The 110,495-nt window shown below is 37.5% G+C and overlaps 28 protein-coding genes across 41 annotated transcripts; 20 read left to right on the plus strand and 8 right to left on the minus strand.

The window, feature by feature from the left end:
* Nucleotides 1-3,004: 3,004 nt before the first annotated feature.
* On the plus strand, nt 3,005-5,685 carry LOC18020354 (transcription factor PIF5). Of its 3 annotated transcripts, none has more exons than XM_006402661.2 (6): nt 3,005-3,249; nt 3,572-3,649; nt 3,791-4,529; nt 4,675-4,740; nt 4,855-5,205; nt 5,318-5,685. In XM_006402661.2, the coding sequence occupies exons 2-6, from the start codon at nt 3,579-3,581 to the stop codon at nt 5,513-5,515; spliced, it is 1,425 nt and encodes a 474-aa protein (XP_006402724.1). In that variant the 5' UTR covers nt 3,005-3,249; nt 3,572-3,578; the 3' UTR covers nt 5,516-5,685. The 3 variants fall into 3 exon arrangements, with proteins under 3 accessions (XP_006402724.1, XP_024012748.1, XP_024012747.1); XM_024156980.1 differs by having other exon boundaries at nt 5,330-5,671; XM_024156979.1 differs by having other exon boundaries at nt 3,022-3,249; nt 3,577-3,649.
* Nucleotides 5,686-6,176: 491 nt separating this feature from the next.
* LOC18020356 (polyamine oxidase 3) lies at nt 6,177-9,082 on the plus strand. The gene is made up of 10 exons (XM_006402666.2): nt 6,177-6,511; nt 6,800-6,915; nt 7,022-7,110; nt 7,205-7,318; nt 7,411-7,498; nt 7,588-7,673; nt 7,773-7,875; nt 7,961-8,058; nt 8,139-8,568; nt 8,652-9,082. The coding sequence occupies exons 1-10, from the start codon at nt 6,472-6,474 to the stop codon at nt 8,949-8,951; spliced, it is 1,464 nt and encodes a 487-aa protein (XP_006402729.2). The 5' UTR covers nt 6,177-6,471; the 3' UTR covers nt 8,952-9,082.
* Nucleotides 9,083-10,680: 1,598 nt separating this feature from the next.
* LOC18020357 (pentatricopeptide repeat-containing protein At3g59040) lies at nt 10,681-13,715 on the plus strand. Of its 2 annotated transcripts, none has more exons than XM_006402668.2 (6): nt 10,681-10,812; nt 11,157-11,472; nt 11,826-12,365; nt 12,484-12,608; nt 12,711-12,809; nt 12,883-13,715. In XM_006402668.2, the coding sequence occupies exons 1-6, from the start codon at nt 10,757-10,759 to the stop codon at nt 13,508-13,510; spliced, it is 1,764 nt and encodes a 587-aa protein (XP_006402731.1). In that variant the 5' UTR covers nt 10,681-10,756; the 3' UTR covers nt 13,511-13,715. The 2 variants fall into 2 exon arrangements, with proteins under 2 accessions (XP_006402731.1, XP_024012744.1); XM_024156976.1 differs by having other exon boundaries at nt 10,703-10,802.
* LOC18020359 (protein DETOXIFICATION 41) lies at nt 13,648-16,143 on the minus strand. The gene is made up of 8 exons (XM_006402667.2): nt 15,776-16,143; nt 14,917-15,461; nt 14,729-14,815; nt 14,584-14,640; nt 14,258-14,496; nt 14,045-14,163; nt 13,861-13,947; nt 13,648-13,789 (listed from the first exon to the last, which is right to left on the minus strand). Exons 1-8 carry the CDS (start codon nt 16,091-16,093, stop codon nt 13,718-13,720), a joined length of 1,524 nt encoding a protein of 507 aa, XP_006402730.1. The 5' UTR covers nt 16,094-16,143; the 3' UTR covers nt 13,648-13,717.
* Nucleotides 16,144-18,031: 1,888 nt separating this feature from the next.
* On the plus strand, nt 18,032-25,117 carry LOC18020358 (importin beta-like SAD2 homolog). The gene is made up of 22 exons (XM_006402669.2): nt 18,032-18,317; nt 18,561-18,693; nt 18,782-18,869; nt 19,089-19,238; nt 19,794-19,956; nt 20,111-20,295; nt 20,388-20,561; nt 20,943-21,088; nt 21,172-21,295; nt 21,376-21,556; nt 21,989-22,148; nt 22,278-22,319; nt 22,438-22,556; nt 22,638-22,836; nt 22,980-23,111; nt 23,211-23,314; nt 23,409-23,588; nt 23,732-23,871; nt 23,961-24,100; nt 24,180-24,325; nt 24,439-24,565; nt 24,655-25,117. Exons 1-22 carry the CDS (start codon nt 18,225-18,227, stop codon nt 24,807-24,809), a joined length of 3,081 nt encoding a protein of 1,026 aa, XP_006402732.1. The 5' UTR covers nt 18,032-18,224; the 3' UTR covers nt 24,810-25,117.
* Nucleotides 25,118-31,854: 6,737 nt separating this feature from the next.
* Nucleotides 31,855-33,909, plus strand: LOC18020131 (probable pectinesterase/pectinesterase inhibitor 35). The gene is made up of 2 exons (XM_006402670.2): nt 31,855-32,910; nt 33,082-33,909. The coding sequence occupies exons 1-2, from the start codon at nt 31,872-31,874 to the stop codon at nt 33,744-33,746; spliced, it is 1,704 nt and encodes a 567-aa protein (XP_006402733.2). The 5' UTR covers nt 31,855-31,871; the 3' UTR covers nt 33,747-33,909.
* Nucleotides 33,910-34,178: 269 nt separating this feature from the next.
* On the minus strand, nt 34,179-35,712 carry LOC18020132 (putative F-box protein At3g58960). Its single transcript, XM_024157152.1, has 3 exons — nt 34,810-35,712; nt 34,527-34,667; nt 34,179-34,442 (listed from the first exon to the last, which is right to left on the minus strand). The coding sequence occupies exons 1-3, from the start codon at nt 35,710-35,712 to the stop codon at nt 34,179-34,181; spliced, it is 1,308 nt and encodes a 435-aa protein (XP_024012920.1).
* Nucleotides 35,713-36,558: 846 nt separating this feature from the next.
* On the plus strand, nt 36,559-38,743 carry LOC18020133 (F-box/LRR-repeat protein At3g58930). The gene is given in 5 exon segments (XM_024156978.1): nt 36,559-36,741; nt 36,892-37,469; nt 37,472-37,894; nt 37,981-38,121; nt 38,223-38,743. Coding segments are annotated over 4 exon segments (1,488 nt in total). The 5' UTR covers nt 36,559-36,741; nt 36,892-36,896; the 3' UTR covers nt 38,574-38,743.
* Nucleotides 38,744-39,093: 350 nt separating this feature from the next.
* Nucleotides 39,094-41,394, plus strand: LOC18020134 (F-box protein At3g59000). Of its 2 annotated transcripts, none has more exons than XM_006402673.2 (4): nt 39,094-39,260; nt 39,470-40,416; nt 40,629-40,769; nt 40,860-41,394. In XM_006402673.2, exons 2-4 carry the CDS (start codon nt 39,475-39,477, stop codon nt 41,211-41,213), a joined length of 1,437 nt encoding a protein of 478 aa, XP_006402736.1. In that variant the 5' UTR covers nt 39,094-39,260; nt 39,470-39,474; the 3' UTR covers nt 41,214-41,394. The 2 variants fall into 2 exon arrangements, with proteins under 2 accessions (XP_006402736.1, XP_024012972.1); XM_024157204.1 differs by having other exon boundaries at nt 39,475-40,416.
* A 573-nt stretch (nt 41,395-41,967) lies between these two features.
* Nucleotides 41,968-44,186, plus strand: LOC18020135 (F-box protein At3g59000). Its single transcript, XM_024157205.1, is given in 5 exon segments — nt 41,968-42,107; nt 42,402-43,340; nt 43,528-43,668; nt 43,762-43,881; nt 43,883-44,186. Coding segments are annotated over 4 exon segments (1,344 nt in total). The 5' UTR covers nt 41,968-42,107; nt 42,402-42,407; the 3' UTR covers nt 44,033-44,186.
* Nucleotides 44,187-50,891: 6,705 nt separating this feature from the next.
* Nucleotides 50,892-52,705, plus strand: LOC18020136 (magnesium transporter MRS2-4). Its single transcript, XM_006402675.2, has 3 exons — nt 50,892-51,351; nt 51,555-51,958; nt 52,042-52,705. Exons 1-3 carry the CDS (start codon nt 51,024-51,026, stop codon nt 52,585-52,587), a joined length of 1,278 nt encoding a protein of 425 aa, XP_006402738.1. The 5' UTR covers nt 50,892-51,023; the 3' UTR covers nt 52,588-52,705.
* Nucleotides 52,706-52,979: 274 nt separating this feature from the next.
* On the minus strand, nt 52,980-55,036 carry LOC18020137 (F-box/LRR-repeat protein At3g58900). Its single transcript, XM_024157075.1, is given in 5 exon segments — nt 52,980-53,405; nt 53,512-53,652; nt 53,736-54,531; nt 54,533-54,671; nt 54,989-55,036. Coding segments are annotated over 4 exon segments (1,425 nt in total). The 5' UTR covers nt 54,664-54,671; nt 54,989-55,036; the 3' UTR covers nt 52,980-53,048.
* A 1,610-nt stretch (nt 55,037-56,646) lies between these two features.
* On the plus strand, nt 56,647-58,576 carry LOC18020138 (putative F-box/LRR-repeat protein At3g58880). The gene is given in 6 exon segments (XM_024157153.1): nt 56,647-57,262; nt 57,265-57,569; nt 57,720-57,860; nt 57,951-58,158; nt 58,402-58,474; nt 58,534-58,576. Coding segments are annotated over 6 exon segments (1,386 nt in total).
* Nucleotides 58,577-58,799: 223 nt separating this feature from the next.
* Nucleotides 58,800-60,423, plus strand: LOC18020139 (putative F-box/LRR-repeat protein At3g58920). Its single transcript, XM_024157154.1, has 3 exons — nt 58,800-59,672; nt 59,988-60,002; nt 60,118-60,423. Exons 1-3 carry the CDS (start codon nt 58,800-58,802, stop codon nt 60,421-60,423), a joined length of 1,194 nt encoding a protein of 397 aa, XP_024012922.1.
* A 1,009-nt stretch (nt 60,424-61,432) lies between these two features.
* LOC18020140 (putative F-box protein At3g58860) lies at nt 61,433-62,994 on the plus strand. Its single transcript, XM_006402679.2, has 3 exons — nt 61,433-62,317; nt 62,417-62,560; nt 62,653-62,994. The coding sequence occupies exons 1-3, from the start codon at nt 61,442-61,444 to the stop codon at nt 62,992-62,994; spliced, it is 1,362 nt and encodes a 453-aa protein (XP_006402742.1). The 5' UTR covers nt 61,433-61,441.
* Nucleotides 62,995-68,141: 5,147 nt separating this feature from the next.
* LOC18020141 (transcription factor PAR2) lies at nt 68,142-68,800 on the plus strand. Its single transcript, XM_006402680.2, has one exon. It carries the CDS (start codon nt 68,183-68,185, stop codon nt 68,525-68,527), a length of 345 nt encoding a protein of 114 aa, XP_006402743.1. The 5' UTR covers nt 68,142-68,182; the 3' UTR covers nt 68,528-68,800.
* A 428-nt stretch (nt 68,801-69,228) lies between these two features.
* Nucleotides 69,229-70,765, plus strand: LOC18020142 (peroxisomal and mitochondrial division factor 1). Of its 2 annotated transcripts, none has more exons than XM_006402681.2 (2): nt 69,229-69,347; nt 69,578-70,765. In XM_006402681.2, the coding sequence occupies exon 2, from the start codon at nt 69,589-69,591 to the stop codon at nt 70,522-70,524; it is 936 nt and encodes a 311-aa protein (XP_006402744.1). In that variant the 5' UTR covers nt 69,229-69,347; nt 69,578-69,588; the 3' UTR covers nt 70,525-70,765. The 2 variants fall into 2 exon arrangements, with proteins under 2 accessions (XP_006402744.1, XP_024012739.1); XM_024156971.1 differs by having other exon boundaries at nt 69,240-69,347; nt 69,584-70,765.
* Nucleotides 70,766-71,192: 427 nt separating this feature from the next.
* LOC18020143 lies at nt 71,193-72,875 on the plus strand. Of its 2 annotated transcripts, XM_024157182.1 has the most exons (6): nt 71,193-71,863; nt 71,971-72,048; nt 72,144-72,217; nt 72,285-72,392; nt 72,517-72,650; nt 72,764-72,875. In XM_024157182.1, exons 1-5 carry the CDS (start codon nt 71,209-71,211, stop codon nt 72,631-72,633), a joined length of 1,032 nt encoding a protein of 343 aa, XP_024012950.1. In that variant the 5' UTR covers nt 71,193-71,208; the 3' UTR covers nt 72,634-72,650; nt 72,764-72,875. The 2 variants fall into 2 exon arrangements, with proteins under 2 accessions (XP_024012950.1, XP_006402745.2); XM_006402682.2 differs by lacking the exon at nt 72,764-72,875 and having other exon boundaries at nt 72,517-72,748.
* A 47-nt stretch (nt 72,876-72,922) lies between these two features.
* LOC18020144 lies at nt 72,923-74,838 on the minus strand. Its single transcript, XM_006402683.2, has 2 exons — nt 74,690-74,838; nt 72,923-74,419 (listed from the first exon to the last, which is right to left on the minus strand). The coding sequence occupies exon 2, from the start codon at nt 74,415-74,417 to the stop codon at nt 73,380-73,382; it is 1,038 nt and encodes a 345-aa protein (XP_006402746.1). The 5' UTR covers nt 74,418-74,419; nt 74,690-74,838; the 3' UTR covers nt 72,923-73,379.
* Nucleotides 74,839-77,201: 2,363 nt separating this feature from the next.
* LOC18020145 (probable galacturonosyltransferase 15) lies at nt 77,202-81,292 on the plus strand. Its single transcript, XM_006402684.2, has 6 exons — nt 77,202-77,734; nt 78,101-78,144; nt 79,238-79,399; nt 79,615-80,199; nt 80,291-80,593; nt 80,682-81,292. Exons 1-6 carry the CDS (start codon nt 77,506-77,508, stop codon nt 80,964-80,966), a joined length of 1,608 nt encoding a protein of 535 aa, XP_006402747.1. The 5' UTR covers nt 77,202-77,505; the 3' UTR covers nt 80,967-81,292.
* A 310-nt stretch (nt 81,293-81,602) lies between these two features.
* Nucleotides 81,603-85,707, minus strand: LOC18020146 (agamous-like MADS-box protein AGL1). Of its 4 annotated transcripts, none has more exons than XM_024157052.1 (8): nt 85,545-85,707; nt 84,795-85,026; nt 83,176-83,257; nt 82,931-82,992; nt 82,347-82,446; nt 82,169-82,210; nt 82,042-82,083; nt 81,603-81,935 (listed from the first exon to the last, which is right to left on the minus strand). In XM_024157052.1, the coding sequence occupies exons 2-8, from the start codon at nt 85,019-85,021 to the stop codon at nt 81,741-81,743; spliced, it is 750 nt and encodes a 249-aa protein (XP_024012820.1). In that variant the 5' UTR covers nt 85,022-85,026; nt 85,545-85,707; the 3' UTR covers nt 81,603-81,740. The 4 variants fall into 4 exon arrangements, with proteins under 4 accessions (XP_024012820.1, XP_006402748.1, XP_024012821.1 ...); XM_006402685.2 differs by lacking the exon at nt 85,545-85,707 and adding an exon at nt 85,445-85,524; XM_024157053.1 differs by lacking the exon at nt 85,545-85,707 and adding an exon at nt 85,225-85,329.
* A 3,393-nt stretch (nt 85,708-89,100) lies between these two features.
* On the minus strand, nt 89,101-91,793 carry LOC18020147. Its single transcript, XM_006402686.2, has 3 exons — nt 91,468-91,793; nt 90,968-91,382; nt 89,101-90,872 (listed from the first exon to the last, which is right to left on the minus strand). The coding sequence occupies exons 1-3, from the start codon at nt 91,497-91,499 to the stop codon at nt 89,118-89,120; spliced, it is 2,202 nt and encodes a 733-aa protein (XP_006402749.2). The 5' UTR covers nt 91,500-91,793; the 3' UTR covers nt 89,101-89,117.
* Nucleotides 91,794-92,061: 268 nt separating this feature from the next.
* LOC18020148 (integrin-linked protein kinase 1) lies at nt 92,062-95,412 on the minus strand. The gene is made up of 12 exons (XM_006402687.2): nt 94,943-95,412; nt 94,587-94,661; nt 94,415-94,510; nt 94,182-94,267; nt 93,984-94,104; nt 93,589-93,668; nt 93,389-93,451; nt 93,152-93,270; nt 92,880-92,965; nt 92,677-92,798; nt 92,481-92,592; nt 92,062-92,370 (listed from the first exon to the last, which is right to left on the minus strand). Exons 1-12 carry the CDS (start codon nt 95,291-95,293, stop codon nt 92,278-92,280), a joined length of 1,404 nt encoding a protein of 467 aa, XP_006402750.1. The 5' UTR covers nt 95,294-95,412; the 3' UTR covers nt 92,062-92,277.
* Nucleotides 95,413-96,706: 1,294 nt separating this feature from the next.
* LOC18020149 (citrate synthase 2, peroxisomal) lies at nt 96,707-100,220 on the plus strand. Its single transcript, XM_006402688.2, has 12 exons — nt 96,707-97,010; nt 97,254-97,434; nt 97,645-97,730; nt 98,110-98,214; nt 98,396-98,458; nt 98,560-98,669; nt 98,767-98,886; nt 98,967-99,116; nt 99,208-99,328; nt 99,440-99,537; nt 99,632-99,755; nt 99,852-100,220. The coding sequence occupies exons 1-12, from the start codon at nt 96,774-96,776 to the stop codon at nt 99,981-99,983; spliced, it is 1,527 nt and encodes a 508-aa protein (XP_006402751.1). The 5' UTR covers nt 96,707-96,773; the 3' UTR covers nt 99,984-100,220.
* Nucleotides 100,221-100,811: 591 nt separating this feature from the next.
* On the plus strand, nt 100,812-103,762 carry LOC18020150 (citrate synthase 2, peroxisomal). The gene is given in 13 exon segments (XM_006402689.2): nt 100,812-101,130; nt 101,225-101,405; nt 101,529-101,614; nt 101,801-101,905; nt 102,001-102,063; nt 102,157-102,266; nt 102,361-102,480; nt 102,566-102,715; nt 102,795-102,915; nt 103,015-103,112; nt 103,230-103,341; nt 103,522-103,602; nt 103,605-103,762. Coding segments are annotated over 13 exon segments (1,509 nt in total). The 5' UTR covers nt 100,812-100,890; the 3' UTR covers nt 103,647-103,762.
* Nucleotides 103,763-104,795: 1,033 nt separating this feature from the next.
* LOC18020151 (V-type proton ATPase subunit D) lies at nt 104,796-106,650 on the plus strand. Of its 2 annotated transcripts, none has more exons than XM_006402691.2 (2): nt 104,796-104,990; nt 105,625-106,650. In XM_006402691.2, exon 2 carries the CDS (start codon nt 105,637-105,639, stop codon nt 106,420-106,422), a length of 786 nt encoding a protein of 261 aa, XP_006402754.1. In that variant the 5' UTR covers nt 104,796-104,990; nt 105,625-105,636; the 3' UTR covers nt 106,423-106,650. The 2 variants fall into 2 exon arrangements, with proteins under 2 accessions (XP_006402754.1, XP_006402755.1); XM_006402692.2 differs by having other exon boundaries at nt 104,800-104,990; nt 105,628-106,650.
* A 450-nt stretch (nt 106,651-107,100) lies between these two features.
* LOC18020152 (E3 ubiquitin-protein ligase ATL4) lies at nt 107,101-108,461 on the plus strand. 3 transcript variants are annotated; one of them, XM_024157216.1, is made up of 4 exons: nt 107,101-107,278; nt 107,369-107,436; nt 107,542-108,073; nt 108,230-108,461. In XM_024157216.1, the coding sequence occupies exons 1-4, from the start codon at nt 107,147-107,149 to the stop codon at nt 108,266-108,268; spliced, it is 771 nt and encodes a 256-aa protein (XP_024012984.1). In that variant the 5' UTR covers nt 107,101-107,146; the 3' UTR covers nt 108,269-108,461. The 3 variants fall into 3 exon arrangements, with proteins under 3 accessions (XP_024012984.1, XP_006402756.1, XP_024012985.1); XM_006402693.2 differs by lacking the exon at nt 108,230-108,461 and having other exon boundaries at nt 107,542-108,155; XM_024157217.1 differs by lacking the exon at nt 108,230-108,461 and having other exon boundaries at nt 107,163-107,270; nt 107,542-108,155.
* Nucleotides 108,165-110,160, minus strand: LOC18020248 (probable WRKY transcription factor 69). Of its 2 annotated transcripts, none has more exons than XM_024157215.1 (3): nt 109,857-110,160; nt 109,586-109,729; nt 108,165-108,855 (listed from the first exon to the last, which is right to left on the minus strand). In XM_024157215.1, the coding sequence occupies exons 1-3, from the start codon at nt 109,976-109,978 to the stop codon at nt 108,300-108,302; spliced, it is 822 nt and encodes a 273-aa protein (XP_024012983.1). In that variant the 5' UTR covers nt 109,979-110,160; the 3' UTR covers nt 108,165-108,299. The 2 variants fall into 2 exon arrangements, with proteins under 2 accessions (XP_024012983.1, XP_006402757.1); XM_006402694.2 differs by having other exon boundaries at nt 109,586-109,732.
* Nucleotides 110,161-110,495: the final 335 nt, after the last annotated feature.

Here is a 110,495-nt window from a genome sequence, read left to right on the forward strand (position 1 = left end):
CATACTTCTCCGCCGCTTCTAGCCTTTCATCCCTCGACCATCCGCCGCTAAACCCGCCTTCCGCCACCACCGCCTGAACGATTCACGACAGTCTCTTATAGAGGAGATAGGGTTTTTGTCGAATTTTTATTTTTGGGATAAATTAGGCCTTGCGTATAAGCCCAATAACGTATTGACTTAGGATGAAAAGGCCGTCGTGACTTGATTTTTGCGTATAAGCCCAATAACGTATTGACTTAATACTGTATCATGTTTTAATTTTTATTTTAGTGTAGTATAATGCGAATGGTTTCGCTTTGTGGTGGATGCGTTGTTTTTTTCTTTTTGTTTCTTCTTTACAGCTAAAAATAAACTCCATATATTGCTAACTAGTGGAGAAAAAGCTCACTTCGAAGGGAATAGATCAGATACCAAATTAAAAGATGGTAACAATGAAAACAAAAAAATTGTATTCTTTTTCCTTTGCAAGGAAACCCCGTGTAAGAAACTAATCACATACATTAATTTTTTTTTTTTTTACATTAATTTATTACAACGAAATATGAAAAAAAAAAATACAAGATTAGAAAACAAAGAACTCATACGAGGTGAGAGCTCATCCAACTTCGTAGAAATGGCATGCCACTCGGTGTAATTATCCAACTTTCTCACTAAATTAGAACAAATCCGATCCGAACTTAAATCGATGTGAAGCCTTAATTTATTTAAGACACATATCATAACCCAAATAATAGCTTCCAAGCTAACGTGACATGAAGTAGGGAGAAGCATCGGGTATCGCATTCTAATCACATCAATCGTATTCCGTATTGATTATTAAAGATCCATCCAAACCCACTAAAAGATTTTGACACATGCCATGTATAACCCATAAATGTATTGTCTGTTTGGTAATACACAAACCAATGCGAGTTACAGTTTCCTTTTGTATCTCTTCCATATTGTCTATATGTCTATTTTCGTCTAATAAATTGCCGTACTACATTATCATAAAATAGAGTTGTTGTACTTCCCGCTTCTTGAAGAAATGTATTTAACCTTATCGTTTCCAACCTGCTAAACATACTAAATACTATATGTTCGTGTGATCATGGTTTTTCCTGCCTATTGTTTTCCATTACCTCATGTGCTATATATTATAAAGATAAAACATCTGTGAATTGAGTATTCTTAAAACAAAATCAAGAATCGAGTTGACAGATGATCAAATATTCATTTAACTAATTAGTTTTATGGTTATTGTCACGAATTGTGTCTTATTTCATTTAATTAGCCGAAATCTAATATATTTTTTTTTATCATTCATATATATTGGTAGAAGATGAAATTAATGATCCAACGAGGCGGCGACGAATATATATATATATATACCGACATGAGTTTGACCGACCATATATACAAATTCGAACATATATATAGTTGAGTGAAATGCTATTTTATTTAATATTTCTTTAAATATGGCATGGCTTCATGAAATACGGGTTAAAGCCGTGTACATCTACTCGACTCGGAAAACAACGTTTCATTTATCATCTATACAGAAAAATCCAATGTATCGATATAATCACAAATAATTATAACACCCACACGAACGAATCTATCCATGCAACCTGTCCACACAACTCGCATCACTTAAAAGTCGACACAAAACGAAACAAAAGATGACAGTTGGTTTCAGCCAAGTGTTTTTGTCTAGTGTCTGTATATACATCCCTATATTAATATATATAGAGAGAGAGATATATGGCTATAAAAGAAACTCAAGTTGCTTGGCTGAAGGCCTTCTATAGCTTTAAATCGACGCCATTACAAACTAGTCTCTTTCTTTGGAAAAAGCAACAAGGCCCAAAGACTTTGAGGGAAAAACGGTTCCTTTCGGTGGATTCTCTAGTCACCATTGCCCCCACACTATATCTCAACTTGTAAAGGTGCAATATCTCAATGTCAAATTATATAGCATATAACATGTTATTTGTCATCGGTAGAGTTTTAATACACTTTCAACGAACAGACTTATGTGATCATAAGGGTTCAAAACTCCTCGAATATGAAAACTAATGTGATAATTAAGAATTCGAAAATTTATGTGAACAGAATATGGGTGGACGATATATTGCTTGTGGTCCATGACAGCGAATCAGGACGTACGGTCCACCGTATTACATTGCGTATTTAGGTTCGAAAATGTTATTAACATCCAAATATTTCGTGATTAGATGGAAAAAACTAGGTGTTTTAGTGTTGTTACAAAAAGATAACTAGGTGTTTATAGCAATCAGGTTTTTTAATTGATTACCATTTTTTTGCAAGTTTAATTAAAAAATCGCATTTATAAACACAGTCGGTTACAAATATCTATATATATATAGAGAGAGTATATATATCTATATATATATATATTCCCACAAGTGAATGACACAGAAAAATACGTACGAGTCAACAAGTGAAATAACTGCGATGAGGAAAATGCCGGGTAAAAAACAAAATGATTTCTGGAGATAATTTCATCTTGGTTTTAACGAGAGTACTCTGACAGAAAATTGAATTCAGATAACTATAAAAATATTATTTAAGTCTCTCGTTATCTTCCTAGTACAGTACATGATAAACTCATAATAAGCATCGTAAAAATAGAGATATTTTTGTTATTATTAAATGTACACTATTGGGCGAAAGAAACATATGGGGGGTGAGTGATTTGACAAAAACACCCTTAATCATTTGTGAAGAGTGTTCAGATAAGGTACAGATCAGAAAGCACCTCTAGAAATCGAGCAATAGATCTCTCACCTCCACAGACAAGATTCACATGCAGATGGTGGGTCCTATTAACTCTCAACTCGTTGTCTGACAACTTGCCACGTGTCGTTCATCCTGATCGGTTTCAGTACTATTGCCCCCACCGAATCATTTTCTCCCCTCGTTCGCTCGGTGTAATCTCTCTGCCTCTATCTCTTTCTCTGTCTCTTGTCGCTTTCTGTCTGAACCTAGCAATAAGCTTAGCCTCTCTTCCTCTCTCTCTCTCTCTCTCTCTCTCTCTCTCTCTCTATCTCTGATCTCTGATCTCTGTTCTGTTTCATCTTTCTTCATCTCTCATTTTCTAAGCAATTTAATTATCTAAAGAGAGAAAACCGAGAGAGTTAGGAGAGAGAATCTTCTCTTCTTCTCTCCTAACTCTATTCTGTTACGTGTGAAGCAGAAAACAGATATAGCTAGATTCTTCTCATCATTCAGTGGCTTCTAAATCTGGTAACTACTTTTCAAGTTTTGGGGTTTAAGAGGGTACTATATAGGGAATTAATTACTTTATAGGGAGCCTTATTTAAATTATTTCCTCCTGGATTGCTGGAGAGGATTTGTTTATTTTTAATTATTTCTCAATCTTTTCTAATGATTAAACTGTTGGGATTTGGAATAATCATTCCAAGTTGATTGCTTTCATCATCCCTTTTATGCTATTTGTGTTAAGTCTCCTGATAATCATTATCTTAAGTAAATATCAAATCATTTTCTTTTTTTATTCACTTACACAAAAAGTAGTATATTCTTATTTGGGGTGTCTCCTGTACAGATCAGACATGGAACAACTATTTCCTGATTGGAATTTTGAAGAAAATTTTCACATGTCCACTAATAAAAGATCAATCAGGTATGTGTAATCCCAGTCAACTATTTTATAATCATCAGTTTCACTTTTTAATCATGATTACAAAAGCTGTATTCTTTATGTGTACTTTTTGTTTTTGGTCAGAATATTGTTTATGTTGTGTTTATTTCATGTCTTGGACAGACCAGAAGATGAACTAGTGGAGCTATTATGGAGAGATGGTCAAGTGGTTTTACAAAGCCAAGCTCGTAGAGAGCCATCAGTCCAAGTCCAAGCCCACAAACATGATCAAACCCTAGGAAAACCCAACAATACTCTTCTTGATAACCAAGTACGAAAACCTAATGGCACTATTCTTGAAGATCAAGAAACCGTCTCATGGATCCAGTACCCTCCTGAAGACGTAGTCGATCCTTTCGAATCCGAGTTCTCCTCCCATTTCTTTTCTTCGATCGATCACCTCGATGGTCCCGATCGTCCAGACAAGCCTCGGACGATCGAAGAGACGGCTAAGCACGATGCTCATGATCAATCCATGGCTCCTCCTAAGTTTAGGACCTCAGTTTTAACAGTTGGACCAAGCCATTGTGGAAGCAACCAGTCTACAAATGATCATCAGGTGACTCATCCTCCGGTTTCTATAAGTGATAGAAGCAAGAACGTCGAAGAACGACTTGATACTTCGTCAGGTGGCTCGTCCGGTTGCAGCTACGGAAGGAACAACAAAGAAACCGGAAGTGGAAGGAGCGTTACCATTGACCGTAAAAGAAAACATGTAATGGACACTGATCAGGAATCTGTGTCTCAATCTGATGTACGTTTGATGTCAATGGAAGATCAAGCCATCGGAAACAAATCGAGCCAACGGTCAGGGTCTACTCGAAGAAGTCGTGCGGCTGAAGTTCATAATCTCTCAGAAAGGGTATATACTTCTTTATGGCTCTGATATGTTTTGACATTCAAAAGTTTTATATTATTGTGTGTTTCGATCAACAAATCTTTTAAATTTCAATCTGAAGTTCTAAATCTAGTTTTAAAATATTGCTTTTTTGTGTAAATTATTGTAGAGGAGGAGAGATCGGATTAATGAGAGAATGAAAGCTCTTCAAGAACTCATACCTCATTGCAGTAAAGTAAGTTCATTCTAGGACAGAACTAAAACTCACAAGTAATCGAGTGAAATTAAGTTGAAAATATAACGATGTAGATTGATTAATGGTGTGTTTATATTATGTTGTTATTTGCAGACAGATAAAGCTTCAATTTTGGATGAAGCCATTGATTACTTGAAATCACTTCAAATGCAACTTCAAGTGATGTGGATGGGAAGTGGAATGGCGGCGGCGGCAGCTGCAGCAGCCTCGACTCCGATGATGTTTCCCGGTGTACAGCAATCACCGTACATTAATCAGATGGCTATGCAGAGTCAGATGCAATTGTCTCAATTCCCGGTTATGAACCGGTCAGTTGTACAAAACCATCCGGGTTTAGTATGTCAAAACCCGGTACAGTTGCAGATGCAAGCACAGAATCAAATCTTATCGGAGCAGCTCGCTAGGTACATGGGAGGGTTTCCACAGATGCCGGCGACGACTCAGGTTAGTGCAAACAACATCGTTTTGAACAGACAAGGAGTTTTTTTTTTTTTTTCTGTTTCTTTTGTTTTATAAATTTGTTGGATATTTAACGTGTCATGTTGTTTAAATGCAGACGCAGACGCAGACGCAGATGCAGACGCAGATGCAGACGCAGACGCAGACGCAGACGCAGATGCAGACGCAGATGCAGACGCAGACGCAGACGCAGACGCAGACGCAGACGCAGGCTGATCCGACTCCGGTGGGACAGCAAAGTCAACTGTCGGCGCCGGCTACCACCGACAGTCTACGTTTGGGTAAATTATGCTGACGTGGCATGATTTATTTTCCCTCCAAGATGATTCTTACAGTGATTATTATTAATTTTTGAGGCATAAACATAAAACTTGCGGTAAGAAAAAAAAAACATGAAACTTAAGAAATTGTATTATTTAGCATCTGATAAGGTAGTCATACTTATAACTTATTTAAACAGTCAAATGATATAATCATACAACCAAAGTGTTAAGAAGAAGAAAACGATATATCATACATGTATCAGTTCTGTTATAATATTAAGGAATTGACGACGTACTGTAATTTTTTTCGTTATAAAGATTAAAATTATGATCTCAAAGGCCTAAATAAGGCTTAGCTGGGCCTAGAAAGACATTTTATGGGCCCATAGGCTTAATTAAGCAATATAAAACTTCCACGCAATAGAAGAAAAACTGAAAACGAGTCATTAACCAACTCGCTTTTCAGTTTTTCCCACAAGCCAAATTGTTGTATGTCCTCTTATCGAGACACGTGTTTTATAAGCAAAGCGAGTAAATTCCGAATTATACTCGAGCGTGTAGAGTTATACTCTATACAAAAGCAAAGTGAAAGAAAAAAAAGATTGGATATAACATTAAAAAAAATCTAACCACTAACCTTTCTGCACCTCAGCAATCTCAAACAAACAAGATTAATATAAAAAGCTGCGACTATCTCTGTGATATTTGATTTTGCCTCATTGTTCGCTTCAATTAAGCATTCTTCGAATCTGATCGTCGCCGATCTATAACTCGGAAGAAAAGAGAATCGCATGAAATTGTTTGGAAGACTTGCTTTTACATCTTTGATTTCAAGCTACTTCAATACTGCGAGTTTTCTGATCTCAATTCTTAGTTTTTCTCCCCGATTGCCGATTTCGCTCTTTCTCTTCGAGCAGAAATCGTTAGATCCTTTATCGCCCAATACTAGTTGTAATTTCAGTAATAAATCGCGGAGCATTGTTAATCCATGGACTCCGAAGGCAAAACTGATCGTCAGCTGAATAAAGGTGCCTCCTTGAATTATTTTGTTTGTTTGTTTGTGAAGTCTTAATCCTCGTGTCTGTGAAGAATTCTAGGTTCTGTTTTATTACGATTTTTGTTGTCCTCAATTTGTGCCCTTGTGGCGATGTTTTTTTTTTTTGTTTGAGGGTGTAATTTACTTTGTTTAGGTGGATTTGCCAATTTAACACTGGCCAAGACTCTTGCTTCTCAAATATCAGTACAAGACTATGTTGTGCTCCGTGAGAATTTGTAGCCTCATAGGCCCTGAACTGTTTCTTGTTTTTTTTCTCCAGCTATTTCCGTCTCAACCGGCGAGATGATGAAGAAGAGATCACCTTCAGTGATAGTGATTGGAGCTGGTATGGCTGGGATTTCGGCTGCTCGCACTCTTCAAGATGCTTCCTTTAAGGTTTGTAACAGGAGCAATGCAATCTTAAGATTACTTGTGTTTTGAGGAGAGAGGACATGATTATACCAAAAGCATGTCTTTATTACTTGTGTTCTTTCGTTTTCAGGTTGTGGTATTGGAGTCCCGAGACAGAATTGGTGGACGAGTTCACACCGATTACTCATTCGGTTTTCCTGTTGATTTGGGTGCATCTTGGTAAAATCATGAGCCTTTCAAACTTTCTTTCTCATTGTTCGATGTTTAGATACCTTTTCATCGATGATAACTAAGCAACATCGTTTTGTGACAGGTTGCATGGTGTCTGTAAAGAGAATCCTCTCGCTGCAGTGATTGGGAGATTAGGATTACCTCTTTACCGTACTAGCGGTGACAATTCGGTTTTGTATGATCACGATCTTGAGAGGTATGTACAAACAGTTTTGGATATCCCAGATGTAAATCTTAGTTAGTCATGTCTCTTTGTTTAGATTCATGGTGCAATTCTGTTTTCTGCAGTTATGCTCTATTCGATAAAGCTGGTAACCAAGTTCCTCAGGAGTTGGTAACACAGGTTGGCCTAACTTTTGAGCACATTCTAGAAGAGGTCTGTACTTGGTGTCCAATTTCTCTTTTACTGTATTTCTAGATTCTGCGTGCCTTTGATTCACGACATGTTTTTTTTTCACGATGCAGATCTCTAAAGTCAGGGATGAGCAGGTTGAAGACATGTCTATAGCTCAAGCTTTTTCTATTGTATTCAAGAGATCACCTGAATTGAGGTATGTAGACATATACTGTCTCAACTCAATGCTTTGATTTTTGTTACTTATCCGCTTTTGTTATTAGTTGTATGCTCAATTAGATTTTCACTCTTCCAGGTTGGAGGGGCTTGCCCATAATGTGCTTCAGTGGTACTTATGCCGTATGGAAGGATGGTTTGCTGCTGATGCTGAAACCATCTCGGCAAAGTGTTGGGACCAGGTTAGCCACTAAATTGCCATCTGTCATCGGGTTTGTAGTTTAGGTGTGTTCCGGTTTTCTTGATTTGTCAGATAAACATTTGCAGGAAGAATTGCTGCCTGGTGGACATGGTCTTATGGTTAGAGGGTATCGTCCTGTCATCAACACTCTTTCGAAAGGTCTTGATATCCGACTAACCCACAGGTAAAGATTCGTTTGTCAAAGGAGATTCCACCATTTCTTGAGTCTGCAGCTAAACCCTTTTCCCCCTTTTGTTTTGGCAGGGTCATCAAGATTGCAAGACGCTACAATGGAGTGAAGGTGACTACCGAAAAAGGAGACACGTTTGTTGCGGATGCTGCAGTGATTGCTCTTCCTCTTGGAGTCCTAAAGTCAGGAATGATTGAATTCGAACCAAAGCTTCCAGAGTGGAAACAAGAAGCTATCAACGACCTCGGTGTAGGAATCGAGAACAAGATCATCTTGAACTTTGACAATGTCTTTTGGCCAAACGTAGAGTTTCTAGGAGTGGTTGCAGAAACCTCCTACGGGTGCAGTTATTTCTTGAACTTGCATAAAGCCACAAGCCATCCTGTCCTAGTTTACATGCCGGCTGGTCAGCTAGCTAAAGACATTGAGAAGATGTCTGACGAAGCAGCTGCCAATTTTGCTTTTTCACAACTCCAGAAAATTCTTCCTGATGCGTCTTCACCGGTACTGCTCTAATCTATCTATCCTCATCATAAGTGTCTAAATTATTACCAATGTACAAGCTTTAATGAGGTTTTTGTTGGCAGATAAATTATTTGGTATCAAGGTGGGGATCAGACATCAATTCATTGGGATCATATAGCTATGACATTGTTAACAAACCTCATGACCTCTACGAGAGGCTGAGAGTTCCTCTTGATAACTTATTCTTTGCTGGGGAAGCCACTAGCACGAGCTACCCGGGATCAGTGCACGGTGCTTATTCAACCGGATTGATGGTTGCTGAAGACTGCAGGATGCGAGTGCTAGAGCGCTATGGAGAGCTTGAACTTGATATTGAAGAGGAAACTCCTGCCTCTGTCCCTCTTCTCATCTCCCGTATGTAAATTTAGAAACCTCAGCTTTTTGGGTTTTTTCGTTTTCATATGGGAACATTGCTAGATTTGTTTTTTATTTACTTATAGATATCATGTGATATAACTTAAAAAATCAAGAATTTATTATGAGAATTACTTCAGTATCACTCTTTTTACTTAGATATCTGATTCAGGTCTTTAGTCGAAGTCAACTGTGCAATATTGTGTAATTCATCTTGATCCAAGAACTATGTTAAAATATTAGTGCCAAACGCAAACCGCAAATGAAGCTTTCTTCTATCTTCAACTCAAATCGCACCATTGATTCTGGTCAAAGCCTTCTTTCGTCACAATCAATCCAGTAACAGTAGTAAATTTCAGATGCAAACCCTTTTTTGGTGCAATCCAAAACAGTTTTTAATTATTTGGTATCCTTTCCTTAAAGGATCCCTGAAAATCAAAGACAAAGTTTCTTTTTTTCTTTTTCATCATTCTATCTGACTCCTCATAACCTTACACAACTTGAGACTACACGAGTCTTCTTTCTTCGTCTTTGTTCTTCATTTCGGCAAAATACTGAAGCAATCACGTTGAGGCATCTGTGTAAATATCAAGTGCCTATAGGGGCAATATTGTCAAGTACTCCAGGAAACTCCACCTTCATTTTTTGTGATTAATTTCATTTAACTGATTTAAATGTTTACTAGATTCTAACCCCGTGCATCCGTACGAGAATATTTTTTACTGTTTAACGAATTTTGTAATATAATTTGTGTTTTTGATTTTAGCTATAATTATTTTTATAAATAGATTTTTTAATAAGTGAAAATATTGATTTTTGTGTTTAGATATATTTTTATAATATTAAAATTAATTATGATTATAAAAATATAATTTTAACTCTTCCGTTAATATTAATTCAAAATGAACTATTATAAAAACATAATTCTAACTTTTTCGTTCATATTACCGTATAATATAAATATTTGTTAAAAGTTTGAGATGTATTAACAGTATTATTTAGCATTATAATTTTCTAAAATTTAATCAACGAATGGAGTGTACAACTGGTTTTTCAAACCACATTATAGAGTGTATGCAATAATTTTTATTTTTTTATGTTTTTATTTTGTATGAAAAATATATTTTCGATATACATGTATAATTCAAAATTAGTGATTTTAGTTACCAAAATATTTTTAACCCAATTTTTATATATATTTTTAGTTCTATAAATTTTAAAATATATATTTTTAATATTTAAATTATACATTTGAATTTTACCTATTATTTTATTATTAATTTGTAAATAAATCATAATTGTATATATATTATATAAGCAACATAAATATCATATCATTTACATCATTATAAATATTTTATATTTCAAATATGACTATTATATTTTATATGTGAATTATTTTTTTTCAAAAATTCTAGATATTTTTGATAAAAATGTTTAATAAGATAGAAATTATTTAAATTAGAATCTTTAAATCAAATCTAAATTAACATCTGATTTATTATTTTTAATCAAATCAAATCAAATCAAATCTAAATTAACTATATTTAAGGAACTCTAAAATATTTAAATTAATAATTAATTTTCGAAATTAAATATAAATAATTATTAAAATTATTTTTAAACACTTAAAAAATAAAATTAGGAGTATTTGAAAACAAATACTGCTTCTTTCTTTCTGGTTTAATAGAATAGATAAATCTCTAGAAAAACAAAAATTAAAATATCCACTTTGAAGTTTAAAAGTTTAAGGATAAGAGCATAGCTTTCTTCCTCTTGGCTGCTGCGACAGAGGAGAAGCTACGAACTTTAGATGTCACAGACTGTAATTTTCAAGCCGTTTGTCTCAGTTCCATCAAGTAATCACAGGTTTCCTTTTCTCTTTCCTATCTACTTTTTACTTCTTCACCGTTTGGAAATTGGAACAACTCTCATTTTGGGGACTTGCTTTTGTTCTAGAACCTCTTTACTTTACCCTTGACGGGTTGGGATAATTCTATTGCAAAAAGGTACCGCCTTTTCGAATTTCTGCCAGAAACCGTGCTGGGTTTCGTTTAGTTTAATCGATTGTGTAAGCTTAAGTTGGGTTTATTATCTGAGAGTAAGCGACTGTTAGGGTTTATGTTCTTTCACCTCGAATTATATGTTTTTTCGGTTACTGGAAGTTTCAGTTTTTCATTTACTAAGTGTCTATGTGTTTATCTCTGTGTCAGCCAGAGGAGACTACAGAACAATATTATCAATGTTGGTGTTAAAATCCAAAACCGATTCAGAGTTGTTTGTATGGGAATGCTGGCCCCAAGGAAATTCCTGCAAAAGAGGAGGAAAATAGAGGTTTTTAAAGATGCAGCAGACGAGGCAGATCAAAAGAGATGGAGAGGGCTAATGTTAGAGATTGAATCGACGGGTTCTGCAGTTTCGGTGCTTAGGCAATACAGAACTGACGGTGACCAAGGTCTTCCGAGAGACCTCGTTTTGGGTACTTTGGTTAGATTTAAGCAGCTAAAGAAATGGAACCTTGTCAGTGAGGTATGGAAAATAAATGAGTCTCTTTTATATTTTGATACTTTCGGCAATCTAAAAATTACTGTTTTAGAATCTTCCAATGTGTGATTGGCTGAACGAAATTCGTAAAGTTAGTCTTAAATCTTGATAGAGATATTAGATGGGCCATCTTAATCTACTGTTGAGGATTTTACTATTGCTGCTGCTAAAAAGCTGTGTTTGTTGTTATTTATACCTGAAGAATTTTCTCTTACGGCATGACAAAAACTCTGATTACTCTCAGCAATGTTTAGAATATTGCAAGCTCTTAGTTTCAACGGGAAAGTTGACAGGCCGTATCTGATAATTTGGTTCCTTCTTTCTCTTTTGATTTCCAGATTCTGGAATGGCTTAGATACCAGAACTGGTGGAACTTCAGTGAAATGGATTTTTTGATGCTCATTACAGCTTATGGGAAACTAGGAAACTTCAATGGAGCTGAAAGGGTTTTGAGCGTACTGAGTAAGATGGGCTCGAGTCCAAACGTGATTTCTTATACCGCTCTCATGGAATCTTATGGAAGAGGAGGCAAATGCAACAATGCTGAAGCGATATTTCGGAGGATGCAGTCTTCAGGCCCAGAGCCTTCTGCTGTAACTTATCAGATTATACTTAAAACTTTTGTAGAGGGGAACAAGTTTAAAGAAGCGGAAGAGGTTTTTGAGACTCTTTTAGATGAGAAGATATCGCCATTAAAGCCGGATCAAAAGATGTATCACATGATGATATACATGTACAAGAAGGCTGGGAATTATGATAAGGCTCGAAAAGTATTTGCTTCAATGGCTGGGAAAGGAGTTCCACAGTCTACTGTCACTTACAATAGCCTTATGTCCTTTGAAACTAATTATAAAGAAGTTTCTAAGATCTATGACCAGGTGATCTGAATGATCCTTTCTTTTACGTAATTGTTAAACGCTAGAAACACCAGCTACATATGTCATTGCCTGCTATAGTACTAATCCAATCCTTTTAACTGAATGTTTAACTTTTCAGATGCAAAGATCTGGTATTCAACCCGACGTTGTAAGTTATGCTTTACTTATCAAAGCATATGGAAGAGCCAGAAGAGAGGAAGAAGCTCTATCCGTTTTTGAAGAGATGCTTGATGCTGGTGTAAGGTCAGTTTTTCAGCTTCCAAAGACAATTTCTTGCTGCGATGGCTCGGGAATGGTTTCTCTTCTGGATATATTATTGTCTTTTTTTTTTTGCTTTGTGGTCAGGCCGACGCATAAAGCATATAACATTTTGCTTGATGCATTTGCTATTTCGGGAATGGTGGAGCAAGCAAAGACCGTTTTTAAAAGCATGCGACGGGACAGGTAAAGAAGACTTCTATCATGTGAATGGTGTTGCTTCTACGTTTTAAATTGACAGAACATAATTCCCTCGCAGGTTTTTCCCGGATCTCTGCTCTTACACAACTATGTTATCAGCCTATGTAAATGCCTCGGACATGGAGGGTGCTGAGAAATTCTTCAAGAGGATAAAAGTAGACGGTTTTGAACCGAATATAGTCACGTACGGGGCAATGATAAAAGGGTATGCAAAAGCAAACGATCTCGAGAAGGTCATGGAAGTATATGAGAAGATGAGGTTAAGTGGCATCAAAGCGAATCAAACCATCTTAACGACTATCATGGATGTGTCTGGGAGGTGCAAGGATTTCGGGAGCGCTCTTAGTTGGTACAAGGAGATGGAGAGTTGTGGGGTGCCACCTGATCAGAAAGCTAAGAATGTGCTTTTATCATTGGCTTCAACTCAAGATGAGTTGGAGGAAGCTAAAGAGCTTACTGGTCTCAGAAATGAAACAACAACCGTCATTGCTAGGGTATATAGAACTGATGATGATGATGAGGAGGAGGAAGATGTAAGTAGTGATGATGAGGATGAGGATGAAGATGAGGATGACGATGACGGAGATGGTGATGATGATGCAAGGGAAACTGTGTTGTATGATAGCAAGCAGGAAGGTTCTTTGGTTTATGATAATTCACAGACGGAAGAACTTGTGGGCTTATGAAAATTTCGAGAAAAGTTTGATTTTTGTAGTCATCTAAAGCCAAAAGAAAGATTTTGCAGAAGGGGACTAAGTAGTTTGTCCATTCTTTTTGTCTGTAGTTTACGAAACGAAATGTGTTACTGAATCCTAAGAACAAAAGGTTAATTATTTCATATCTCTTGCAAACAAAAGAGAGGAGAAAAGAACAGAGTTGTTGTCGCTGTCATCTTAGACTCCTTCGCTAGCCATCTCTTGATTCTCATTTGCCGAATCTTTTATCCTATGAGCTGCATTTTCCACCTGCAACAGATGCAGAGTAAAGGTAAGAACTTTGGACTACAAAAACAGAGAGAGATTTGTGACTCTTTTACCTCGGAAGTCCAGTTAGTTCTAAGTGTAAGAACGATCAAAGTTATAGTTTGAAGTACGACTCCTGCAATCATCCCCCACCAGATCCCCTGTAATGAAATATCTCCCAAATCTTATGAGACAACACATAAATTCATAGGAAGAGAGAGAGAATAAAAGAGAGAATGAGAGAGAGAGAGATTATACAGCAACTCCAAGACTTGTTTTGAAGCCAAGAACACAGCCAATAGGAAGACCAATGACATAGTAAGTAACAAGATTCACATAAGCCACCACTGCTTGCCACCCAGTTCCAATAGCAACCCCTTTTTTTCAAATGTCACAAAGATTAGTCCAAAAGAACAAGGATCAATCAACAAACTCTAATTCACAATTAAGTCTCTTTTGAGTGTGTTTTACCAGAGAGAATTGGTTGGATTCCGTTTAAGAAAATGGAAACAGCGAGGAGAGGGAAGAGGTCAGAGACTGCAACTATAACCTCTGCGTCACTGGTGAAAGCTTTGCTAAGGCCGACGCGGAACACGAGCACCACGACACAGAGGAATAAGCTGATGAGAATTGTCGTGATATTGACCACTACCACTGATAACATAGCCACTCGTGGATTTCCCGCTCCTAGCTCATTGCTCACTCGGACACTAAACAGAAACAAAAACACAAACGTCACGGTTTTGTGAATGGATAATTAAAATTAAACACTGCATGCAATTTTTTTGTTTTGTTACCTGATTGCTGCACTTAGACCAAGCATGAACTGCATATCCCAATTCAAATAATACATGCTGAAAAAATACTAAAACCGGGTTAACATTTAAACAGTGAGATTCATCGGTATATCAGTATATGTATATGTCTCGGTGAAAATAGTACCAAATCGAAATGGCGTCTAGAGAAATTGTGGGATTAGTGAGTAAACCGGAGATAATCACTAGCCCTTGATTGTACCATATCTCCAAACTGCAGTTTTTTTCATTTCCAAGTCGTATCAGCTTTCTTTAAAGCAGAGATTTAACCCGTCAAATCTAACAGATTTGTGTTTTTAGATTAGAGACATTTACCATAGCATGACTGCTGAAGCTACCGTGAGCTTGAAGTAAGGCCAAATCCCTCTGAAGGCCCTAGCGGAAAACCCTGTCCAAGTCTCCTTACAACTCGGGCTCATCACGATATACAGACCATTCACAGCCACAAGAAGCCACCACGAGAAACTCAGAACAAGAGCCGCACCGAGCAAGCCGAAATCCAGGACGTTGGTGACCAGCCACGTGAGTAACGTGTGGAGCAAGAAAACTCCTAATGACATGTAAGCCAAAGGGTTCACTATGTTCTGAGCCTGGAGAAACCTCTGCATAGGACAAGCGAGGGCGAAAGCGTAAATCTGCGGAATCATCCCGCGTGCAAAGATCTGACCCTCGCGTGCGATGGCTACAGTTTGGCCCATAGCCTTTAGGATCGGACCCGAGTACCAGTAGAGGAACGTGAGGAGCACTGCAGCTGCGAGGTGCAAGACTATGGCTCGTTGGCAGATTATTCCCATTGATGAGTACTGTCTCGCGCCGTACGCTTGACCACACACTGTCTGGACCGCGCTCGCCATTCCCAGCTAGTCAATTTGAATATTTGATGATAAATGAAAAACAATTAAAACCAAGAGTGGTCAAGAAGGATAAACCGAACCAAAACCGAACTAGATGATGTTTTTATTAGGGTTCTTATCTCATTCTTAGATCAATAGTTCGAAAAATCGAGAAACCTAACCCTAAACCCGGATTTACAAATTACAAAAATGGTTAGCAAATGAATGTAAAGTATTTTACCTCGGACGACGTCGGTTACTATATACTCTGTTTTTACTCGGTATGAAATTCTAAAGCACATACAAACATATATTATATGGACCGAAATGTTTCTGCGTACCATGATACCGTAAGCGAGGCCTTGGATACCGACGGTGGCGATGGATGCGCCGGCGAGTTGAAGAGAGCCGAGATGGCCGGTGAACATAACGGTGACGAAGCTGAGCATGTAATTCAGCACAGAGACGACTATGGAGGCTCCAGATAGCTTCCATAGAAGCTTTGACTCCCACACGGCCAGCCTTAGCCACCATCGTGGCGTCACCGTGGATATACGACGGCCGAGAAACTCCTCTATCTCTGGTGAAGAACGTTCCGTTATCTGCGAGTCTGAGTGAAGCCGTCTCAATAGCGGCTCGTATGACTCTGTGGAGCTCATGGTCCGTTTGTTAGTTCGTCTTTTTTTTCTTCTTTTTTGGTGGTGTTGTTTTGTTGTAGTTTTCGACCGGGCGCGTTTATATTACGACTGTCTGTTTTGGTTATGTTGATGGGTTCGAGTCGTTGACCGAAATGGAATTGGTGGTTTTGATCTTTCATGACTGTTCGGTCTGATTTTCTTAGTGTATATTTATAGTGTAACAACCATTCTCTAGTTACCCAACCCAATTAGTGGCTTAGAGAGAGAGAGAGAGAGAGAAAGAGCCGACGACAAAAAAAAAGATGTCAACATCTGAACCGGATCAAATATTCATGTGAACAGCCGAACCGAACGAAATGAAATCAAAGTAATTGAACCGAAACAAGCCACAATTTTATCTTGACCGATTAGTTTATACAATTATCTTAACTGAACAAACCAATTAAAACTAATCAAACTTTACTCACTAGTTAATTTAACTTGTTTAGCTATTATTTTGATCACATTTAGTTTACGTGTTCATATTATTTGTTTGACTTTTTTATTTATTGAAAACCAATCAAATCAAACCAAAAGATTTGGTGAATGACACCAAAACGACAGCTCCAAAATCGGTAACAGTTCTATGGGAACGGGAACTAAAATTATACCGAACCGAATTATGCTTATGTGCCCAAGAGCAAAACTAGGCCTGTAAGTGTAACGGTACCTTCAGTGAAAAAAAAGTTGTTGATAACGATACCTAATGTTCGTCAACGATTGTGAATAGATCCAACGACTAGTCTTAAACCTTGTACATCCTCCAAATTATATGGGGTAATAGACTATGTTTTCCACGTATATAATCTTAAAAATGATTAAAATAATAGTGATTAAGATATATCAGTTAACTTTACATGTTACCACTTGTGTATTTCTACCCTATATGAAAGAAAGATACTAATAATAATGAGCTTTTGAGAGGAAAAGAAATGCTTTGGCGAAAGGAGAAAAAGCTTTGGAGAAATGTGGCCCACCAAAAGTCTTCTAGCTGCACTGGACGCTCTGTGCTCCTGAGGCCCAACTATAATATATGACCATCGAAATAATGACAAATCTTTAATCTCAAAAATAAATTATTTGAGTTTGATGAACTGTCCATGACGTAAGATGAAATCAATGAGTTGTCTATTAGGTCGGAAGGCCCCACCAGTTTCAGAAGATTACTCATTATTAAAAGTGTTTTATTTTTCTAATGATGTTATAACTTATAACTAAACTTTCCCATTGTATATCAAATCTTCTGAAACTGGTTTTGCTATAATCTTTTTAGTATTAATGTATTATGATACTCGATAACTTATTGGTTATCGAGTATTATAATACATTAATACTAAAAAGATTCTTTTAACAATGTGCATATATAGAAGTATTATTTTGCTATAATTAATGTCATTTTGATGTCTTATCATTTATTTAATTATTTAATGACTAGACAATGTATTAGGTTTTAATATATTTTTTTCCCACACAATTTCGTAATTTTTTTCTGAATTTATGCATGAAAAGAAGGTTTTTAAAATTTGAAATTAGGATATCATTGTTTTTAAAATAATCATTTAAATAACACAAGATGATAACAACAATTGGTCAAATTTAAACTAATTCATTTTAAAGAAATTTATTCCTCTTATAAAATCTGTTATAAAATCTGAAAATATTTTTTTTTATAAAATCTGAAAATAAAATTTGTTATATATAGTGTATGTATAAACTGTCAAACACTATTAATCAAGAATTAAGACAAACAATAAAAAAAAAGAAGTTTACCAAAAAAAAAACAACAAAAAAGAAAGAAAAAAAAAGATCATCGACGGTAACTAGAAGAACTAGGAGGACGTGAAGAAAAAGAGGTGACTAGAGCTCAAGGCAAGTCTGGGTTGTATTGTGTGCGGCACGTGCTTTTTTTTTCACTTAGTTACCCAGACGAACGAACCATTCATAAAACCCTAGACCTTCGTCTTCTACCTCACTTTCTCTCTCCTCGTCGTCTCCCCTTCCTCCTGATTTTGACTCTCGTCTCTTCGATTTCTACCGGAGAGACGACCGGGAAATTCGTGAGCTGTCGATTATTTTTCCGGAAAATCTGTTTGTGAATTTCCGATTTGAGTAGATGGATCCGTCTAGCCTTGCGTTAATCATTGGCGCGGCTGCTTGCAGTCCGAATCCCAGCGAGCGTAGAGCCGCTGAGCAGAGCCTTGATCAGGTTAACACAATTCTTCTTCTTCTAGTTATTGTTCCATTGTCTGCTTACTTCGAATTTCCAAAATTCAAAAGAAAATTTGATGGAGAACTAGACTTATCCGAACTCGGAGTATGGATGTTTTTTTTTTTTTTTTAATAAGATTGACTTGATTAGACTGTGGTCAACAATACTATTGAGGAAGTTAAAGCAATCAGTTATATATGCTATATGGGTTTAATTTTGCTTCGAATATCGAATTCGCAGATTCAGCACACTCCGCAGCATTTGATAAGGGTTTTGCAAATTGTTGTTGATGGTGGCTGTGACCCTGCTGTACGCCAAGCTGCTAGTATCCATTTCAAGAATTTCATCGCTAAGCACTGGGAACCTCATTCTGGTAAGTTATTTGTTTGTCGCTTAAGTTAGAGGCATTGAATCGAGACTTCTTAGTTAATCCTTGTCTTATTCCATTTTTTGTTATGCAGGTGATCAGAACAAAATCTTGCCAAGTGATAAGAATGTTGTCAGGGACCAGATTCTTGTATATGTCTCTCAACTTCCACCTATATTGAGGTAACAGCTATTGTACACCTTGACAATGCCCCTTTATTATAGCCAACCTTTGTGTTCAAGTTGTCTACGGACTGATATGTCTTTGATATGTAAAGTGCAATGGCATTTACTTATGCATATACGTACATGATTGGAATCCTCTACTCTGACGTATACAGATGAAAATTCCTCTGTTTTGATGGTCCTTATTCTAGCTCGTTTCTGGTGTATATGATGCAGAGTTCAAATGGGAGAGTGCCTGAAGACCATAATTTACGCTGACTATCCTGAGCAATGGCCCCATCTCCTGGTTTGGGTTAAGCACAACTTGCAGGATCAACAAGTTTATGGAGCGTTATTTGTGTTGCGGATTCTATCTTCAAAATACGAGTTAGTTTGCTTTATGAACTTTGGCTTATGTTTAAGAATCTAGTTGTTCCAAAATGGCCATGTGCTTAGAAATTGTAGCTCATGTTTTTCGCCTTCTCATTCGTAGTTCATGTCACAGGCATAGATTGGAAATAGACCTCTCCCATATTGTTAAATATTCTTTTTTTACTTAATCAAAGATTCTCTACTCATTGGTGCTATTTACTGCGCTCTGGCATCCGAAAAGGCTTCTTTCATTCTTTGCACGAGTGATTTGTTGATGTATATAGTCTGCTCAATTTTGGTAGTCATAGAGGGTTATATCACTGTAGCCGTCTTTGCTTATGTTACCATTATTGAACTTACAAGAATGGCATTATTATCAGTAGTAGACTAGTATAACAGAAGTCCGCATTAAGACAGCTGGAGTGACACATCTCTTTGGGGTTGATGCTGTTAGCCATGAAGAGTTGGGATTATCAGTTATCATATTCAAAGTCATGGCAATAGCTTCTGTTTTTCTGGATAAAATAATATCTCTCGTAATTTTCTCTTATTTCCACTGTCGGTTTATAGGTTTAAGTCAGATGAAGACAGGGCACCCATTTACCGAGTAGTCGAGGAGACGTTTCCACATCTTTTGAATATATTCAATAAGCTTGTCCATATTGAAAATCCTTCTCTCGAAGTGGCAGACCATATCAAGCTTATATGCAAGATATTCTGGTCATGTATTTATGTAAGTTGTATGTCGTGGCCGTTATTCTGAATCGTTCTTCATTGCATTCTGGCTTAAAATTGAAAAAATTTACGGATTATAATTCTTGTGAGGATATTAGGTAGCATCTGGTGAAGTTTTTTTTTATATATCTCTTTCATCCTTGTTTATACAGCTAGAGCTTCCGAGACCATTGTTTGATCCAAACTTGTTTAATGCTTGGATGGGTCTGTTCCTAAACATTTTGGAACGTCCTGTTCCCGTAGAAGGTCAGCCTGAAGACCCTGAGCTTAGGAAATCATGGGGATGGTGGAAAGCCAAGAAGTGGGTTGCTCACATCTTAAACAGGCTGTACACTCGGTATGCGGGATAACCTATCTATTAACTTACAACCTTGACACTTTTCTTTTTTAAATTGCCTTTAAAATAACTGTTTAAAAAACATGTAATAGGTTTGGAGATCTGAAACTTCAGAATCCGGAAAACAAAGCCTTCGCCCAAATGTTTCAGATGAACTACGCAGCCAAGATATTAGAGTGCCATTTGAAATTGTTGAATGCCATTCGTATTGGTGGTTATCTTCCTGACAGAGTCATCAACCTAATTCTTCAATATCTAAGCAACAGGTTGGATATTCTCTATGGTATACAAACTTTTGATCATCGTTATAAATTTATTTGAATATGAATACTCTGGATCTATTGAACTGACTAAGTATTGCACGTGAAGTGCCTGAAGAAGGATAGTTTTGGCTTTATTGGAGAGTTTAGTTAATAATATATTTTTTGCTGGTTTGAAAAACCTTTGGTATAGGTATTTCATACCTTTAATCAAACCTGTAGCCATAGTTAGACATACAAAAATTTGCCTACCTACGAACTCGGCATTTGGTCCCACTGAATTTCATCTTTAGGGAGTCGTGGGTTAGATTTTCTAGTTGCAATATCTATCAGTTCCTTGAAAACTGATGAAGGCTTTATCTGGATTAACTTGTTGTGTCTCTGCAGTATCCCGAAGAATAGCATGTACAACTTACTGCAGCCCCACCTTGATGTCCTACTATTTGACATAATTTTCCCTCTAATGTGCTTCAATGATAATGATCAAATGCTTTGGGATGAAGACCCGCATGAGTATGTAAGGAAGGGTTATGGTATGTTCTTAAAGTCTTCTTCGTCTAGTTTGGATAATCCTAAAACATGCCTATTTCTTACAATACCATTACTTGTTCTACAGATATAATTGAAGACTTGTACAGTCCCAGGACTGCATCTATGGACTTTGTGACTGAGCTGGTCAGAAAGCGTGGAAAAGAAAACTTCCCAAAATTTATACAGTTCATCGTGGGCATTTTTAAGAGGTACCTTCAAACTTCATCTACAAAAAAGGGTCTGATTATATAATTGCGACATGATAAATTACTTTTTTTCTTTGTTTTAGATATGATGAAGCACCTTTAGAACTAAAGCCCTATCGCCAAAAGGATGGTGCTCTGCTCGCTGTTGGGACACTTTGTGATAAACTGAGGCAAAGTGAACCCTACAAATCTGAGTTGGAGAATATGTTAGTGCAACATGTTTTTCCTGAATTCGGCAGCCCTGCTGGTCATCTTAGAGCCAAGGTTTTAGTGACTGCTTTAACTTGTTTAGCCACCCCTTCTCATTCGTTTCTGTTATGAAAATCATACCTCTATTCATTATCATTTATGCATGTGAACATCTACCATTCCTGTTCAATTAGTTATCTGATGTTTAACATTTTCGCCATCTCCAAAAGCTTGAGTTTCTCTATTTACTACTTTGTGAAGTCGTTGTGACTGAAGTTCTTGTTCATCACTATCCGGTGAAGTTTATTCGAAGGATGACCTGTGGTATAGGATATACCTGCTTAGATTTTTTGTGACTGAATTTTTGTTCATCCTTATCTTTGTGGGGCTGCTGCGATAAAGCAACCCGTGTTTGTTAAATGATGCTGTCTCACCCATATTGCTTTAATTACAAGGAGATGGTAACTTGTCAGGCTTATTTTCCAACATCTTCAATCCTCTGTGTAGGCTGCATGGGTTGCAGGGCAGTACGCACACATTAATTTCGCAGACCAAAACAATTTTTCCAAGGCATTGCATTGTGTTATCTCTGGAATGCGTGATCCAGAACTTCCTGTTCGGGTGGATTCAGTTTTTGCTTTGCGTTCATTCATTGAAGCCTGCAAAAGTAAGTATTGGCCTAACCAAAAAATATGTTTCTGTCTCTTCTTAAGATTTCCCCGTCCTGTTCGTTCATCAGATCTTTTGTATATAACACATATTAGTATAAGTTCAACTAAATTTATCTGTCCTGCAGATTTAGATGAGATCCGCCCAGTTCTGCCTCAACTTCTTGACGGTAAGGCTTTTCGAATGATTTTGCTGTTATAGTTGTTCCCGTTTCAATTCATTTTAAAGCTAAAACCTACCATCATTTCAATCATCTGAAACAATCGTTATGGACTTGTGCTGTGCAGAATTTTTCAAGCTAATGAATGAAGTTGAAAACGAAGATCTTGCTTTTACTTTAGAGACTATTGTGTATAAGTTTGGGGAGGAGATTTCTCCTTATGCTTTGGGTCTGTGCCAGAACTTGGTAAGACAACATTATTTTGTGTCCCCTTTCGAGTGTTATTTTGCTTTAGCTCTATTATAATTTCTTGTTAATATATTCCAGGCCAGTGCATTCTGGAGGTGTATCGACACTGACAACGGTGATGATGAAACTGATGATTCTGGTGCATTGGCTGCAGTGGGATGTCTCCGTGCCATCAGTACAATTCTTGAATCTATCAGTAGTCTCCCTCATCTCTATGGTCAGATTGAACCACATTTGCTGCCTATAATGCGTAAAATGCTGACAACTGATGGTGAAGGTATGCATAATGTTTAGAGACTATATTTGGAGTTGTTAGTTATTTCTTGGGTTCCTTTGGATGAGGTACATCGAATCCATTGGGGTTTATGTAGATCTTGACCTAAATATTGTGAGTCATCTTATATTTTTTTGTATGGCCAGATGTGTTTGAAGAGGTTCTGGAGATCGTCTCATATATTACTACTTTTTCACCTACGATATCATTAAACATGTGGAGTTTATGGCCTTTAATGATGGAAGCACTCGTGGATTGGGCTATTGACTTCTTTCCAAGTAAGAAAATTTCAGTTTTTTAATTATGCCTTTTTTTCGTTTCATTCATTTTTCATAATTTTGTCCTATTTGTGTGATCGTTCTTTACAATATCATTAGATATATTGGTCCCGCTGCACAACTACATAACCAGGGGAACTGAGCATTATCTCACTTGCAAGGAACCCGATTACCAGCAAAGTCTTTGGAGTGTGATCTCTTTGGTAAGCTCACTAGATTGTCTCGTCTGTTTCCCTCTCGGCGTACACATAGTCACACACATGCATTGATTCGTGTGTCAACTCTTTCTTATGACAGCTTATGGCGAACAAAAATATTGATGATAGTGACATTGAGCCAGCTCCGAAGCTATTAGGGATCGTGGTTCAGACTTGTAAGGGCCAGGTGGATCAATGGGTGGAGCCTTACCTGAGAATCACATTAGATCGGCTACGAGGTGCCGAGAAATCTTCCTTCAAATGTCTTCTGATTGAAGTGGTAAGCAAAAAAGCCGCAGTTAAATTGTGTGTCATAGAGTTATGCTGCTTTTGTTTGAGCTGTCTTTCACCGAGTTAAGCGAAGTTGTTTTATTACCTGATTGGCAATAAGCGCTGAATGTTGCTCTTATATCCGTGGGGCAGATTGCAAATGCCTTTTACTACAATGCCCCTTTGGCACTTGGCATACTGCAACGCTTTGGTTGCGCAACAGAGATTTTAACTATTTGGCTCCACATGCTGCAAGAGAAGAAGAAGAGTGGTGTACATGCTAACTTCAAGAGGTGGGTGAATCTAATCTGTGTGACCTCTGTCTCTCTATTTTCTCATCACATTTCTTTGAGGATAATAATTTTCATTGATTCACATGCAGAGAACATGATAAGAAAGTTTGCATCTTGGGATTGACAGCACTTCTCAGTCTTCCTGCTGGTCAATTGCCCGGAGAGGTCTTGCCACCTGTATTCAGGGCTCTTCTCGAGCTTTTAGTGGCATACAAGGATCAACTTGCTGGTCAGTGCCTTTTCACTGTCTCTAATTTTTCTTATAACAGACCCTCACTTATTCCTATATGAACATGTATGTATAACAGAAGCTGCAAAGGCAGAAGAGGAAGAAGACGAAGAAGATGGGGATGATGACAACATGGATGAGTTCCAGACAGATGATGAAGATGACGAGGGAGATGAGAATCCCGATGAAACTGATGGAAGTACACTCCGCAAGTTAGCAGCACAGGTTTGTCTTCCCCTAAAATCAAAGCCACTTAAGAAGTGATTTATCTTAAAAAGCTATCAATGTGCTTGTAGTAGTAGCTTACTGAGGTCGCTTCCTTTGTGCATTATCTTTAGGCAAAGGACTTCCGCTCTTACAGCGACGATGATGACTTTTCGGAGGATGATTTTAGCGACGACGAGGAATTAGACTCTCCAATTGATGAAGTGGATCCTTTCATACTCTTCATGGATACAGTCACAGGTAGAACCCGATTTGTCATGTATATATTGACCTAAACATGGTATTATCATCTGATTTTTCCTTTGTTTTTTTCCTTCTCTTTTTAATAGCAATGCAAGCATCAGACTCGCTCAGATTCCAAAGCCTTACGCAGACACTAGATCCGCACTACGAAGGTCTTGCAAACAATATCGCTCAGCACACTGAGCAGAGAAGAGCTGAGATTCTAAAGGAGAAACAATCTTCCACAACAGTTGCTCCCTGATATCTCCATTACTCTATGATATTATCCTAAATACATAGAGAGGCTTATCGAGGTGAGTCTGGTCGACTCTCAGTTACTCATCTTGTCTGAGAGAGACCAATCTCTGCCGTCTCCAGTTTTGCATTTCTTCATCATTTTTTTTTTCCTTTGGTTTTCATCATCTCCAGTAGACCAAAGCAAAAGACCAAACCCTTTTGGGGTTCCTATTTTTTTTTTTTTTCAGACAGCAAACCCTTTGGAGGGTTTTTTTTTAATGTTCTCCGATTGGGATTGGATGCATATATTTAAAAAAGCACATAATTTTTTTCTGTTTGTTTGTTTATTTATCTTTTTATCTTTGCCACATTTCCTTATCTTGATTTGAATCGTTCTTCGCCAATTAAGCTGTGTCTATAATTTCAGAGCTGAATTTATTCAATTGTAATAAGGCGGTCAATTTTCTCCTTTTTTTTTTGCTTCGTTAGTAATTTGAGGATGATAAACGATTTTCTCTTTACATATATAAAACTTGTAGGCAGTAAGTATACAAATATACGTAGCGGATTGTGTATTTGTATTTGTAATGACTATATCGGTACATGATCATATATATCTTTTGTACCTGAGAATATAGATTTCTTTTCGATGATTTTTAATATATTTTCCTCATTTGTTTGGAATTTTTTTTTGCAATTGGAATGACTTCTAGAAGGTGAACGAACCTACACGGCTACACATAATAATCTTATATACGTTGTTAGTCTAGATGTCGCGTTTCTTCATCTTCTAATATGATTTGCCAAAAATTTGAAATTTTGAAGTATTTAAATCGTTTTTTTTGCTTTTATTAATATTTGAAGTGTCTATAGAATTATGGAGTAATGACTTTTCGTTTCTGTTAACAAATAATAGCAAAAGCGTTAGGTGCCAATGACACTTCTAACAAATCAAATCAATCAATCTCAATCCCTGAATCGAATTCATTAGTCTGCATTAGTTTACAACGCTTTTTCTAATTTTTTTCTTTAGTAACCAAACTTCAACTTTACAAGGAAAATAATTCGAAGAGAGCCCACAGACATATTATTATTACGACGTTAATTGATCAAGTATACGACCAATTCCATGAAAAAGATTGTAACATTTGCAGTTAAATCATTTGTTTTCGAGAAAAATTGAAGTAATTTATTAACATTCGAGTGTACATATGCTAAGTTTGAGTTGAGGTGAAATAATTACGACTTTAATTTTCCAAGAAAACACCTTTTAGTGATAAATCAAACAAATTTTAATTCCACTTCAGCAAGTAAGTATAATTAGCCAATATTGAACCGAAGTGATAGTGAAATCTTATTTCAAGTGTTCCAAGTTAGAGAGTCCGTTTTAACATTCAAACTTCTACGCTCGTAAACCATATCAAACTCAAGAGTCAAGATATTGAATCTGTTGTCTCTTAATATATATCCTCTAGTCTCGTCAAATCTTTTTTTTATATATGTATTACTTTTTGTTTTATGTTAAATACATATACATATGTGTTATATAATATATATATATATATATATACACTCTAAACTCGTCAAATCTTGTTTTGAATTCGACCAAAAAAACTATTTTATTTTGATAACCATGTACACATGTGTAGTATATTATCTTAAAATCACATATTTACTTACGGAGGTTATATTTACCTACGGAGGTTATATTTTCATATGTTAGGAGTTAATTATCAGTCAGGAAAGATTTGTGTTGAATATGAATGCCGCCCGACACGATAACAATATCAGTGGGATGAACGTTAAAACCCTATATGATCAGTGGGTTTATTCATGAGTATACTAAATATTGGGGAAAACAAATTTGTGTGTATTTTCTTTCTTTCTAACTATTGACGTAAGAACTATAAAGATTGGTAGAGGTGAAGTCAACCAGTAGCTCCAAAATCAGTCATTTCCTTAGCTTCAATGTACAACCATCGTCTTAATTTGGGGTCCATTTTAATCTGTTTCAACGTAACTCTCACCTTTTCTATGTAATTCAAAACTTTACATATATATGCAATTTAAAATATGAATTTGGTGACTTTCTTTTCTAAAGAGTTTTACTTCGTTTTTATTATTCAAATCATTGAACAAATGTATTTGAAAAATGTGTGTGCAGCATACACTAGATTCTAGGATTTGTCTTAATGATCAGGTTTTCCAAGACGATATTGCGATTAATTTTGGAAATTTATAAACCAAAGTTATAAAATGCAAAAAACGATCACTGATCATGATCATCAACATAAGAAAAAAAAACGATTTAAATAAATCAGTGATATAGAGCATCGATATTTTTAGTCTTTAGTTGCATGCATGTTTTCCAGCTCAGATTTCAACTGAAAGACAACGACATCTTTGTGGCCCAAGTTGTAGACTAATCTAAATTGGCTAATAATATTCATATATATGTAGTGCATGTATTTACGTGGTTGTTTAAATTTATATAAATATGAATGGAATATGTTTTCTTGATTCTCCCATGAAAGATAAATGAAAATCTATCTTCTAGTACTTTGGTAGTACTGACAATTTAAGGAAAGAAATTGATACTTTAGGCCACCTTTTGCAAACCGACCCACTATGTTCCGTCCATTATGCGTTAAATACTTTGAAATTACTTTAGGTTTTTCATAGTTCTCTATACGTGCAAGTTTTTAAAGTTGTTTTTTATATGCTTGTGGTCATGTTTGCATTCTAAATTTACTGAATTTTTTGTTTATAAACGCAAACCCAAAAGTAAAGCGTTTCAAATATGACCTAATTAGAATGTAGATGAATTCTAAACTATACAAATTCTGAAATCTATATAAATTAGCTGAGGACGACAAGTTCTCTATGAATAATTGAAATATAGTTGCGGCTTTAATTTGTTCCCGGCGGGTCCAAGTCGGTGAGTTGCAGTGACGACGACAGAGTGACGTGCGTCGCGGCATTAAATCTTTTAAGATCGAATGGCTTCGACAAAAAGATATCGGTCTCATTAAATCTAAATTAAGTTTTCCATGTGAGTTAGTCGTTAGGTGGAATCATTTGATTCATTATGCAGATGTTATACAAATTTGTCTTAATTTTCTCAATAATTTTTAGGTAACTCTAAATTATTGCTAGCATATCGTTAAATTAAGCAGGTATAAAATTAAAAAAAAAAATTTAAAAAAAAAAAAAAAAAAAAATTGTTCATTTGGTAATACGAAGTTATATATGTTTTTTACCCAAAAAAAAAAGTTATATATATGCCGCGATCATGACGCAGGAATCTTTCACATTAACTACCACTTCCTTTTCTCAAACGGCAGTTTATTTGGTGTGAATAATTTGGTCTCTTTATACACTTCTATTTGAGTGATTCTGGTCCATTGAAAGATAAAAAACTAAAATATTAAACGTAATTTATATATCAAAGTTGGGGATAAATTTTAAATTATACGTAACTTTACATCCATACATCTTACATACTTATGTTTGATTTTGCCTCAACATTAGGTGAAAATAATCAAATATTATAATTGAAAAACCCTTTCTCAAAAGAAAAAAAAAATATATATTCTTTTTTTTTTTGACAAATAGGAAAACGTTATATATTATAACTGAATAGTTTGCGGTCGTGTGTGGGTTTTGCATGGCTCGAAAATGATGTAGCGGCAACATATGGATTTTCTGTTGCGTATTGAAACTCGGATTTAAACATATTAATATGATATTGGTAAACAGTTCAATATCTGTCTACTTATGGAATAAGCTTTTTAATTATGAATTATCTTTCTTGACATACTTTTTTGAAAATCGTCGTCAAGCTTTCCTTAACATTTTGTAATCAGATCGTAAAATCAAACAATCCACTGAAAGGTTATAAACCATTAATCACATAAATAAGGATTTTTTAATTATATTAGGTATGTACTCGTATAAATTCGCACTATCGATATCGTAAGCCCATTTTAGAAAGGATTTACCCCTAAAAGATAGAAAACTAGTACTAAATTGGAAGTCTATACACATCAAATATGATTCCTAATTTGTGGCATATCTAAAGCCCGATCAAAAGTTTTTTGCTTTCGTCTTAAGGTTTGCATTAAAATCATCACATGCATAAAATCATTGAATTGGAGAAACATTTATTAAAAAGTTGTTATTACGTTAACATATCATGCTACATAAAATTCATTATCCGCTATAATGTTGATAAAATGAATCTTTGAGTTAGAAACAATGAAACCATCAGCATTTTTGATATTTAAAAATGTTCATATATGAAAGAGATAGTGTAGTGAAGATATTCCAGATCTGGTCCTCATTATATCCAATCTTGCCATTTTAACTCGTCGTCGCAAAGAGCTCGCTTTACCTGTTCATGATTATCAACATTCGTAAGTGTATCTTGTTTCGTTAAACATTGTATCTAATTACTTTGTTCTTTTCAATTTAAAAGCTTTCCGCGAAAATAAAAATGCAAGTTATATTAAATTTGGGTTACGATACGTTTAGATGTCAAATAAACAAAACAGAATGAGGTAATGGATAAATAGAAACCATTAAATAATAAGAAACAAAAAAAATCAACCTTTCAAAAAGCCATCAATTATCACTAGACAAGAAGGGATGGTGGCTGTCTTATATGCAAAAAAGGTTAACAGCGGATTATTATTTATAGGTTCATATAAATTTATTTAATAAGAAATTACCTTATTCGTTTTGCTACATCATTGGTTGAAACTTCAGAGTTCTACTAAAGAGGAAAAAATGTTAACAATGCATTATTGTTAATAGGTTCATATATTTTGAAAAAGAAATTACCTTATTCGTTTTCCTATATCAATGGTTGAACTTGAAACTTAAGAGTTATGCAGTACTAATGAGAAGAAAGAAAGAAAAAAAGAGCTGAGATTCAAGCCCACAAAAAGTAGTCAATACAGTTTATGCAGTACTAGTAGACTTTATAGCCAATTTCTTTTTTATAAGTATGAAACGATTATTTTGGAATCGTAAATTTATTTGATAGTTTTTTTTTACCAGTTACTCATGTGAATATATGGTACAATATGAAGATTGCTTATGCAATTGGTTTGCCACAAGAAGTAATCCATTATAGTGTGTTTGGTTTTCTCATGGTTTCATTTTCAAAAACATTACTATAGAATTGTAAAAAATGTTATTTTTTCTTTTGAATATAATTTAACATTTTATTCGAATATATATATATATATAGTACAATTCTTCAATTTTAAAATAATTAAAGTTTCAGATTTATGCGTGTAAATTCTAAAGTATTTTTTTATTAATAAGTTTTGTCTAAATTTAATATGTGGACTATTTTATCTACATTGAATTATTTTGTTTTCGTTGATTTATCTTGTTGATTGATTTTGATTTCGATGATTTATTTTGTCTTCGTTGACTTATTTTGCTTTCGTTGACTTATTTTGTCTTTGTTGAGTTATTTTTGCTTTTTGTTAATTTATTTTGTTTTCGTTGACTTATTTTATCTTTGTTGATTTACTTTTGGTCGATTTATTTTGTTTTTGTTGACTTATTTTGTCTTCGTAAACTTATTTTTGGTATTTGTTGATTTATTTTGTTTACTTATTTTATCTTTGTTTACTTATTTTGTCTCCGTTGACTTAATTTTTCTTTACTGAGTTATTTTGTCTTCGTTGACTTAATTTTTCTTTACTGAGTTATTTTGTCTTCGTTGACTTATTTTGTTTTCATTGACTTATTTTATTTTTGTTAGGTTATTTTTGGTCGTTGTTGATTTATTTTGTCTTTGTTAAGTATTTTTTAGTCTTTATTGATTTGTTTTGTCTTTGTTGACTTATTTTGTCTTTGTTGACTTATTTTGTCTTTGTTGACTTATTTTATCTTTGTTGACTTATTTTGTTTTCATTGACTTATTTTGTTTTGTTGAGTTATTTTTGGTCTTAGTTGATTTATTTTGTCTTTACTGACTTATTTTGTTTTTGTTGAGCTATTTCTGATATTTGTTGATTTATTTTGTCTTTGTTGACTTATTTTATCACTCGATTTTTTATATATGTAATATTTTTATAATTATTGTCATATTAATGCCCAAAAAAAATAAATCTAAAAACAAAATATATATAAACATAAAACTAAATAAAAATCTTTGTCAAAAAATTATCTAAAATAATACAAACTATATTACAATATGTGATAAGTAAAAAAGATAAAAATTTTGTGCAGATACAGGGGCTACAAATCTAGTAAATTCTTACAACATCAAACTGTCATCATTTATTTTGAAACGGAAAGAATCTAATAGTTAAATCGCTATTAAACAAGTTCTAAACAATTAACCGTTTCTAAACTGTTTAAACCGCCACTGATTATATAAATTTGATATCTATAAACACAATAATTATATAAAAATTGTCATCTACAACTCACTTGCGAATAATATCATTTTTGAATCTACGTTGTGATACATTATCGTCACGAATATATACATTATCGTCATGAATTGTAACTTTCAATGCATAATAAACTTCTGTGTCATTGAAAGAATATAGAGCTTTCAAATCCTTATCAATGATTACACGGAAGTTTATTATGCGTTTTTTTTTTTTTTAAGTTTATTATGCGTTAAAACTTAAAAGTTACAATTACAACAAGTAAAATTAAATCCTATCTTGACATGTCAACATATGACCTTCATTTTTTGCGTAGACACTACTCTAATATTAAACAATTTCTTCAAAAAAAAATTAATTTATGAAAAAGAAAAAAAACCATTTATCTGGTGATCATTTTAAATAAATTTGATCATTTAATTTAAATCATCTGAGAAACTTAATACTAATGAAGACATAATCTAAGAAATGATGTGTTATCCACAAAATACTATGGCTCAATTTTTTTTTTTCTTTTTGTACCAAAGAGTTTGCATTCATAATTTCTTTCAAGCAACATCAAAACGAGATAATACATTAAAAAGTCTATTCCCAACAGTTGGAACTCAAATTTATAAACTTGGTCCGCCTCATCTTCAAATGGATCTTAGCACAACTGGTACCAGTTGATTATGCAACAACATCTATATATACATGATGTAAATACAGAGATTACTAGCAATCACATAACACTTCAATTCTCTACTAGACAAAAACCATCAAAGTTACACATGGCAACTACATCATCCTCGTTACCAAATCATAAGTTCCGGATCAAACTTTTGTTATTCCTGATCTTAAACCTCTTGTATCTTCAAACTTTTGTCTTTGCACATTCATCAAACTCTAAATTCTCCAAATTCTCAAGACAACCAAACTCCGATTCATCATCATCAAGGAAAACCAAATACTCAACTTCTTCTTCTAACGAAGGGTTTCTCAGCTCTGTCCAACACAGCTTGGACCACGCTCTCTTAGCTCAATCTCTCGCCTTCAATCTCACACTCTCGCACCGTACAGCTCAAACCCTCATGCTCGATCCTGTCAACGACTGTCTTGAGCTGTTAGACGACACACTCGACATGTTGTCTCGCATCGTCACCATGCCTAAAAACCAAGTTAACGATGATGATGTCCATACGTGGCTAAGCGCGGCGTTGACTAATCAAGAGACTTGTAAGCAAAGCCTCAACGAGAAATCTAGCTTCAACAAAGACGGAATCACGATGGATTCCGTTGCAAGAAACCTCACCGGTTTACTGACCAATTCACTAGACATGTTCGTTTCCGCTAATCAGAAACGGCCTTCTTCGTCGTCTAGTAGTGTAATCGGTGGCCGGAAATCTTTGTCCAGTCAAGATTTTCCGAGGTGGGTTTCTTCGTCGGACCGGAAGCTTCTAGAAGCCTCGGTGGAAGAGCTGAGACCTCACGCGGTGGTGGCTGCCGACGGAAGCGGGACCCACAGGAGCGTAGCGGAAGCGTTGGCGTCGTTGGCGGAGAGCAGTGGCAGAAGCGTAATTCATTTGACAGCCGGAACCTATAAAGAGAATCTCAAAATTCCGACCAAACAGAAGAACGTTATGTTGGTTGGTGACGGAAAGGGCAAAACAGTTATTGTCGGTAGCAGAAGTAACAGAGACGGCTATAATACTTACCAAACCGCTACTGTTGGTGAGATTTTCATTAAAAACTTTAATCACAAATAAGTCGATTGGATAAAAGTTTATGACTTTTTGTCGTATGTTGTGTCCGCCATGTATAGAGGCTCTCTGCTTATTATTAAAGTTATGACTTTTTAAAAGTTACTAAATTTACTTATCACTCTTTGTTGATTTGTGAAAGCTGCCATGGGAGATGGGTTCATAGCTCGGGACATAACATTCGTGAATAGCGCCGGACCAAACGCGGAGCAAGCGGTGGCATTACGGGTCGGGTCAGATAGATCCGTGGTATACCGATGCTCAATCGATGGGTACCAAGACACACTCTACACTCTCTCCAAACGCCAATTCTATCGAGAAACCGATATTTCCGGCACCGTCGATTTCATCTTCGGAAACTCCGCCGTCGTTTTCCAAAGCTGCAACATCGCATCCCGAAAAGGATCGTCGGATCAGAACTTCGTCACGGCCCAAGGACGATCCGACCCGAACCAGAACACAGGGATTTCGATCCATAATTGCAGAATAACCGGTTCGACCGGGACTTATTTGGGTCGGCCGTGGAAGCAGTATTCGAGGACTGTTGTGATGCAATCGTTTTTGGACGGTTCGATTCATCCTTCGGGTTGGTCTCCTTGGTCGGGTAGTTTCGCTTTGAAGACTCTGTTTTATGGTGAATTTGGGAATTCGGGTCCTGGATCATCGGTTTCGGGTCGGGTTAATTGGCCCGGGTACCACCCGGCGTTGACGTTAACCGAAGCTCAAGGGTTTACCGTTTCGGGTTTCATTGGCGGGAATTCGTGGTTGCCGTCAACAGGTGTCGCTTTCGACTCCGGGCTTTTATAATTTCAGTGACCTTTATTTTAATTATGAATCAGCCAATGATATGGTATAAATTGTAATTTATTATACTTTTGTGTATTACGCGGTTTGTGTTTGGGGTTTATATACATCTTGTCATGAATAAAGTGTTAAAACTGGTATTGTGTATATAATACAGTTTGTAATATCGATAATTGCCATTCAATTCACTCTATCAGAATATCTTACATCTTTGTGTGTATTTTTTGTTTCATCGTGAAATTAAATTAGCCAAGGATCTAAAAATTACAGAGACGCAGGTAGGGAGGGAGATAATATCCGAAGAAAAGCATAAATTGTATCATTTTTAGCATATCTAAAGAAGAATCCGAAGGACATGAAAACAAGAATCCGAAGGACAAAAGCAAAGCAACTCTGAAAGTAACTAAAAAACAGACTCATGATGCTCAAACGGACCTACCGTGATCCAGGAAGAGTAAACTCGAACTGAATCTTGCACTTAGACGATCTAGGAAGATTTAGCAGATTGGTCCTGAGTCGAAGTTGTTTCTTGTCATTTCTTTCATCAGAACAAACTTTGACAAGCTCAAGACATGACATTTTCTCCAGGATTTGTTTCATTTCCTCCAAATCTCCTTTACTTCCAAGGTACTCTGTGATCTCCAGGATCTTCACAGGGCATGGCAGTAGAAAAGAATGACAATTACTCTGCAAGGTACCCTGCATAAATAAATAAGAGAGGATTAAAAATTTGGAATAAAATTTTATAGGTGTGTAAACCTGAAACTGTTTTGGTATCCATACCACAATGACGAGAGTCTTCAAATTTGGAGACTTGTTTAGTAGATATGACAGAGTGCGCCAACATATCTTTTTTCCAGTTGTAACAGATAAATGGTGCAGGTTTTTAAATACAGGGATTGCTTCACGGAAGTAATAAAACGCCTGAAACCAAAACCTCAAGAAGTGAAACATTTTCATTTCTAGCAAGAAGTGAAACAATGATGCTCTTTTTTCTATATGCTTACTTATCCAAGTTGAAATTAAAAAAAAAAGAAGAAGAAAACAATGAGAGTATACACTTTACCTCCATAGTCATAGTATCATATAAGTCCAAGATCTCAACATTGCTTAACCCCTTAATCAGATTGGTTACATCGCTTGTAGGAATGCTTTTCCGATATTGTCCGATCCAGCCCTGATTTTGTGGTAAAGTAAGACCGACCGTGGCTTCGACAAGTGAGCCGAGATTAACAGTTGAATAGGATTTCGGAGAAAAGTCAAAGTACTTAAAGTAGGTAAGACTCGGAGTATCAAAAGTAATGCTCTCCAAATCATACTCAACAATACCAAAGCAATATCTATGGTTTATAGTAAGTCTCTCAAGGCTTTGACTGGATACTTTGCGAGACCATTTCCAAAAATCCCATTCCACATTACGCATAACCAACTCCACAAGCACAGGGCAAGCAGAGAGAAGCTTCTGGAACGCACAACAACCACAAAGATCAGAGAATCTAACTGATTCAATAGTGAGAGTCTTGAGCGCAGGAAGAAGAGCATTCTCAGGGAGACGATCAATTGTCAAAATAGAACCTAGTTTAAGCTCAACAAGCGTCTTGCTAGTGAAGACCTCAAAAGGCAGTGAATACCCTTCAACTTCGCTGACCCATATATCCAGTTTCAGCTCCATGACACCACGCTTCAGGACATTACAGAGAAGACCGTTGACGTGAGCATGGTGATTTGGACCTTTACGCCTGCGACATTTTAGAGAGAAGTTTCGTATGCGGGAACTGGCCGGAAGAGCCAACAGTCTATCCAAGTTATTCTTCAAACTCCCTGTGTCATCAAAATCAAGTTTTGGTATGATGGTATAGAGATTTTGCCACCTCTTTGAGAGAACCGATGCAAAAGCAGCCTCCTTTGCCGAAAGGAAAGATACAATATGACATATGATTTCATTTGGTAGACTGCTGATCCTATCCATCCTTTTGCTCAATTTAATTGAAACAGAGTTTTCTACCACAAAGAATCACCTACGACGGTATCAATAAACAGAGAAAGGCCACATTATGATTCTCTTTAAAAAAAAAAGAAGTTACAAAGTATAGATATTCACCAAAGATATAAGGATAAAATAAAGAAAACCCGTATGTGAAACTAAGATGAGAAAAGCAGAAGAAAAGTCTCAAACCTGGAGTTCAAGAGAACATAAAAACCCATATGAGAAGCTACTCAAAATCAATTTTTTTTTTTTTTTAACGTAACTCAAAAATAATTTGATGCTCAAGGTTTAATTCAAAAATAGCACAAGGGAATAATAAGATATGATGAGCTGAGAGCTCAACTTCAGCACATATCTAGAGATTTATTGATGTAACAGATATTTGCACAGGAGTTACTAAAAAAAAAATCAACTACACTATCTTGTAACTTACAAATATACTAGATTAGAGAACTTATAAGTATCTCTTAAATAATCTAGCTCTCTTCAAGCTTTATCACAACAAACAACAATGCTTGCAAGCTTTTTTCCGATTCTCCTCGCAAGAAAACCTAAAAACCCTTTCAGTGCATAGTAAGTTTTGAAGGAGCTAATCGGACTCTATTTATAAGGCCACTGAGCTTCTCTACTTGGGCCGACCATACATACTTTCGCAGCCCAAACCCAAGCAGTCCCGATTTGTTCACGAACTAAACCGGTGATTCTTACAGAACCGGATAAAATAGGACCAACATTGACCCAAGGGTCGACTCCGCATTAAACCCTCAATTTCGTTCTCTCTTGTCTTCCTAAAAAAACACAAAATTGGATGTTTCTGCTTCTCAGAGATGCAGTTGCATGTCTAGGCGAACTGAAAAGCCTGGGACTTTACCCTCTACCTTTCGCTGGATATTTGCTTTCTCCATACCTTCGCTTGTAGGGCCATTAATTCAGCCAATCTCTTCTCAGTAGAACGCATTCACTGAAAAATCCTCAATTTCGGTGTTGGAGTTGGCCTTTGCAACGAGGTAGGTAAGTTTACTCATCTCCTCTGCTTCTACTGTTTTAATTATCTTTGAGGGTTTCTTAGTTCAAAGTTTCCTTTGGGTAGTTAACTGTGTTTTGCTCTTTCCCATTTCTCTTCTCTCCTCGTTTAGGGACTAGTTTTTAATCCTGGTGCAGAGAAGATGGATCGAGTGAGCAGTCGACCAGACGAGCTTCTTTGTCATGTATTGTCCTTCCTCCCCACCAAGCAAGCTGCTTTGACTCCTGTTCTCTCAAAGAGATGGCTCAATCTGTGGAAACTTGTTCCTAATCTTGACATTGATGACTCTGTCTTTCTTCACCCGGAAGAGGGGAAAGGGGAAAGGGACGGGATTCGACAGAGCTTCGTCGATTTCGTGGACAGAGTACTGGCTATGCAGGGTGATTCTCCTATCAAGAATTTCTCCCTCAAGTGTATAACTTGTGTCCATCCAGATATTGTGAATCGTTGGATACGTAATGTGCTGCGGCGTGGTGTTTCAGACCTTGATCTTTTCATTGATTTTTCCTGGGAGGATATCGAAGAAACTAGTTATTATCTTCCTGAAGAGATGTTCTTAAGTGGGACACTAGTTAAGCTAAAATTAAGAAGTGAACGCTCTGTTGATTGGTGGCATGAAGATATGGGCTCTTCTTTACCAATGCTTAAAAGTCTTGATATTGACTCGGAGATGATTTTTTGTGATGATATTGAGAAGTTTCTTCCTTCTTTCCCTGTGCTGTGCTTGAGGAATTACGAATGGCTAATATGGAGTGGAGAAATTTTGATGTAACCGTGTCAAGTGCTAGCCTCAGAAAGCTAAGTCTCCACGGCACCGGTTGTGAAGGCTTGAAACCCTGGCAAAATCCAAAGAGCTTTTCTTTTGATACTCCAAGTCTGCTTTACTTAAACTACTCTGAGTTTGTTGCGGAGGATTATCCATTAGTTAATATGGAAAAATTATTGGAGGCTCGAATCAACCTTATGGTAAGTGATGATCAGATCAAGCGAGTAAGAGCGCCAGACAGTGACTGGTTAGAGGATGATGAGGATGATGAGGATGGCGAGGGTGATGTTGTTCAAAAATTTGGCAATGTGGTGAAGCTCATGAATGGCATACACCATGTTCAGAGACTTCAATTGCCTCCTGATACTCTCGAGGTCTGTTTCAATTTTCGTTCTTTCTTCTGGTCTAGTTGTGAAACACTAATTGTAAAATGTAGCTGGGCTTTGTTTCTTGTTGTCAGGTGCTTTCTCTGTGCTGTGAATCGATGCCGGTGTTCAACAACCTCAAATTCTTAGGTGTTGAAAGTGAAGAGGACCGAGGATGGCAAGCAATGCCAGTTTTACTAAGGAGTTGTCCACATTTGGAAACTATAATCTTTCAGGTAGAATAGTAAACTATGAAATTACATACTTGGACAAAAACATGTGTTAAAGATGCAATTTTTTTCCTTACGTTAACCTTATGTCTCCATTCTGCTTTCAGGGTCTATTACACTATGTAACAGATCAATGTGGGGATGCTTGTGCCTGCATTTCTAGGGAAGACAAAGGCCGATCACTCAAATATTGTCCAGTGAATAGGATAGAGATTCAAGGGTTTCGAGGAACAATGAAAGAGATGGCCATGATAAAGCATTTCCTGGACTATTTTCCGTGTTTGAAGAGGATGGACGTCTTTATTGAAGAGAATGATCCTACACAGCTCAGAAACCATGAAGTGTCTAAACTTGTCATTGAGATGTTTAGACTCTACGACAAGTTATCGAGTTGCAATGTCCAGCTTCTGGTGAGTGATTTCTTGGATCAGAAGTGGACTGCACAAGGACATCTCTGAAGCACAAGACTTACTTGCTGATGGTTTTGCCAATCTTCCGTTGGAAATTAACTTCGCGGTTCAATTTTGTTTAACTGGCTTGAAAACCTTTGTTTTTACCGTTTGTCAGAGTTTGCTGGGTGTTGTCTTTACCTTGATTTTACCATCTTTTGTCATGGTGTTGGTTTTAAAGTGATGATTTCTCAACAGGTTGGAAACCGTCCCAAACCAAACCAAACCAAACCAAAGCAAACCAATTGAAGACAATAAATTAGAACCAATACAAAACCAATTCCAGAACCTAGTATTGAGTTGTCTTTTTGGCTTGACGAGCAAAACAGGCATTAAATAAAAGCTACAAACCAGCGACTGTGGCATAGTGATACCGACCGTGGTTAAAAATCTCAGGAAGCACATCCATAGAATAGAAACCGTCGAATTAAACCGGTGACATTTTAAGAAAACCATCGACATAACCAACATATTCACTCCAGAGTAGACTCGCGCCTGCCTTCAATAACCCTCGATTTCGATTTCTGCTGCCTCTTATTTTCGCTGGATGTTTTTGCTTTTTCTTCATATCTCAAGCATTCACGCTTGTAGGGCTGTAGAAACCAGCGATTAAGCACACTCTCTCTCTCTCTTCTCACTGGACGCGTTTCACTGAAAATCCTAAGTTTGGGTGTTGGATCAAGCATTTGTAACGAGGTTGGTTTCTGTTTGTGTTCTTAATTGGGTTTTCCTCTGTTAAATTTCCATGTCAGAATCAATTGTTTTACCAGTATAGCTTATCGATGCTCCATTTATTACATACATTTATGATTAAACCTTTCTCTTGTTGGTACTCATGTAACGCTGATGTTCTTTAGAAAAGCTTTGTGATTTGGTGTATTTGATATACTTCTTCTTCCGTGCAGAGAAGATGGATCGTGTTAGCAGTTTACCAGACGAGCTTCTTTGTCACATCTTGTCTTTCCTTACGACAAAGGAGGCTGCTTTGACATCGATTCTCGCCAAGCGGTGGCGCAATATGCTTGCGTTTGTCCCTTATATTGATATTGATGACTCTGTGTTTCTGCATCCCGAAGAAGGTAAGCGGGATAGGGCAGAGATCATACAGAGCTTCATGGATTTTGTGGATAGAATATTGGCATTGCATGGTAACTCTCCCGTTAAGAGTTTCTCCCTCAAGTGTCTAACTGAGCTTGATTCAGATCGTGTGGATGGTTGGATACGCAATGTATTGGCACGTGGTGTTTCGGACCTTGATCTAGCAATCATTTTGGATTCGGAAAGAGATGAAAAGTATCGGCTGTCTCCAAAAGGCTTCCAGTGCAGCACACTAGTTAACTTGAAAATAGACTATGGAATGGATATTGGTTGGTTGGCTGGGTCCATTTTCTTAGCGATGCTTAAAACTCTGGTTCTTGATACAGTTGGTGTTTGTTCTGCTGAGTTTGAGATTCTGCTTCATGCTTTGCCTGTCCTTGAGGAATTAGTCCTGGTTGATATAATGTGGAAAGATGTGAATGTGGTGACCGTGTCAAGTGCCAGCCTCAAGACCATAACTATAGATTCCGACGTTTGTTTAAGCACTTTATCATTTGATACGCCGAGTCTCGTTTACTTTGAGTACAATGGTTATATCGCGTCCGACTATCCAGTAGTTAATATGAAAAACTTAATTGATGCTCGAGTCCACTTCGTATTAACTGATGGGGACCTCGAGCTAGCTAGAGGTCCAAATAATGCTTGGCTAGAGGATGATGAGGACGAAGTTGCTCGCGGATATAGAAATGTGTGGAAACTCTTTCATGGAATACGAAGTGTTCCGTATCTTGACTTGTATCCTGATACACTCGAGGTCAGTTTTTTTTTTTTTTTTTTTACGTCTCGTAATTTCTATATTCAGCTGATCTCGAGGAAATAAAAGAAGGCAATCTAGGACTTCGTGTCAATTCCCTGAACCATAGTGGTCATGTTTGGTCGGTCCCTTTTTTAACAAACAAGCAAATGTCTAGTTTTAAAACATGAATTTCCACATATCTTTCTTGTTTTGATTCCCCTAATTTTCAGGTGCTTTCTTTATGCTCTGAATCAATGCCAGTGTTCCACAAACTCAAATCGTTAGCTATTAAGAGTGACAAGGATCGAGGATGGCAAGCAATGCCAGTTCTTCTAAGGAACTGTCCACATTTAGAAACTCTTGTCATTGAGGTATAAAAACAACTCATTTTCCGAACATGTACAAAGATAGTTAGTAGGGTTTAAACTTTGATTCTCTTATGGTCTCTTTTCTGCTTTCAGGGTCTCGTGCACCATGTGACAGATAAGTGCGGGGATGCTTGTGACTGCATTTCTCGGGAAGACAAAGGTCGATCGCTCACATCTTGTCCCGTAAAAGTGTTAGAGATTAGAGGGTTTCTAGGAACCATGAAAGAGATGGCAATGATAAAGCATTTCTTGGACTATTTTCCGTCTTTGAAGGAGATGGAGATCTTTGTTGAAGAGGATGGCCCTACACAGCTCAGAAACCCTGAGGTGTCTAAACATATCTTGGAGATGTTTGAACTCTACAACAAGTTATCGAGTTGCAATGTCCAGCTTCTGGTGAGTGATTCCCTGGAAAAGAAGTGGCTGAAGAACAAAACCATTTCATAGTTTTGCCGAAGTCCCCTTGGAATCTGCCGGCAGTTTAATTGAAAATCGTAGTTTCTTCTTCTTTTTTTCCGAATCATTTACTATCAATAGCTTGTTTTCTTTGATTCTCTGCCAGGAATTTGCGTAGAGTGTCAAAGGTTAGCTATCACATAAGCCATCTTAACCTCTTAAATTTTAATAGTTTTAGGCTGCAAAAGATTTTATTTATAACTTTTTCAGAAACATCACATTAAAGTTTGATTCCTTACCGCTCTGTCAATTTCCATCCAGAAAGACACTCCAGGTCTTTGCTACGTTATTGGTTGAACACCGGCCTTTACTAAACCTATTGAGTGAGGCAAAGAAATTAGAACCAAAACAAAACCAATCAGTAATCATAATTTTTTTTTTTGTGTGTGCCACGTGGAAACAGTGATTTAACGAGCGAAGCGGCCATAAAATTAAAAACCAGGCTCGTTTAACCAGCGATCGTATCATCGTAGCCTTTGGTAAGTGATTCCGGCCGTGGTTGAAGACTTGAAGTCGAAGAACCGGTCTTTTTTTTTTCTTTTCCTTGCGACGAAAACAAGCTTCCATTAATGAGAAATATTTGAAGAACCGGCCTTTTAATTCCTCCGTTTTCCTCTAAACTTGCGCTAGTCAAATCCGAAGCCTGTCTTCTAAAAAAGTTGTCTTCCTACTAAAAGTGGATGTTTTGGCTTCTCCAATGCAATTGCATATCTTGTCGAACTGAAAGCCTGAGACTTTCCGTTCTGTCTTTCGCTGGGTATATGCTTTTTCTCACATCTTCGCTTCTAGGGCCATAGAAACCATCGATTAAGCACTCTCAACTCTCACTTGACGCATTCACTGAAACCCTTAAATTTGGGTCTTCGACTTCGCGTTTGGAACGAGGTAGGTGCCGAAGTCGTCTAATTCTATTCTCTGGTTGGAGTTTCTTAGTTGAAAGTATCCTCTGGGTGGATTCAAAATTGCGTTGTTAACTCGGCTAATCTCTGTTCCCATTTCTCGTATCTCCTCTTTGTGGAAATTTTGATAAATTTCATGTTGGAATCTACTGCTTTACCAATTTAGCTTCTAGATGCCTTCATATTTCCCTTTCTCGAATTTTACTGTTTGGTAATTACGTTTGTTGATGTTCTAATAGCTTTGAGGTTTATGTTGCTAATATACTTCTTTTTCGTGCAGAGCAGAATGGATCGTATGAGCAGTTTACCAGACGAGCTTCTTTGTCACATCTTGTCTTTCCTTACGACAAAGGAGGCTGCTTTGACATCGATTCTCGCCAAGAGGTGGCGCAATCTGCTTGCACTTGTCCCTTATCTTGATATTGATGACTCTGTGTTTCTGCATCCGGAAGAGGGTAAGCGGGATAGGACAGAGATTATACAGAGCTTCATGGATTTTGTGGATAGAGTAATGGCAATACAAGGTGATTCTCCCATTAAGAAATTCTCCCTCAAGTGTTTAACCGAGGTTGATTCAGATCGTGTGGATGGTTGGATAAGTAATGTGTTGGCGCGTGGTGTCTCGGACCTTGATCTATTAGTCATTTTGGATACTGATATAGATGATAACTATCGGCTTTCTCCAAAATGTTTCGAGAGCAGTACACTAGCTAAGCTGAAAATAGGCTGTGGAATTCATATTGGTTGGCTTTCTGAGAGCATTTTCTTACCGATGCTTAAAACTCTCGTTCTTGACTCAGTTGGGTTTTATGTTAATAAGTTCGAGAGTCTTCTTCATGCCTTGCATTTGCTTGAGGAATTAGTCCTGGTTGATATACTCTGGCAAGATTGGGATGTGAACGTATCAAGTGCAAGCCTCAAGACCTTAACAATAAAGAACGGCGGTTGTTTAGACACTTTATCATTTGATACGCCAAGTCTTGTGTACTTTAAGTACTCTGGTTATGTTGCGCCGGACTTTCCAGTAGTTAATATGAAAAACTTATTTGATGCTCAAATCATCTTCTTCTTAACTGAAGAGCAACTCGAGCGAGCTAGAGAACCAGATAATGGTGATTGGTTTGACGATGACGTTGTTCTTGGGTATAGTAATGTGTGGAAACTCTTTCATGGCATCCGAAATGTTCCGAATCTTTACTTGTCTCCTGAAACTCTCGAGGTCAGTTTTCTAGTTTTTCTCGCTCTTGTAATCTCTTTATTTATCTGGTCTCAAGGAAATAAAAAGAAGTAAAACCAGGGCTACATCTCAATTCCTGAAGCATATTGATCATGTTTCGAACAAGCGGTGGTCTAGTTTAGAAACATGTAACTGCAAAATGTCTCATTGTGATTTGTCTTGTTTTCAGGTTCTTTCTCTGTGCTGTGAATCGATGCCAGTGTTCAACAACCTCAAATCGTTAGCTATCATGAGTGACAAGGAACGAGGATGGCAAGCAATGCCAGTTCTTCTAAGGAACTGTCCACATTTAGAAACTCTTGTCATTGAGGTATAAAAGCAACTCATTAGCCAAACATGTACAAAGATAGTTAGCAGTAGAGTTCATACTTAGAATCTCTTTTGGTCTCTTTTATGCTTTCAGGGTCTCGTGCACCATGTGACAGATAAGTGCGGGGATGCTTGTGACTGCATTACTCGGGAAGACAAAGGTCGATCGCTCACATCTTGTCCCGTAAAAGTGTTAGAGATTAGAGGGTTTTCTAGGAACCATGAAAGAGATGGCAATGATAAAGCATTTCTTGGACTATTTTCCGTCTTTGAAGGAGATGGAAATCTATGTTGAAGAGGATGGCCCTACGCAGCTCAAAAACCCTGAAGTGTCTAAACATGTTTTGGAGATGTTTGAACTCTAAAACAAGTTATCGAGTTGCAATGTTCAGCTCCTGGTGAGTGATCTCCTGGAAAAGAAGTGGCTGAAGAACAAAACCATCTCATAGTTTTGCCAAAATCCCCTTGGAATTTGACTGCAGTTTCATTTTGTTTAATTGGCTTGAAAACCGTCTCAAATTGAACCAATCTCAAGACCGTAGTTTCTGTTGTGAAAACTTAGAAACTTTATTAATCACTGGAATGTATATATAGAGTACATAGGGAATCTAGATTAAGTACAATGCCCTGATGGGTCTAATGGGCCGGTATAAGAGTCCATATATGATATGTGTTATAACACTCCCCCTTGGACGAGTGAACCGGGTCAGCTACTCAATCGGGATCTCGATAATGCACTGGGGAATGTTGCCTCATTAAAACCTTACCAAGAAAAACCCAGTGGGACAAAACCATGGTGAAGGAAAAAGAGTACAACACGCATTACTCCCCCTGATTGTAGCATCACTGCAGATCTCTAAGTCTATACATTCCTATCTGTTTGACGAGCTTCCGGTGTGTTGAAGTAGGCAATGATTTGGTGAAGAGGTCAGCTGAATTCTCACTGGATCGGACCTGCTGAACGCTGAGAGTGCCGTCCTTCTGCCAGTCTGAGGTTGAGAAGAACTTCGGTAGAATGTGCTTCGTCCGATCTCCTTTGATATATCCTTCCTTGAGCTGAGCTATGCATGCCGCGTTGTCTTCATACATCACCGTGGGCTGTGTGTCTTCGTCCATACCACAATCTCTGCGGATGTGCTGAGTCATGGAGCGCAGCCAGACGCATTCCCTACTAGCCTCATGAATGGCTAGGATTTCAGCATGGTTTGATGAAGTGGCAGTGAGTGTCTGCTTCATTGATCTCCAAGAGATGGCTGTTCCTCCATGCGTAAAAACGTAGCCAGTTTGAGACTTGGCAGTGTGCGGATCTGATAGATATCCTGCATCGGCGAAGCCGACTAACCCATCTTTATTTTGGTTAGTATAGAAGAGTCCTAAGTCTTGAGTACCTCGAAGGTATCTTAGGAGATGTTTTATACCGTTCCAGTGCCTCTGAGTTGGAGATGAACTATATCGAGCGAGGAGGTTCACGGCGAAACATATGTCTGGTCTAGTGTGACTAGCCAGGTACATTAACGCTCCTACAGCACTGAGGTATGGCTTTTCAGGACCAAGGATTTCTTCATCATCCTTTTTGGGACCAAGAGGGTCATCACTTAAGCTTCTAACTACCATTGGGCTGGTCAATGGGTGAGCTTGGTCCATATTAAATCGCTTGAGTACCTTTTCGATATAAGCCGATTGATGCACAAGGATTCCTCCTTTGATGTACTCAAGTTGTAATCCCAAACAGTACTTTGTTTTGCCTAGGTCTTTCATTTCGAATTCTGCTTTTAAGCAGTCGACTGTTTGGGAGATCTCACCAGATGTTCCGAGGATGTTTAGATCATCCACGTATACTGCTATGATTACAAATCCTTTGTTTGAGTACTTCTTGATGAAGATGCATGGACTGATGGGGTCATTTTTGTAGCCTTCTTTGATGAGGTAATCGCTGAGGCGGTTGTACCACATACGCCCACTTTGTTTCAGTCCATACAAGGATTTGTTCAGCCTGATGCAGTATTGATCTCGAGATGCATTTTTGTCTTTTAGTTCAATGCCATCTGGGAGTCTCATATATATTTCGTTGTCCAGGGGCCCATAGAGATATGCGGTTACAACATCCATTAACCGCAGATCAAGATTTTCTCTTATGGCCAGACTTATGAGGAATCGAAATGTTGTTGCATCCACCACTGGAGAATAAGTCTCCTCATAATCGATTCCGGGTCTCTGTGAGAATCCTTGTGCTACAAGCCGTGCTTTGTATCGAACGACTTCACCGAGTTCGTTCCTTTTGCGCACAAAGACCCATTTGTGGCCCACTGGCTTGATGTGTGATGGGGTCCGGATGATCGGACCGAACACGTTTCTGAGTTTGAGACTCTTTAACTCCACGTTTATGGCTTCTTTCCATTTTAGCCAATCTGTTCGATGTGTACACTGTGTTATTGACGTGGGTTCTAGATCCTCTTGCGTGAGCGCAACATCAAGTGCTACTTTGTATGCAAAGAGTGCATTTAAGTCGACTTCTTTTCGATTCCATTGTATTCCGGACATATTGTAATTGATGGAGATCTCATTGTTATCTTCTGAACCTGGAGATTCGGCGTCCCGAACTTCCATTGAGGGTTCATTAGATTGAGTCTCAGCCGCGGCTATGTCTGATATTGCAGGAATCCCGGTTTCGGTTATTGCACCTTTCTTTGATTTCCGGGGATTCTTATCTTTGGAACCGAGAGGTCTGCCCCGTTTGAGACGTGGTGCAGACTCTGTAGCAACTTGGGTCTGTCCCGTTGGGACAGCTATTCGTACTGGTGCATTACAAGCTGGGATGTACGATTTGGTTACTTTGGTCGGGTCAGCAAAGGAATCTGGCAATTGATTAGCTAGCTTTTGATAATGAATAATCTTTTGGATCTCTGAATCACATTCTAGAGTCCGAGGATCTTGCCAATTTAATGATGTTTGATTCCATGAAAGATCTTTGACCAGCTTGTTTGTCTCACCACCTAAAGAGGGATATACCGATTCATCGAATTGGCAATCCGCATATCTGGCCTTGAAGAGATCTCCAGTGGTTGGCTCGAGATATCTTATGATGGTGGGAGAGTCAAAACCAACATATATTCCCATCCTTCGTTGAGGTCCCATTTTGGTTCGATGTGGTGGAGCAATGGGTACATATACTGAACACCCAAATGTTTTGAGATGGGAGATGTCTGGCTCATGACCCGAGAGTAGTTGGGATGGGGAATATTTGTGTTCACTAGATGGCCGGATGCGTATGAGTTCAGCAGCATGTAATACTGCATGTCCCCATGCTGAGGCCGGGAGCTTTGATCTCATGAGTAATGGTCGGGCTATCCATTGAATGCGTTTAATGATTGATTCAGTCAATCCATTTTGAGTATGGACATGTGCTACAGGATGTTCCACGGTTACCCCCATGGCCATACAGTAGTCATTAAACGCTTGTGAGGTAAATTCACCAGCATTGTCAAGGCGGATAGTCTTTAGTGGGAAGTCAGGGAAATGGGCCCGTAATTTTATGATTTGGGCCAAAAACCTAGCGAAGGCTTGGTTCCGAGAGGACAAGAGACAAACATATGACCAACGGGTCGATGCGTCTATAAGGACCATGAAGTACCGGAATGGTCCGGAAGATGGATGTATAGGTCCACAGATATCGCCCTGGATTCTTTCTAGGAAATGAAGTGTTTGTTTAGAGATTTTAACTGGTGAAGGCCGAGTGATCAATTTGCCTTGAGAACAAGCTGTGCACATGAGGTGTTGAGGATAAGCTCGGTTTTCTTTGAGGGTATGCCCTTGAGAGTTTTGAATTAGTTTACGCATCATATTTGCACCGGGATGACCGAGCCGGTCGTGCCAAATAGTATAATCAGTAAACCGGGCTTTGAGAGTGGTATTAGCTTTAATCATACTGACTTTAGCATGGTAAAGTCCAGTAGAGAACGCGGGTATGGTTTCGAGGATTTGTTTATGGCCGTCTACGGTTTTAGTGACTAGGAGGGATTCTTTGTTCCCTTGACCTTGGGTTTCTATGTGGAAACCATTCTGTCTTATATCCTTGAAGCTCAGAAGATTTCTCTTCGAACTAGGAGAATATAGAGCATCTGGTATTTCAAGTTGTGTGCCATTTGATAGCAACACATAGGCATGGCCATATCCTTCGATAAGGTTTGAGGGACCCGCGATGGTGCTAATATTTGCGGTTTGATAGGTTAGGTTTATGAAGTAACTTTTGTTTCTTAAGATAGTGTGGCTGGATCCACTATCTACGACTATGGTTTCCATTTGCTAGTGTGCTTCATTATGAATAGAAGATAGAATTCAGTATTGAGGAATTCAGAAAATGTGATAAATCATAAAGTAAAGCAGTGTCTGAGAATAAAGGCAAATGGAAAAAAAATGAAACAAATCCCAAAATGAAAAAAAATAAAGAACAAAATCAAATTGTATCAGAGTTTCAGATGATTGAATTAATCGAGGAGATCAGCTGTTTCATAGTCCATGGGGTCGGTTTGCTCGTTTGTGGTGTTCTCATCATCAAGGAGGTCGTCACCTTCCAGGTTAGCAGCATCGACTGGCTGAGTCATGTTGGCTTCAGCAGGAGCTTTTCCGTACTTCTGGTATAGATCGCAGTGGATCTTGGGGGTGCGACATTGCTTTGTTGGGTGGTTGAACATCCCACATCTGGTACAAGCAGAGTGATCGGGGTTGGTGTGGCGGGTCGGCTTGGTGATGCCTCGACCACGACCAGGACCATAATTGAGGTTAGGTCGGTTGCCACGACCATGTCCGCGTCCACGTCTTCTACGTCCATGTCCTCGGCCATTACCACGTCCATTACCACGTCCATTACCACGTCCACGGCGGTGATCTGAGGATCTATCGGGTTGAACATGGTAGGACTCTTGACGAGAAGCTGGGACAGGAGCCGATCCCGGGGGCCTCATAGCGCTGTTTTTCATAAGCAGCTGGTTATTCTTCTCAGCGAGGAGAAGACAGGACAACAAGTCTTCGTACAATGTGTGTTTCATTGCACGGTATTGTTGTTGGAGCACAACATTCTCTGTGCTGAATGTGGATAATGTTTTCTCGAGGAGATCATTATCTGTCACATCCTCGCCACAGAGTTTCCGGATGGCAACATTACGAAAGAGTTCGTTGTTGTAATCATCTACGGATTTGTAGTCCTGGAACCGAAGGTTCTTCCAGTCGAAATCTGCCTGAGGCAACTAGACCATTTTCTGATGGTCATATCGCTTTTTCAGCGCTTGCCACAATTCAAATGGATTCTCAAGAGTGAGATATTGCTGCTTAAGGCTCGGGGCCAGATGATGGCGTATGTGACATATCGCCTGAGACTGTCCCTTACGGGATGCGGTGTTACCGTCGGTAATACACGCATCGAGTTCTTTCGATGCGAGGAACAAGCGCATGTCTAGGGCCCACTCGAGGTAGTTATCCCCGGAGACGTGAAGGGCCTCGAATTCACATTTCTGAATGTTTGACATCTGAAACATGAGATTGATTTTGTTAGGGATTGTTTTGAGAAAATTTTGAATGCTGATGATGAAACTTTCTATTTTGAGAATATTTCTATTTTAGGAAAGTTTCTAAATTTGGAAAGTTTCTAATTTGGGTAATTTTCTAAATGAGGAAAGTTTCTATGTCGGGAAAATTTCTATATGAGGAAAGTTTTTATATGAGGAAACTTTCTATTAGAGGGAACTTTCTCGGAAATAGTAAATTTTAAAGGGTATGGTTTTAGTTACCCCGAACATGATGTCGGTTTAATAGCTGTGATTTAATCGGTTAAAGCCGAATATAATTTTGGTTAATGAGAACCAGGTTTAGCCGGTTTTAGGCGGTTTAGGAGGAACCCTAGGGGAGCCGAATATGATTAGGGTTTTATCTAGGGTTTTAACGGTTTGGAAAACATATTTTGTATGTGATTTCGAGATCTATAGGATCTGTGGTCGATGGTTTTAATAATTTCACAAGGACAACAAAGAAATCACGTGAAAAGGACTAGGGTTTAAGCATTATGACTTACGATTTTGAAGATTACAAAATCGTGAATCAAGCTTAGGATTTAGGGTTGATTTTCTTAGTTTATTCAATCAAGTGTTTCAAGCAAGAGAATCAACAATCAAATAAGCTGCAACAAGCTTATTAAACATGAAGAAAATCGAATAGGTTTATGCCATAAACATGGCCAAAAACGGTTGTTAGGTTTTTGTAGATTAGGGTTTTATAAAACGAGTTTAAAACCTTTGAACATGCATAAACTTGTAATTTAAACAATCAATCAACAAGTTATCAATCAATCATCAGAGTATCAAACACTTTCAATCAATTAGAGATCGATTTTTTTTTTTTTTTTTTATAGGGTTTTGAAGTGTTTAAACAACAGGTTCTATGGCTCTCAGTTTTAGAAGATACCTTTTCCACCTTTGGATTTCTGACAGGCTAATGAAACTGGGAGCTAATAGACCTCAGTTAGCCGCTACAAATTCCAAGGATTGATCACCAAAACTGGAGAAGCTGCTGGTTGAAGAAGAAAAAACTCGGATTTGGTTTTTTTTTTTCGGTTGATCGTCGTGTACTGTAAGTGTGCGTGAGGGCGCATCCGACGTTGGATCGACAAACGGTTTTCACCAGTAGATTCGTCTCGTCGAGGGCTTCGATTTGATATGTAGATCGTCTTCTGGTTCCCCATGGTTTGGAAGATATGCGTCTTTTAAGTTTCGACTTGCTTTTAGGATTTTGGTGGTGGCCGGATTTATTAGGGTTTTTCGCTCAAAGAGTCTTATCGTGCTGATAACGTGTTGTGAAAACTTAGAAACTTTATTAATCACTGGAATGTATATATAGAGTACATAGGGAATCTAGATTAAGTACAATGCCCTGATGGGTTTAATGGACCGGTATAAGAGTCCATATATGATATGTGTTATAACAGTTTCTTTATTTTTTTATTTTTTTACTTTTTTCAGAAACATCACAGAAAAGTTTGATTCAAGCAGATAAATTTAAAATCTAACCATGGTCAATGGGTCCAAATCAAACCGATTCAGGCAAATAAAATTAAAACCTGAACCAAACCGATTGAGAAACCAAACCAATACAACGATATATCTATCTGACGTAAGCAATCTTGACGTATAAAGTTGTTGAGATACGAACCCTATACCTCACTAGCGTTTATGGCAGAGGAAGGATCCATCAGAATTGGAGAAAGCAAAGAAGAAGAAGAAGCGGCAGAGCTCGGCGATTTCTTCTCCAGAAACCGCCAGATCTCTGACCTGCACCGAAGAAAGTGATAGGAATCGATCATAGATCGCGATGGGTAAGGGACCCTTGTCGCTTCGCCGTCTTACGAGCATCCGCCACGGGAAGAAGGGTTCTGCGGTGAAAGATGAAGCCCAGATATCGATGCCTTCATCTCCTCCGCCTTCTCTGCTGGCTAATGCAATCGGACCGGTTACGGGAGGTACGACGGTGAAGGCGAAGAAGAAAACCGGAGGAGCGAGGATGTGGATGAGGTATGATTGGAGTGGAGCTATGGAGATGGTGGAGTGCGACAAGAGCATCATCATCAAACGTGCTTCCGTTCCCGCTAGGGATTTGAGGATTCTCGGCCCTGTTTTCTCTCACTCTTCCAACATTCTCGGTAAAAAAATAAAATTTGGATTGTTTTTCTCTTAATTGATCGTTCCCGGATTTGCCAATCTTGGAGTCAGTTTGCATTCATCTGATCATAATTGTCTGCGATTTTGATTGTTTGGCTATGTATGTTTCTCTTCATGTAGCTCCTTTAGCTTGTTTCCTTTTTGGCTTACTACTTGAGGAAAAGACTTCTTTTTTGCTCTGCAGCGAGGGAGAGAGCCATTGTTGTCAATTTAGAGGTCATAAAGGCAATAATTACGGCAGAAGAAGTGCTGCTCTTGGATCCTCACCGTCCTGAAGTTCTTCCTTTCGTTCACCGGCTAAAGCAACAGTTTCCTCAGAGGAATACCCTGCAAGCTTCGGCAAATGTACAATCTTCTCTTGATCCAGAAGCTGCAGAAGGCTTGCAGAGTGAGCTTCCTTTTGAATTTCAAGTCCTGGAGATGGCGCTCGAGCTTGTCTGCTCAATCGTTGATAGCAGTGTGGCAGCACTTGAGACAGACGCTTGGCCTGTCCTTGATGAACTCACCAAGAACGTCAGCACCGAGAATCTTGAAATCGTACGAAGTTTGAAAAGTAATCTCACCCGCTTGCTAGCCCGTGTGCAAAAGGTATTCAGACCTATTCTCCATGTTACATCTAATGTTGTGTTGTGGCCAGAAACATAAAGCTGTCGTTGGTAACATTGATTCAGGTGAGAGATGAACTCGAACATTTGCTAGACGACAACGAAGACATGGCAGACTTATACCTGACAAGGAAATGGATACAGAACCAGCAAACCGAAGCTATACTCGAGGGGACAGGATCAAACAGCATTGTCGTCCCACCGCATCACACATCAAACAGAAGCGCGAGTATGGTGACGAGCAATATGGATGAAGATGACGTGGAGGATCTGGAGATGTTGCTGGAGGCATACTTCATGCAACTGGAGGGAATGAGGAACAAGATTCTTACGGTGAGGGAGTACATTGACGACACGGAAGACTACGTGAACATACAACTGGACAATCAACGTAATGAGCTGATCCAGCTCCAGCTGATACTGACCATTGCCTCTTTTGCTATAGCTGCAGAGACATTGTTGGCCAGCTTGTTCGGAATGAACATACCATGTCCGTTGTATAACATGCATGGCATCTTTGGCTACTTTGTGTGGAGTATTACTGCGCTTTGCATTGTGCTTTTCATGGTCACCCTTGGTTACGCCCGGTGGAAGAAACTGCTCGGCTCATAAACCCTCTCCAGCAGTTTTTTTTTTTTTTTTGGTTCGGAAAGTTGAGCTGAAATGAAGAATTAAATTTTGTATTCATTTGCTCAATTGTCAAGTATCAAGTGCAATTGGTTTAGCCAGTAACCACCACACAAAACACTCAATTTTGCTTGGGCTTTGATAATCTAAACTAAGGTAACCGAAGCATTTAATACTTGTAAAGTATAATCGATTCAGGCTAAGAGATTAAAACCAAAAGCAAACCAATCCAGAAATCCAACCAAGTTTCTTATGGTTAGAAGAGCTAAGAGAAAGAAAAATGAGGAAACTCTTAACAAGAAATGCAAATGCTTTTAAAGAAGCTGAAATAGTTAAATAGAAATACGGAAGAGGAAGTCTCCAGAGAGATACGCCACTTCCACATCGCTGCCTGCACCTCGCACGCTGAGTCAAACCAGAGGAAACTACAGTTTCCGCTTCTTCCCTTACAAGGAAGACTTCACTGTGCAGTCCACTTCACTTGCAAGGAATTGGACATTGCAAGTATATAACCTATTGTAGAGGTACATCATCTTCCCGACACGTTCAACTATTTCAGGGTCTTTGAATAGTGTAGGACTGTCCTCCTCAGCATATATCTTCATCTCCTTCAAACACCGAAAATATTTCAAGAAATGCCTGATCATCTCTAACTCTCTAATTGTTCCTCCAAACTCGTAAATCTCTAACTTCTTCACTGGACAAGATCTGAGCGAGCGGCCTCTGTCCTCCTGAGGAATGCAATCCCGATAAATGCAATCACAAGCATCCCCACATTTATCCGTCACATAGTGTAAGAGACCCTGAAAGCATATAACGGAGAGAGTAAGTAAGGTTATTGCGAGTATGAAAGTTGCATCTTTTACTAATGTTTTTGTCCAATTAGTTTCATGGATTATATAATTCTACCTCAATGATCAAAGTTTCTAAATGTGGACAGTTCCTTAAAAGACCTGGCATTGCTTGCCATCCCCGATCCATGTCACTATAAATAGCTAACAATTTGAGGTTGTTGAACACCGGCATCGCTTCACAGCACCTAGAAAGCACCTGAAAACAAGACAAAACCCTCACTAGAAATCACCCATTTGGAATCATTGCTTCTTTTACATCGAACCGAATAACAAACTAACCTCAAGGGTATCAGGAGACAAGTAAAGTTCCTGAACATTTTTTATCCCTGAAACGAGCTTCCTCACATTACCAATACCAGGAAAAACATCACCCTCCAATAAATCATTGTTTAGTGCTCTTGCTTGCTCGATTTGACCTTGAGTTACCAAAAGGTGGATTTGAGCCTCGACTACGTTCTTCAAGTTAACTTGTGGATAGTCCTCCGCAAGAGCATCGCAGTAATAAAAGTAAACAAGACTTGGAGCATCAAGTGAAAGGCTCTTCAGAGATGCTACGTTAATGTAACCATGGAGATCAATAGTTAGCTTCTTAAGGATCGGACTTGACACAGTCACATTAGTATCCATCCACAATATCTTAGTCATGTCTAACACCTCAAGCGCAGGGCAACCAAGAAGAAGCATTCGAAATTGACCACAACGTAACACGGTCGAGTCAAGAACGAGAGTTTTAAGCTTCGGTAAGCAGCATGTATTCTCGGGCCACCAGTGAAGATCAAATCCTCTTCCTACTTTCAGCTCAACCAGTGTCCTACTGACGGAGACCTCTTGACGCAGCCAATACATGTTCTGAAAATCAATGAAAAGATCAAGCTTCGAAACACCACGTTGCAGCGCATTACATATCCAACCATCCACACGGTCTGAGTCAACAACAGTTTTACACTTGAGGGAGAACTTCTCTATGGGAGAATCACCCTGCAATGCCAAGACCCTATCCACAAAATCCATGAAACTCCCAAGGATTCCTTCTTTTTCCCGTTTACCCTCTTCGAAATGCAGAAAGACAGATTCATAGATTAGGGACAAATGCAAAGAGATGGCGCCATCTCTTAGAGAGAACCGATGTCAAAGCAGCCTCCTTTGTCGTAAGGAAGGACAAGATATGACAAAGAAGGTCGTCTGGTAGGCTACTGAAGAGATCCATCGTCTAAACTACACAAAAGGTCGAAGCTTTTGGAACATGAGCCATTACATAATTACCAAAACATTTTTTTCTGCAGGATCTACAAACAGAGAAAACGATTGATCGTACATTCAGGTAAAAAGAAAACGAGATTGTGGATGTAAATACGCATAAGCTAACTGGTAGAGCAATTGGTTCAAAGAACAAAATTTAAGCCATTTGAAAACGCAAATAGGAACCCGCCCGAAGCAAAACTGATTTCGAAATTTGAACCTAAAATACACTCAATGGAGAATAAAATCTACAGAAGCAGAAGCAAAAGAGATTAGTTAGCTTCGGAACCAACCTTGGTACAGATGAGAAGCCGAAGACCCAAATTCAGGGCAGATTTTTTTTTGGGATTCGAGAGAGACGAAGATATGAAGATCCAAAGTTGGGAGGAAGAATTTGCAAGTCACTTGGCTAGGCTCATCTTCACATCACCGTTTTCACTTTTCAGGGTTTTTGAACCGAGTTTCCAAACTAAAATAAACACGAACCGAACCAAAACAATCCATTAGTAAATTTATGTTTGTTTCATCGGATTCTCAATTTTGATTTTGGTTCGGTTTGATTTAGTTGGTTTGAAAAACAGACCGAACCAATCCATTTGCCAAACTAAAACCAACCATGGAAATATGGAATTGTTGTTAATCCCTTTAAGTCTTTCTCATCCGTTTCCAAACGTAGAAACGACTAAGCAATCCCCGAACGTAACGTGTGTTCTGAGACGCGACCGCGAATTGACAAAACGTGTTCTTTTACAAACGGACCAAGAATCAGAAGCTGACCTTTAGCCAATCTATGAACTATAAGTTTTCTTACTCGTAGACTTTATTGTGCAGTTCACTTTCTTTACAAGGAATTTGGCGGGCATCAGGAGACTTGTTGCTTACGAAACATTTCTTGGAAAAATTGAAATGCCTTGTGCTGGTCAAAGTTCATCATGTTTGTGAAACAGAGTACATACAAGGAACAGTGTTGCGACTCACCAATGATCTGCTATAAGGTTTCTCAGATCATCCGAGTGCATGATCAAATTCAAGTTTTATTCCATCGTAGATGTTATAGTTCTAAGCTGTAAATTATTGTCCCAAGAACTACTTCCTTAATGTACAAACACAGCAGATACCAACCTAATCTAACTTTAGGGAAACCATTATTAAAGGACCAATTTACCAGTAATTTTTACATAATATAACTTAGTGTTAAATGGCAACAATATGTTGTGTTTAGCTGTTTGGTTTTTAAAACTTACTTAGGAACTCATTATCTCATCCAATTAAGTTATTGAAGATATATATTGTTTTCCAAGAAAGCTTGTTTTTGTCATAAGTTTTCATTCATACTAGGAAAAGATCTAAAAAACTCAAACATGGAAACCAGGAGCTCTACAAGATATATCATAGCATGAATGATGAATAGCAAACATTTGGTTTTAAGTATTTTTTTTAGAGGATCAGGAAAACATTTGTTTTAAGAAAGTTATTCACATGTGAATCTGATCATGTGTGGATACACCTTCCAGTTCTAAAACGCTGCGTTTTACTGTTATACTGTTTCACTGTGGACTATGGACCGGCGCGTAAAGAATCTTAGAAACCACGCATCGATATAAATATGTATATATATATTGACCTTTATGACAGTCTCCGAACTTCGAAACCGTCCACTCCAATTCACCCTCTTCAAATAATTAAGCCATAGTTTTACCCTAATTTTTGGGTATGCATATTTTTTCTGTCCTTAGAAACTGAAAGTGTTTGGATTTCTTCGTGGGTTTCGCGAGGTGTATGTTCTTCTGTTTTCCTTGGGAATATAATTGATTCCACTCTGCGTGGCTTCGTATTTGACTCTTGTTCTCAAATCTCCTTTTTGAATCAATTTCTCTCTAGATCCCCCAGTGAAACTGCTTTGTTAATTTATGTTCTGGATTTTGCTATGTGTAGTTAATGTACAGAGAAGATGGATCGGATCAGTACACTACCAAACGAGCTTCTTTGTCATATCTTGTCCTTCCTTACAACAAAGGAGGCTGCTTTAACATCGGTTCTTGCCAAGAGGTGGCGCAACCTGGTTGCTTTTGTCCCTAACCTCGATCTCGATGACTCTGCCTTTCTGCGTCCTGAAGATGGTAACCTTGAAAGGGAAATAATTCCGCAGAGCTTCATGGATTTTGTGGATAGTGTATTTGCCTTGCAGGGAAATTCTCCCTTAGAGAAATTCTCCCTCAAGTGTAAGTGTCAAACCGGTGTTGATTCAGACCGCTCGAAACAATGGATATCTCGTGCGATGCAGCGCGGTGTTTTGTACATGGATCTGTTCATCGATTTTGGATATAGATATTGGTTGCCTCTGGAAAATTTCACGAGCAGGACGCTTGTTGAGCTGAAGATAGCAACTTTTGCTCTTGATTTCCGGTCTGGAGACATTTCTTTACCTGTGCTCAAGACTCTTGCTTTTGACTCAGTTTTGTTTTATAATGGTCAGCTTCCGGTGATACTTTCTGCTTGCCCTGCGCTTGAGAATCTAGATATGCACAAGATTAATTTTTCACCTGAGAATGAGACCGTGTCTAGTGCAACCTCAAGACTCTAACAATTTACTCTGACACTTCCATGCTACGTGCTTTTTCATTTGATACACCGAATCTTGTTTGCTTGAAATACACTGAATTAGTTGCGGATGACTATCCATTAGTTAATTTGGGGAACTTAGTTGAGGCTCATATCGAGCTTAAAGTATATTACCACCAGATGGAGCAATTAAGTGCCCGAAACGATGATTGGTTAGAGGATGATGTTTTTCTCAGACATGGTAATGTGCGGAAGCTTGTTCGTGGCATCTCCAATGTTCACAAGCTTTACTTATCTCCTGGTGCTTTCCAGGTCAGTGTGTTATTCTATTTTTTTTCTTCCTTTCATTTAATATAAAAGTTATATAACCAGACATCCTGTTAGAAAAGACACATGATTGGTCTTGTGGGTGTTTAGAAAAGGAAAACAACATTTGGGATTCTTTTGTTGTTGTTGTTTCAGGTGCTTGCTCTATGCTCTCAGGCGATGCCTGTGTTCAACAATCTCACATTCTTAGACATCGACAGTACCATGGATATAGCGTGGCAAGCAATGCCTGTTCTCTTAAGACACTGTCCAAATCTAGATACTCTAGTCATTAAGGTATTAAACACAAACCATGAAGTTTACTTGAACAAGACGTTACCAGAGATTTGAAACCTCTCTCATTGTCTCCTTTTTCTCTGCTTTCAGCGTCTCTTACACTGTGTAACGGATAAATGCGGGGATGCATGTATCTGCATTTCTCGGGAGGAGAAAGGCCGTTCGCTCGTCTCTTGTCCAGTGAAGAGGTTAGAGATTCGAGGTTTTGATGGAATCACCAGAGATTTGGAGATGATCAAGCATTTCTTAGACTACCTTCCGTGTTTGGAGGAGATGGAGATTTACATCACAGAGCGTGGTTCCTTGCCCCTTTACTTTCGCAATTTAACCCGGAGATGCTCATGGGTTACAACGAACTATCAGGTCGCAATCGCGATGTTAAATTCAAGGTGCACGGTTCCTTGCCTTGGACTGCTCAATGAATTGAAGTCTACCAAGGAACAAATTCTTAACTCAAATTGTTTGTGCCAAAGTTGCTTTGAATTCTTGTTTTACAAACTTTAAGGAGTAGTTCTGAAACTCTTTTTGCTAATATATAAAGATAAGTATTCGTTTATGGTGGGAGAATCAACCACGTTGAGTGATTCACTTGGTACGATGCCTTATTGTGCACGGTGAGTACATCAGCTGGAATATGAACTCCAAAAACGTAAATGTATCTCAAATTTTATAGCTTAGCATCGGTAGTCGTGCTATCTAAACTCGATCCAGGATGATTTCATTTTCGATCGGTTTGGTTTACTTGGTTATAAAACCGGACCAAACCCCCAAATAATTCAACAAAATTCCAAAACCCAAGTTATTGAACAAAACCCTAGCCCTAACCCTAACCCTAACCCTAACCCTAAACCGTAACTAATTCTTCTTTCGCTCTGTTTCTTTTGAATTATTACGCTGGTCAGCCTTTGGCGTCTCTAGGGTTTTCTAGGGTTCGGGAGAATGACTGGTGATGAGGATAGGATCAGCAATCTACCTGATGATATTGTTTGCCACATCTTGTCCTTCCTCTCCACAGTGGAAGCAGCTTTAACTTCTGTTCTCTCAAAGAGATGGCGGAATCTGTTTGCCTTCACACCGAATCTTAGTTTCGATCACTTGGAGCATCGGAATCCCAATAGTAACTATAAGGTTTTCAGAAAATTTGTGGATAGAGTATTGGCTGTTTCAGGCAATACCCCCGTAAAGAAATTCACTTTGTTTCATCGACACAAATCTGATGCGTATCGTGTCAACCGTTGGATATGCGATGCACTGAATCGTGGTGTCTCGGATCTTGATCTTTATCTAGCTCTTGAATATAGTCATTCGTTTCCTTTAGAGGTGTTCTCTTGCAAGACAATTGTTAAGCTGAAACTAGGAACCCTCTTTGGTATCGCTATGGTTCCTGAGAACGCTTCTCTTCCGGCTCTTAAGACTCTGGTTCTTGGTACTATTGCGTTCTATGGTTGCGCTTTTGAAACTCTTCTTTCTGCTTGCCCTGTGCTTAAGGAGTTAACAGTAATTGGTAACCCTTGGGATCGGAAACATTGGGAACAGTGTCGCACCGTTTCTTGTCCGACCCTTGAGAGACTTATCCTTAAGTGTAAAGATTCTAATGCTCCTAGGACCATTACTTTTGATACCCCCAAACTTGTCTATATGGACTACTCTGATTATGTTGCGTATGAGTATCCAACTCTTATTCTCAACTCTCTTGTTGAAGCTAAGCTTTCTCTTTATATGGGAATATATACTAGCACAAGCGCTCCAACCAAACTGATTAATGGGTTAAGAAATGTTGAGATCCTCAACTTATCTTTTGAAACCTCAGAGGTATTTGTTTACTTTTCTTTTTCCTCTGTAATGTCAAATCTGTTATTGCAACTTATTTTAGAACACTAAGAGCATGAAAAAGGCATTCTCGTTTAGCTTCTTGTAGTTCAAAAGGAATAAAAATGTTTCTTGCCTTTTTGATTGAAAGATTAAGTAAAGATTCTTTTTAGTTATTTTTGTTTCAGATATTTGATGTCTTTGCTGAACCAATCCCAGTGTTTGAAAAGTTGTCTCGTTTATCTATTGCAACGAACTCGGGATTTTGTTGGGCCGGAAATTGTTCCATGACTGCTTAAAAATTCTCCAAATCTGAAGACTCTTGTCATCAAGGTATGAATAAATGTTTACAATTATTATAAAAAAAATCTCTATATGAATATAGTTATATATGCACCCAACCCAATTGCTTGAAGCCCTAATCCTCTCCCTCTTGTGTTCACTTCAGGGTCCCTTGCACCAGCACTATTATGATGATAAATATGAACAAGTATCTAAAAGTGTTTGCGAATGCTTGTCTGGGTATTCTTTTCTAACGTCGTGTCCAGTGAAAATCCTAGAGATAACCGAGTACCGTGGAAGTAAAAGCGACTTGGAGCAAATGAGACATTTTATGGAGAAATTGCCATGTCTTGAGCTGGTCAAAGTTCGTGTTGCTGCAAAACCAAAGTTTCCATTCGCCACTGAAGATCTCCAAATGCTTCTCAGAGCTTGCAAGATGCAGCTCAATTTTCTTCCTCATCAGACTAACTAATGCATGCATCAAAGAATTTGCTTTTTGATTGAGTCTGTTCTGTGTGCACTCTTGTTGTGTTACAGTTTATTTGCATGCATGACTTGTTTTTTATTTACATAGTTATTTTATTTTATTTTATTTTTTGCTTTCATGTGATGTTTGCTCGCTTAATTAAGTCAGATCATCAAGTATACACAAACATGTGTTCTATATCTGCAGCTACGTACAATTCATCATGACATATTGTTTTTATTTTTGTTGGTCAAATAATTAATTTTTTTTTTGCTTTCATGTGATGTTTGCTCGCTTTTATAGGTTACATACGTACATTCGATTTTCTTATAGGGTGAACTAGATGGTAGGACAAAATTTAATGTTGATTATTGAGATAAATTAAAGAAAAACAAAACGCTGCGTTTTGGTCCGGACTATGCTGAGACGCACCGTTTCAATGCATCAAGATATTTTATGACTTTTTACATTCCCGCCATAGAAAACTTCCCACGCACAACTCTTTTTTTTTCCTGAACCCTATATACAAATATTTTTTCCTGAACTCTTGAATTTTCTTTCTTTCTCCCACCAGATTTACCCTAATTCTGGGTATTTGCTTCGTCCCTCAATTCTGAAAGTTTTCGACTTCTTCTTCGTATCGTCGTAAGTTACCCAAAGTCCTTAATTCTGCTTTCAATTCATTGGGGTCATTTATTGGGCGATTTTGTTATCCCGTGGTTTAGGCATAATCGCCATTGATCTAGCAATTTGCGTTCGGTGATTTATGCGTTGATTTAGCGATTTACTCTTTAAACACTCATGTAGAGTGAAAGGATCGAAAATATACAGAAAGTTACAGCAAACAAAGAGTCACTCGTGTCACCGTTTTGATCCAAAGTAAAGTAATTTGCTTTGAGTGGCTTCTTGTTTGACAAGATTTCTCCTCTTTCCTTCTCTGTTCCGTTTCTCTGTTTGGTAATTATGTATGTTTATGTTTGAATTGCCTGTAGGGAGATTTGTGTAATCAGTGGAACCGGTGAAGATGGATCTCTTCAGCAAGTTACCGGACCCGGTTATTTCTCACATCTTGTCCTTTTTTCCAACAACAAAGGAGGCTGCGAGGACATCGGTTCTCGCAAAGAGATGGCGTAATCTGTTTGCATTTGTCCCTAATCTCGATCTCGATGACTCTGTCTTTCTTGATCCTCAAGAAGGTAAACGGGAAAAGGAAGGCATCCTTCAGAGTTTCATGAGTTTTGTGGATAGGGTATTGGCATTGCAAGGTGATTCTCCCATTAAGAAATTCTCACTCAATGTTAAAACCGGTATTGATCCTTCTTGTGTGGATCATTGGATATGCAATGTGCTGCGACGTGGTGTTACTCACCTTGATCTGTTCATTGAAATTGGAGAGGAATATTCGCTGCCTCGTGAGATATCTGTTAGTAAGACATTAGTTGAGCTTAAAACTGGATATGGAGTTGATCTTTATTCGTGGGACGATGACATTTTCTTACCGATGCTTAAGACTCTTGTTCTTGATACGGTTGGGTTTGGTAGGGGTCAGTTTCAGACACTTCTTCCTGCTTGTCCTGCCCTTGAGGAACTAATGCTGCTTAATATGGTGTGGAGAGATAGGAATGAGGTTTTTTCAAGTTCAAGCCTCAAGAAGCTAAAGATTACTTCTGAAGAAGGCTGTTTAGGCACTTTCTCATTCGATACTCCGAATCTTGTTTTCTTAGACTACTATGATTTGGTTGCGGATGATTACCCATTAGTTAACTTGCAAAACTTAGAGGAGGCTGGACTCAGCCTTGCACTTACTCAAGATCGTCTCGGTCAATCACTCAGTGTGTGGAATCTTATTCACGGCAAACGAAATGTTAAGATACTTCACTTATCTGCTGTTGCTTTCGAGGTCAGTTTTTTTTTTTTTTTTTTGTGATACTTATATTTCATCAAAGAATCGAACATCCTTGTCTCAGTTCCTGAAACATAACAATGTCTCTTGTTTTAGATGCTTTCTCTTTGCTGCAGTGAAGCCATGCCGGCTTTCAAAAACCTTACACTCTTAAATATTAAGACTGTCATGATTCAAGGATGGCAAGCAATGCCACTTCTTCTAAGGAGCTGTACAAATCTAGAAACTCTATACCTTGGGGTATAAAAAAACATTAAACCACTTCTCTTATAGTTTCCCCCCTACTTTTTTGACGTTGAAATGAGCTTATTGTCTTTGCAATGCTATTTCAGGGTCTCTTACACACCGTTACAGAGAGATGTGGATACGTTTGTGACTGCATCTCTAGGAAGAACAAAGGTCGTTTTCTCAAGTCTTGTCACGTGAAGAAGATACAGATTCAAGACTTTAGAGGAACACCGAGAGAGATGGGAATGATAAAGCATTTCTTGGACTATCTTCCGAGTTTGAAAGAGATGGTGATAGTTGCCGAAGAAAATGAAGCAACATTCTTCGAGATCCCTAAATGGTTAGATATTATAGAGGACACGCTGAAACATTACAACGAGACATCGAGATGCAATGTCTTTTTCAGGGTTCACGCTTTCTTGTACTGGAAATGGACTCGACAGTAGTGTCCTCGGGGATAGAAAACTTGGTTCTCTTTTGTTTCTTTTATTAGTAGTAATCTTTTGTTTAAGTGCGTTTTGTTTCATGGACAAGATGAACTCATTGGCTGTTTCTCTGCAATTTCAACGTTTTCTTAATAAAGCTTTTCTTGGGTATTTTGTCATGTCTTGAGCTGAAAGTTTTTGTTTTGCACTTACACAAGAAGGAAGAGCGGATAGAGATCTCCAACTGTAATAACATCGAGATCGATTTCTCTTATAAAAAAAGCAACTAACTCGAAGTGAGCAAACTTTTGTTCCTCCTAGTTGATAAGTCTGTAAAACTCTAAATCTTCTTGTGCACACTCTTTGTTCACAGTTACTCTGTTTCTATTACCATTTTGTCACTTTTTTGTTATTAACTTATTATCATCGTCTGATCTTGTCATTTTCTGTGCTTATTGTAAGTTGATATTTCAATTATAATTTGCTTTGATGTTTCCTTAGTTGACTGTCTTAAATGATCAAGATTGGTAGACGAAAAAAATGATCATATGATCTTTTACACAACCATTTTCTCTTTCAATGAATTATCATAAAGCTAAAAAGGCAAATTCTATAGAACTTTATGCACAAATAGAATTCAACAAAAGATAAAAATAAGTAAACCAACGATGCTTTTCCTCGTCCAATTAAACTCAAAAACATCGTATGTTCAGCTTCTGTTAGGACAAAAATATCACCGACACAAACTGTTATATGTGTTCAAAAAAAAATGTTCTGTTTCTTCACTGGACAAACAACTTTGTAGCCATACATATTTACTTACCTGGTGACAGATGGATGAGAATATGCGATGATTGCACATGCACATCATGATGATCTTTTTATGATGACATCACTTCACTTATGATGTTGATGATATTCTGATGGCAGATCCGACGCATGTGGCCTGTGGCAGTGGAAACCCCATGTCACGAGCACCACTTTGTTTATTTCTTCCCGACTCCACTAAGAATAAAATCTACCCTAATCACTTAAAATTTGTTCTATAGTATCAAAGAAAACCATATTCAATGTTCTTTTATATGCAAAATATTTCAAATATATGTGTCTACACTCTACAGCTTTTGTAGGATTAGCTTTTGTTTTGTTTATGTGAACTGATTGAGAAAAACAACATTTGGCATTTACAGATTCTACACAATAAACAACACTTCACATTTGAAGAACGAATACATCTAAAACACGTTCTCTTTGGGGATTGGTGATGATGTCCGACTTTACAGTGTCTAACACAATCTAGTTCTGAACTTTTCAATTATGAAAAAAAATATTATTATTTTATTTCTATTGTCAATACTCTCCAAGTTCCATTTGACATTGGGACACTTCAAAATCCTAACCAAATCATCTAAAACTAAAATCTTAATTGCAAGTGTATTTTAAAGAAAAATAGTATCTTATTGAATCCTTGATGTAGAATACAGGTACTCGTTTTTAATCAACTATTCAATTGAAAAAAGAAATAACAGATTCTTGTCTATAGAAAATATGTTGCATATACTACAAGAAAATAGATTCGTCCATCATATATAAATATACAGTATAAGAAACCAACATCCATCATTCATAGTAGGATACGAATCTTACAATAACATGATTTTTGTAAGTAATAATGTAATAGACTACGAAAGCACGGAAATTGCAAGTTTTTCACCGGAAACTGGAATTTAAATTGGGAAATGATATGAATATGCGAGTCATGTTAAGGAAGCAAAAAAAGTAACAGGATGGAGAGACAAAGGATGGTGCATAAATTAAGGACCCCACACCCATGTAACCATTGTCCCAAAGATAAAACCGTCAATTTGGGTCTACCTGTTTGGCCCATATCCCTCAACCACATAAAGAGTAGACAAAGTTATTTGCAACTAATAAAACCATAACATATCACACTTGTCTCTGTCCTCTTCCTCCTTTGTTTTTTTCTTTCTTCCCTCAAAAAAGACCAAATTATATCATAAGCCTTTCTTGTTTTTACAACGCACATAAACTAACACTCCCCATTGATGTGACTATTTATTTCAATGAAAATAAAACATTTATGGAATCCAGAAAAAAAAATAGAGGTTGGCTTCTGAATAATGATTAAACCAAGGCAAATGCGAAAGCTGGCTAAGGTAGTTTATGCGGGGTCAAATATCAATGTAATTTTGTGTGTATATATAACCAAAAAATAGTATGAAAAATAATAGAATGGGGGTAAGTGTCAGGTTAGTAGATGGTGAAACCTATTCTGAAAATCTCAATCCCAATAAACCAACCTCTCTCCGTCCCCTCGTTGGAAACATCACCTACCCTTTCTTTTTACTCTTATAATATAAAATTTCATACTATAATCTTTAAATTATTAATATACTTTAATTTATATTGCGACATTTATATATTTATGATGGTGCCCAAATGTCTAAGGTTATTATTAGTAAATTTCGCCGATGTCCCTAGAGTACGCCAAAATTCTTGAATTTACTACTATTACCTGAAAAATTGGTTAAATAATTTACTATACTCCACACAACCGTATTCTGTGTGTTTTTGTGATAATTAATCAGTTGATCGATTGCCGATATAGAAAAAAAGCATATCAATTTAGAATTTAGGCGAACCAGATATTAAGAACATGGGAAAGAACGCATTCATCTAAATTACTTGTTTTGATTTTTGGCTCTGGAACAACATGAATAGTTCTTCAATCATTCATTTAATTTAACAGGTGAACTATACAACGATAGAATTTATCAAAATCTGTTACTTATCCCAATCATTTATCTAAATGTGATTGCGTTTGTAGTTTCCAGACTTTTTTACGAGTTACAATTTAAGAAATTAATAAATCTCAAAAGTTCAGTAAAAAATTCAATTAGAAACAAATCTAAAATGTAAAACCTATTCAGAAAATAAGAATATTATATCCGAACATCAAAGTAGAATAATATGAATTGGAAAGACTAGTACGTATTAAGTTCGTAATTGGTTATAGCTAGATAAGAAACAGACAACAAATTAAGTAGTTTAAGAGAAGAAAAAACATACGTGGTCTGAAAAAATAAATCGACGAACTCGAGTGAGTTCTGTAAAGATTAATGCCGACATGAGCATGACTTTTCTCCTTCATTTAATGTTGTAGGCTTTATAATACTCCCTCTGTTCAGAATTAGTTGATGTTTAAGGTTTTTGCACATAGATTAAGGATGCATTTAATATTTATTTTTTCTACACTAAAAAATTTATCTATAATTCATTTAAATATTATTTAGCCAATAAAAAAACAATTAGCAGAATATAAAAAGTCAAAAACAATAAAAATTCATTAAATTTTACATTGAAAAGTGAGAACATCAAATAATTCTGAACAAAAAAAACCTCATAAAACATCAAATAATTCTGAACAGAGGGAATATATACAGTACATATATTTCTTTCATAATACTAACCTTTAATTCGAATTTCTTGGAAACCATACTATATAGGAGAAAGAAAAAAAGAGTTGACAAAAATGAGGGATAGATAGAGATTTAAGGGAAATCAAAAGGTAGGTTTCATAAAAGATGTCACGTGGCTCCCATGCGAGATAGATATCATCATGTGGGATCTTCTGTGCAACAGCTAGTAGATCATCATAGTACCACACACACACACACAGCTTCACTATTTACCAATGTATCTATCTATATTCATTGTCTGTATATTTTGTATAGGCTTGCGTGTAAGGATTGGGTGTATGTATAGACAAACTAGAGAGGGAGAGGGAGAGAGAGAGAGTTGAAGTAAGAGGAGAGGCACATGGAGATAGATCGAAAAACTCATGTGATCACATGTGCTTTCCTTTTCTCTTTTCCTTTTTTACGGGGCTTTTGTGGGTCCCATCCTAGCTCCCTCTCTCCCATGCACCTGACGCAGGTGATTTCCCTCCCCCGATTCACTCTCACGCGCCTCCTCTCTCTCGCGTGTGATTAATTAACTCCTTGTTGCTTCCTTACCATGCTAATCACCCTTAACTGGATTTAAGTCACGTTGAGTTGAAAATACATTTATGGGAATTGAAATAATGATTATAATTATATATAACCTATCAAGATAACTAGTAGTTTATTGTATACATCTAACTAGAGGATAGATCATCAAACCAATAAGTGAAATTATCAAATTAGTTGCCTTTTAATAGTATCACGTTTGAAACTGTATACTTTATCTTAAATATTTTCAAATATGTTTAACTGCAATCTGCACTTCTAATATTAATGTATAGAGGTATGCAATTAGAATCTCTTATTATTGAACTGAAGCTATTTACTTTGATATCGATATTGGTTCAGTGAATGATTATTATAAATAAGGTCAAACTGATGATTCAAAGACATTTTCATTAACTTTCACTTTGAAATGTGGATCATTAGCATGTATTGCATCTGTTAATATGCATGCATTAGATACTAGATAGGGATATTTATAGTAATTAGTTTTTGTTATCTATAAGGTGAAATATTATCGAAATGATCATCATTACTGTTTCCGAAAAGAATACAAAACAAAGACCCACAAGTCAAAGCCTGGATTAAGTTTAACACATGTCGATGAGTCTATTATGACTAAACAAAGCATGTTAGTAATTGTTAATGACACGGCACTTTTCTGAATTTTTTTTTAAAAAAAAAACAAAGAAAGATCCAATCTATCTATCTGTCAGGACCTCAGGGAGATCCACTTGAGTATAGTGACGTCTCCACTAAACCACTCAACATAGCGCGTGATAACCACGATCCTAATCTCTCTCTAACCAACAAAACAAAAAAAACTCCATTAATTCGAAAACACAAGAACAAAATAAGAAAATCACAACTGGACCCAGCTTTGATGGCATACCGGCATTACCCATTTTCGAAACATAAAAGCTATTCCAAAACCTAATTTGAATAGTATATAAGCAAACCAAAATTCACATTCCGATGATACAAATACTCAAGTAAACCAAACCCACTGTAGATTCTTGAACTCACAGTCGTATCAATTAGAGAGGCAAATTAGAGTAAACCAAAGTAAACTAGAACCGAGATTCCGGTTCGACCGGTCCTACTTCAATCTTCTATCACTCATATAAATACACACATCTCTTTACTCCTTTTCTTCCAACACATCCTCTCTCCCTCCGTCAATGGAGAAAACCCTAGCCACTTCCCATACAAAACGCTCTTCTCCGTCTCCACCCTCCGCCGTGAACGCCGGTTTCGACCGCAGAACCAGAGCGAGATTGGCGGATGCAACGGTGAGTGTAAGCGAGACCGGCGCAGAAGATGACGACGAAGAAGAAGAAGGAGTGGAAGAGAAGATTGAGGCGCTTCAGACGATAGTTCCGGGAGGAACGGCGCTTGGAGTCGACGCGCTGTTTGAAGAGACGGCAAGTTACATTTTGGCTCTGCAATGTCAGATCAATGCCATTAAAGTTCTCACTTCGTTTCTTGAGCGTTATGAGAAAGATGATATGAAGTTTGGTGGTTGAAGATTGAACAAACAATTTGGAACTCTCTCAAATCGTTAAAAGACAAAAGTCTCCACTCTGTTTTATTTATTTCATTTTTACTTCCTTTTTTTTTATTGTGGCTCTTTAGTTCGAGTTCACAATTTAGCTTCTTCTCTCTTTTTTTTTTCTTAATTTTATCTTCTGTGTTTTGTACTCCACAAAATTACAAAAAACAGGAAAAGATCTCCACATTTCCTTTGAAATTCGAAAATTCATCTAAGTTTCGGTGGACTAGCCATTAGATTGATAGAGTACATGTCAATAAAATGAAAATAAATATATTAATGGTAGATAGTTATTTAATTTAAAACTTACTTCTTCTTTTTAATATTCTATATATAAACTATAAAATATGCCAATAATAGTGTGTTCAAGAAGATATATGATACTCATCAAACAAGGAGCCAGAAAAAATAGAGATCAGTAAAATGATGTTGTGTTAACTTTGTGAGCGATTATGGTAAAAACTCTGAGTGTAAAACTCATCGAATAATTATTTAGTTATAAACTCTTGTTCACCCAAAAAAAAAAATTATAATATAATATTGTGAGCGATTATAATTGGAGATCACCACTAATGGGCCATATAACGAGAGATCACTAAAATGATGTTACCAAGTGGACTTGCTTAAAGCACGTGCCTGGTTTACAGGCGTCTGATGCATTTTCTGAACCAGCCCAATTTCTCAACGCCATTTGCTGTCACTATAAACCCTAAGAATCGAATCCTTAAACCGATAAATCTGATTCCTCCCCGGAAAATCTCGTCGTTTTCTTACTTTCCCAGGAAAATCGAAAGGTACACATATCAAGAGAACTCTCCTCTTATCTTTACTCGTGAATCGTAGTACTTGTTTTTATTTTCTTATCAGCGATTAGGGAAAATTTCTTATCGCGATGTTTTTTTGCCGAGAAAAAGTCAGAGTGACTGATTCTCTAAAGCATTAAAGTTTTACGAGATTTTGATTTTCGTTGCCCGTTGCGTCATTCATATTATTGCGTCTGAATTCTGTTTTCCAATTTTTATAGAAACAGCGTAAATGGCGGATGAGGTGGTAATTCACGGTGGCGTTGATGATCGTGCGGCGAAGGGGATCTCCGACTCCGAACAGGGACAGGAAAAAGAGATTGAGGAAATGGAGAACAAGAACCAAGAGCTAACGAGGGAGAATCTTGAGATGAAGGGGAGGTTAGAGAGGCTATCGGGAGAAATCGAAGAGATGAAAGGTGTAGATGCGGAGATGAATCAGAGGTTCGGAGAAATGGAGAAAGAGATTGAGGAATACGAGGAAGAGAAGAAAGCTCTAGAATCTATTTCTACGAGAGCTGTCGAGCTCGAAACAGAGGTGTCGAATCTTCAGGAGGATCTGAACACTTCCTTGACAGGATTGGATAAGACGGCGGAAGAAGTGGCGGAGCTGAAGAAAGCGTTGGCGGAGAAAGGGGAGAAGCTGGATGGGTATGAGAAGGAAGCTGAGGTTTTGAGGAAAGATAGAGCTGAGGTCGAGAAGAGGGTTAGAGATTTGGAGAGGAAAATTGGGGTTTTTGAAGTGAGGGAAATGGAGGAGAGGAGCAAGAAACTTAGACTAGAAGAGGAGATGAGGGAGAAAGCGGATGAGAAAGAGAGGGAGATAAACGAATTGCAGAAGAAAGTCGGTGTCTTGAATCTGGAATTGGTGAAGAATGGAGAGGAATTGGAGAAATGCAAGTCTGAGAAGAAGCTCACAGAGGAAGCTCTGAGTGAAGCTGGAATAAGAGAGAAGGAGATGGAGTTGAAGAAGGACGAGTTGCTGAAGAAGGTTGAAGAAGCGAAGGAGACGATAGTTGAGTTGAATGAGAGAACCTTGAATCCTGGTAATGGAGGTTCAGTAGTCGCAAGAGACACAAAGGTTTCCATGGAAGTAGAGTTGTGGCCAGTGGTTGCTGCTGGTTTGGTTGCAGCGACCTTGTTCGTCTGCTATTCTAAGCTAAGGTGATTTTGATAAATCTTTAGCGGAGGAATAACTGATGACCAATTTCTTAAGATTGATTTCAAGAATGGATTATACAGGTTGGCTACAAATTTGTTTTGGGTTTGGAATTTGTGATTGTTTTTGGTTGTTGGATATCATGTTTTTGTTGATGCGAAATCTTCAGTTTTGTTATGCCATGAAAGAATTTCGTAACTGTTCTTTATAACTTGTACTTGTCGTCTCGTCATTTTCGTCAATTTACTGGATTTCAAAGAGAAACATGTTTCTAATAGATTTGCTTGACCAAATGCTTCTTTATCCCAAGTCCTTGAGTACCAACATTGCTTGGAAACTAAAGGAAAGGAAGAATGAAAACAACATATCAAAGGTCTGTTTTCAAGAAATGGAACAACTCGTTGTAGATTATGACATTAAGACCGGGAAATATGTTAAAGGAAAAAGACAGCAAATTTAAGACAAGAGAGACATATGAGCAAATGAAAGAAACCAAAGCAATGAAATGGTTAATTAGCTTTTATTACTGTCCGTTTATATTTTTGGAAGAAACCAAACCAAAGCGTGTGGAAGAAAAAAAGTTGACTTTTTTTCTTCCAACGGCTCCAAGAAATCTGGAATAATTTCCGATAAACAACTTACAACTACTTTTCTTGGTCAATAAAAGTAAAAATTATTATAAAGAAGCCTGAGATGCAGACCCCATTGATGGCTGCCTCCACTACTTTCTACTACCCAATCCGTAAAAGTTTCCTTCTTCCCCCTTCCCGTAACAAACGAAACCCTAATCTCATCTCTTGCTCCACCAAGCCCGTTTGCTCTCCTCCATCGCCTTCTCCCTCTTCTCTGCAAACGACAAGCCATCGAAGCCAAAAGCAGAACCTGCGTCTACCCTCTTTTGAAGATTCGTTTCTTCTCTACCAATTCAGCTCTCCGACCGAAGACCCAGGATTCTCTAACCGGATCTCCGAACAATTTGAAGGAGAGCCGCCGGAATTGTTGTTCCCCAGTGTAGAAGAGAACAAAAGCTTGGAAATTTCGTCGAACATGTGGTGGGCAGATCTGAAAGCGGCTGTTGGGCAACGAATCAACGTAGAGGGTATCGTTTCTTCGGTCTCTGTAGTTGTTAGAGATCGTCATTTGGTTCTTCCGCATATTTCGGTGAGAGATTTACGGTACATTGACTGGGGAGAGCTCAAGAGAAAGGGCTTCAAAGGCGTAGTGTTCGATAAAGATAATACTCTTACGGCTCCTTATTCTCTAGCGATCTGGCCACCACTCCGGCCTTCGATTGACCGGTGTAAAGTCGTGTTTGGACATGACATCGCCGTGTTTAGCAATTCCGCAGGTAAAGTTACGGATTTTTTTTTTTTTTGATTTTTTTGTTCGGTTGTGGTTTTCTGGTTTATTGAAGATGCTAACCTTTTGTTCACTTCCGGGTCTGCTGAAATTTAGGTCTTACGGAATATGATCATGATGATTCGAAAGCTAAAGCATTGGAGGCTGAAACAGGAATTAGAGTGTTGAGGCATAGTAAGTTCGTTGATCCACTGTGATTCTCTTGGTTTATCAGAGCATCATTGTAACTGGTAAATGATAAGGACTGTGTTTTTGATTCATGATTTTAGGAGTAAAGAAGCCTGCAGGAACTGCTGAAGAAGTCGAGAAACACTTTGGTTGCGCATCTTCAGAGCTAATCATGGTAAACTTTCTGGTATTTGATTTTTGGATGATAAGGTGTTATATGTAATGTAAGTGTTTTTGGGCAGGTGGGTGATCGACCTTTCACAGATATTGTTTACGGGAACAGAAACGGATTCTTAACCGTATTAACTGAGCCTTTGAGTCGAGCAGAGGAGCCTTTCATTGTTAGACAGGTTGGTTTTTCTTCAGAGAATGGAAGCACATAACTCTGTTTCTGCATCTACTTTTCTCTTTTCGAATTGCCTTAAGAGGTATGTATGCTATAGCTAAATGGAGTTTTTTTTCACTTAATTGCAGGTAAGAAGATTAGAGTTGGCCTTGTTGAAACGTTGGTTAAGAAAAGGTTTGAAGCCTGTGGATCATGGTTTGGTATCAGATGTAACACAATTTGTTAAGGATCCATCAGATTTGTAAGAAGGGTTCTCTGTTTGGTAAGAAACAACTTGTTCCTTGTTCTTTTTTTGTGTAATGGAAATTTTCGACTTCTTGGGCTTTGGCCAGATGCATGAAAATGAGAGTTCTTATTTTTGCTATTTATTTCTAGTTTTGTAAACACAAAATCTTCACATCAAGGGTCTTTCATAGTTTGGGTTTCAAAAAATTGGAAATGGCAAGAGGAGCAAGATGTAGAAATACAGTCAGAGCATTGAAAGCAGCTACTGTTGATGTGAAGTAAAATTAGTCGGGGAAAAAAAACAGAGTGCCCAAGAATCATGCTTAACATTAGAAGTTTCAAGCAATGCATCTCAGCCAAACAAAACCATGAGCATATATCGCATGTTACAAGACAGGCAAGATGCTAAAAATAGTAAATTTGGAGGTACAGGAATACTCTCAAACCAGTTTCTAAACAATATGGTTTGTGGGTTAACCCTAACAGCCAACATTGCTCTTCAGGTTTTCCACACGTCTAAGCATATCAAAAATTTGTATAATTGTCAAATGATCTTGCTTTAGATAATCCCTCAGGATGATTTGGTGGGCTTAGTTAACTATAAACGAGGATAAAAATGCAGCTGGCCTTGCGCAACTCAACTGAACTTCAATCGAAAGTGTAGTTCCTTTCAAGAATGTCCCTTTGGAGTCAGATATATATATATGTGCAATCCATCTTACAGCTTTCAACGAAGGATCTTGATACATGAAAATCTACCAGGCACTCATCCCATATGCGATTCAAACCAGTTAAAGATTTGTTCAGATTGCAAGCTCGTCATCTCATGATATGCATATGCAAGATTCAGTTCTTCTTCAACAGGAGTAATCAAACTTTGGTCCAGTGATATTTTGTAGCTACTAAGAGCTTGTTTCCACGGTGTTCTCCGCCCATCACGCTTCAAGTATCCCTTATCATCAACAAACCCCTCGTCTTGAAAAAACTTGAACAGTTTGGCTGAGACATCAAGACCAAGACCTGGAATCCTATCTGCCAAGAAATCCGGGGAAAGCGCCAAATCCAAGCATTCAATCTCTGCAGCATCAATGCCTTCCATTCTGAGACCTTGTAAAAACTCTCTAATCTTTTGCTGTCTGTACACATCTTTAGGCATGTGCACAAAAAGAGTCGGTGGATACTGTTTAGTGACACTAATCTGATCAAACACTCCTTCCGCGATCATAAGCACGATGCTACTAAACCGCATCTCTATTGCAAGAGCAGAGACAAAGTAGCCACCAGATGAAGCTCCTAACGCAACAAGAGGAAGTCTTTCGAGCTCGTGCTTCTTGACCCACGACTTTATTATCTTTTCAACAATCGATTTCTCCTTCCCGAACGTCCAGCAGTTTCCAGCACTAGATACAGTTATAACAGCGAAATTACGAGATAGAGCAAATCTGACAAGACGCATCTCCTCTGGTAGACCAGTACATTCTGGACAATCTGGTGATCTGTCCCAAAAGTCAGAAGCTTTCCTTTGGCAACCATGAGCAACAAACAGAACTGCCTTTGGTGACTTTGGTATCTTCCATATCAAATGAGTCTTGTTTTGAATCTCTACGGTCGGATGAAATTGCGAATCAGGCTTGACACTGTCCGAAATGTGTCTCCGTAGATCCAAATCCGTGCCCTGATTCTTGCCACTGAAACAAAAGAAGAGAAGTGCGACCACTAAGATCCCAACAACGAAAGTAACTCCTAATCGATGGCTTCGAGATCCGTATAAAGGAGGTTTCCCTTTATCACTACGCTTCAACATCACTGTAAAGACAAAGTAAAATAAATCTCTCAGGGTTGAAACGTAACACTGAGACCAATACAGCGAAAGAGTAACATCCCTGATACACCCAATCTCTCCTATGAAAATCACATTCGTTTATATAATCAACCAAGTTTATATCAATCAAATTATCGCATCAACCAATCAGATCAAACATTCCACGTTAACGGATTTCAGGGACTAAGACTGTGAAAATCGAAAATAACAAAACGATCATCAATCCGATGAGAAGAGAGGAAGATGATTATAACCTTGGTCCACTTTATTCCCACCGGCGAGTGGTTATTACGACCCGCCAGGTTCCGAGAGAATTCCCGACGCCGTGAACAATGAATGCAAACACCGTTCCGTTTTCTTGCGATTGTGACCTTATTTTTTCGTTTGACTGCGTTGCGATTGTGACTCAACTTTTTTCTTTTTTGGCCAAGTTTACTACAGAACATCTAACGAAAAGCGTTCCGTTTTGCATTTTTAAACTCACAATTCTTGTAGTTTAAATTCAGACTATTTTTAGTAGATTAGTAGTCTAAAGGGTAGTCTAGTAGTCTACCATAACACTGTAGCGATAGTAGACTATTTTACAATTGACACTCACACAGAAACCATAACACTGTAGCGATAGTAGACTAGTAGTTTAAAGGGTAGTCTAAACTCCAAACTGTTTCAAGTAAATTTCTGGTAAATAGTTTATACTAATACCGCTAAAGTGTTATATATGGATTTGCTCCTCCTGTTGTATATGTTTTCATATCAAAATGTTAATTAGGTGAATTTATATACAAAGTTTCTTTTATAAGACTAAACAAAAAGGATGATATTACAACAATTAGTTTGATCTTTGCATCGTAACCATTAATTAAAAGACTAGTGTATCTTGATCCTCAGAAGTGTGCCAAGATGGAGAAGAGAAATCCTTGAAGTAGAGCCGTAGAGCAAATCTAAGACTAGAGTATGGAGAAATTAACTCGATTGTTGGTTATTACCAAATTCTTTTTTTTAGTGCATTGTAGTACTGTTCAATATACATACCCGAAACCCGCATACGGTCTGCTAGAGTAAATTCAAAGGTCATGTTTTGAAAACAATTTAAAAATTTTCATTGCATGGATAATAATATGTAATTTCCAAATTCTATCAACTTGTGTAGGAACATTGTCAATTGCACTATCAATACATGCAGAAACGACAAGACGCATGTTGTATTCAAAATTATTAAATTGTACCACTTTCTACACTGAAACATGCATCTATGATTTAAGTTATCCAAAGTAGCTGACACTATTTTTGTATTTCTTACCATGATTATCCTTTCTGACCACACTATATAGTTTACAGAACATATTTGTTTTTAAATGTACATTTTTCCATATCGAGAAACATCAACTGAAATGAGGAATTCATATACTATGTTGAATTTGAAATATTAATTTAATGTAATGAAGAAAACGGTTTTATCTATAAATTTCAGTGTATAAATCGATCAAACAAACATATCTAAATATCTGAAATACATTTCAGTTTCCATCAGTTTTTTTTTTCTTTTGTTTCCGAAGACTTCAGTTCCGTTGATGTTCCGTATTTAAATGGTGAAAGCACTTTGTATCACCGTTCACAAGAATTTGTGTCGTTTTTAAAATGTATATATCATGACATATGTGTTGCATGCATTTTGACAAAAAAAAGAAAAAAACAAAGATTAATCACGCACATAATATGTTTTGCGCCAAAAACCGAGTTCAACACATTTTAACCAGATTTAAAAATGAATGATATAGACTCATATAACTGACTCGGAAACAATTGTATTCAGAGGGATTTATTTCATTTTAGTCAAACGTTAAAATATAGAATTTGAACTTTGAAGTTATTTAAATCACTACGTAGACTCTTGTAGTCGTGTTCCATATCATCAGTTGTCTTCGTTTCGCACCTCATCGATCTCCCGTATAGTATACTATTACTATATCCTTGATATGTGCCTTATTCAACTACAACCACTCAAATGATCATGAACAAAAACACAAAATATGTAATTAATGTCTGACAATTCACACCCTAGGGCACTATAGCACGATATCACTCAAGTTGTATGATTGCTTCCTGTTTTTCATAATCAACACAAATTGAATAGTTTTAGGTTCTATTAATAGAGTTTAGACAAATAATTAAGTATGTCGAAGTGGTCCATTGATTAATGAGATTAATTAATGAGTTAAAACTTCGCTAACTAGCTACTATTCTCCATTGCCAAGACAGATCAATTAATGGACGGTGATCTCCAGGAATAGCGCACCATTAATTCCATGTGGGCTACCACACTGGAACCCTCTCTGCTATGTGTCGGTGTGACTCCACAAAATACAAAAATACTTGTGGAGAAGGACATTCCTGTAATTTTCTGCAGCGTAAATTACTCTTTACTCGGTAAATATTTCTGTAGTTATCAGTATCACTATAATAAAAAGTAAAAAAGCTTCCATAGGTCGTTTTATCCTAACCATATTAATTGCGTGTAATTATTAGCTTAATTAATCTATACATACACAAACATTTACACATATGTGCTAAATTCCCGCGGAGTTGAACGCGGCATTGTTTTTGGCTTTTTAAAAAAAATATACATTGGAGTATTTTATTACTTTTTAAGTTTATTTAATTTTCAGGAACTCGTGACTATGAAGAATAATAACACTGGTGAAATATATTTTTACGGAAATAATAATTAATAAATTTGTATTTATTTGGTTTTACATATGTCCCCCTTTGGCTTCTTTAGAAATTCCTACTTTGAATGTTGTTTTATTCTCGTCGTACAGATCACAAAGCCAAAGCCCAGTCCCTCTCGCTCTTCGTCGAGCCTCCATAATCCACTGATTGTTACCCAAATTTTGGATTCGCGTCTTCGATTTTCCGTCACCGAGCTTCTTCCTCATCCGGATCCCTGTTGGCTTTTGATCTTTCCAGTGAGAGTGGAGATCGGAGATCTGGAAAATAGAGTCGAGTCTTACTGTTTTGGATTGATGGAAGTGGAGAGACAGTGTGAGAAAGTGAGGGAAACTGTGAAGAAATGAAGTTTTACATATCGGCGACGGGGATTAAGAAGGTTACTATATCGAATCCCGGCGTCGGAATCGGAAAAGGAGGCGGAGGATGCGCGGCAGCAGCGGTGGCGCGTAGGTTCTCTGGTCGTACGTTATTGCTGTTGCTGCTGCTGCTCGCCATCGTCCTCCCTTTCATTTTCGTCAGGTTCGCGTTTCTCGTCCTCGAATCCGCCTCCGTTTGCGATTCTCCCCTCGGTACTTTTTCCCCTCGAATATATACATTTTCTTCTTCTTCTTCTTAATCTTCAAATAAAGATTATTAGACTCCATGTCCTCTTCGAATTTTTGAATTAATCGGTTACTCGTTTCCACTTCCGATTAATGTATACTAATAATGAATTTGACAAAACTTCGTTCTATAATAGTTTGGAATGAATTATCCAGGAAGATGCAAAGTGTGAATCCAATAAATGATTGGCTTCGCCGCTTCGACTTGGATTATATCATAAATCTTCGTATTCAATGCTCTGTTATTTTTGGTTTGTCTATTCATGTATATTAAGTTTCGTATGATTTGTAATTTAATATTACTACTTTTTCTTTTGACTTTGGTATTCGCAGATTGCATGGGACTGAGACTTTTCCGTGGGGGCGACACATCTCTGGTAAGCTTTTGTATTAATCTAATATTTAAATACATTCGTAATTTTATTTCTTATGTCGGCAAATGTTATAGTATATAGTATACAGTGGGGTACTTAAAATTTACGATATTTTTATGTGATGATTTGGGATTAGTTAGCTCTTCTTAATCATTACCTTTTACATCATCGATGGGAAACAGAAAAAGAAATTCAACACTTGCCATAGTGCTGCTATTCAATGGAAAAAAGATATGATTGTAATGAGAAAGAAAAAATAAGTATTTTCCAGCTGTATTACGTTAGTGTTGCTGGTGTCGTATAGTGAGAGGTGTGAGCCATGTCATTGTCTATGAACAGAGGGATGACGAAATAGTCTTAGGGTGAATTTGATTAACGATTTATGATTTGTGAATTGTGATTTGCTCTAGTTTCTATCCATGCAGTGACTTCTCGCGTATGATCTACACTTTGATAGAAATAGACATTTGGTGGATTTTCCCTTTCTTTTTCTTATCCTGGTAAATAGAATGATTTGATAGATTCATTTGTTATTTTTTATTGGGGTAGAACAAACTTGATCTGATATCAACATGTGGGATTGTCGGAATACGAGCCCACAAAGTGCTTTCTTATCATCTTTTTTTACCTTTTTTTACTTTATTAGAAACATATTATGCCCCAGAGAGTGTGTAATTAGAGGCAACACTGAGGGAGCTTAGTTTAATTGGATGGAATAAAAAAAAATGTTCTTCATAGAGTTCCATGGATTACTGCATATGCCAGAACCAACGTAGTAGACATCAGTTGGATGTAGGAGTTTCGACTTTCCACTCAGTGTGCTAACAGGACACGTGGTAGATTTAGCTGCCACGAGAAAATCCATAGCCACTTGGTTCCTTGTCCTTTATACGTAGCAACAAACAGAAACAAAGAGAAACGAGACAGATGGATAATTCCAATATTAGACTTGAACTAGGCTTTCCATTGCACTCTTTCGGTTTAAGCAGCTTTGTTGTTTTGCGTCATGACTCATGAGTTGATGTTAAGACACTATGACAGCTTTTTAGTCAGTAACAACTCACGGCAAGAAAATGCGTGTATGTGCCTCTTTCAGAAAATTAGGGAAGAGTTGACACGGGCGCTAGTGGAAGAAACAGATCAGGAAGCTATTGGAAGCGGAAAGAAGAGCTCATTGGAGTCATTTGATGACCTTGTCAAGGAGATGACGTTAAAACGCCGTGATATAAAAGCGTTTGCTTCTGTGACTAAGAAGATGGTAAGTCATTTCTTAAAATGTTTTGGCCATTCCAACTTTGGTAGAGAGTGGGATTATTTACTGTAAAAAAATTGTCATGGATTTGATGATGGTTATTCTATCTTAAGATAGGTCCAGTTTCTATCTTAAGATATGTCCAATCGCCAGTTAGTTTTTTTTTGTAGGAGTTGTTCCTTTTTCTATTCATGTGACACTTTGTTCTCTTTAATTTTCAGCTGTTGCAGATGGAACGTAAAGTCCAATCAGCAAAACATCATGAGTTAGTGTACTGGCATTTAGCATCTCACGGTATTCCCAAATGCCTCCATTGCCTTTCCCTCAGGTTAACAGAAGAGTACTCTGTGAATGCAATGGCTCGAACGCGTTTGCCTCCACCTGAATCCGTTTATCGTCTGACCGACCCATCTTTTCACCATGTCGTCATCTTGACCGACAATGTTCTCGCTGCCTCTGTCGTCATATCTTCTACTGTACGAAATGCTGTGAATCCAGAGAAGTTAGTCTTTCATATCGTTACGGATAAAAAAACCTACACCCCTATGCACGCTTGGTTTGCTATCAACTCTGCTTCATCAGCGGTTGTTGAAGTAAAGGGTCTTCATCAGTATGATTGGCCTCAAGAAGTGAATTTCAGAGTTAAAGAGATGCTGGAAATTCACCGCATGATATGGAGAAGGCATTATCAGAATTTGAAAGACTCTGATTATAGTTTCGTGGAGGGTACGCATGAGCAATCCTTGCAGGCTCTAAACCCTAGCTGCCTGGCACTTCTAAATCATCTCCGCATCTACATTCCCAAGGTAATGCTTTTTATCCACTCAACTCTTCTCTGAGCTTGAAAAAACCGATCTATTAATCATATTGAATTCTGTTTGCTTTTGGACCACGCAGCTTTTTCCAGATCTCAACAAGATAGTGTTGTTGGATGATGATGTAGTAGTACAACGCGACCTTTCGTCTTTGTGGGAAACAGATCTCAACGGTAAAGTTGTCGGTGCAGTTGTTGATTCGTGGTGCGGACACAACTGTTGTCCGGGAAGAAAATACAAAGACTATTTCAATTTCTCACATCCTCTGATCTCGTCAAATTTACTTCAAGATGATTGCGCTTGGCTCTCTGGTATGAATGTCTTTGATCTCAAAGCTTGGAGACAAACCAATATCACAGAAAGTTACTCCACATGGTTAAGACTCGTGAGTACATATATGTATATCAATCTTGTTTCTTCGTTATATTATCTGCGCTTGCAACTAAGCTATGCAAATCTTGATTTGACTGCAGAGCGTTAGTTCAGGGCTACAATTATGGCAACCAGGAGCTTTAGCACCGACTCTACTTGCTTTCAAAGGACTCACGAAGTCTCTTGATCCATCATGGCACGTAGCTGGATTAGGATCTCGGTCCTTTAAATCACCTGAAGAGATTCTGAAATCTGCTGCAGTTTTACATTTCAGCGGTCCAGCAAAGCCGTGGCTAGAAATTAGTAACCCTGAGGTACGATTTCACTGGTATAGATACGTAAATTCCTCCAACATCTTCGTTAGAAAATGTAAAATCATGAACTGATTATAAAATATGAAGTAAGGGCATACCAAAGATTAGAAACAAATAAAAGGAAAAGAGAAAAAAGAGTGATAAAAGCCAATACTTGCGGCCGTATGAGAGAATAGAGGGAAGAAGGTTTAGCCTTCAGCCTCTGCTCATATTTCTCTCATGTCCATATACTAAAGAGTAATATAACATTAGAGAAAGGACATTCTATTAGACCTTATGCATATGTAACTTTTGTTTTCTCCATTCTCTCAAATAGTACATAGTAAAATTAATGTAATTTTGTTTAATTATAGCGACGCATCATTATATAGAAATTCATCTCCAAATATATGTTTGTATTTTTGTAACTCATCATGTTGTTATGATTTTATCAAATATTTATAACTTTGCTAGTCTCTAACTGTATGGGTGTTTGGTGGACATCTAATCGAAGTTGTGTTCTAAATGTAAATAAATAAAGAGCACTTAAAAGTTACTGTATTGACTGGTAGTTCAGGCGTCTAATTTTATACGAGCAGGCTTTATAGTCAAATTATATGAAATTTACGACGGTTATCTGTTTCGAGCAGCTAATGGAATGAGGCCATATAAGCTGCTATGCGTTCGGGTTTTAGAACTTAAGATTAAAGTAAGAAAATAATAGGGCAATAGAAACAAGCGTTTTGTTTTCAATAATTATTATTGGAACCTAAACTCTGAAGTCGCATAAATATAATGTACTCTCTAGTCTTTCTCTCTCGCTAAATCGTTTTGAGAGGAAGAAACAAGTTTTCATTTTTTAGCTCCTTAAACAAGTTGAAGAGGAGGTTGGTCTTGGCCGGAGAATTGTTGATTCGGTTCAAGAAGGTTCACCGGAATATAGTTCCGATTATTATAATGCTGCGTCTGATCATGAGAAGACACACCAGATTCGTAAACCGCCGTCCCTTGTATCACACTTGATTCCTGCTGTTCTTGATTCAATCTCGCGCCTTCTGCTATCTGAAAAAACCCCAAAATCAAAGTTTGCTTGTGATAAACGTTATCTCGAATAGAAGATGAGCGAGAGACCAGAGATTGAGATTGGAAATTAAAAAACGTGACTAACCTTAGCTCGCAGGTACAAGTTATCGTGTTGCAACTCCATTTCCTGCAAGGTTTATGGGAAATCTCAAAACCAAAACCAAAACCAAAAAAAAAAAAAATGATAAAAGATATGAATGTAGTTGAGTTACCCTCTTCTGCATATACTCTATCTCTGCCACTAATAGCTCAGACTGCGATATTTTCATTTAAGAGTGAGAAAACTATTTATGAGATATATATATATATATATATATATAGAGAGAGAGAGAGAGAGAGAGAGAGAGAGAGAGAGAGAGAGAGAGAGAGAGAGACGAAGGTGTAATATACCTTCTTGGATCGGACGCGACTGATTCCTTTTTCAAGCCGCCCTTCGAGGTTTTTGAGTTCCTTGAAGTTCAAGGAACCAAGTGATTCCCCAACAATATGCCTTCAATTTATGAACATCAACATTTATGTATAAACAAAACAACCTCTAAAGGAAATTACGAGCTAACTTTTGCACCGAACTTATTCAAGAGAACTAGAAGTAACCACTGAGTCGGAGTTACATGCACTTCCATATATCTCCTAACCACACTAAAATTCAAGCAATTCCAAGTAAACCAAACTAAAGAAAAAAAAAAACAGATATCTTTCCAAAGGGACTATATATTTCAATAATGGTTAGTTAATATAAGACTCATTTTTTTTTCTGTATTTGTATTTTGATTTGGTTTTGCTGAAAAAGTCCAGGCAAAATTAAAACAAACCAAAAATTATTGGAAAAGAACTGAAAGTAAAATTTATATATTTGAATCCAATTCGATTTTTTTTTGGTTCATTAACAAATTCAGATGCTCATCTTTATTATAGATCCGAGTGATCAAGAAACAGAAACCATGTCTAAACCTCATAAAGAGTTTATCAGTTACCTGTTTGAATTCTGAATGTCTCGAATCTGCCTCCGAAGCTTAGAGGCTTCTTGCTGATAATACTTTAGAATTTCATGTATATACAAACACCAAAAACGTCACCGTGTCATGAATGCATTTTAAGAACCCTCTCTTTTTGTTTGGTAATGTTAGAGACTATATATATATATACATTTTCAACATTCTTTCATCATAATGACAAAATAAAAACAAAATCAAAGAGAATAACCGATAAGAAAGGGAACCTGAGTATTAGCTTCGGTGACGGAAGGAGGGTTGACGGCATCTGAACAAGCTTTTTTGTACCTTTCAATTGTACCCCTCACACTAATTAAAAACATGACCAAGAAAGAAAACCATTAGCTTTTAGTTAACTAATCTCTTTAAATAGAGTAGTTAATGTAGGGGATTCTTGATTGGTGTTTTGAAATGTTTTTTGAAAGGCCAAAAACCTTAAAAATCGACGAGAAAGGAATGTGATGGCTTTGGAGATTGGACCAGTTTCTTACCAGTAAGGGGATTAAACATCAATTCACACACATGGCTTGACTGGATTTCTTTTCATACATAAATAGACATTTCTTTCCAACTTATTTTACATAAGTAGACATTACGTTTCCAACTTATGTTACATAACTAGACAAGATATAGCTGTTAATGTATTTAATTCAAGGAATATATATATATATATATTATTTAGATATATATTGTACAAGCTAGTACTGTAGTATTTAATTAATATTGTGGTTTCAAATTGGTAATTAGGGTTTAGAGAGTAAAACAGAAGCAGTTTCATGCATATATATATGATTCAATGTCAGCAAAATATGCTTTAAGGATCAGAAATTGTTTTAATTATAATAAATGAAATAAGTGAAGTTCAGAATGCCAGAGATTCCCATTGGCTCGTACCACTTTGATTTCCGACACTTCTCTGAGTTATCTCCCTCTCATCAATATATCAATGCAGCATATACATCCTAAAAGGGCCTATATTTCATATCATTATTTGCATTTTTTTGTTACATTTTATGAGTGATTCCAATGTTTACAAAGTCATATGTGTGTTTATTGTTTGAAGGACTTCTTCTGCTATCATCACAAATAATTTGGACAACAGATAACGTGAGACAATAATGAGAAAAGAAAAAAGAAATCCCATTATATCTCAAACCTAATTAACATTTTCCATATACTAAATTGGAACCTAATTTTGCAAGCTACCTGTACGAATTTTGGAATTCTGTTACACAATTCATAAACATTTAGTTGAACGAAAGACTCATAAATCTAAACGTACACAATAATGAATTTGTTTTATTTATTTTTGGGTTAGATGATTAAAGAGATCCCTAGCGACAGCTCCTCATTAGGCTTTGCCCCAAGTTTCACTAGACAGAGGGTTACATAACTCTTGATCATTTACATACATATACATGCTATTTTCGTGTCAAGAAACTAACCTTTTGTCACTGATGAAACCCTAATTATGATTTGAAAAAAAAGTTAATGTCTCGTCAAAATTAAAGTAATTTATAGAAGGCTGGAAGCTGACAAGCATCAGACTCTAATGATTTACAGAAAAAAAGAATGAAACTAAGGAAAAGGCTAATAAATCAGAAGATGAGAAGACAAGACAGCCTTTTTTCTTCTTCTTAATTTGCATACACACACACACACACACATATATATATATATATGGGTCGGTCAGATTAACAGCAAAAACAAGTAATTAAGGATTGTAAATTAAGGGAAAAACCCTAATCTTGGCTCTAAATTTTGACTTCCACATATTTGAACTAAGGTTTTTTGTTAGTAGCTTTAAATCAAGAGAGAAAGGTCAAAAAGGTGTAGGAGATGGTACCTGTTGTTGGCATACTCATAGAGACGGCCACGAGTGGAGAAGATAACGAGAGCAACTTCAGCATCACACAAGACAGAGAGCTCATAAGCTTTCTTAAGAAGACCATTGCGTCGTTTGCAGAAAGTTACTTGACGATTTGTTGTGTTCTCTATCCTTTTAATCTCTATCTTCCCTCTCCCTAACTTCTTGCTACTGTCTGCGTCGTGGCTACTCCCACCTTCCTCCATTGTTCCTATCATATCATCCGATGAATCAAAAACACCAACAGAAGAGGGAGAGAGAGATAGAGAGTTTGAGAGAGATGAGAGAGGCTAATTAAGGTTGATGATCATTTAATCTTTTTGAAGATCAAGAATTATCAAGAAATCTATCAAAGCCATGATGTGGTAACTTAAGAACCAATCAGATTTTTAGCTGGCAAAAAACTCACATCACACAAAACTTGGGGCTTTTAAGATTAATTAATATTATATACTGTATAATGATCGAATCTCTTTGTAGATTAACAATAAACAAGAAACATATCAAACCCACGAATTAGTAACTCAAGGATCAGAGATCGAATTGAAAAGAAAAAAAAAAACTTTGATTAAAAAATCTTGTACTTTAGGGTTAATCTATACTGTATAAAATTGATCAAAACCTTATACCTTTGTTTCAAGATAATGATAGATCAGCAAAAAGAAGAAGGTAATGAGAAACTCTTCTTGAAAGAGACTATATATATTATTAGCTATTATTGATCAGTACCACTTAACTGCTGCTTCTGCTTTTCTAATTATGTTGTTCTTGAAATATCTCTCCTCTTTTTTTTTTTTTTTATTGTTGAAATTTTCTGTTCTGGTTTATCAGTTTCTTTTGAAGTAATATTTCTTTGAAGGTATCAAGACCCTACTTGCAGAAAATAGAAGGTTGCTAGTTTTCTTTGTGCTGAAATGTATTTATACATGGAAGAAAAAAAAGAAAAAATAGACCGATTATCTAACAAATTGTCCAAAAAGCACATACTCAACAAAGCTAGAAACTCACACTTTTTTATTCTCTATACATGCATATAAATAGATATGGATATCTATAAGTGAGATGTGTATTATTTTTACAGAACAAAAAACTGAAATTGAAGGGGAAGTAATTAAATATAAAATTAATAACAGAAATAAGAAATAAGAGAGAGAGAGAGAGAGAGAGAGAGAGAGAGAGAGAGAGAGAGAGAGAGAGAGAGAGAGAGAGAGAGAGAGAGAGAGAGAGAGAGAGAGAGAGATGAGTAGTAGGTGGAAGATACATTGAAGAAGGACCATCCAATTTCTTTCATGAGAAGGGGAAAAAGGAGAGGGATGGGCTCTGTTTCTCATCAGAACCATCTTTTGGAAACTCCCTTTTTTTGGTAATCTTTCTCATCTTTTCTTTCTTCCTTTTTTTTTTCTTTTTTTTTACCCCTCTGCATTTCCATTGATTAGATGCTCCTCTCCATCTATCTATCGGTGTTCATATTTAACCGTCTTGTTTTATAACAAAAAGTCTAGAAATGAGTATTTTTGAACCTAACCTTATCAAACCAATTCGAAGTAACTGAACCATATGGTAGACAAACTGATATAGGTTCTATATAAATCCTCGGAATATCTTTTTATGACGAAATCCAAACTTGGTACACAACCATAGTTTTAGTTTAGTTTAGTTTGTATCTCTAAAGATGTTAATTAGGGCTTTAATTTTGCTACATTTTTCTTAAGCAGAACAAACTGAAAAATTAAGTACCGAAAACTGAAATGTCCATCCTCCCAAATATGTTACTACCTACTAGCTAGTATAGATTGTAGCGTTTTATGAAGTCAACTTTGCTAAAATTTGATGTTTCCTTTTTAAGTTTAAGATGTTTTCAATGAACCCTCTTTTGCAAAGAATACCTAATTTTGGATGCCGAGAAATCTATGATTTGAGAGCATCATCTAAAAAAAATCAGGTTTAGACTCAGATTTGAGAGCATCATTTAATGGGTTGGAAAGAAAGAAATGTAAAGTAATTATTTATTAACCACTTGATGACGATCCAAACATACTGTATATGGCATGCATATATATTTAATAATTATAACTTGGGAACGAACACATAGATCGGAAATGCAAATTTGTAAGGGAATAATAAAGAAAAACAAAAAATTAAAGTATTCATCAAAGGGTCGATGACAAGAATGTACACAGAGAGAGGTAGGTGCGGTAAAATATGGATATATGATGAAAGAGACTTGCATGTGAAATTGGCATCAACTTCTCCTAGTACCTGAATCCTTTATGGGAAATAGGTGATACAGAAGTTATTTATTGTGCTTTCATCCTTCATCTTTTTCTATTTTTGATTTTAGGCCCCTCTTAAACTTTCTGGATATCTACTCTTGCACCCCCGTTAATTACATGCTCTACTAAACTCCAGACCAACAATCATATCAGTCTTTTCTTTTGCGTGGGCCCTCGTTTTTTGCAGTCTCTGTGATTTGAAATACAATTAGTTAAATCCTGAGAATCTGGACAGTGCTCATCATGATTCAAAGTTGTTAAGCATAAACCGTCAAAAACGATTTGAAAGTCTCGGATCATCTTTTAATCAAAAATATATATATTTTTTTTTTTAATGTAGTAAGAATTTTGAATTTATGTACAAATATAAGTTGAGAATCAGAAACCGTATCTGAATATGCTTTTACACGTTTAAAAAATACGTTTTGCTGTTTACCATAATTTTTTTTTGTGGGTTTAAACGAACCAAAGAATTTTACAATTCTATAACTATATTTGTGAGGTAATTGAACTTATGTTGCAAAAGAAGAATATATCTACAGATCTACTAAAATACGTATCTAATTTTGAATGTATGTTTTGTCCGTATATATAAAGAATTCATTGAATCAAGATTAATTCGAGATAATATGAATTGCAAGGCTTTCCGTAAACTTGCTTCTTATCAATAAAAAGTGACATATACATGCAAAAGTTAAACGTGTGAATAAGAACTGCAGTAATCACCAAATTTGTTTGAGAACTTAAATTGAACACGTTGGACTAGGAAAATGTGACCATTGATTTTGAAATCTATCTTTAGAAAGTCCAGTTTGAGACGATGGATGGCAAAATATTATTTTTTGTGTCCATATATTGCCTCATGCATTGTCTAAACGACTAAACCTAGTCAAGTCAATATTATTAATCTAATTTATTCTCTCTCCAAATTTGTGGCAGATCCGACTAGTCCAATTTCGACTGGATTGTGGCAGAAATACATATTCGAGCATGTTTTTATTATACTATTTGGGGAGGGATATACAAACGGAGATAAATCAATAAAAGAAAAGAAATGATGAGACGACAACTTAACGAGGGAACAGAAAATTAAGGAATCCAGCAAATAGTGACTAATCATACGTATAGTCATAATCATCCACGAACATTTTTTCAACGTTCTTATTAACTATTTGCCCTCCTTTTGCCCCCATACCTCCATCACTTTCCTTGTAATTAGTAATAGCATTTACAACTCGTATACACATATATCAAATAGACATGCATTATGTCATATATACATTTATCTTAAATTTTGCCAAGTCACTTCAAGCATTTGGGAGGGCTCATGTTTTGTTTGGTCTTTGCGGGGAAAACATAGTGAACTTTGTCTTTGTTCGCATGATTCAGTTTGGAATCTTTGTTTGATTTAGTATCGATTTTTAAAATTAAAACACCACACGCGGTTACTGTTACATATGGCTTTTTGAAGTAACACATTTTCACATCTTTTCCTATAAAAAAATAGAATCATCAGATTCGAGCATGCATGAGCAAAAGAGAAAAAAAGGCTCATTAGTTATTACGCATTTAGATTTAGAGTACTCGAGATGCATGAATAACATCGGGGGAAAAAAACTGGACCATTTTAAAAATTAGTCATCATGGTCGGCGACTTTGTGGACAATCCATATACATAGTCTTTAATTAGTAAAACTATATTTTTCTAGTTGGATCGATCTAGTTTATAAACCACACGATACATCAGTATTCAGTAAACAAATATATATATATTTTTTTTTAACCTCTCAAGACTCTTAGATTAGTGTTTTTCTAATTTGCTGGCCTGCAAAGAACTCTTTCTCAGAATTTAAGCTACCTTGCATTGGAAACTTGAGGGATTTTCTGGTTCTTCACTGGATATTCCTCTACAGAAGTTAGCCGCTTAGTTGCTTTTAATTCCAACGTTTATGTAAGAGATGACTTGGACCCACAGAAGGACACTAGCTAGTTGCTCTGTGGAACGAGAGCTCTGAAAGGAACTTGGTGGTCAATGAGGCTTTGACTGTCTAGTAGAATCTGTGCAAGAGAAAGGCAATCCGAAAGATGGGTTTCTGGCATCGGGTAAGAGACCAATACCGACAATATTGCTGTAATCAGATGGAAAGGGAAGTTGTTGCTGCCCTAAACCATAATCATGGAAGCTGAGATCCTTTTCAGTCAATGGAAAACACTTGAGTGAGCCACACGGAGACAACATTGTGGGAGGAAATTCTGAATCTGGAGCAACAGCTGTTCTGGCTTGTGAAGCCAATCCGACATGTGGTTCAAAAAACCTAGGAAAGGGATCCTTTGATGTATCACACAACAAATCCCTGTTCCAATTCCTATCGATTGTTGTGTTTGAATGATTTTCTGAAACCCCAAGTATTGTCGTTCGCCATAACCAGCTGTGGTGAGTATAGCTCCCAAGAAAGGAATAGTCTATGGAAGCATCTGGTGCCATGATCCTCTCGCCCGTTCTAACCATATCTGAGTAACTTTTGCCAACAGAGACATCCTTACCAATCAGCCGCATTGTTGCTTGAGTGTTATGCATACACAAACCATCACGGTTTGCAACCATATTTCTGCTAATTAGGTTCTGATTCAGAGCATCCAGCTTGGGGAGATTGATTGTGTGGCTCATCGGATAGTCTTCAGAAACCGGGGAAAGGACAGTTTGACCGCACTCTCCAACATTAGTGTCTGAGGAGAAAAATGGTTTCTCGATAAAGTTCTCATCAACGCCTAGCCTAGCTGGAAAGTACTTATTGCGTTTCTCCTTATGCACAGGATACCTTTCTACATCTTTGGCAAGTGCTGGCTCAGTTGAATATGTCTTTCCACTGGAAAAGTCCACTAAATTCCCGAGTAAAATATCATTTCCCGCAGATGCAGATCTAGAGGAGGCAGTACTTAAACCTGACCGATCAAAACTTCTACAGCCTTCACCATTTGCTTCGACTAGCTCACCTTGTAAATTAAGAGGACACCCCGAGATAGCCTCTTCTAGATGCTTTTGTCTATATAAAGCTGATTTTTGCATCCATTCGACAAGAAATGGATCAAAAGGTGATTCGTTCAGCAATGTCCCGCATTGCATATCAGCTGATGCAGGTTGCAACGAGGAAGAGCAACTTCTGTATGGGCTCTCACTCGAAGTAGAGAGAAAAGATTGAATAGGTTGAGCCACAGGCCCCTCGTTCTGCAAATCCAGTGCATCCTTAATTCTTTCCAGAGAGAGATGTGGTCTAGGAAAACACGACAAGCCAGAATTTGTGAGAGCATGACTTAACCGTCTCTCAGAAACCACAGGCTGAAACTTGTTTTGTTGCCTGGATCCTAACTGTATACTGTCACTGGTCAGCTCATTTGATGTAACCTTCCATTTCATGTCATTCCCAGGTGATTGATCCTCAGCTGAAAAGAGACTTAACCGATTCATTTGCGAGCAGCAGCGTTCTACAGAGAACAAATTATTCTCCAGTTGAGAAATCATCTCACTCTGATCAGAGAATCTGACATGCCTCTCACACTGAGAAGCATCAATATTAAACTCATCAGGACTACTCACGGAGCAAACTTTTCTTTTTGCCTTCAAGATTCCAGGAATCTGGAACTCAGAATCCCATTCTTGTCTGACTGATTTGGGAGAATTTGGAAAGAGTTCCTCCTCTGTGTAAGATAGGCGTCGCGTTCCTCCTCCAGCCTTCTTCTTCCCACTTAGAGACATAACGCCAGATCTTTCTTTGCATCTATTAACCTGATTTCAATGTGTGACACAAACACACTCGTGTTAGTTTACACCAATGCTTACAAAGCTAAATCAACAAATATTTATCTATATAATAAATGAACCTTGTTGGTTGTTTTTTTATCATCGAAAGATTCCTTCGACTTCTTGCTTTGAATCTTCTTCTGCGCCAAAAGATCATTCGTTTGTTTCCTCTTTGAACCGATTAAGACGTCGGGATGCTCTCCTTCGTCTTCTCTGCGTTCTAATTGGATCTGTGGCGTCTCCGCAAAAATCTCAACGATGCAGCGTTTCTTACAGGGTCTAGACTTCGCCTTGGCGTTCCGCCGAAAATCCGGCTCGGAATCGTCCGGCGTCACCGGAGAATTCGCTAGCAGCGAGGCAAGCTCATGAGACCACCACCGAAACTTGGAAACAGTTATCGGAGGAAGAAGAGACCGGATAAGATCTCCGGTAAACTCACCGGAGAACGGCCAACATTTCCGCAGCTCAACACTCCTTGTTCCACGCGCGTACTCTCTGCGATTCCGATACGACATATCAACAAAATTTCATAACAACGCAAAAATCAAAAAAGCTATATAAAACAAATATCAGCACCAACCTGATGGAGAAACCTTGGTAATCAGGTTCCATGTATCATACAAAGGCGACGAGCGAATCGATGTCTTGAGAGGAGAACGAGCAAAGAAGATGAGCGAGAAAGTAGAGAAAAAGGGCGTTTCAGAGTTTCCCGCTCGGAGAGTGAGTTCTCTCTCTCTCCAATGGCGCTTGTTACATTATTTTTCGGCTTTTCTTTAACTTTACGGAGCTGAAAGCGACAGAGGAGACGACAGCAACCGAACCGAAGCGTAGAGGCAGACGATTTATTTCGGTCTCTAACCATTAGGCCGTCACGCGCTTGCCTTCTTCTGCAACTACGCCCTGCCATTAATCCAAATCTACTACAGATTTGATTTGACGTAAGACTGAACACATAACCCAAAAATATACGACTTGATTTGACCTGATCTAGTTTTTTACAACACTCCCTTGCATTTTTTTTTCTACTGTTTCTTTTTTATGGGCTCGAGGTTTTTTTTGTTTAACGTTGCTGTACTACTCTTGAATTTTGATCTATCACCTCGTTTAACTAGAACTAAATACCAACGCAAAAAAAAAAATTATTTAATCTAACATCTAAAAAAACCCATTTAGATATTTTTTAAGCTAAAAATCCTCGAATTAGATCTCATTAACAACTTATAAAAATACACACCATGTTCATACACACCACGTAAATAATAAAACAGTCATGATGCCATAAATACATTAAGCTAAATATAATATGACACTGTTTTCTTCCATTTGAGGCAAAACCAATCATCTTCGTTTTAATTTAGAGAAGAAAAAAAAGCAACCAAAGCTCTTGGAGTCATCTGGTTAATGATGAACGGCTACTACTAGGATTCACATAATCTCGCTTTGTAAAGAATCTGAATCTTGGAAGGCACCTTCCTAGCCTCACCTGTTCGAAATCCACCACTAAAGCGTCTCAGAAAATGTAATACTATACTAGACATTGATACAAAGTGTGTTTGTGTGTGTGTGTGTGAGAGAGAGAGAAAGAGAAACAACCTTCCAGATCATTTTCCTTGCAATTCGATCACTAATCAACTCCAAAGTAGTGATGATTTCTCGAAATGTTGGTCTTTTTGATGCTTCGCTGTCCCAACAATCCTGGATTAACCTGGCAATAGAGAGATCGTAAGACTCTTAAAGTAGAGTCACGAATGTTTGTTTCCCAAACAGGATACTTATTAGAAAAACTTACTCTCGTAACCCAAAAGGATATGATTTTATTGGAGCATTGAATGGTGGACGTTCATCTTCAATATATGCTTTAGGAACTTCGCTTTCTTCTTTCAGATGGAATGGTACACAGCCTTCTATCATCTGCTAAGTTTGTTAACACACATGCTCTATGAGTATAACTGAATTAACAAGTCTCACATAGCTCTCTCTCGGTTACTTTACCTCTTGTAAGATCAAAGCGAATGAAAACACATCTACTTTTGTATCATACTCTTCATTTCTGTAAACTTCTGGAGCCATGTATCGCACTGCTTAGACCCAACAAAAACAGTATCATCAGCATTACACCATCCAAAACACAGCCATTATACAATCTCAGCCCCATTAGATTAGTGAAGTACGCTAAGCTGACTTGGAAGCTCTAAGCTAGCTCAAGACAGGAACATACACAATTCGAGAGAGCATGTTCAAGGTTATAAGATAAAAAAACTTACGAGAACTGTCCAATGATGTAATAGGTCTGTCTTTTTTAACTGTCTTCTTAAATATCAGCTGCTTGCTGACTCCAAAGTCTGCAACTTTCAGATGTCCCGAATCATCCCGCAGTATGTTTCTGTTCTCTTACTCGAACAAATAAGTGCCTTTACGATTTTTTTTGGATATGCAATATAGTATAATTGAGCTTAGGTAATGAAACAATCTATACTGATATAACCAAGAGGAAAACATACGGAGGTTCTAGGTCGCAATGGATTATTGCTTCAGGTTTATGCTCGTGCAAATAATTCATTCCCCTGCCAAAATTGAAGGAATGTCATACTGATAATCAGAAGCCACAAAATCGAAATAAATGTTGCGTTGCAACCGGTTATGGATCAATATGAACCTGCATAACTACGAAGTAAAAATATAGAGAAGATAGCCACTAAACCTAGCAATTTCAAGTGCGAACTTCACTGCTTGCGCTGGCATTAGAGGCCCTTTCCTGTCTAGATATTGTCGAAGATCTCCCTACAAGTAAACACAGAAATAATTTGTTTTAAAACTTAGAAGCATAATCTTATGCAGTGTAACATCAAACATGTCATATCTAACCAACTGTCAACATGCATCAGAATGGTAAACAAAGAAATTTTGAAGGACTTGCTCAAAATGTTATCATTTGATTTTACGCTTCTAGAGATTTTCTCAGCTCAGTATTTCCAGCATGTTTATAGGATACTCCAAACTAGTTCATAAGGGATTTTGAAACTAAAATGATAATTTGTATCTAGAGAGGCCATCCATCCTCTGAACGTGGTTATCCTGATTAAGAAAGAATAGGACCTTAGGTAAATACTCTGTGACGATCATCATGGGGCTACTTTGAGTAACTGCCCCCAGAAACTGGACAACATTCGGATGGCGTATCTTTTGAAGCAGGGCAAGTTCGTCCCTAAACGCATTCCTGGATATCAGAAGGATATTAAAACCTTTGACGCAAGATTGGTTCAATAACATAAGAAATAGATGGAGTCAACCCACACTTTGTCTTCATCAGTGAACATTTCTTCTCCAAAGGTTTTAACAGCCACATCAATTCCACGCCATGAAGCCCTGTGAAAGGTTCCCTGTCAAGCAGACATACAGTAATGACAAGCGTGGATATACCATTTCTATAACTTGTTAGCAGTTGGGGAAGAAAAAGCCTTATACTTATTTTGTCAACTAAAACTCTTACTACAGATATTTGGACAGAATCCAAATGAAACAAATACCTTTGAAATTTTGACAGAGTTGGAAAAATCAAGCTCTGTAGGATGGATTTCATACTCAGGAACTTCTCTATCAGTTAGGACATGCATAGGAGCAATCTAAAATCACAAACGATTATTAAAGCAGTTAAGCAGCAAATTCATAGGAAAAGCTATAACATCCACCCACACATACCGGAGGCTTTGCACCATGTTGCTCCAAAAGTTGAATCACATCGTGATTTTTGTAATACTCTGCGTCTGCAAGAGGCTGTTAAGATCAATCACGAATTGTTAACATCGTTATCATTGCACTTGGAATGTTAAAGCAGAAGATGATTAAAAACAAAAAAAAAGCAACCGAGCTATGCTAAATCGGAGCCGTTCCACTAAAAGTCCCCCCCTATCATCCGATTCAAAAGAATTTCAGGAATTGCTAAAACATAAGCTTGTGAGGCAATTCGTCGAACACAAAACGAACTATGAGTCTATGAGAAGTCAAGTCAAACCAAAGAAGACACAATTCAGCCCAGAAAGAGTTTAAACCCGTACCGTGCTACCCCATCGATCCATGGAATTAACCTTAGCACCACGGCTAAGCAGCAACTGAACCACATCGGTTCGTCCCTGACAAGCGGCGACGTGGAGAGCAGTACGACCATCGATATCGCGGTAGTCGACATTAGTTCCTGAATCCAACATCTTCTTAATGCCTTCGATATCACCTTCGTTGGCTAGATACATTAGACGAATCGTGGGATCCACGATCCCAGCAGCCGCCGCCGCCGCCAACTCCTCGTCTTCATCTTCCGCTACCGTCTCCGTTGGGGTTCGTGAATCCGGCGCAAGCGAAGACTGCCTTCCGAGGTTGAATCTCGCCGGCGATTTTGGCTTAATCGTCATGTTTCAAAAGAGGACTTGGTTGCTTCTGCAATTGAAATGAGCTGTAAATGGAACTGTAACGGCAGCAACCGAAAAAGTGAAAAAAAAATGCGCAACCAATTGGACACGCTTTAAGGAGTTTGCCTCTTAATGTGGGTGAAGTATCATACTCGTCTCCTACTCAACGTTTTATATACTTAATTGATTAATATCACTATTCATATTTCTTTCCTTTCTTTCTGTATTAAAAAGTCTTACTACTTTCAATTTAGCGGAGGAAATGAAAAGTTGTAAACGACGTAAAAAAAGTGTGAATAGAGAGATTTAAATGCTATAATAATTAGCAAAATGAAATTAATTACTTTAGCACTTTAAATGATCAATATGTTTTGAAAAACACTTATTCAACCAATTAGATTAATGAATAATTTCTACTTTCTAAAAACAAATACATTGCCTTTGAATGTAATTGTAATTTGTAGACATAAGATTTTTTGGAATAAAAGTTAGAGAGCGTGAGGGGGGGGGGGTATAAATAAATGTTATAATAATTAGTTAAGTTCACATACTTTTGTAGTTTTGTTATTTTTAAAATTAAGGAATGCATATGAATTTGTATGTTAATGATCACGGATAGAATGTATTGCGCATATGCCGTATCACAAACAAGATTATGCGCAAAACACACAAAATCTAATAATTACTAAAGTTCACATACTTCTTCGATTATGATCAATCGGTTAAAAATCGACCAGCAGACAAAATTGACAAATTTATGGACTAAATGCTTACAACACGGTTGGGCGGCTATCTAATTTGCTAGTGAATCTTTGTACGAGCTGTACGATATAAATATCTAAACAGTAATTATAATCATGTAGAAGTCGACGAACGTTTTTAAAAGTCTAGTCCCTTTTTTTCCCAAAAAAAAAAAAAAAAAGTCTAGTCCCTTTCACATATTCTTTCCTTCGACATGAGTGACGTGAGTCATGCATGAGCAGAGGCATTTAGAACTAATGGGCCGATTAAAATTCCTCGCTTTGAGCCCAAATAAAATTGGCCCATTATCGAATAGATATTTAGCAACCCGAGGAAGCTAAAATGGACTTTTCTACTCGATCCACATAGCGTCTGAAACTCACTCGCTAGTGTTACAGGACACGTGTATCTCGATTAGAGCGAGTGATCTTCACCGTCTTGCCGCGCTAAAGTCGTTTAGAGAACGAAAGTTAAATCCCAGGATAATACTGACAGATAAGCCTCTTTGGATTTAGATTTGAAGACAAATACTATCCGTAGATCGAAGCTGAATCATCTTACCACCGTTGATCTTCGGATAACCCGGATCCAATTTCAATAATCACCCGCAGGAAATAAAAACTCAAAATTGCTGATACAAATTAGAAATTTCAGGATATAAAGCGTAGCTTACTTAACGAAACATTGTTTCTTCTTCGCTTCCTTTCTTTGATTTCTAATATTTTGTTTGTTCGACGTGAAAATGGAGATTTCGGAGAGAGTAAAAGCTCGATTAGCGGTGCTTACTGCGCACTTGGCGGTGTCTGATCCCGTCGGATTGGAACAGGTGTTGCCGGCGATCGAGCCATGGTGCACATCGAGTGCAGCACCGCATGGATCCCTGAAGGGAAGCTTGACGATCGTCGATGAGCGTACAGGAAAGAAATATCAGGTCCCAGTCTCAGAAGATGGCACAGTCAAAGCCGTTGATCTCAAGAAGGTATGTATAACGATGGGTTTTAATCCCTCAAGTGAATTGTGAAATCGAGTTTAAGTAATTGACGATCAGTTGATCTAATAGCTTGTGTTATCTGAATTTCGACCTATTTTCCCGCGAATCTGAGCACGAATTTGATTGCAGATAATTGGTGTCACTCATTAATCCTCTGTGGCCATTGATCTGTTGTAAATTGTGTGTACGTTATAAGCTTATAGAGGGATCTCTATTTTTTTTGGTATGCAGATAACGACGGGGAAGGATGACAAGGGGCTTAAATTATATGATCCAGGTTACTTGAACACGGCTCCTGTTAGGTCTTCGATTTCTTACATCGACGGAGATGAAGGAATCCTACGTTATCGGGGATACCCAATCGAAGAGTTGGCTGAGAGTAGCACTTTTATTGAAGTTGCTTATCTCCTCAGTAAGTACTTCTTGAAGCTTGTTGTTGATGCTTCTCTTCCTTTTGGGGCTTATAATCGTGAACAAGCAAATGTTCGATCATAGTTTTGCGGAGGCAAAGTTTTATTGAACACAAAATTTATCATTTTTTGGGGGGTTGGTCTTAAATTTTTCATCCGTTTGTGTTCTAATTTGTGTTTGTGGGTTACTGAACCATTTTTTTCTCTGGCAGTGTATGGGAATCTGCCTTCTCAAAGTCAGTTAGCTGATTGGGAGTTTGCAGTTTCTCAGCATTCAGCTGTGCCACAAGGAGTATTGGTAAATTTCAACTCTTTCCTCATATGGATTTTCATACCAGTGTAAATTCCAAGGTTTCTATCAAAGTGTATATTTCAAACCAAAAACGGATTGCAAAAACGATTTTTCCAGTATAAGTTGTTTGTGTTGCTTCCACCCATGGTTGTCAAGTCCGTGTGGAATACTGGATCTCTTTCAACTATTACTACAATCATACTCACCGTTGCAAATTTGATTTTTATATAATGACTGACCATTTGACAACATAACATTAATGTCGAGGACAAACATTTATCGAGAAGCAATATCTGATGATTGTTGTACTTGCCATAGTAAAAGAATCTTGATTTCGATTTTAACACCATCTTCAACCTGAAATTAGTTCTGAATATTTTCACAGGATATCATACAGTCCATGCCTCATGATGCACATCCAATGGGAGTTCTTGTGAGCGCGATGAGTGCTCTTTCCATCTTTCACCCTGATGCAAATCCTGCTCTTAGGGTATATAGAATCCTTCTTTATTGTACTTTAAATTTCTCTCTTTCCATCTTTCACCCTGATGCAAATCCTGCTCTTAGGGTATATAGAATCCTTCTTTATTGTACTTTAAATTTCTCTCTTTCTGAAGATGTGCTCCATTTTGTTGTGTTCTTGATTTCACGGAAGTTTCCATTGGGTGCAGGGCCAAGATATTTACAAGTCAAAACAAGTTCGTGATAAACAGATTGTTCGTATTCTTGGAAAGGTATTGTTGTGTCTGTTGATATAATGTATTACCGGACTGTGAATTAGTTTCGGAGCTGTAAATGTTTTTCAACTTGTATATATAATATAACGTGTTTGCAGGCACCAACTATTGCCGCAGCTGCTTATTTGAGGATGGCAGGCAGGCCCCCTGTTCTTCCTTCAGGCAACCTTTCTTATGCAGAGAATTTTCTCTATATGTTGGATTCAATGTATGCACCTCTCTATCTTCCCTCTTCATTTGGCGAGACACTTGAAATTGTAGTGAGTAGTTAGAAATTATTTCATGTTCTGTTCAATTAATTACAGGGGCAATAGGTCTTACAAGCCTAATCCTCGTCTGGCTCGAGTGCTGGACATCCTCTTCATACTGCATGCTGAACATGAGATGAACTGTTCTACTGCTGCTGCTCGGCATCTTGCCTCTAGGTACTTAACTACTTATCATTAGAGATTTTTTAATTCAGTCTGCTCTGAGATATGTTTAAATCAGTATTGTGTTTCTGCAGTGGTGTGGATGTGTACACTGCTGTTGCTGGAGCTGTTGGAGCGCTTTATGGTCCACTTCATGGTGGTGCGAACGAGGCTGTTCTTAAGATGCTATCAGAGATTGGGACTGTTGAAAATATTCCAGAGTTCATCGAAGGAGTGAAGAACAGGTAACTCAATACTCAGACGCTGCAAGCAGTGAGTTATTGAAATGATGATGAGTCATTTCATCAATGTTATATCTCTTTTCCATGTCCTCAGAAAGAGGAAGATGTCAGGTTTTGGACATCGTGTTTACAAAAACTACGACCCAAGAGCAACAGTCATCAAGAAGCTGGCGGATGAAGTGTTCTCTATTGTTGGAAGGGATCCTCTGATCGAGGTACTATAGATCCTTGTGCTCACGTATCCCTCCTAGTAGATGGTTTGTCGAATTCCTTCTTAGATGTGATGAACATTATTTAAGAGAGATATGATGAATGATGTAAATCAGGTAGCAGTTGCTCTAGAGAAGGCGGCACTCTCTGATGAATACTTTGTTAAGAGAAAGCTATACCCAAATGTTGATTTTTACTCGGGATTAATCTATAGGTAAGAGCATCTGTGCGTATAATGAGTTGTAACTATTAGGTTCTTTTTACTCGAATCTAAAGTGTCTTGGTGATGGGATTGGGGAAACACACAGGGCAATGGGATTCCCACCAGAATTCTTCACGGTCCTCTTCGCAATCCCACGTATGGCTGGATACTTGTCACACTGGCGTGAGTCGTTGGATGATCCTGACACTAAGATCATGAGACCCCAACAGGTAAGATACATACACTTCTTTGATACATTAAATGACTTTATAAAATAAAAAACTAGGTGTTTGACTCATTGCTCATTGTATTGTTTGGCTGCACAGGCCTACACTGGGGTGTGGCTAAGGCATTACGAGCCAGTGAGAGAAAGAACGTTATCAAGTGATTCGGACAAGTTGGGTCAAGTTTCCATTTCGAATGCATCAAGAAGGCGTTTATCTGGTTCTGCGCTTTAGTCTCTCAATCCTATATACCACATACCAAATAAAGACCAAAACAACAAGAGGGTCTTGTCAACAATCTGTGTTGTTATCTATCTCTTTATAATTTAAACTCTCAATAATCTACACAAACTACATCCTATATATTGTTATTGTTTGTCTATCATTTCATTATTCAATTTTATGATTTAAGAATAATGTTTTATAGGGAAAGACATATCCTTTTTGATAAAATGGCGCCATTTTCGTGAACGTTATAAAAGAAGATCTTGTTCTTATTGATATAACACACTGCTTTAGCTCTTAAGATTCATATATAACGCATTGATTTGGGAAAAGAAGCCCCAAATCATATCGTTTAAACATGATTGAATATTACTTTCCTACCGTGAAAATGTAATGTATATTCCATGTAACGAATTGATAACAACAAACTAATCTCTTATTCAACATCATATGAAAAAAAATATATTTAAACACCAAGATTAGGATAGATTTCAAATCCTTGGATCGAAATGAATAATTTGCACGCAATTTAGTAATTATAATTTGATTGAAGTTTTCCCTATCAATTTGTATTTCCATATAAAAATGAGGAAAACAGTCGTGAGAAGCGAAGAACAAAATATAAAAATGGCGGTAAAAGAAAAGCAAAGTAACTGTCACAACTTTTGTTTTTTTTTTTAACATTTAAAAGCCACAAAGTCTCTGATTCGAGGAAAAAAACACAGTAGATTCACGCCAATCGCACCCCACAAAAGTAGTAACTGATTATTTACACACTTTAAATTACCAATTTTCGCCACCAGCCTAGTGTCACACAAGTTACAACAGTCCCTTTGGTTTCTTCTTCTTCGCTTCCTCTCTTTGAAGTTTGAACTCTGTTTTTTTTTTTCCTTCTTTTCTTTTTCCGAGGTGAAAAATGGAGATTTCTGAGAGAGCAAAAGCTCGATTAACCGTTCTCTCAGCGCACTTGGCGGTGTCTGATGATCCCGTCGGATTGGAACAGGTGTTGCCGGCGATCGAACCATGGTGCACATCGAATGCAGCACCGCATGGATCCCTGAAAGGAAGCTTGACGATCATCGATGAGCGTACGGGAAAGAAATATCAAGTCCCAGTCTCAGAAGATGGCACAGTCAAATGCGTTGATCTCAAGAAGGTATGTAAAGGAATGACAATGAATCTGATGATGATGTCAGATGATTGGTTTTCTTTCCTTGATATATTTCTTAGACATGGCTTTGTTTTTGCAGATAAAGACAGGGAAGGATGATAAGGGGCTTACGTTATACGATCCAGGTTACTTGAACACAGCTCCTGTTCGGTCTTCGATTTCTTACACCGACGGTGATGAAGGAATCCTCCGGTATCGAGGATATCCGATCGAAGAGTTGGCTGAGAGCAGCACTTTTCTTGAGGTTGCTTATCTCCTCTGTAAGTACTCTTCTTGAATTATCACATCTTATTTCAAATCTTGAGGCACAAGCAAATGTTTGATCATAGTCTTGAGCTATTGAAACAGAGATGGGTTTTTTTTTTTCTTTTTCTAAATTCCAGTATATGGGAATCTACCTTCTCAAAGTCAGCTAGCTGATTGGGAGTTTGCAATTTCTCAGCATTCAGCTGTCCCACAAGGAGTATTGGTATGTTTCTACTCTTTGGATTTTCAAACTGTAACTAAATCCTCGAAAATGATTTTTTTTTTTTATGTATAAGTTGTTCATCTTGCTTGTAAACCATGCTTGTCATGTCCATGAAGGAGGATACTGAATCTCTTTCAACGATTACTGTGCATTATGTCTTACTTATATCTGAAATGTCTTTGGCAGGATATCATACAGTCCATGCCTCATGATGCACATCCATTGGGTGCTCATGTCAGTGCAATGAGTACACTTTCCCTCTTCCATCCTGATGCAAATCCTTCCATTATGGTAAGCTTTTATAATCCTGTTTTTTTTTTTTTTTTTTTTTTTTGCCCTTCTTTTCATTTGTCTGTGTTCTTGACTTCACGGAAAATTCGATGCAGGGCCAAGATATTTACAAGTCAAAACAAGTTCGTGATGAACAGATATTTCGTATTCTTGGACAGGTCTTGTTGTGTCTGATTGATTTATTGCCATAATGTTATTACTGGACTATGAAAAAAGGTCTTCATCGTGTTTATATAATATTGTGTCTACAGGCACCGACAATTGCAGTGGCTGCTTGTTTGAAGACGGCAGGCAAGCCTCCTGTTCTTCCTTCAGGAAAACTTTCTTATGCAGAAAATTCCCTCTACATGTTGCATTCAATGTATGCCACCTCTATGTCTTCCCTCTTTGATTGAGTAAACACTTGCATTTAGATCTGTTTCTAGCTCTCAAACATGTCTGTCCATTGCTTACAGGGGCAATAGGTCTTACAAGCCTGATCCTCGGCTAGCTCGAGTGTTGGACATCATCTTCATACTGCATGCTGAACATGAAATGAACTGCTCTACTGCTGCTGCTAGGCATCTTGCCTCTACGTACTTATCACCTGGTTTAAGATTTTTCCATTGAAACTGCTATGAGATATGTTTTTGATCAGTATTTTGGATTTTATATATGCAGTGGTGTTGATGTGTACACTGCTGTTGGGGGAGCTCTTGGAGCCATTTGTGGCCCTCTTCATGGTGGCGCAGTCGAGGCTGTTACTAAGATGTTATCGGAGATTGGGACTGTTGAGAATATTCCAAAGTTCATCGAAAGCGTGAAGAACAAGTAACTGATCAATACTTAACAGACAAAAAGTAACTGGATTGTGATGAAGTCATTCCATATCTCTTTTCCATGTACGCAGAAAGAGAAGGATGTCAGGTTTTGGACACCGCATTTACAAAAACTACGATCCACGAGCTAAAATCATTAAAAAGCTTGCGGAGGAAGTGTTCTCCATTGTTGGAAAGGATCCTCTTGTTGAGGTAATTTAGATTCTTGTGCTCACGTAACGTATCTCTCTCCTATTTGATTGTTTGTTTACTAAAGATTTTGGTGTATTATGATGATGATGATGTTTTCAGATAGCAGCTGCTCTAGAGAAGACGGCACTCTCAGATGAATATTTTATCAAAAGAAAGCTTTACCCGAATGTTGATTTCTACTCTGGATTAATCTGTAGGTAGGAGTCATCGATGAGCCATCTAACAAAATTCATGCTAATTAATGAGTTGTTGTAAAAAAAATTGTTTTTTACCTTTAACTTTTGTGTTGGTAATTGAAATTGGTTAACTCACAGGGCAATGGGAATCTCACACACATTGATCACAGTCCCGCGTATGGCTGGATACTTGTCACACTGGCTTGAGTCGTTAGATGATCCTGACACTAAGATCATGAGACCCCAACAGGTAAAATTCATACACTTCTTTGATACATCGAATGACTTAAAAACAAGGTGGTTTATTTTCCTGGCGCGTGGTAACATTATACATTATACATAGATACATTCACTTCTTTAATAGATCAAAATATTTTGTTTATATATTTTTTTTGTTGCTCATGGCTCATTGTATTGTGTTGCTACACAGGCCTATAATGGAGTGTGGCTAAGGCATTACGAGCCAGTGAAAGAAAGAACTATCCAGTCAATGAGTGATTTGGATCGGATCAGTTTGGTCAAGTTTCCATTTCGTATGCATCAACAAGGCGTTAATTAGCTGCATCTGCGCTTTAGTCTCAATCCTACTACCAATTATATATATGTAAATATAGTTGTGAAAAAATCCTCGTGCCATACCATGTTTTAAGAATATGATGTTTTCTTTATACCGTCAAGAATATGATGTTTAACAATAATCATATATAAGATAAAACAGTTCAAATCTAAATAAAACCAAACGAAACCAGTAAGATAGTAGACCACGAACTAAAAAGAGATTCATAGTATTTTGTTGACAAATAAAAGAGATTCATAGTATTTTGTTGACAAATAAAAGAGATTCGTAATTCAACAAGGACATGCAAGTACTAATTTAGACGAAAACATTGGGATGCCTGTTATGCTAAACAAGAGGGTCTTGTCAACAATCTGTGTTCTTTACTTTCTCTTATAATTTATACACTCAATAATCTACACAGATTACACCCTATTGTGCTTGTTTTTGTCTGTTATATTTAAAATTATTTGATTTAGAATAGATTTTGTTGCGGTTCCATCTAATAATAATGTTGTTATAGGGAACGACATATACTTTGATTTTCATAGATTCCGCCTTTATGAGGAATGTTCAAAAAGAAGATCCTATTCTTATTCATTATAACACATTTTTTGCTAAAAATTGATGGCGGTAATTAGTGCTCATATAACACATTGCCAAAGTTCAAAAGTTTTATATTCTCAAATCATATCCTTTAGAAAGTGACAGAATATTATTATTCCTAGTGTGGATATGTTAACAAACTCATCTCTCAGTCAACATCATATGACATTTTTCACCTCAACCATTTGGAATTTCGCACCAAAAAAATTAGCATTGACTATCATCACTGCATCTTCGAAATAATCATCTTATTCAAGATGGAAATGGTTAAAAAAAAAAATGGTTTATTTGACCGCTAATTGTAATGTTAACCTCGATGACTACTCATTAGTCATTATTAAGTTTTGCCTGAGTTTTTGTCCGTAGTGTAGCACTTAGAACGTGGGATGAGTTCACCGTCTAAATAAGAAGATGGAGCCCACAATGGGTCCAGATTTAGCCACGAACGCAGGCCCCACCATACGCGATGAGCTGTGTAATTTATTTTATGTTTCTGTAGCAAAATAAGCCCTTCATGTTTACGATTAATTACTAAACAACCCCTTTATTTCATCCACGATCAGCGACGAGGTCGAAATACGATCGCTCTCTCTTCTTCTTATGCCTCTGTCGACAGTTCTTAAAGACAGATTTCAATTTCTCCGAGCTCTCTCTCTCTCTCTCTCTGTCTTCTTTCAATCTATTTCACTGATTTACTTGCGAAGAAGTCTCTTCTTCTAGTCTCTCGAGAGGCCCAGGTATGTCGTCTCCAATCTTACTCTTCCCTCTCATTTATCTCTCTGTTAAATTTCTCATTGAATCTGGGATATATTTATGGATTTCACCGTTGATATTGGCGATGCATCGATAAACCCGGCTGATAAATTCTGAGTCGCAATCAATCTTTCGGTTCTGTATTCGTGTAGTTTTTGACTCTTTGATCCCGATTTTGCCTTCTGGGGATCTGGAAAACTATATTATCCTAAACCACTATCTGTTAGGAAATTCTAAAAACAAAAATTCCGTAGGAGCTGGTTCGAATTGGAAAAATTGTCTAACTTTGATTCAATCTGGTAACCAATAATGCAAAATCTGATGGATCTCCGTATGGATCGTTCGAGATGAAGATTAGGTGCTTGGTTGATTAGCCTTAGATTTTCGTAGTCAAATTTAAGAATTCGCAATATTGTTCAGTTCTGATAAACTAAACCAGAATTTACTAGATTTTAGAGGTCGATCTCTGTCGCCAATGATTCAAGTATTGTTTCTCTGCATAGGAAATCATCTTTTGTTGTTATTCATCTTCTCCCTATCTAGAGGAGTCTTTTAAAAAGTTGTTTTTTTTTCTGTTGTTTTAATGGCAGAAAGTAATCACATCTCCTTTATTTGCAGTAGTTTTGAAACATGGCTGGCCAAAACGCGCGTTTGAATGTGGTTCCCACTGTTACTATGCTCGGTGTGATGAAAGCCCGTCTTGTTGGAGCTACAAGAGGCCATGCTCTTCTCAAGAAGAAGAGTGATGCTTTAACTGTTCAGTTCAGGGCACTTCTCAAGAAAATCGTTACTGCTAAGGAATCCATGGGGGATATGATGAAGACATCGTCTTTTGCTCTTACCGAAGTAAAGTATGTTGCTGGTGAGAATGTTAAACATGTTGTCCTCGAGAACGTTAAAGAAGCTACACTGAAAGTCCGTTCCAGGCAAGAGAATATCGCAGGAGTGAAGCTTCCCAAGTTTGATCACTTCTCTGAAGGCGAGACCAAGAATGACTTAACCGGTTTAGCTAGAGGTGGTCAACAGGTGCAAGCTTGTCGTGTGGCTTATGTGAAAGCCATTGAAGTCCTAGTTGAGCTTGCTTCTCTCCAGACTTCGTTCTTGACGCTTGATGAAGCGATCAAGACGACTAACCGGAGGGTGAACGCTCTGGAGAATGTTGTGAAACCGAAGCTGGAGAATACAATCAGTTACATCAAGGGAGAGCTTGATGAGCTTGAGAGGGAAGATTTCTTCAGGCTGAAGAAGATTCAGGGATACAAGAGGAGGGAAGTAGAGAGACAAGCAGCTAACGCCAAGGCGTTTGCTGAGGAAATGGTTCTTGAAGGAATCTCTATGCAGAGAGGGATTTCGATAAACGCTGCTCGTAATTTGCTCGTTGGTGGTGGAGAGAAGGATGCAGACATTATTTTCTGAGGTGTGAGCTCTGTCGCTGTCTTTCGTGATTGCTTTGTTTCTATTTTTCACTGTCGCGCCGTTATTACTCTCTTCTCATCAGACTTATGTTTCTTCAAATAAAATGGATTTGTTGTAGATGAAATATTGTATCATCTTGGATTGTGCTTTCCTATGATTTTCCTTGAGAGATTTGTGATTGTTACTGTTATGGGTAATGATTAATTTAATTCACTGTTTCGGACCAAAGCAATTAGATCTATGAGATTGTTCTTACGCTTTCTCAGTTTCTCGAGTAAAGTGATTCAACTATATTGGTGTGGGAACATATGATAATAAGGAACATTATGAGTTATCTCAGAAAGTTGGAAGATTTATTACTACAAATAAGATCATTAACTTGATGTTCGTTTCCGGTTTGGCATTTTGTAGTTGTGAATGTCTCAACATCTGAGTTCATTGTGGTAACTACATTAAGACATGTATACGTGGTCAAGGCGTTGACTTTTCTGGTATAGATTCTCCCCTCTACGTCACATCCACTTTAACGAGTTAGGTCATGATGTGTATGTGTGTTCATGAATTGATACTCACACACTAGGACAGATTCCTTGCTTAATTTATCAGCTTTAAGGGAATCAATATAAGAATAACTCAAAGCAAAGAAAAGGAATAAAAAACTGCATTACAATACAAAAACTTGTCATATCCCTTACTTGTAACAAGAAATCCATTAAGTTCAACCATGGACAACTCCAGAAATGGCTATTCTTCCTCTGTTCCGAGACAACCCGATAGATATGACTCGGGTACACGATCCTCGGGTTGGCGAGTCCCTGCTTTCTCTTCACGGAACGCTTGGTCCAGGAGTCATTCGGTGAATAGACTTTTCCTTTGATCATATATCTTAAAAAGTTCTGGCCTTCTGTATTCGTTTTTTATCATGTTTTGGTGTGTTCTCTTTCAGATAGTTAACAGGCGTTTGCTCGATGATCCTCCAGCCACTTACTCAAGATCAGCGATTTCATCAGTCATGTACTTAATCATCATCATCATCTGATTATTCCTGCTTTTGATTTTGTTTCAAAAAGTTTAGTTTACTTGCTATTCAAGAACTTGAAAAACCGTTGTTCTTGACAGAGACTCACATACTCCACAACATATTCCAATCCGTACCAGCAACAACCTGCGAAGGCAGCACCTCGAGGCACTAAGGCAAGCGGTTCACAACCAACCCGCTAGACCCGAGAGCAACTCAAGACCAGCATCATCATCATCACAAGCCAGAGAAGAAGACCATGTTCTGAAACATCTAACAAAAGAAACATATAACCCTGTCCCAAAGAGCCTGCTTCTCAGAAACCTCAGCTTATACTACAGAAACAAAAACCCGGGAAGTAACGGTCGAGATCACTCCGGTGAAGAAGAGGACAAGAGATGCAGTGTGTGTTTAGAAGACTTTGAGCCCAAGGAAACAGTGATGCTCACTCCTTGCCAACATATGTTTCATGAGGAATGTATAGTTCCATGGTTAAAGAGCAAAGGACAGTGTCCTCTCTGTAGATCCGTCATACTCAAGCCAGAAAAACCAGATTCTTCGCCGGCTGTTACCTCAGATCTCGCCGGAGACATAACAATGAACGATCTCTTCACATTAGAGCTAATCTCTGTGGTAAGAGCAATGGAGGAAACTTTCCTTTTTGGTTATCCTCGTCGCATGTAGAAATCATACATAATACATAATCGTATCTTCTCTCAAATGATATTTGATTTATTATTTTGGGATTTATAATGAATCATGTGAATCCACATTGATACACCTTTACAGTGGAAGAAAAAGAAAAAAAAATTGTTTTTCCTTTCTTGAGGTTTTTGGCTACACACACACAAAAACACACTCATCTAGAACTATCACAGAAGGGAATGGCGCCAAAATCGCATCTCCGATGTTGCTCCTCCGTAGCCACCGTTCCACGGCGGAACACGGAGGCGCAATCAGGCAAATCGCCGAGATCGCTGAACAGTGATTCATCTTCTTCTTCGCCTACTGAAAAACCTCTCTCCAAGGTTACGTCGAGGAAATTTCCAGAACAAGATGATGATGAGATGGACGCGTCGTAGAACCACCCGAACTCGCCGGCGATTTCGCTGTAACAGCCACCTAATAGCAACGGAGAGTCCACGTGGCTTAGATCTAATCCCACTGGCTCCTCGGCGGCGACGGTAACTTCCTCCTCCTCGTCTTCTTCTTCGTGATTCTCCTCTTTCTTGGCGGTTTTGAGGACGACGGTGCTGGTACGGTGGTGGTGGGATTTGTTGTTACCGGAGGAGGAGGGAAAAGGGTGGTTGTGGTCGCAGGCGTACGTTATCATGAGCTTTGAGGGGTCCACACGGCTTCTCTCCACCTGCTTCCTCGCCGGACATCCTTTTGAGCTGCTGCATCTGTAATATCCCCTGAGATATATATCCACACACACAATAGTGATTGATTAACTTTAACATTTTTAATCGAAAGAGAAACCAAATTTTCTGGATGATACAAAATTAATCAGTTAAATACCGATTATTATGACATTTAATATCGTTCCAAGTTTTTATTAACATCATTGAAACGTTAATTTTGGTTGAAACGTTAATTTTGGTAATAATTTTATAAAATAACAACACCATTCCTCGAATGGATTTTTTTTTTTTTTTAAAAAAAAATTCCCCTTAAAGTCACCCCAAAATATTAATAAATCAATTTTAAAAGAATATAATATTGGCACGTTAATCACGTAGATGTATGTAAAATACTTTTCCTTTTTGTGCGCATTACCCTTTGTGGCTTTTGTCTTGATTAGAATCCAGATCTACAGCTACTTGTAATAGTTCATATTTCATGTTCCCCGAGATTAATTATTATTACACAAAAGTAAAAGCAAAAGTTTTTAGATAATCTACTTAATGACGCAGCCAATGGTTCCATCCTAACTAAAATTACAAACATTAAACCAAAAAAAAAAACAAGGATTAAGGAGCTGGCGCGTGAAAAACCACGTGATATCAAACGCGACTGTTTTCGTTATCAAAAACGCCACGAGGTGCGTATGTTAGCCCAACCACCGTCTGGGCTAGCGTACGCTATCCCTTCCGATTATACGCCGCCACTGACAAAAAAAGAGGGACATAAGGGTAAATTTACCTGGGGTAAGGCGAGCCTTTGATCGGTTTTTGTCCGTACTTTCTCCAGGCCCAAGAATCGGACGGTGGATATACCTCTCCTCTACTCTTAGATCCTTCCACGTCAGCAATCGGAACGGAGACAACTCTCTTCTCTACGTTCCTCCTACTACACAATTATTACATTTTCAGACCACATAGCTTTTGGTTTGATCCCAAAAAAAAAAAACATGGTTTTGGGATAAAAATTATAACAATTCATAGGCAAGTAGAACTTTTTTTTTTCAAAAAACCTTTTCTTGGGAGTTGGTTTTGAGATCTTGGAATCTTCGCAAGAAGAAGGAGATTCTGGAACGACGTCGTTATAGGTCTCATCCTCTTCGTCGTCCGATTCTTGAATTCCTCTACGGTGCATGATTGATCTCGACCGCCCGATTTCGCCGGAACAGACAAGTGAATGACGTTTTTTTGCCTCTGTTGGGGGGTTTGATTAAGAAGGTGATTAGTGAGAGGGTTTTAATCAATCTGATGTGATTATTACTCTGTACTTGTTTTTGGGACGTGCAGGCAAATATCAAAGGGACTTTATTGTTATTATAATGGTATTGGTATTTTATTTGAATAAAATACGACTAGTTGTTTTGTAGTCATTAGTTTATTTATTTTTGAAAGGTTCTCTCGTGGAATTATATTTTATTACACAACAAGTTTTGCTAATCAAATGATTTCTTTAATTAGCTGGACATTTTGATTAAGTCCATGCATACTTGTGAAATTCTATATTATAATTTATCCGCATCTGATCTATATAGACTGTGATCTTTTAATTTTGCTGTTCATGTAATTATATATATACACACACACATATGCTCGTTTTTTGTGATATCCAAAATGAAGTTAACTACAACCCATCTAACTCTAACTAATCAAAA

Source organism: Eutrema salsugineum, unplaced genomic scaffold (genome assembly GCF_000478725.1).
Source record: "Eutrema salsugineum unplaced genomic scaffold, Eutsalg1_0 scaffold_19, whole genome shotgun sequence".
Taxonomy (NCBI): domain Eukaryota; kingdom Viridiplantae; phylum Streptophyta; class Magnoliopsida; order Brassicales; family Brassicaceae; genus Eutrema; species Eutrema salsugineum.

What these genes read in the sequence shown, in the direction of transcription:
- LOC18020131 (XM_006402670.2), top strand. Translation starts at nt 31,872, where the DNA reads ATGCAACAACATCTATATATACATGATGTAAATACAGAGATTACTAGC. An exon ending in TTACCAAACCGCTACTGTTG is followed by an intron (nt 32,911 to 33,081) that starts GTGAGATTTTCA and finishes GATTTGTGAAAG; the next exon opens with CTGCCATGGGAGATGGGTTC.
- LOC18020132 (XM_024157152.1), bottom strand. Translation starts at nt 35,712, where the DNA reads ATGGATAGGATCAGCAGTCTACCAAATGAAATCATATGTCATATTGTA. An exon ending in ATGATACTATGACTATGGAG is followed by an intron (nt 34,668 to 34,809) that starts GTAAAGTGTATA and finishes TTTTGGTTTCAG; the next exon opens with GCGTTTTATTACTTCCGTGA. An exon ending in TGAAGACTCTCGTCATTGTG is followed by an intron (nt 34,443 to 34,526) that starts GTATGGATACCA and finishes TTATTTATGCAG; the next exon opens with GGTACCTTGCAGAGTAATTG.
- LOC18020144 (XM_006402683.2), bottom strand. Translation starts at nt 74,417, where the DNA reads ATGTTGAAGCGTAGTGATAAAGGGAAACCTCCTTTATACGGATCTCGA.
- LOC18020140 (XM_006402679.2), top strand. Translation starts at nt 61,442, where the DNA reads ATGGATCTCTTCAGCAAGTTACCGGACCCGGTTATTTCTCACATCTTG. An exon ending in TATCTGCTGTTGCTTTCGAG is followed by an intron (nt 62,318 to 62,416) that starts GTCAGTTTTTTT and finishes CTCTTGTTTTAG; the next exon opens with ATGCTTTCTCTTTGCTGCAG. An exon ending in TAGAAACTCTATACCTTGGG is followed by an intron (nt 62,561 to 62,652) that starts GTATAAAAAAAC and finishes ATGCTATTTCAG; the next exon opens with GGTCTCTTACACACCGTTAC.
- LOC18020139 (XM_024157154.1), top strand. Translation starts at nt 58,800, where the DNA reads ATGACTGGTGATGAGGATAGGATCAGCAATCTACCTGATGATATTGTT.
- LOC18020143 (XM_024157182.1), top strand. Translation starts at nt 71,209, where the DNA reads ATGCAGACCCCATTGATGGCTGCCTCCACTACTTTCTACTACCCAATC. An exon ending in CATCTTCAGAGCTAATCATG is followed by an intron (nt 72,218 to 72,284) that starts GTAAACTTTCTG and finishes GTTTTTGGGCAG; the next exon opens with GTGGGTGATCGACCTTTCAC. An exon ending in AGCCTTTCATTGTTAGACAG is followed by an intron (nt 72,393 to 72,516) that starts GTTGGTTTTTCT and finishes ACTTAATTGCAG; the next exon opens with GTAAGAAGATTAGAGTTGGC.
- LOC18020134 (XM_006402673.2), top strand. Translation starts at nt 39,475, where the DNA reads ATGGATCGTGTTAGCAGTTTACCAGACGAGCTTCTTTGTCACATCTTG. An exon ending in TGTATCCTGATACACTCGAG is followed by an intron (nt 40,417 to 40,628) that starts GTCAGTTTTTTT and finishes CCTAATTTTCAG; the next exon opens with GTGCTTTCTTTATGCTCTGA. An exon ending in TAGAAACTCTTGTCATTGAG is followed by an intron (nt 40,770 to 40,859) that starts GTATAAAAACAA and finishes TTCTGCTTTCAG; the next exon opens with GGTCTCGTGCACCATGTGAC.
- LOC18020149 (XM_006402688.2), top strand. Translation starts at nt 96,774, where the DNA reads ATGGAGATTTCGGAGAGAGTAAAAGCTCGATTAGCGGTGCTTACTGCG. An exon ending in CTGTGCCACAAGGAGTATTG is followed by an intron (nt 97,731 to 98,109) that starts GTAAATTTCAAC and finishes ATATTTTCACAG; the next exon opens with GATATCATACAGTCCATGCC. An exon ending in AGATCATGAGACCCCAACAG is followed by an intron (nt 99,756 to 99,851) that starts GTAAGATACATA and finishes TTGGCTGCACAG; the next exon opens with GCCTACACTGGGGTGTGGCT.
- LOC18020357 (XM_006402668.2), top strand. Translation starts at nt 10,757, where the DNA reads ATGTCACAGACTGTAATTTTCAAGCCGTTTGTCTCAGTTCCATCAAGT. An exon ending in TTTCTAAGATCTATGACCAG is followed by an intron (nt 12,366 to 12,483) that starts GTGATCTGAATG and finishes TTAACTTTTCAG; the next exon opens with ATGCAAAGATCTGGTATTCA. An exon ending in AAAAGCATGCGACGGGACAG is followed by an intron (nt 12,810 to 12,882) that starts GTAAAGAAGACT and finishes ATTCCCTCGCAG; the next exon opens with GTTTTTCCCGGATCTCTGCT.
- LOC18020152 (XM_006402693.2), top strand. Translation starts at nt 107,147, where the DNA reads ATGGACAACTCCAGAAATGGCTATTCTTCCTCTGTTCCGAGACAACCC. An exon ending in CTTGGTCCAGGAGTCATTCG is followed by an intron (nt 107,279 to 107,368) that starts GTGAATAGACTT and finishes GTTCTCTTTCAG; the next exon opens with ATAGTTAACAGGCGTTTGCT. An exon ending in TCAGCGATTTCATCAGTCAT is followed by an intron (nt 107,437 to 107,541) that starts GTACTTAATCAT and finishes TGTTCTTGACAG; the next exon opens with AGACTCACATACTCCACAAC.
- LOC18020248 (XM_006402694.2), bottom strand. Translation starts at nt 109,978, where the DNA reads ATGCACCGTAGAGGAATTCAAGAATCGGACGACGAAGAGGATGAGACC. An exon ending in AAACCAACTCCCAAGAAAAG is followed by an intron (nt 109,733 to 109,856) that starts GTTTTTTGAAAA and finishes ATAATTGTGTAG; the next exon opens with TAGGAGGAACGTAGAGAAGA. An exon ending in AAAGGCTCGCCTTACCCCAG is followed by an intron (nt 108,856 to 109,585) that starts GTAAATTTACCC and finishes TATATATCTCAG; the next exon opens with GGGATATTACAGATGCAGCA.
- LOC18020151 (XM_006402691.2), top strand. Translation starts at nt 105,637, where the DNA reads ATGGCTGGCCAAAACGCGCGTTTGAATGTGGTTCCCACTGTTACTATG.
- LOC18020145 (XM_006402684.2), top strand. Translation starts at nt 77,506, where the DNA reads ATGAAGTTTTACATATCGGCGACGGGGATTAAGAAGGTTACTATATCG. An exon ending in GTGGGGGCGACACATCTCTG is followed by an intron (nt 78,145 to 79,237) that starts GTAAGCTTTTGT and finishes TGCCTCTTTCAG; the next exon opens with AAAATTAGGGAAGAGTTGAC. An exon ending in CTTCTGTGACTAAGAAGATG is followed by an intron (nt 79,400 to 79,614) that starts GTAAGTCATTTC and finishes TTTAATTTTCAG; the next exon opens with CTGTTGCAGATGGAACGTAA.
- LOC18020358 (XM_006402669.2), top strand. Translation starts at nt 18,225, where the DNA reads ATGGATCCGTCTAGCCTTGCGTTAATCATTGGCGCGGCTGCTTGCAGT. An exon ending in ATTCTATCTTCAAAATACGA is followed by an intron (nt 19,239 to 19,793) that starts GTTAGTTTGCTT and finishes GTCGGTTTATAG; the next exon opens with GTTTAAGTCAGATGAAGACA. An exon ending in CTGGTCATCTTAGAGCCAAG is followed by an intron (nt 21,557 to 21,988) that starts GTTTTAGTGACT and finishes TCCTCTGTGTAG; the next exon opens with GCTGCATGGGTTGCAGGGCA.
- LOC18020146 (XM_024157051.1), bottom strand. Translation starts at nt 85,033, where the DNA reads ATGATAGGAACAATGGAGGAAGGTGGGAGTAGCCACGACGCAGACAGT. An exon ending in GTCGCGTCCGATCCAAGAAG is followed by an intron (nt 82,211 to 82,346) that starts GTATATTACACC and finishes AAAATATCGCAG; the next exon opens with TCTGAGCTATTAGTGGCAGA. An exon ending in ACTTGTACCTGCGAGCTAAG is followed by an intron (nt 81,936 to 82,041) that starts GTTAGTCACGTT and finishes GGGTTTTTTCAG; the next exon opens with ATAGCAGAAGGCGCGAGATT.
- LOC18020356 (XM_006402666.2), top strand. Translation starts at nt 6,472, where the DNA reads ATGGACTCCGAAGGCAAAACTGATCGTCAGCTGAATAAAG. An exon ending in CGGCAAAGTGTTGGGACCAG is followed by an intron (nt 7,876 to 7,960) that starts GTTAGCCACTAA and finishes AAACATTTGCAG; the next exon opens with GAAGAATTGCTGCCTGGTGG. An exon ending in GATATCCGACTAACCCACAG is followed by an intron (nt 8,059 to 8,138) that starts GTAAAGATTCGT and finishes TTGTTTTGGCAG; the next exon opens with GGTCATCAAGATTGCAAGAC.
- LOC18020147 (XM_006402686.2), bottom strand. Translation starts at nt 91,499, where the DNA reads ATGGAACCTGATTACCAAGGTTTCTCCATCAG. An exon ending in TACCAAGGTTTCTCCATCAG is followed by an intron (nt 91,383 to 91,467) that starts GTTGGTGCTGAT and finishes TCGGAATCGCAG; the next exon opens with AGAGTACGCGCGTGGAACAA. An exon ending in ATAAAAAAACAACCAACAAG is followed by an intron (nt 90,873 to 90,967) that starts GTTCATTTATTA and finishes CATTGAAATCAG; the next exon opens with GTTAATAGATGCAAAGAAAG.
- LOC18020354 (XM_006402661.2), top strand. Translation starts at nt 3,579, where the DNA reads ATGGAACAACTATTTCCTGATTGGAATTTTGAAGAAAATTTTCACATG. An exon ending in TTCATAATCTCTCAGAAAGG is followed by an intron (nt 4,530 to 4,674) that starts GTATATACTTCT and finishes AAATTATTGTAG; the next exon opens with AGGAGGAGAGATCGGATTAA. An exon ending in AGATGCCGGCGACGACTCAG is followed by an intron (nt 5,206 to 5,317) that starts GTTAGTGCAAAC and finishes GTTTAAATGCAG; the next exon opens with ACGCAGACGCAGACGCAGAT.
- LOC18020141 (XM_006402680.2), top strand. Translation starts at nt 68,183, where the DNA reads ATGGAGAAAACCCTAGCCACTTCCCATACAAAACGCTCTTCTCCGTCT.
- LOC18020142 (XM_006402681.2), top strand. Translation starts at nt 69,589, where the DNA reads ATGGCGGATGAGGTGGTAATTCACGGTGGCGTTGATGATCGTGCGGCG.
- LOC18020148 (XM_006402687.2), bottom strand. Translation starts at nt 95,293, where the DNA reads ATGACGATTAAGCCAAAATCGCCGGCGAGATTCAACCTCGGAAGGCAG. An exon ending in ACTCTGTCAAAATTTCAAAG is followed by an intron (nt 94,268 to 94,414) that starts GTATTTGTTTCA and finishes TCTGCTTGACAG; the next exon opens with GGAACCTTTCACAGGGCTTC. An exon ending in CAAGGAAAATGATCTGGAAG is followed by an intron (nt 92,371 to 92,480) that starts GTTGTTTCTCTT and finishes GATTTCGAACAG; the next exon opens with GTGAGGCTAGGAAGGTGCCT.
- LOC18020136 (XM_006402675.2), top strand. Translation starts at nt 51,024, where the DNA reads ATGGGTAAGGGACCCTTGTCGCTTCGCCGTCTTACGAGCATCCGCCAC. An exon ending in TCACTCTTCCAACATTCTCG is followed by an intron (nt 51,352 to 51,554) that starts GTAAAAAAATAA and finishes TTTGCTCTGCAG; the next exon opens with CGAGGGAGAGAGCCATTGTT. An exon ending in TGCTAGCCCGTGTGCAAAAG is followed by an intron (nt 51,959 to 52,041) that starts GTATTCAGACCT and finishes ACATTGATTCAG; the next exon opens with GTGAGAGATGAACTCGAACA.
- LOC18020359 (XM_006402667.2), bottom strand. Translation starts at nt 16,093, where the DNA reads ATGAGCTCCACAGAGTCATACGAGCCGCTATTGAGACGGCTTCACTCA. An exon ending in GCCTCGCTTACGGTATCATG is followed by an intron (nt 15,462 to 15,775) that starts GTACGCAGAAAC and finishes CAAATTGACTAG; the next exon opens with CTGGGAATGGCGAGCGCGGT. An exon ending in CTAGACGCCATTTCGATTTG is followed by an intron (nt 14,641 to 14,728) that starts GTACTATTTTCA and finishes GTATTTTTTCAG; the next exon opens with CATGTATTATTTGAATTGGG.